Source organism: Podarcis cretensis (genome assembly GCF_951804945.1).
Source record: "Podarcis cretensis genome assembly, chromosome: 1".
In the NCBI taxonomy this organism is placed as follows: domain Eukaryota; kingdom Metazoa; phylum Chordata; class Lepidosauria; order Squamata; family Lacertidae; genus Podarcis; species Podarcis cretensis.
The window spans coordinates 84,043,209-84,163,300 of NC_137170.1; the positions used below are offsets into that span (position 1 = coordinate 84,043,209).

Consider the following 120,092-nt stretch of genomic DNA (forward strand, 5'->3'; position numbering starts at 1 on the left):
GCTCACAACTAATTCAATGTCCGCAGCCGACACATTGTCTAAACTCTTCTGACAATTGCAAGCAGTACCATTCTGGCCCTTATTTACTTCAACTGTATGCCCAACTGTTTTTATTGTGAGAAGGCTAGAACAGTTTTTACTGGCTGACTGGCTGGGATAATCTTACTAACCTGTTGTCTGAGCTGATATTGGATGCCGCTGCCCTTTCCACAAGAGAACTCTAGCTCTGAGGGCTTTATAAACCTTGCAAGATCCTTAGAGGAGCAAGGTAATCCCAATCCCTCAGTGATGCATCAAAGTCCCCATAAAAGTAAATCACATACAAGCAGCCAACAAGAGTAGGGGTCCCTGCTCTCTGAGGACAAAGGCCAGCAGAGAGGGAGGGAGACAAGGAGTCAACTCACTGCTCCATTAGAGGGGAGGACATCCAATACCAATTGCTCTCTCAGCATGCAAAAATACTTCATCGTGGCCATCTCCACCAACCAAGGAGCCTTTCTGCCACGTTTGCCCCAGTGTAGTTCAGGTTTTTCACCACTTGTGCTCTAGCCATTATCTCTCCTGTCCCAAGGCAGGTGTAAACCAGAAGATCAGTGACAAGGAGGGGGAGAGTGTTAGGGCCATGAGAGCATGGATTTTGATAGCCTGTGTTGGGGATCTAGCCTAGCGAACTATACAGTGCTGTGTGTGCTCAGGCCTTAGTCTGCATCTATGCTGGAATTGTTTTTAGATGTTTTAATTATTTGTGGATTTATGCATTTGACACCCTGGGCTCATTAGAGAGGAAGTGTGAGATGTAAATTTAAATAATTATAATTTCACCTCACACCAGAATCGTAAGTTAGTAAGAATATAAATGGTGTCTCATATTCTTAGTGCATGCAGGTACCAATTGGTACCTGTAGTGATTTTGATATATAATGGCTTTAGAAGTACTGTGCTTTTCTGTCTATAAGATGAGGGTCTTTTACCATAAAATAATGTCAAAGGGGGGCACATCTTATACACGGATAGTGCATTGGGGGGGGACGGGACGTGTGATTGGTTGCACCAATCGACGTGTGATTTAGGTTAGTGATTTTCTGATTTCCCCCTGAAGAAAGCTCAACCAGCCTGGGCAATGCCCCCCCACAAAAGCTCAACAACTCTGGGTCATCCCCCCCCCATTTTCTTAAATTTGAGTCCCCAAAAACGCAAGTCTTATACATGGGGGCATGTTATACACAGAAAAGTATGGTAGTTTTTAATATATGCAACAGTTTTAACAGTTTTTATATGTGTGTGTGTTTTAATTTTTTAAAAATATGTGTCAGGATGCCTCGTGGGAATTGATTCTTGTATAAATAAATACAGTTATAAGCAAGATAGCAATGGGATGACTTCACTAGCAGCATTGGGAATGGTGATGTGAATTTGAATTGATGAGGAGGGAGGGAGTGAAGATGTGAGTGAGGAACTGACGCAGAACACACACACACAAGCTACACATTTTTGCAGGTCTACATTTTTGCCTTTGAAAAAGTAAATTAGATTTATAGGCCAGTTATAAAGACATTTTGTCCATTGGTTCCCCTTCCCTCCCCCCAAGACTCCCTCTTCATTTTCCTTGTCCAATGATTCTAGTGCATATCCAGGGGCACTGATGTTGTACACATGGAACATTCTCTGACATGAACATGATTTATTTATTTTAAAAGTGTACACCCCATCATTCATTGCAGGACCTAAACCAGGTTACAGCAAGCATATACATAAAAAAACCATGAAAATATCACATCACATCGGTAATTAGTAGGTATGGCACTATAAAGGCCAATAGGTAATCGACCTTGACGTTTTGCTCAAAACTGGAACTACCAGCAGGGCCTCTGCAGCAGATCTCAAGCAGAACGTTGTCTGCCCATTAGAAACACACAGCACTTTCAGCCACAGCTTAGATCTATACATGAGAGTTTGCTTTCATGTTTTGTTTTAATCTGCATATATAGGACCTTGTTTATGCCTTACTAGGTATGATCCCCAGCCTCACTCACCCAAGGAATGTTAGTATATCAGTGCTAGTCCTACGGCAGGGCCGGGAAGCCTGTGGACATCTCGCCGTTGCTGGATGACCCCTCCCATCCTTCGACACTGACTGTTGGCAATGCTTGATGGATTTGTTGGTTGTTGGAGTCCAAGACCATTGTAGGGCTACAGCTTAGCCACCTCTGTTCTATGGGATCATGTTCTATGAGGCTAAAGCCTGCTAGTGTCATATTGAGTGGGCAGAAAATCACTTCAACAGGAGGGCAGTGGAGGTACATCTAAATGGACCAACAATGATGTTTCTGGTTCATCCACATGTCATCACCACCACTGCTGCCTTATCCATGAATATGTCTAATGGCATTAAAATTGGTGCTCATATCACATCTTCTGTAGGGAAAATTGTGTGCAGTGTGAAGTATTCCGTGTCTCTGCTGAAAGTGCACCCTACTTTCGCCCAAAATACTAGGGAATTTTGTGTTACTATAACTTTGTGTATTGTATACTAGAACAGCAATCAATAATTTTTGTGGTAATTTTTGTGGCAATCAATAATTTTCTGCTCAGAGGTCAAAACAACAACGACAACATCATAGACTCTCTTTGGGTGCATGCCTGTTTGTGCATTTATTAACAAAAAACAGAATCATCAGTCCAATTCATCAGTGGAAGTTGTCTCCCGATGAATAAAAAGGTAAAGGTACCCCTGCCCGTACGGGCCAGTCTTGACAGACTCTGGGGTTGTGCGCCCATCTCACTTAAGAGGCCAGGGGCCAGCGCTGTCCGGAGACACTTCCGGGTCACGTGGCCAGCGTGACATCGCTGCTCTGGCCAGAGCCAGAGCCGCACACGGAAACGCCGTTTACCTTCCCGCTGGTAAGCGGTCCCTATTTATCTACTTGCACCCGGAGGTGCTTTCGAACTGCTAGGTTGGCAGGCGCTGGGACCGAGCAGCGAGAGCGCACTCCGCCGCAGGGATTCGAACCGCCGACCTTTCGATCGGCAAGCCCTAGGCACTGAGGCTTTAACCCACAGCGCCACCTGCGTCCCCCTCCCGATGAATACGAGGTCCAAAATCCCCATGCCAGTCCCACCAGGCATTTCTGGCTAGTCTGGTTTGAGGTTGATGTCTGCCTCATTTGCTACCCTCCTTTGATGACATCATTCCAGCCTCTTTTTGGGGTATTTTTCTTCTGTTACCTCACAATATCTTCAGGCCCCTAAATGAAATGTATTCGTTCTCTCTGTGGCTGGAAACCAGTCCAGGTTCTCCTGCCCATCAAAACAGAACTCAGTGTCACTAGTGTAGCTGTTGTTTTGCTTGCTTTCAATCGGGCATTTGATTCATTTCCTTCAAGAATACCTATACTGAATTCAGGTCAATTGGCCACACAATGCACTGGTGCAACTTCTGCTACAAGCAAAGAACATTCCTTTTGAGGCACAATTGCAGCTTAGACATAGAGCCTACCTATGCTTCCTTCCTGTGGTTTCAGTTCCACCATACCATTACAACAGATGGCAGTAGACGGTGTACCATTCCCTGGCTGCGATTCAACACTGTCATTTCTTCTGGGGCAGCACAGCTCTTTTTAAGGCTCTGATAAGTGCATCCTTTAACTCTTTGTTCCTCATGCTATAGATTAAGGGGTTCAGCACAGGAGTGACAAAGGTGTAGACCACAGACACCGCCCGACCTTCCTCTGGTGAGTAGCTGGAGCTGGGACGCAGGTATATCAAACTGCCACAGCCAAACTGCAGAAGGACGACCATTAAGTGGGAGGAACAGGTGGAGAAAGCCCTTTGCCTGCCTGCAGCAGAGCTGATCCTCAAGACTGCAGCCACAATGAAGGCATAGGAGATACAGATTAGGAGGAAAGGGATGGTGATGACAGTAATGCTGACAATAAAAAAGGCAGTTTGGTGGAAATGGGTATCGCCACATGCCAGTTTCATGACAACAGGGACATCGCAGAAAAAATTATTGATTTCCTTATTGACACAGAAAGGCAAAGTCAATATCAAGACAGAAAGCTGAATGCCAAAGAAGCAACTCAGGACCAAGGTCCCACCAACAATTTTCACACACACACTCCAGTTCATGATGACAGTGTAGCTGAGCGGGTGACAGATTGCCACATAGCGGTCATAAGCCATGATTGCTATCAGGACACAGTCAGAGCTTCCCAGGAAGATAAAGAAGAACATTTGGGACCCACAGCCAGCCAGGGTGATGGAGACCTTTCTTGCAGAAGCTACGTGGGCCAGAGTGAGGGGTGCAATGGTACAAGAATAAGCAATTTCCAGACATGCCAGGCTAGCCAAGAAATAGTACATTGGGGTGTGAAGAGAATGTGTGGTGTAGATGATGAGACCAACGGTAGCATTCCCAAACAGGCTGAGCAAGTAGAGAATCAGAAAAGTCCAGAAAATCAGCTGCCTCATGCCAGGGTGCTTTGTGAATGGCTGGAAGTGGAACTGTATAATTCCAGTTTGGTTTTCAGTCTCCATATAAACCTGCACATCAGCTTTGCTATGGGTTAAGAGGAGAGAGGAGAACATTACTGAGAAGCCAGCATTGGGCAACCAGGAAATTAGGTAACACAAATAAATTGAATTGTAACAAACAGGGAAGATGTTGCAAAATTGGCTGATAGTGAATGTGCAATTGATCAACATATCCTTTAATACTGAAGTTCAGACTTCTGTAGGCAGCTATTAACAAGAATGAGATCAGATTCTTAGAGTAGGTTGTTCACTGAGGTGTCTACATCCATTAAAACCGGGCAACTATTACACTGTTTCTAAATGGCTAGGTTGATACTGAAATGTTTTACCATTTTTTATGTGCTGTAAGCCGCCTAGAGTGATTGTGAAAACCCAGACAGATGGGCAGGGTATAAATAATAAAATAATAAAGCTCAACCAAAGAAAAAAGCTCAACAACTCTGGGCAATCTCCCCCCATTTTCCTAATTTGGAGTCCCCAAAAATAGGGGACGTGTTATATATGGAAAAGTACAGCATATCATGGTTTATCTCAGCGGTTAGGGTGTTCTTTATGCAATTCCTGCATTCTGGATCTAGGGTGAGGTTTTTGTTTTTGATTTCTGGCACGTGATAGTCTGTCTCCATCCCCCCCCCCCCCCCAAAGAAGCTTGAAGCTTATTTTTTACCCCCTCTCCCTAACTCTCACTGTATGGTGTTTGTGTGCATTTGACATATCAGTACATATTTTATTTGTTTTGTTTGTACTTTCTTGGATGGATAGTCATTTATTAATGCATTAAAAAAATATCTACCTACTTTCCTACCCTGGTACAGTCAATAAAACTTGCTAAATGAAATATTTCCCCCCCTTCACCTCTCTTCTTCTGTTGGCTTAACATACGAGCAGCAACCTGGATATGAATATTTCTTTCCTATTGTTGCTGTTAAATTCAAAATTATTCCTTCCTTCCCTTATTTCCTTTGTAAAGCACTCTCATTGGAGTCAACACATGCAGCCATTTTAGAAGATCTGTGCTTCCATGTGTGTGTCTTTCCTACCTTTATTGACATCAGCAGCTGCTATCTGTTCTTCACACCTCCCGGCATTCAAGACTTTTAAACCTATCTTCTATAGCCCCTTGGGAGTGAACTGCTGATGCAGCCTCTCACCACAGCTCCTATCAGCAAGAGGTTTAGTGAACATTCAGCCTGATTTACTTGCCCCAAAACAGGGAGGTTAGATGTTATTGACTGTTTATTGAGAATTCATTCTGATTGGTTTGCAGGCAGGTTTTATGACGTTGCATCAGGTGTCATCCCATACTTTCCTTTGCATTTTCTTGACACTTTCCCTATTGCCACACACACAAAAGGTTGGGGAGGAGGAGATGAACCAGCTTTATTGCACAGTCTTTGAGCTGCCTAAATTTTCCAATATATGACTGAATCCCACTGAAAATAGCAACAGTCTGAAAGCTGTGGATGATGCAGAATATTTTTCTAAGCTTGTGGTTGCACTGAGAGCAGTGCTTGGAATGAACTAGTTGAGCTCTATGAAGTTTACTGAACTAGTTCAAAAATCCCTGAACTACAGCTGAAAGTAGATCCCATAATTGGCAGGTGAACTTAGGTGGATTAAGTTCATTTGGGGGTTCAACTCCAAATGATTTCTACTTCATCTTCCTGTCTATTCCCTCCTCTTCTCCAGGAATAGGCCCAGACTCCTAGCTTTCATTAAAAAAGTCCATCAGACATCTACAAAGAAGGTTAGAAAGCAAACTGTGGAAGCAATGTCCGAAGTCTCATTACGTGGATACAGAGGTGCTGCTGTTGCTAAGGATGCTTGGTCACTTAACCACTTTTGCTAAGCAACCAGAATAAAGGATTGCATGGAATTTCCTGTATCTTCTCTGCTGAAGAGAGTCACTCTCTTCCAACAGGAGCAGCTTGCAGCAGAAAACACAAATAAAGAAAGGAACAAAGCAAATGATGTTTTGTTGGCACAAAGCAGAGTAAGCCATTTCTAGTATGGAAATACAAATGTGGAAAGGTTCATCTTTTAACATTCTCTCTATTAGGCATCTTGTGTGTGGTCCCTGATTACCCTGTAGGTCAGCCCAGGAGCTTCTAACATTCTGAATGCTGAAGGTTTTTGTTCTTTTGCAGAAGATGAACACTTTATGAACTAAAAAGTTTGTTTGAATGAATGTGGACAGAACTAGTTTGTCTTATAAAAGGATGAACTTGAACTGAAATGAACTTTCTAAGCACTGGTTGAAAGTTTACCAAGGGTTTGGATTTGCTGCACATATAGACCACCTGTGAATCCAGCAGTTGTATTTGTTGTATTTTTTCATAATTTATTTATTGGTTGCTGTTGGGGCTCTTTCCTGAAGACGAAACAGCTATTACTTATCCAGTAATAACTTCTACATCTCCTCTTCCTGTGTATCACCTTCATTCTGGATTGGCCAAGAGGAATCCATCCTTTTTAATCAATTTTTGCCCTCATTGTCACCATCTTTGAAGAAGTTTCCGGATTTTAATACAGTTAAAATATGCAAAAAGGAAAGGTACTGTTCCATGTTAATGAACGAAAAGAATCTTTTTATAAGATGTATGACACTGCAAAATGGTCTTCAAATAGTATTAGGGATCCATAGAGGCTGAGAGAAATAAATAACAAGAAAGGGGCAGGATATGTGTTGAGAAACTTTGGAGCACTAGGTTCATATGTAGGCCAGAAATAAGAACCTTTATGAGAAAAATCTTGTTATTCTCAATTCAGTGCAGATCAGTACTGAGAGCAGTAGTGGCAAGAGGTGACCCTGGAGTGTGCAAGGTAGAGTTTCGCTGATGAGTAGATTGTCCACCTGGCGTGTCTATGGGTGGAAAAAGAAAAGCAGCAGCAAGAGAAAGCAATCATTGATGAGTTCGGTGCTGCAATGGAGAAAGATAAAAACCAATTGAAAATTAAGATTTTGGGTGGTGGAATTTCTGCATAGCCTGAGCAAATTTGGTGGCAGTTTTGGAAGTGGAGTTGAGTTCAAGGACAATAGCAGCAGTGGGGGAGCAATCAGCTGGCCATAAGGTTACATGTCCCACAGGCTACAAGTTGGTCACTTATGAGATAAATGGACTAATGGCATGACTTGGTATGTGCTATATATGTATTTATATGTATTTTCCTTATGAGGAATTGAAGTTAACAATGACTTTCCAATACTACTCAATCTGAGCTTTCAACCTAGGTGTTCCATATGCAAGCCAACCATTTTCTCCATTGAACTACACTTAAATATGGAGTTGAGTCTGAAAGTGGCAGTGTAAATATTTACTTACACCAGAATTGTCCTTGGAGAATTGAAACTTTATAAACTTACAGCCAGTTTTCTGAGGGTGAACACGCCTTGAGAATTGAAGCATATATGTGCAAGACTCTTGGCCCAGATCAACAATTGCCTCCGCTTAAGGGACAACTTTATCTTTGGGGAACCAAGTATCTTTCTCTGATGCATGAACTTGTAATGTCCTAAAGCATCTTTTATGGCCGTCAGAGAATTATGTTAATTTGTGTATGTCTCATAAGAGATCTCTTTGTTTTAACAAGCCTCTAAGGCATTCTGTCTTGAAATTATTTGTCTGAACAGAGGGAGGGGGGTGCAGAGAAAGAACTTTTGCCTCCTTATCAACTTTTCTCACCATTTTATCCATAAATCCCAATAGGATGTTACTTATTTATATTTAAGAAAGTTCTACAGAATTTCCCAAAATAAGAGAAAGAATCTCAAGGTCCAAAGAGAGGGACAATTTAATTTCAAGGTTATTTCTCATCCTTAAAGAAAACAGTAGCTGTTGCAGCATTTGTTAGCATCACTTTCCCTAGAGATGTAATATATTAGAATTTGAAAGAACTAATTACTGTTTTATAATTGAGGAAGAGGGACAGTCTATACAAAACATTCTGATGGATAAACAGCAGTCACGCCCCTCGAAAAGCACTCCCCCAATCAAAGGTTGGTGTCCAATGCACAGGGCCAGCAACCCATTTTCCAATAATAATCCAGCAGAAACCTGGTCTTTTGTGAAGGTTGACAATTATTATTATTGCATAGAAGAATATTTTTTAACACCTTAAAAGTAAATGTTTTTACTTGCACCTTTTCTCCTTCCAGTGTTTCAACCACCATCTGGAGCACATGCACTGCAGTATGAAAGCAGCTTGAGATTTGCTGCTCTCTGATCCTCTTTACGCTTAATGATCACTATATATGCGATTCAGGTAGGCCATAGCTTAGGGGCAGAGGCAGAGCACATACTTAGCATGCAGACAGGTTTGGTCCCTCTCTGGCTTCTGCAGCTGGGAAGGATCCCTGTTTCAAATGATGGAGAGACATTGCCAGCCCTGTTCAGGCTGTGGGCTGGGGAAACTGCTGCAGGTGCGGTCAGAAGCACAAAAAGTGGTCAGGTTCAGATAAAAGCAGGTCAAGAATTGAAGCAGCTTTCAAAATTACCTCCCAACCTACTTCGAACTTCCCCTTTGATATACACAGTAGTATTAGAGGCAGCGGACGCAGGTGGCGCTGTGGGTTAAAGCCTCAGTGCCTAGGGCTTGCCGATCGAAAGGTCGGCGGTTCGAATCCCTGCGGCGGGGTGCGCTCCCGCTGCTCGGTCCCAGCGCCTGCCAACCTAGCAGTTCGAAAGCACCTCCGGGTGCAAGTAGATAAATAGGGACCGCTTACCAGCGGGAAGGTAAACGGCATTTCCGTGTGCGGCTCTGGCTCGCCAGAGCAGCGATGTCATGCTGGCCACGTGACCTGGAAGTGTCTCCGGACAGCGCTGGCCCCTGGCCTCTTAAGTGAGATGGGCGCACAACCCCAGAGTCTGTCAAGACTGGCCCGTACGGGCAGGGGTACCTTTACCTTTACCTATTAGAGGCAGCATTAAGGTCAGCATTAAGCCCCAGGCTCCCAAATAGTAAGGAGATGATACAGAAGGATATGCTCCCAAAAAACCCTTGCATTTATTTTAAATTTTATTCCTTTCATTTACACTCACCTTCCATCCTCAACCCTGCTTTCATTTTATTTGCTTCTTTTCAGATGCTCCTCCTCCTTACATTTATTATTTTCCTTTGCATTTGTCATCTTCTCTCATCTTCTTACATTTTTTCTTCTTTGCAACACAGAGCTGTCACTGCATGGTGTGACAGGGTATTACCATGTTCAGGTATTCTCCCTCTGAGCCCCCAACCCAACACCTGGCCCATCACAAAATATTGGTAGCCACTGAAGAGAAGCTGCCACTGTGAGGAGTTGGGAAAATTCATTTCATTTCAAGTTCATCCTTTCATAAGACAAACTAGTTCTGCCCACATTCATTCAAACATACTTTTTAGTTCATAAAGTGTTCATTTTCTACAAAAGAACAAAAACCTTCAGCATTCAGAAAGTTAGAAGCTCCTGGGCTGACCTACAGGGTAATCAGGGACCACACAATAGAGAGAATGTCAACAGATGAACCTTTCCACATAATTGTATTTCCATACTAGAAATGGCTTACTCTGCTTAAATTGCGCCAACAGAACATCATTTGCTTTGTTCCTTTGCTTTATTTGTGCTTTCTGCTGCAAGCTGCTCCTGTTGGAAAAGAGTGACTCTCTTCAGCAGAGAAGATATAGGAAATGCCATGCAATCCTTTATTCTGGTTGCTTAGCAAAAGTGGTTAAGTGACCAAGCATCCTTAGCAACAGCAGCACCTCTGTATCCACCTAATAAGACTTCGGACATTGCTTCCACAGTTTGCTTTCTAACTTTCTTTGTAGATGTCTGATGGACTTTTTTAATGAAAGGCAGGAGTCTGGGCCTCTTGTGTTCACCTGCCAATTATGGGATCTACTTTCAGGTGTAGATCAGAGATTTTTGAACTAGTTCAGGAAACTTCATAGAGCTCAACTAGTTCATTCCAAGCACTGTTCTCAATGCAACCATAAGCTTAGAAAAATATTCTGCATCATCCACATTGCTTTCAGACCGTTGCTATTGTCAATGGGATTCAGTCATATATTGGAAAATTTAGGCAGCTCAGCCAAAGTCTGTGCAATAAAGCTGGTTCATCTCCTCCTCCCCAACCTTTTTTTGTGGGTGGCAATAGGGAAAGTGTCAAGAAAATGCAAAGGAAAGTATGGGATGACACCTGATGCAATGTCATAAAACCTGTCTGCAAACCAATCAGAATGAATTCTCAATAAACAGTCAATAACATCTAACCTCCCTGTTTTGGGGCAAGTAAATCAGGCTGAATGTTCACTAAACCTCTTGCTGATAGGAGCTGTGGTGAGAGGCTGCATCAGCAGTTCACTCCCAAGGGGCTATAGAAGATAGGTTTAAAAGTCTTGAATGCCGGGAGGTGTGAAGAACAGATAGCAGCTGCTGATGTCAATAAAGGTAGGAAAGACACACACATGGAAGCACAGATCTTCTAAAATGGCTGCATGTGTTGACCCCAATGAGAGTGTTTTACAAAGGAAATAAGGGAAGGAAGGAATAATTTTGAATTTAACAGCAACAATAGGAAAGAAATATTCATATCCAGGTTGCTGCTCGTATGTTAAGCCAACAGAAGAAGAGAGGTGAAGGGGGAAAAATATTTCATTTAGCAAGTTTTCTTGACTGTACCAGGGTAGGAAAGTGGGTAGATATTTTTTTTAATGCATTAATAAATGACTATCCCTCCAAGAAAGTACAAACAAAACTAATAAAATATGTACTGATATGTCAAATGCACACAAACACTATACAGTGAGAGTTAGGGAGAGGGGGTAAAAAATAAGCTTCAGGGTTCTTTAGAAAACATTTCTGTGTGTCATTTCCATGAATATAAGCAATTTTATGTATGCTTCTATGAATGTACACATTATTGTACACTTTTTGGGGTTGGAGAACTGCATCATAAAATTGGGAGAAGTGCAAATTTCAAATGATAGATGTGTTTCAGTTTGTGTATCATTTTGGGAAGGGTGGATTAGGTAGGTTTGTGTTAAATTGTGAACTGAACCAATTGTTGTTGTTGTTATTTATTGAATGTATATACCACCCTATACCCAGGGGTCTCAGGGTGGTTCACAGAAAAGATCACAACATATATAATCAGAATAACCTAGATTGTTTCCCTCCCAGATTGACTTCCATGCCCTTCTAGATACAAAACACATCTCTTTTCAGCCCCCGATCCAGTCCCAAACACTTTCAATAAGCAGTTTTAAAATGTCACCACATAATAGAATAATATATTATTTGTTGTATCTCTTTCCTATGTAATTCATTAGAAAGAAATCCCCTTTTGAGTCTATTAAGAGCTGCTGCACAAATTGCAAACTGCACCATTGGATTGCTACCAATGGTTTCCCTAAAGCTACTTCATAGGTTATTACTTGGCAAATGTGTGCTATGAATACTTCCTACTACTTTCTTGTCAATCCCTTAACACAAAAGGTTCAGCAGGGGAGGGAGGATTTGTTGAGTAAGAGCTCCAAACCGACTTTTATTGCACAACCTGAATTTGTTGATACATGGCTGAAACCTGCTTGCAAAAAAGTGATAGCACCCATAGTGAAGGACTACAGCTCCAATGCATTAACATTGGTGTCTGTAGAAGATGGAGCCAGAGACAGATAATAGTATAGAAAAGTAATATTAATAATTTTATTATTTATATCCTGCCCATCTGGCTGGGTTTCTCCAGCCACTCTGGGTGGCTTATAGCACATAAAAAATTGTAAAACATTTCAGTATCAACCTAGCCATTTAGAAACAGTGTAATAGTTGCCCGGTTTTAATGGATGTAGACACCTCAGTGAACAACCTACTCTAAGAATCTGGTCTCATTCTTGTTAATAGCTGCCTACAGAAGTCTGAACTTCAGTATTAAAGGATATGTTGATCAATTGCACATTCACTATCAGCCAATTTTGCAACATCTTCCCTGTTTGTTGCAATTCAATTTATTTGTGTTACCTAATTTCCTGGTTGCCCAATGCTGGCTTCTCAGTAATGTTCTCCTCTCTCCTCTTAACCCATAGCAAAGCTGATGTGCAGGTTTATATGGAGACTGAAAACCAAACTGGAATTATACAGTTCCACTTCCAGCCATTCACAACGCACCCTGGCATGAGGCAGCTGATTTTCTGGACTTTTCTGATTCTCTACTTGCTCAGCCTGTTTGGGAATGCTACCATTGGTCTCATCATCTACACCACACATTCGCTTCACACCCCAATGTACTATTTCTTGGCTAACCTGGCATGTCTGGAAATTGCTTATTCTTGTACCATTGCACCCCTCACTCTGGCCCACGTAGCTTCTGCAAGAAAGGTCTCCATCACCCTGGCTGGCTGTGGGTCCCAAATGTTCTTCTTTACCTTCCTGGGAAGCTCTGACTGTGTCCTGCTAGCAATCATGGCTTATGACCGCTATGTGGCAATCTGTCACCCGCTCAGCTACACTGTCATCATGAACTGGAGTGTGTGTGTGAAAATTGTTGTTGGGACCTTGGTCATGAGTTGCTTCTTTGGCATTCAGCTTTCTGTCTTGATATTGACTTTGCCTTTCTGTGCCAATAAGGAAATCAATAATTTTTTCTGTGATTTCCCTGTTGTCATGAAACTGGCTTGGGGCGGGGCCTGACAGGCTTCGCAAGGACTCTGGCTGCTGCTCGGCAGAGAGGGCTCCTCTTTTAAATGGTTTTTATTTTTTATCTGTGGCATTTTAAATGGTTGGTTTTTGTTTTTATTGCAACACTGTCAAGGCAGCCAGGCTGAATAGTTGCTGGGGTTAGGGAAGGTGGAGGCAGCCCAGAAGCTGCATCTGAGAGCCCCTGCATCCCCTAAAGGCAGCCAGGCACTCCTCAGCTCCTGCATGCAAGCAGGGGTGGAGGCGGGGCTCTCATCGTGAAGCCTCTACTCCACTTCTGAGAGATCCCCACGAGCCCTCCTCTCTTCCTCCACCCCCACCACTGAAGCCACGGCCCTGCTGGGGCGACGGCTTCACCACCACTGCTCTAGAATAAGATTTTGTATGGATGTATATATTAAATAAATAAACTGAAATATTGGGAAGCAGCATAATTCTGTGGGAGGGTCAGCAACACATTAGTGACCTAGTCATCCACACACTTGGTTCTGCTGTGTGGTTTTACTCTGGTGTTTTAATTATTTGATTTGTTTATTGAGGAGTTTTCATTCTTTTCCACAAGTCAGAAGTACATTAGCACAAATGAGCAAAATTCAGCAGGCATGATTCTAAGCCTACATTATAACCAAGCCTCTCCCAAAAGCACTATCACTCTCTAAACCTTTGTTTCCATAGCCATATTCACAACAATGCTCTTTCTAGAAAAGTAATTTATTAAAATTATTCAAATCATTCTGTTTTAAAATAATCTCTTTGTATTGTTCCACCTGCGAATTTTATCAAACTTATTTTTGCTGTGGCTGAGGACTCCTCCTAATATCCTCATGATATAAAGCTCTTTTTCAACCAATGACTGTCTATTCCCTAATAAGAGGGACTGCTAAAGACTCTCAGTTTGTAGTGCATCATTGTTTTAGTAACAATTACAGTTCTTATTCCTGGACTATTTTGCCACATATTTACCTAGTGATCCAAAGTTTCTCAACACATACCCTGCCCCTTATTTCTCTTGGCCCATATAGATCCTTAATACTATATGAAGACCATGTATCATATAATATACAGGGGAAGTTAAACATGATACTGTCTTCTCTTTTTCCCCCTGGATCACATATTCCTCTGAGGGCACCTTTATATAGGGCACCTGGTTTTTTGCTTCCTGCACCTTCTTGTTTGGATTGCCCTGCCTGAGATGTATGAGTTCTATATGTGATGTGGTCTCTTTCATGCAAAATTTTATGACTCCTGAAAATGCACAGAAAATATGGGATCTATCAGGTTCAGAATACACAACAAAACCAGGGAACGGTTATTGCTATAGTTTCATTATTCTAAAATTTTCCAATAATAATCCAGCAGAAACTTGGTCTTTTGCGAAGGTTGGCGTTTAATATTATTGCATAGAAGTATATTTTATAACACCTTAAAACACCAGTGTTTCAACCACCATCTGAAGCACATGCACAACAGTATGAAAGCAGCTTGAGACTTGCTGCTCTCTGATCTGAATGAGAGAAAGGAGCACAAATTTCTTCTTTCCTAAAATGTAGGAGCCTGGCTTTATATGAGAATGTGAACTCTTTTGTGACTGCTATTAGACAGGGATGGAGGGCAGTTTGAAGTACTTGTTGAAATGCGCGTGGTGGCGATGGACCACAAATAGTGGCAAAGTTCGCAACCAGGGCTAATGAAGGGCTAAGAGAGCAGCTCTTTGGCACATCCATCTTGTTTCCTGGTTCTGAAGCTCTTCCTTTAGAAAGCATGCCAAGACCCTTAAGGGAGCGAGAGTGAGGAGAGAAATTTTCTTTCCTGAAATGCAGGCATTAGGATTTATGTGAGAGTGTGAACTCTCTTCTGGCTGTTCTTACACAGGAATGGAAGTGTGAAGTACTTGGAGATAAAAAAGTAAGACTCAAACTATTAGTATAATCACATGACTTCTCTGAGTGGTGAGAAGTTCTGTGAGGTGCTGTGTTCACCTGGGTTTAGTTGCCTTTGGTAATAATTCACAGGAGAATTATGGCACTTCATGACATTTCAGTTTATTTATTTAATATACCGTATACATATACAGAATTTTAGACTAGAGGCAGATTATTGTTTATTCACACACACACACAAACACACAAATACAGAAATAAGTAAACACAGAATAAGTAAATAAAATAAGTAAATACCAAAAATAATTACATATATAATACATTTTACAATAAAACAAAAAGGTTGTAAGGATTCATATTATGCTGGAATTTATTGTTCCAGAATGAAAAAGAGACTATCCTTCTACAAATCTATGTGATAGTTTGTTATTTGTTACTCTGAAACATAGCAATTTAATCATTGTTTACATCCCAGATTTTCTCAAACCAGTGAGAGACTAAATGTGGTCTGCCCCCCACCCAGCAATACATATTTTTGCGGCCGAATAGTTTGGTGCCACTTCTAAATCTTCCTCCAGAGCTATGTTTTTTCAAATATCCTAGTAAGAGGCATTTGAGATTATGTGATGATGTTATGTGATGTTGAATTTCCAATCAATTATTAAATTCCATAATTGCCTGCCCCCTTAAACTGAATTATTGGACAGTCTGCTTGGAGACAGTTACATCTTTAGAATTTTTTGTGCTTTTGAATAAATCTTATTAAATGTGTGTGGATCCCCACACAGGCAGTATTAGTATAGTTATGTAAGAAAATGTATAAATACCTCTCTCACCATTTTGCATAAGGTGTGGGGTTCATTAAATGATATTGGCAGAAACTGCAGCAGATACATTCTATGCTTAATATAATATTCTATTCTCTTGTTAAATGTACTGGTTTAAGCGGTTTATACTTGACTTCCTTTAGTAACATTTTATTTTGAAATGCTTAGGGCATTTTTTATTAACTTTGCTGCATTAGACATTCATTCTGACCTCCTTCGTAATGTTTTATTTTGAAATCTTTAAGATAATGTCTTCGTTTCCTGTTAATTATGTTGCTTTGAATGTATATTTTAAACGTGGCTTTCATTGGTAATCTTTTACATTGGATTCTTCTGTCTGATATTTTAATGTGTTGTAAAAGAGATTATTTGAGATTTGAGATTATTTGCTTGAAAATATAAAGCAATATAGAAAGGAAAGGAATTATGATTATGATGATGACAGTAGAATTGCATTGATTCCTCTCTCTTGTTACAATCTCATATGACACCCTCTACCTATAGGGCGAGATGCTGCATGGGGGTCGTACATTAGCTACTTCTCCTGCTATCAGCCTGTTACTATCATCCCTATGGTCTAACTTTAATGAAGACCGCTAGCTGTCAAACTTTTTTGGGGGAAACACTCTTCTTCGAAAGGCTCTCCTCAGTGCCTCTTTCAGTTCCTTGTTTCTCATGCTATAGATCAGAGGGTTCAGTAGGGGAGTGACAAAGGTGTAGAACACAGACACCACTCGACCCTCCTGTGGTGAGTAGCTAGAGTTGGGCCGTAAGTATATGAAACTGCAACAGCCGTACTGCAGGAGGACAACCATCAAGTGGGAGGAGCACGTGGAGAAAGCTTTTTGCTGGCCTTCAGAAGAACGGATTTGCAAAATGGCCACCGCAATGAAGCCATATGAGATACAGATTAGAAGGAAGGGTATTGTGATGACTACAACACTAACTATGAAAATAGCAGCTTGGTGGATTTGGATGTCACTACAACCCAACTGCAGAATGACTGGGACATCACAAAAGAAGTGATTGATTTCATTTTGGCCACAGAATGGCAAGCGGAAAATAAGGATGGTCAGTTTTAGAGACAACAGAAAGCCCAGTAGCCAGGATACTACGACAAGGGAAGTACATACTGTTTTGTTCATGATGAGCATGTAGCGCAGCGGATGGCAAATTGCCACGTATCTATCGTATGCCATGATGGCCAGTAGGACACAGTCAGCTCCTCCCAGGAAGACAAAGAAGAACATTTGGGTTCCACAGCCACTTAAGGAAATGGTGGCACTTTTCCTGGACAGAAGGTTGGCCAAAGCCAATGGAGCAATGGCAGAAGTGTAGCAGATCTCCAGAGCTGCCAGGTTGCCCAAGAAAAAATACATGGGGTTATGGAGAGAGTGGTCGACATGAACAATAAGCACGACAGCAACGTTCCCACAGAGGCTGAGGACATAGAGGAGCAGAAAGAGAAGGAAAATGACCAGCTGTGTCTCAAGCAAGGTTGAGAAGGGACGGAAATAGAATTCAGTATGGTTTTCATATCCCATGAAGATGGTAAAGAGGACCTGAAGAGAAAATAAAGATCTGAGTCAATGAGTTACCTTAGCCCAGCAGTGAGGATACGCTCATTCTGCAACCTGGCTTCCCCCCAAAAAAGTGTCTACACTAACTCTTATCTGTTCTTAGTACAAGGTTATATAGAGCATTCAGATGGGGGGCATTCCTTCAGCAATCTATTTTATTTTTCCTCAGAGGACTGGACTTCCTGTACTGGTACAATTCATATATTAAATTTGCTTCTCCTTTTGGAGACATTATTGAAATATAAGTACGGTATGCTTCGTTAATGTTTTGCACATTATTGTCCAAAAGAGTTATTTGCTCTTATCAATGAATTGTCAAAATAGTATTTTACTTAAGTTTGGATATCATGGCTGATTTCGAAATACAAATTCAAGTTGGACCAAAACAGAAGATATGTGAAATAATGACTGGAAGACAGTGACATGAGCTACTTACACTTGTATGGTTCTTGGCATCAGTCAATCAATTTTTTGCCATTATAAGTTAGAAGGGGAACTGCAATTGACTTTACATGCTATCTGGAGTGTTGTGCTTCATCTGTGTGTGCTTCTTGCTATGCTTCATCCACAGCACTGAAGGCAACATGCCATGTGACAAACTGGACTCTGTTTAATTGTTTCCACTTGCGAAATTTACACTTTCCATTGGAAGCTATGCTCTATCAATAGATGTGGGTGTTTGTACTCCAAGCTAAATTTATGGAGTTGAATTTAACCCTCTATCTTTTTATACTTCTCTGAGGAGTACAGTATGATTATTTATCCCACTATAACTGTACAGAGAAACATACAAAGGTAACCATTCAGGTTTATAGCATTCATGTTAGGATAACATTTTTAGGCAAAATGCTCAATTAATAGATAAAGGCAGATAGGCATTTTACATGTAGCTCAGTTGACTGAGTTCAATGGGAAATGTGTACTGGGTTGGAACCTTGGCTCAAGTAATTTTGAGGCACATTAGGTGTGACAGCAAAGCACCAATGTACTCTAAGAAAGTATCTCCAGACAATTCTGTTCATGGCATCTAGTGCTCATCTAAGCTGGAATGGGGAGTCTTCTGGCTCTGATAATGTGGCCGTTCCAATGGAGTATTTCATCTGATTGTAGGGGAAGTAGATCACATTTTAAAAAATAAAATAAAGTAGCCTAACCTATTCAGAGAACCACTGGATGTGAAATCCTGGATTCATTTGTCAAGTTTAGGATATGTTAAGGATCTTATTCAATCGAAACACTGAAAGTCGATGAACAGGAACTGATGGCTGAAAGCACCTGATCCATTTAATGTGCTTATGGTTAAATCATGGTTCAGAGGAAAATTAAATTTAAAAAACAAATTGCAGTTATCTGAAGAATGAACAAGTATCACAAGTATCTGCTTTTCCATTTATTAGAAACAATCCCAACAGTATTTTGGCTATGATCTGGAAAAACCTGAAACTTCTTCTCCCTTTTCTTTTTCACTGCACATAGTCTGGTTTTGTACATGCCATACAATTCAACCCCATTCCCCATGTCCCAGAAAAAAAAATCCTTGGAACTGTACATTTTACCTATCACAGGGGTACAATTCCCAGCACCATTAAACTGCAGTTCCTAGCATGGTGGGGGATATGCTACAAATGCCATTTACATGTATGATGTCTGTGCAACCTATGCATTTTGATTCTGGAGTCTGGAATCTCATACACTAAGGATGAAAAAAAGGAGAATGCATGCTGAATAGAAAACATGCTGAATAGAGAATGAAAGGCTTATGAAGTAGGCAAATGAACAGAATCCACGTCCACAGAAATGACTTACTTGGATACTTCTGCTGCTGGACTGCCAAGGGAAATCTGAAGGCATTTGCTGTTGCTCTTCAACTAGAAAGGGAAATGCGAGTGGTGGGGATGGACCACGAATAGTGGCAAAGTTCACAACTGCTCCTTTCACAATGAATAGTGGCAAAGTTCGCAACCAGGGAATGAAGGGCTAAGAGAGCAGCTATTTGGCACATCCATCTGTTTTCCTGGTTCTGAAGCTTTTCCTTTAGAAAGCATGCCAAGACCCTTAAGGGAGGAGAAAAATTTGCTTTCCTGAAGTGCAGACATTAGGCTTTATATGAGAGAGTGAACTCTCTTGTGGCTGCTCTTAAAAAGGAACAGAAGGAAGTGTGAAGTACTTGATGATAAAAAAAGCAAGGCTCTAACTATTGGTATACTCACATGACTTCTCTGAGTGGCGAGAAGTTCTGGGAGGTGCAGTGTTCACCTGGGTTTAGATGCCTTTGGTAATAATTCACAGGAGAATTATGGCGCTTCAAGACATTTCAATTTATTTAATATATACATGCATACAGAATCTTCTTGTTGTTGTTGTTTAGTCGTTTAGTCGTGTCCGACTCTTCGTGACCCCATGGACCAGAGCACGCCAGGCACTTCTGTCTTCTTGACTTCCTTTAGTAACATTTTATTTTGAAATGCTTAGGGCATTTTTTGTTAACTATGCTGCATTAGACATTCATTCTGACCTCCTTTGTAATGTTTTATTTTGAAATCTTTAAGATAATCTCTTAGTTTCCTGTTAATTATGTTGCTTTCAATGTATATTTTATACGTGGCTTTCATTGGTAATCTTTTATACTGGATTGGTTCTGTCTGATATTTTAATGTGTTGTAAACCGCTTTGAGATTATTTGCTTGAAAATATAAAGCAATATAGAAATGAAAGGAATGATGATACTGATGACGACCGTAGAATTGCATGGAGTTCCTCTCCCTTGTTACAAACTTGCGTTTCACCCCCTTCCTATAGGTATTACCATGGGCAGTGGTTTTTTTTCTGGGAGGACACAGTGGTCCGCATACCAGTAAACATTTTTTGAATCTAAGTTTGGCCTCGTTGAAGGGCAGTATTTCAATATGAGTAGGAAAATGAGAGTACCCCTAAACATTTTTTTTAGAAAAAAAAGCACTGACCATGGGGCCAGACGCTGCATGGGGGTTGCCATTGCTTGATTTATGTATAAGCTAAACAAGGTATAGCTTAGGGCACCACTCTTTTGGGGGCCCCAAAAAAAATTAAAGGAAAAAACAACTGGATGTACATTTCCAAAATATAAGATAAAAAACAAAGAAAATAAAACCTACATACAGCAACAATGTTTTGTTTTGTGTTGTGTTATGTTGTGTAGGTCCATAAATTACCATTTAGCATATATTCAGCACAAAAAACAGCAACAATTTGTTGTTGACAAAGGACAGCTGGACATACAAAAGGCCCCATTACCTTCAGTAGCTATGGGGCCTCATCAAACCTAAATCTGGCCCTGGGGGTTGTACATTACCTACCTCTGCTGCCTAGCCTGTTGCTATCATCCCCATGGTCTAACTTTGAAGAAGACTGCTAGCTGTCAAACTCTTTTGGGGGAAAACACTCTTCTTCGAAAGGCTCTCCTCAGTGCCTCTTTCAGTTCCTTGTTTCTCATGCTATAGATCAGAGGGTTCAGTAGGGGAGTGACAAAGGTGTAGAACACAGACACCACTCGACCCTCCTGTGGTGAGTAGCTAGAGTTGGGCCGTAAGTATATGAAACTGCAACAGCCGTACTGTAAGAGGACAACCATCAAGTGGGAGGAGCACGTGGAGAAGGCTTTTTGCTGGCCTTCAGCAGAACGGATTTGCAAAATGGCCACCGCAATGAAGATATATGAGATACAGATTAGAAGTAAGGGTATGGTGAGGACTACAACACTAACTATGAAAAGAACAGCTTGGTGAATGTGGGTGTCACTACAAGCCAACTGCAGAATGACTGGGATATCACAAAAGAAGTGATTGATTTCATTTTGGCCACAGAATGGCAAGCGGAAAATAAGGATTGTCAGCTGTAGAGATAACAGAAAGCCCAGCAGCCAAGATCCCGCTACGAGGGAAGTACATACTGTTTTGTTCATGATGAGCATGTAGCGCAGTGGATGGCAAATTGCCACGTATCTATCGTATGCCATGATGGCCAGTAGGACACAGTCAGCTCCTCCCAGGAAGACAAAGAAGAACATTTGGGTTCCACAGCCACTTAAGGAAATGGTGGCACTTTTCCTAGACAGAAGGTTGGCCAAAGCCAATGGAGCAATGGCAGAAGAGTAGCAGATCTCCAGAGCTGCCAGGTTGCCCAAGAAAAAATACATGGGGTTATGGAGAGAGTGGTCGACATGGACAATAAGCACGACAGCAGCGTTCCCACAGAGGCTGAGGACGTAGAGGAGCAGAAAGAGAAGGAAAATGACCAGCTGTGTCTCAAGCAAGGTTGAGAAGGGACGGAAATAGAATTCAGTATGGTTTTTATATCCCATGAAGATGGTAAAGAGGACCTGAAGGGAAAATAAAGATCTCAGTCAATGAGTTACCTTGACTCAGCAGTGAGGATATGCTCATACTGCACAACCTGGCTTCCCCCCCAAAAAAGTGTCTGCACCAACTCTTTTCAGTTCTTAGTAAAAGGCTATATAGAGCATTCAGATGGGGAGCATTCCTTCAGCAATCTATTTTATTTTTCCTCAGAGGACTGGACTTCCTGTACTGGTACAATTCATATATTAAATTTGCTTCTCTTTTTGGAGACATTATTCAAATATAAGTATGTTTGGTTAATGTTTTGCACATTATTGTCCAAAAGAATCATTTGCTCTTGTCAATGAAATGTCCAAATAGTATTTTACTTAAGTGTGCATATCATGGCTGATTTCAAAATACAAATTCAAGTTGGACCAAAACAGAAGATATGTGAAATAATGACTGGAAGACAGTGACATGAACTACTTACACTTGTATGGTTCTTGGCATCAGCCAATCCATTTTTTGCCATTATAAGTTAGAAGGGGAACTGCAATTGACTTTGCATGCTATCTGGAGTGTTGTGCTTCATCTGTGTGTGCTTCTTGCTATGCTTCATCCACAGCACTGAAGGCAACATGCCATGTGACAAACTGGACTCTTTTTAATTGTTTCCACTTGTGAAATTTACACTTTCCGTTGGAAGCTCTGCTCCATCAGTAGATGTGGGTGTTAGTACTCCAAGCTAAATTTATGGAGTTGAATTTAACCCTCTATCTTTTTATACTTCTCTGAGGAGTACAGTGCAATTATTTATCCCACTATAACTGTACAGAGAAACATACAAAGATAACCATTCAGGTTTATAGCATTCATGCTAGGATGAAAAGTTTAGGCAAAATGCCCAGTTAGTGGATAAAGGCAGATAAGCACTTTACATGTAGCCCAATTGACCGAGTTCAATGGGAAATGTGTATTGGGTTGGAACCTTGGCTCAAGTAATTTTGAGGCACATTAGGTGTGACAGCAAAGCACCAATGTACTCTAAGAAAATATCTTCAGACTATTCTGTTCATGAATCCAAATTTATCAGGGGGTTAGGCAAGGGTGTGTCCTTGCACCTACTTTATTTAACTTCTATATCAACTCGCTAGTAGGAAATATGCAGAAAGAAAATGCCCATCCCCCCAAATTGGCTGGTACGCCCCTCCCGGTCCTCTTATATGCGGATGACACAGTTTTAATTTCTTTTTCTTGTGTTGGACTAAGAAAACTTTTGAGATCTTTTACCAAATACTGCAGCGTTGAACAACTAACAATTAATTACAACAAATCCAAAGTCATGGTGTTCTCTAAAAAAAGGAGGAGGCACAAATGGAGAATTGACAATCGCCCAATCGAACAGGTAGCAACCTTTAAATACCTGGGTGTAACCTTCCAGGAAAGGGGCTCCTGGCGCTTTCAGATTAATAATACTGTTGCAAATGCAGAAAGATCTACCAAAGCGTTAATAAGATTCTTTTATGGGAAAGGGGGCCAACACATACCGGCAGCCTCCCAGGTCTTTGCTGCCAAAATACTATCACAACTGTTATACGGATCCCAGATCTACAGCTTTAAAAACCTTACTATTTTAGAGGCATTCCAAACTAAGTTTTTCCGCTGCCTGCTGGGGATCCCCTCTTGCGTATCCAACATAGCGGTCCGTTTGGAGGTTGGGCAAATTCCTATCAGTACTCGGATATGGATATTGAAGATCCATTATTGGCTAAAGCTTATTTTCTTCCCGGTTGGGCTGGCACCTTTAACCTTATTAGATACCTACCAATCCAGATGGAAAGCTACACTGCTGGAAAAACTTAAAGGTTTGGGGATCCCACAGCAGACCCTGATAGCGACAGGCTTCGAGAAAGCCAGGACTACAATTCGCCAGTGTATCTGGGACGTAGAATTACAATGCCACATGAGCGAAATGATCAAACATCCAGCAATAAGGGACCATGGGAGAAGCTTCTCTCCAGCTAACTATCTGTCAGCTCTTCAGGTACCCAAATACAGACGGTCTTTTACCCTCGCCAGATTTAATGTTCTCCCTTCTGCCTTACTTCAGGGCAGATTTGAGGGTAAGCCATACATAGCATGGGTCTGTCCTTGTGGCTCGTTGGAAGTTGAAACTGCTTCACATGTATTATTACGCTGTCGTTTTTATGAGGATATACGTTTGACTTTTCCCCTTCATGGATCACTGCCTTGCCGTGGCAAAGGGGCTTGAAGAACTCAGAGAAGCTATGAACTATGCCGAGCAGGGCACCCAAGATGAACAGGTCATAGTGGAGAGTTTTGACCAAACGTGATCCACCTGGAGGAGGAACCGGCAAGCCACTCCAGTATCCCTGCCAAGAAAACTCCATGGACAAAGACAACAGGCATATAAAAGTTATGACGCTGGAAGATGAGCCCCTCAGGTCAGAAGGCGTCCAACATGCTACTGGGGAAGAGCGGAGGACAAGTACAAGTAGATCCAGAGCTGATGAAGCGGCTGGGCTAAAGCCGAAAGGACGTTCAGTTGCGGATATGCCTGGAAGCGAAAGGAAAGTCCAATGCTGTAAAGAAAAATATTGCATAGGAACCTGGAATGTAAGAACCATGAACCTGGGTAAGTTGGATGTGGTCAAAAATGAGATGACAAGAATAAATATTGACATCCTGGGCATCAGTGAGCTAAAATGGACGGGAATGGGCGAATTTAGTTCGGATGACCATCATATCTACTACTGTGGGCAAGAAACCCGCAAAAGAAATGGAGTGGCCCTCATAGTCAACAAAAGAGTTGCGAAAGCAGTACTGGGTTGCAATCTCAAAAATGATAGAATGATCTCGATACGAATCCAAGGCAGACCTTTTAACATAACAGTAATCCAAGTTTATGCACCAACTACTGGTGCGGAAGAAACTGAAATTGACCAATTCTATGAAGACTTACAACACCTTATAGAAGTGACACCAAAGAAGGATGTTCTTCTCATTATAGGAGATTGGAATGCTAAAGTAGGGAACCAAGAGATAAAAGGAACAACTGGCAAGTTTGGCCTTGGAGAGCAAAATGAAGCAGGGCAAAGGCTAATAGAGTTCTGTCAAGAGAACAAGCTGGTCATCACAAACACACTTTTCCAACAACACAAGAGACGACTCTACACGTGGACATCACCAGATGGGCAGCATCGAAATCAGATTGATTATATTCTCTGCAGCCAAAGATGGAGAAGCTCGATACAGTCAGCAAAAACAAGACCTGGAGCTGACTGTGGCTCAGATCATCAGCTTCTTATAGCAAAATTCAAGCTTAAACTGAAGAAAGTAGGAAAAACCACTGGGCCGGTAAGATACAATCTAAATCAAATCCCTTATGAATACACAGTGGAAGTGAGGAACAGGTTTAAGGATTTAGATCTGCTGGACAGAGTGCCTGAAGAACTATGGATGGAGGCTCGCAACATTATACAGGAGGCAGCAACGAAAACCATCCCAATGAAAAGGAAATGCAAGAAAGCAAAGTGGCTGTCCAACGAGGCCTTACAAATAGCGGGGGAGAGAAAGCAAGCAAAATGCGAGGGAGATAGAGAAAGATACAGGAAATTGAATGCAGATTTCCAAAAAATAGCAAGGAGAGATAAGAAGGCCTTCTTAAATGAGCAATGCAAAGAAATAGAGGAAAACAACAGAATGGGAAGAACCAGAGATCTGTTCAAGAAAATTGGAGATATGAAAGGAACATTTCGTTCAAAGATTACCATAATAAAGGACAAAAGTGGTAAGGACCTAACAGAAGCAGAAGACATCAAGAAGAGGTGGCAAGAATACACAGAGGAATTATACCAGAAAGATATGGATGTCTCGTACACCCCAGGTAGTGGGGTTGCTGACCTTGAGCCAGACATCCTGGAGAGTGAAGTTAAATGGGCCTTAGAAAGCACTGCAAATAACAAGGCCAGTGGAAGTGATGGTATTCCAGCTGAACTATTTAAAATTTTAAAAGATGATGCTGTTAAGGTGCTACACTCAATATGCCAGCAAGTTTGGAAAACTCAGCAGTGGCCAGAGGATTGGAGAAGATCAGTCTACATCCCAATCCCAAAGAAGGGCAGTGCCAAAGAATGCTCCAACTACCGCACAATTTCACTCATTTCACACGCTAGCAAGGTTATGCTTAAAATTCTACAAGGAAGGCTCAAGCAGTATGTGGACCGAGAACTCCCAGAAGTGCAAGCTGGATTTAGAAGAGGCAGAGGAACCAGAGACCAAATTGCAAACATGCGCTGGATTATGGAGAAAGCTAGAGAGTTCCAGAAAGACATCTACTTCTGCTTCATTGACTATGCAAAAGCCTTTGACTGTGTCAACCACAGCAAACTATGGCAAGCTCTTAAAGAAATGGGAGTGCCTGATCACCTCATCTGTCTCCTGAGAAATCTCTATGTGGGACAAGAAGCTACAGTTAGAACTGGATATGGAACAACTGATTGGTTCAAAATTGGGAAAGGAGTACGACAAGGCTGTATATTGTCTCCCTGCTTATTTAACTTATATGCAGAATTCATCATGCGAAAGGCTGGGCTGGATGAATCCGAAGCCGGAATTAAGATTGCCGGAAGAAATATCAACAACCTCAGATATGCAGATGACACAACCTTGATGGCAGAAAGTGAGGAGGAATTAAAGAAGCTTTTATTGAGGGTGAAAGAGGAGAGCGCAAAATATGGTCTGAAGCTCAACATCAAAAAAACGAAGATCATGGCCAATGGTCCCATCACCTCCTGGCAAATAGAAGGAGAAGAAATGGAGGCAGTGAGAGATTTTACTTTCTTGGGCTCCATGATCACTGCAGATGGTGACAGCAGCCACGAAATTAAGAGACGCCTGCTTCTTGGGAGGAAAGCAAGACAAACCTAGACAGCATCTTAAAAAGTAGAGACATCACCTTGCCAACAAAGGTCCGTATAGTAAAAGCTATGGTTTTCCCAGTAGTGATGTATGGAAGCGAGAGCTGGACCATAAAGAAGGCAGATCGCCGAAGAATTGATTCCTTTGAATTATGGTGCTGGAGGAGACTCTTGAGAGTCCCATGGACTGCAAGAAGAACAAACCGATCCATTCTTAAGGAAATCAGCCCTGAGTGCTCACTGGAAGGACAGATCGTGAAGCTGAGGCTCCAATACTTTGGCCACCTCATGAGAAGAGAAGACTCCCTGGAGAAGACCCTGATGTTGGGAAAGATGGAGGGCACAAGGAGAAGGGGACGACAGAGGACGAGATGGTTGGATAGTGTCTTCGAAGCTACAAACATGAGTCTGACCAAACTGCGGGAGGCAGTGGAAGACAGGAGGGCCTGGCGTGCTCTGGTCCATGGGGTCACGAAGAGTCGGACACGACTAAACGACTAAACAACAACAACACGTTTGACTTTTATTATACCTGTTTTGCAAAAGTCTAGGAAAGAATTGGAACATCATAGTTTAAAACTACTGCTAGAGGACAAGAATCCCAAGACTACATTAAATGTAGCTAAATTCTGTGCGTCTGCAATTAATCGCAGGAAGCAAGTGGTACCCCATAATGACCAAACACCCAAATGTTAATTACAGGGGGCACGCTAACAATTAATTTTTAATTTTTATATTTAAATCCTTGTTATATTCATATTGTCCCTTGTATTTTTGATATATATATTTTTTATGATCTGTGATATTGTGTGTTTTGACGCTGGTCTGTGACCGTATTAATAAATTCATTCATTCATTCTGTTCATGGCATCTAGTGCTCATCTAAGCTGGAATGGGGAGTTTTCTGGCTCTGATAATGTGGCTGTTCCAATGGAGTATGCACCTGAATGTAGGGGAAGTAGATCATACTTTAAAAAATAAAATAAAGTAGCCAAACCTATTCAGAAAACCACTGGATGTGAAATCCACCTGGATTCATTTGTCAAGTTTAGGATATGTTAAGGATCTTATTCAATCAAAACATTGAAAGTCAATGAAAAGGAACAGATGGGTGAAAGCACCTGCTCCATTTAATATGTTTATGACTGATAGATGATAGATAGATAGATAGATGATAGATAGATAGATAGATAGATAGATAGATAGATAGATAGATGATAGATAGATAGATAGATGATAGATAGATTGATTGAATCCCTTGATTGAATCTTTATTTGAATCAGCCACCAGCCGTAGCAATAAAACAAACAAAATGTCGTATACAGAGGATACAGGTAAAAAGTCAATTATATAAAATACATTTTGAGGTTTGGATCAATAGTCAAATACCGGATCCTATTCTAATTGCCCCAACTAAAAACCTTGCAACCTTTGCTGTCATCTGCTCATCTTGATCTGCCAAAAAAAAGGACACCGTAACAGTGGTTGGACAACCCAGAATGTACAATAATAGAGGGGTGATAACCTCACTCCTCAAATCTTTATAAAGTGTGCAAGCCAGAAGGACATGGACCACCAATTCAGTACTGCCATCTGAATGAGTTGATGGTTAAATGATGGTTCACAAGGAAAAGAAATTTAGAAAACAAATTGCAGTTAGCTGAAGAATGAACAGGTATCTGTTTTTCCATTTATTCAGAACAACCTTAACAGTATTTTGGCTATGATCAGGAAAAATCTAAAGCTTCTTCTCCCTTTTCTTTTTCACTGCACATAGTCTGGTTTTGTACACACCATACATTTCAACCACATTCCCCATGTCCCAGAAAAAAGAATCCTTGGAACTGTACATTTTACCCATCCATCACACAGGTACAATTCCCAGCACCCTTAAACTGCAGTTCCTAAGATGGTGGGGAACATGCTATAAATGCCCTTTACATGTATGATGTCTATGCAACCTATGCATTTTGATTCTAGAGTCTGGAATCTCATACACTAAGGATGAAAAAAAGGAGAATGCATGCTGAGTAGAAAACATGTTGAATAGAGAATGAAAGGCTTATGAAGTAGGCAAGTGAACAGAATCCACATCCACAGAAGTGACTTACTTGGATACTCCTGCTGCTGGACTGCCAAGGGAAATCTGAAGGCATTTGCTGTTGCTCTTCAACTAGAAAGGGAAATGCGAGTGGTGGCGATGGACCACGAATAGTGGCGAAGTTCACAACTGCTCCTTTCACAACGAATAGTGGCAAAGTTCACAAGCAGGGAAGGAAGGGCTAAGAGAGCAGCACTTTGGCTCATCCATCTTGTTTCCTGGTTCTGAAGCTCTTCTTTTTGAAAGCATGCCAAGACTCTTAAGGGAGCGAGAGTGAGGAGGGAAACTTTCTTTCCTGAAGTGCAGGCATTAGGCGTTATATGAGAGTGTGAACTCTCTTGTGGCTGCTCTTACATGAGATCTCTGTAGAGGCAACCAGTGCTCCAATAATCCTCTTAATTGGAGCCCAAACTCAGCTCCATCTGTCTCCTTGCCCATATTTGTCTCAATCCCATTTGAAATCTGTGGTCTCTAATTTTTTTTTTTTTTAATATTTTTATTGAGCTCTTTTTCATAAGAACTAAAACAAACAAAAAATCAAATACAAGAAGAAAACAAGAAATAACAAACAAAGGTACCATATGGCAAAATTACAAAACCACCGACCCATACAACCATACAAAAGAGAAAAAATAAATATATACATATATATATATATATATATATATATACACACACACACACACACACACACATATATATATATATATATATATATATATATATATATATATATACCCACCCATCCCAAAACAGTGATTGACTTCCCTTCAAAACGGCTTGAGTTGTACTCCCATGTTATTTTCCTGCAGGGTATTTTTGTTACCTTGTTTACACCTCTCAAACTTTATGTATCGCCTACTGTGATTTTAATGTTACCTAGATTTGTTTCCATGTATGTAAGGAATTTATTCCAATCGTTAATAAATTTTACATTTTTCTGATGCCTGATCTTCTGTGTCATCCTTGCTAGCTCTATATATTCAAATAACTTAGATTGCCAGTCTCTAATGGTTGGAATATTAGGGGTTTTCCAGTTTTGCGCTAGCAGTATCCTGGCAGCTACCGTAGCGTATTGAAACATGGTTTGGTCCTCTTGTCTGATCTCCTTCCCCACCATCCCTAAAAGGCAGGCTTCAGGTTTTTTAGGGAAGGTGTATCTCAAAAATTTTTTTAGTTCATCATGGATGAGTCCCCAAAACCTTTTTATTTTTTCACAGGTCCACCACATATGATGGAAATCTCCTTCCTTCACCTTGCATTTCCAGCATGTTTTATCACCCGTCCTGTACATTTTACCTAATTTCACAGGGGTAAGATACCACCTGTACATCATTTTTTGTAGATTTTCTCGGAGGTCAACACATGCCGTAAATTTCATGTCCTTATTCCAGAGTTTCGCCCATCTGTCATAATCTAAGTTATAGCCAAGATCTATGGCCCATTTAATCATTACCTCCTTTACCTCCTCATCCTTCGTGTCCCAGTCTAATAGTTGGTTATACATTTTAGATAGGAGTTTGGAGTTTCCTTCTATTATTTCCACCTGGAATCTGGACTTTTTCTCACTCATCCCTATTTTTTTATGCTCATTCCATAGGGAATTGATTTGGTAAAATTGTAGCCAGGTTGTTAATTTATCTTTAAGTTCTTCATATGGTCTGAGTTTCCACCCTTTATCTGATTTTACCAGTAGATCCTCATAAGTCCATCTTTGACCCTCCATGTTAACTTTTTTTATTGTCAAAATATCAACCGGTGATAGCCACCAGGGGGTGTCCTTTTCTAAAAGTTTCTTATTTCTATTCCATACCTCAAGTAGCGCACCTCTGATTATATGGTTATAGAATCCTTTATGGGCCCTCTCCTTATCTTGCCATAGGTACGCATGCCAGCCAAATCTGGCGTCAAACCCCTCCAAGTCCAGTAAGTCTACGTTCTTCAGGGTAATCCAATCCTTAATCCAACACAGACACGCGGCTTCATAATATAGTCTCAGGTTAGGAACAGCAAATCCTCCCCTATCGCTGCGGTCTGTGAGTAATTTAAATTTAATTCTTGCTCTCTTGCCCTGCCAAATAAATCTGGACAGGGTTCTCTGCCAGTCTTTAAATGATGTCGTACCCCTGATCACCGGAATGTTCTGAAATAAGAACAGCAACCTTGGGAGAATATTCATTTTGACTGCGGCCATTCTACCCGACCACGAAAGTCTTAGCCTACTCCAGGTGTCCAGGTCTTTTTTAATCTCTTTCCAGGTCCTTGTATAATTATCTTCTACTAAGTTTATATTTTTCGCGGAGACCCAAATGCCCAGATATTTCACCTTTTTCACCACCTTAATTCCAGTTTTTAACTCTAACATGTTTCTTGACTCTTCAGTTAAGTTCTTTGTCAGCATTTTAGTTTTTGCTTTATTTAATTTAAAGCCCAAACTCAGCTCCATCTGTCTCCTTGCCCATATTTGTCTCAATCCCATTTGAAATCTGTGGTCTCTAATTTTTTTCATGAATACAAAACTTGGTTCTGTCATCAGCTGCGAGTGTGAGAAGATTAAGGCATGTCCCCCTTCAGATATATCCTACCCACAGAGCCAGTAATCAAAGGGGTTTGGCAACTTTGCCACATACTAATACAATTTTTTATTTTTTATTTTTTTGTTATTCTCTCCCCTATAGAGCCAGTGTGGTGTAGTGGTTAAGAGTGGTAGTCTCGTAATCTGGTGAACCGGGTTCACGTCTCCGCTCTTCCACATGCAGCTGCTGGGTGACCTTGGGCTAGTCACACTTCTCTGAAGTCTCTCAGCCTCACTCACCTCACAGAGTGTTTGTTGTGGGGGAGGAAGGGAAAAGCAGATTGTTAGTAAAGCGGGATATCAAATCCAAACTCCTCTCCTCTCCTCCTCCTCTATTGATCTCCTTGTGCCCAAATTTCCAGTCTTTTAGAACAATATCGACAAACATATGTCACACATTTCCTGGGCTAAGGAACAGCATACAGAATAGTTTACAATAAACATGGAAAGAATCAGGATTTATTCTAGGCTTCACAAGAAAGGAGATTCTGACTAAAGATTAGGAATCGCTTTCTGACAATCTCTCGTTCACTGGAGGTTTAAAGCAGAGGTTGGACAGCTGTTTATCAGGGACATTTGAGTTGTGATTCCTGCATCACTGGGGTTGGGCTAGATGGCCCTTGGGATTCCTCCAAACTGTACGGTTCTATTATTCTCCCCCACCCCCCGCATTGTGCAAGAAGCCAGCACACTGCTCACCCCTGAACCTAAAAGGAAGAAGGAAGAGACAGGAAGAAAAACTAACAAAGAAATACAGAAACACAGGAAATGAAAAAGACAGTGAGGGAGAAGGATGTGTCTTGGAAACAATGGGAGAGTAAGGGGAAGAAATCATTTCCCTTCCTTAACCTAAATTTGGGTACCGAGATTCCCCCACAAAGCATTAACTATAAAGCTGAGGCCATATTCCAAATTATTTTTGTGACTAGGATTTCCCCTCAGTTACAAAATGGCTATTATCCCTGTAAAATATATTGAATATTTTATTCGCTGTTATGGTTACTGGAGATTTTCACAAAATTGCTGCTCAAAAACTGTGTATTGGTTGTCTGTAACTCATGCGTTACAACACTGTCTAGAATAAGGTCCAGGACACACTTATTAAAACATAATATATTGATTAATATCAATACACCTGCCTGTTCTTCCCTTTGTCTGGGGACATTGTGCACCTGAGCCTAACTAGGTCCATCTGTTGGACATAGCAGAAGGAATCGTTGTCTCAGCCAAGGATTCTCTCTGAGATGCTGCCTTCTCTTGAACTGAACTTTCCAGAAGTCTAGTCCTGTAACCTGAGTCTTCTTCAAGGCGTAGTTCTCCAGGATAAAGTGAAGGGCAAAACTAATACCAGAAAACAGGAAGGAATCTCCAGGAATCCTGGGAACTGTAGTATGACACAGTAAAGGCCTGTCCTATGCCATGGCTGTTGTTATAATTGAGAAAACGAGAAAGAACTAAGGCCTAAGTTCTAGCGAAGGGCTGAGCAGGAAAATGTCATTTGATAACCGTAGCTGCTGGAGACAATTTTTAGACCATAGGCTGATGGTCACTAACACCACTTTGCCCTTTTTTCCAGCGAATTGAAAGAGCTTTGAAGGAAGAGCTTTTGTTTGATGCACATATCCTCACACATCCTCGCTTCAGGCATTTTGTAAACTTGGGCCATTTGATCAAGCCACACCCTCTGACATCAGAGGTGAGGCAGGTGAAGATACAGCTGAACCAAAGTGGTTTGCAGGCTCCACCCATCAGCTGATTGGCAGCTCCTGCAAAGACCCAACTATCATCTGGTTATCAGGATTTGCAAAGTGCCGCGTGCAATGCTGTGCAAGCACCAATGATCAGCCCATTGTTAGGGCTTGCAGAGTATGCAAATCCTGGTGATCAGCTGATTGCTGGGACTTGCAGAGCATCAGCTGATCGGCAGTGCCTGCAAAGTCCCTTTGGCTCAGCCTCTCTTTACCTGCCCTGCACCTATAGGGACTGTGATGATATAATCCATCACCTTTCTTCTTTATCCTTCACTGCCCCCTAGTGGTGCGTTTATTTTATTTTTATCCCGCTACCATGTCAATCTTGAACTGTTGGCAGAAAAAAACCCTTATGAATTTGAGAGAGTGTGTGTGTTTTAACACAGATCATCTAGCCACATCCTATGCTTGTGGAGACTTATAGCCATATTTAAAACTGTTACATTCCATAATAAAAATATCAAGAAAATAAAAACTAAATGTTTGATGGGTCCCGGTGCTGAAGGTGACTTACATTATATTTAAAATAGCAACATCCCATATTGAACGCACACACACAAAATAAAACTTAAAATGTTTGTGGCATTTTGGTGTGTGAGAGAGAAAGAAAGAAAGAAAGAAAGAAAGAAAGAAAGAAATTCCAGAGGGGCCATCTGGTTAGGCAGCAATAGATTGTAATGGATTGCTCTGAAGTCATTTCAGCACGGGTGGGGGGGGGGGTGTCACCCCAACACCACCTGCCCACCACTGTGTTCTGTCCTGTATTTTGCTAGAATAACTGTATACTGGAGGGAGGTGGGATCCAGATCAGGACCCTAGCATGGGGGTTGGAGGCTTTAATTCTTTCACCCTCCTGCGGCTCCAATCTGCATCTATGTGCAGCAAAGGCATACCTGCAACTTGCATTGCAGAAAAAGTTCCCATTCATTTCAGAGGCAATGAATTGGCCTTGTCTAGGATGCTGACATGGGGGTGGGTAGTGTGCTTTGCGCTCTCAAATCAGTTTGCCACTCGTGCTCTCTGGACAAGATAGATCACATACATCTCTTACAGATTGTGCTAAATACAGCACAGAGATTCGTTTTAAAAGAGGTTTTCATCAGCGTTGCAGATTTCTCTGAAGGGTATTTCTTGTCCAGCAGATGGCAGTCATAGCACTTTGGCTCTGCTGTACTATACTACATCATTAAATAAAAAGCCAGCATTTATTTTTACACAAGGAAAGCTTAAAGCGGCTCTTGTTCCAGACACATTTGTAATTTGATTGTGAAACGTATTGGTCAGAAAGAATGCTTGGCTGTATTACAAACAACAAATAACAACCCTCTGATTTCTCTTCCACATAGACAGTGATCGTATTTTTTTTTTTAAAAAAAGAATAGCTGGATGGAGGGTCAAAAGTGAGGTAACCCTCAGGTTTGAAAATGCTTGAAAAACAGAACTCCTACATTGCAGTCACTTAGCATGTTCTGCATGCAGCAAGACATTTTTGGTGCCAGATGACAGTTTCTAGCACTTGCAATTTGGATGCCAAGTATACAAGAAATGGCAGGGAGATTTTCTTTCCTGCAAGCCATTTATGTGATTAAAGTCTGCCCACCTCTTCCTCTAAGTTTAAAGTAAGGACAGATTCATCCCTAAGGCAAACTGTATTTTCAATGTAGTGGGAATGAATATGACATCTTCAGGATTACCCAAACATGACACTTTGCCTCTAAGGTTTATTTCAAATATCCTTGTTTTGTTTACAAACTGATTTCCTTCTCTCTCTCAGCCCCAGTCCATACATGATGCATGCAACCCATGATCAGGATTCCAGACTTTTTGAAACAACTTTAAAAATAAGTGCAATAATCTTCAAATTTGATTTGTGCAGTGGTGCTGAAGAAGGAATTGCTTAATCCTTTTCCTCAAGCTGTTTCCTGGTCTAATTTGCCCATCACTTGAGGCTACAGTTAGGTCTATGGAGGGGGAAAAAGTTAGTCCTGCTTCTCCCAGAGTTTTGATTAACTCTTGACAACTCTTGACAACCTGCAGTGGCCAGAGTTTTTAGAGGGGTAATGCGTGCTTCAATGTGCTTTAAAGGCATAGGGTGCATTCAGCACAAATTTCACAGTGCTTTCTTACAATGTAATCCTAAGCATCTTTGCTTACTCCCTAGTACATATGTTTTGGATAACAGTCCAACTCTGCAATCCAACCCCCCTTTGTCCTGGGCATGCAGGTGTGTGTGTACTGGGTAGAAGGGTCCCTCTGCCCAGTCCTGATGGCTTCTACCTGCAATGTGACACCACTGCCATTCTGCCAACACTGAATTCAAGGTTATACCTATTAAGTTTGCAATGACAGGCCACAGAAAGTCCCAAAGGAGTGTTCCAGAAGAGCGGTGGGAAGGGGCTGAGCCAGCCCCAAATCCGATGGATCCCAAGGTGGCCCCACCACTGTCACATGGCAGCTTCAGGCTAGCAGCAACCAAGAGGCTGCACACTTTCCAGATCAGCTCAGATCAGGCGCAGAGCTCTGATGCGGCTGCTGGAGACTGAGGAACAACTGAGACTGAGGAACATGAACCCCCAGAAGAATCTCCTGTATCTGCAGGGTACCTTCATGGGCACCTTCCCCTGGAGAACCAAATGCTTCCCTCAGAACCTCCTCACCAGTCCAGCAATAAAGGGAGCACAATACAAGTTGGAGGTGAGAGAACAATGGAGGAGTCCTCGTCTTCAGGCCAGAGGCATGGCTCCTTTAAGAATCCAGAGTTACTCACAAGTGGGTGGAGTCTGAATAGAAGTTGCACTGAGTGCAAAGCTTAAATAGGCTCAGTCTGCTCCTAACCTTTACTGGAGCAAGTTGTTCACCTAGAGCTGTATGTGGTCCTGTAAGCCTGGCTAGCTTTCTCTATGGGATCTGGCATTAGCTTGCTTTTTGCCCTGGGTGGGGTGCAGATGCAGCAGTGATGGGGATTTGGGTTGATGCCCAATGGCATACTCCTCTCTGTGTCTGTTTAGAGGTAGGTACTGCTGAGTTCAGTGGAGCGGACTTCCAAGTAGTGCTGTAATTTGAGTTTCTTTTAAAATTATTTATGAAATGTTGTGTATTTTGCTACTTTAAACCCTCCCCAAAGTGAGAACACCTCGTTAGCACAGGTTATTGTCCCTATCTACTGCCTACCCAAATCTGGCTGTGCAGTGGGAAGGGGCAGGCAGTAGTGGTGAGCTGGCTTGGGGAATGAGAGTGTTATTGGGGAGACCTCAGCTGTGCTGTTGCCCATGCTGCTGCCCCACCCCAGTTAACTGCCATCACTCAGTAAAAGGAAGAAAGAAGGCTGTCGTCCACTTCTCAGTATACTGGACAAATGGCAGAAGAAGAGGACACTAGACTGAGCTGGAAATAATGGGCCACCCTATTTCTCTATTTGCTTCTGAGTAGCAGCTGCTGGAGGACAATAGCAGTAGAGGATTCTCCTTCTTGGGGCTTCCTAGAGGCATGTCCAGTTGGAAAAATGGGATGTTGGCTAGATGGGCCTCTGGTGTTATTCAGCAGGGCTCTTGGTAAGGTTAATGGAATAAAGGATAGCAAGTTCAAGCCCTTGTTCATCAGTGTCCTATTTCACTCCCTTGTCCCACCTCATTCAACTTGCTACCATGGCAATGGCTGTTGAAGGAGGGCAAGGAGCTAAGAGTGGAGGGTTCTTCTGTTTCTTCCACATACATCCTGTCTCATCAGAGGCCATGGCCAGAGCAACAGTCAGTTTCTTCAAGCCTGTCTATGTTCCCATATCGCCCTGGACTCTCCTTGGCCTTGGAAATGAATTATTCTTTCTCCATGCCCCAACCAGCAGCTGCATTTGTGTTTCCGTTTAAGTCATAATAATTATTACTAAATGTGCTTGTATATATATATATATATATATATATATATATATATATATATATATATTTGTTGTTGTTGTTGTTGTTGTTTAGTCGTTTAGTCGTGTCCGACTCTTCGTGACCCCATGGACCAGAGCACGCCAGGCACTCCTGTCTTCCACTGCCTCCCGCAGTTTGGTCAGACTCATGTTTGTAGTTTGGTCAGACTATATATATATATATAAAATTAGCATATGCAACTCCACATCCTTTTTTCCTGATGCATTACCTATTTTTGGGCAACATGTAACTGACAGCCCTATAATGCGCTGTGCTGCTTCTGCCCTTCTCCTCACTCCTGAACATGGGTCTTGGCGATGCTTCCAACATATACTGTCCCCCTTCCCTGCCATTCTGGAACTGTCTTTGGTAGATTAGTATGCAGAAAGTAGTAAAAAGTACATAATTATTGTATGGATGAAGAACTTTATTTGTACAGTGCAAGGATTCTTGGGGGGTGCAATGATCCATTATGGGTTCCTCTGGGTTGCCTGTTTATTCTGAATGATGCTGTTCAATTTTGTTTGTTGACTTTAAGAATTATTATGACTGTGTTTTTTATCATTAGGAACATAGGAAGCTGCCTTACTGAGTCAGACTGCTGGTTCATCTAGCTCAGCATTGTATGCACTGACCGGCAGTAGCTCTCCAGAGTTTCCAGCCAAGGGCCATTCCTAGCCTTGCCTGGTGATGCTGAGGATTGAACCTGTGACCTTGTGCATGCACAGCAGATGCCCTACCAATGAGCCACAGCCATTGCTGTAAGTTGTCATGTGCTCCATTTTTGAAGGAGGGGACATACCATATTTTTCTGTGTATAACATGCCCAACATGCCCCCGTGTATAAGATGCCCCCAATTTTGGGGGACTCCTAATTAAGAAAATGGGAGGCAATTGCCCAGGGTTGTTGAGCATTTGGGGGGATTGCCGAAAATCATTCACCCGCCCAATTGCCGCAGCAACAGCAAAACGACAAAAGCCCTTGCCACAGCCACCAATAAACTGCCCAATCGCCGCTGACAATCTCCTGCTCACGGCAGCAACCAATCCCACGTCCCCACTATGCACTACCTATGTATAAGAGGACCCCCAATTTTAAACATTCTTTTAGAATAAAAAAAACCCGTCTTATACACGAAAAAGTATGGTAGATCTTTCAAACAAATATTGTAGCACAAAAATAGCAGCTTTATTCTCATATGCTTTTTGCTTTATTCTCGTCAGCATTCCAGTTAATGAAGTGGATGTAAACTCTATTCATTGTTAATGTGTACATGAGATTATTGAGTCAGATTGTCCATCCAAATTTAGCTAAGGGCTTTATGTTAATACGCCAAAAGCTACACAAATCAAAATTTGGGAAGTCAGTGTGTGTCTGGGGTGGGGGTTCTTCTTGGTGAACTAATGTTTTCCCCTCTCCTACTGAGGCCAGACTTTGCATAAACAGGCTCCTTTTTTAGTTACTGGCTATAAACTTATGATGGACTTCACAGGGCTGAAGTCAAGCAAAATAGATATGGTTGACCTGTGGGTAATGTAGGGGGCAGTGGCAACTCCATGAGATATTTGGCACTGAGAAACCAAATTCTGCGGCCAATAGAGATAATAGGCATAAATCATATTATAATCTTATTTATATACATGATCTGTAGTTTGCATGATTTGCTGCCTGATTTGACTTGTGAAAGGGGCATGGAATATTCGTGGAATGGTCTTCCTCTTGGGGTGGATCAGTCTCTCTCATTAACTGTACAGTGGTACCTCGGGTTACATATGCTTCAGGTTATAGACTCCGCTAACCCAGAAATAGTACCTCAGGTTAAGAACTTTGCTTCAGGGTGAGAACAGAAATCGTGCTCTGGCGGCGCGGCGGCAGCGGGAGGCCCCATTAGCTAAAGTGGTGCTTCAGGTTAAGAACAGTTTCAGGTTAAGAACGGACCTCCAGAACGAATTAAGTACTTAACCTGAGATACCACTGTAGATGAAATTTAAAAGCATTCCTGTTAACCCAGGCATTTGATGGCTGAAAGACACTGGCCAACACAACTTTGAGATTAGTGACTGTGATGGTATCATGTTGTTGCTTATAGATGTTCTAAATGGTTCTAGCTGTTTTTAGTTTGTTTTTAAATGTTTTAATTTTGAATTGTATTGCTTTAACTTTTTGTTTTGTGCTCCTATGGATGTCTTTGAGAGAAAGGCAGGAAATGTAAGAAATAAGTAAATGCAAGTTGCAGAGCAATAGAAACTGAACTTCCAGGATTCTGACTTTTTTTTTTTAAGGTGCTCTTTACTGGAACAGCTTGTGTGGTGCTGTTGTTTGTATGTTTTATTGTGTTTACTTCCTGATTTGTTTTTTTTAATCTGGAAGCTACTTTAAGTGCACATCATGGAGCAGTGAACTTCAAACATCAGCTTTCTCTGCTCTTGGGGCAGCTTACTGAATAAATAATATATAAAGTTAGCAGTTAAAATAAGCAAACAAATGGCTATACCGTTAAATTTGATAAATAACTGCAAAGAGTGGTCGTAGCATCTCAAAGAGGTTCTTTATTTTGCAAAACCTCAAATGTGCACAAGGTATGGACAGGAATGATTCGCAACATTACCAATTGCTTACATACTGTATAACAAAAACCAAGAAATAAAACTCAGTGCCCGCTTCCTCCGCAAGAATAACCGCGCTCTGGCCCTTTAAGAGGGCAACGCCTCCTTACGCAGGGGAGGGAAAAAAGCAGCGTCCTCCTCCTCCTAGCGGGACCGGGAATAGAACGGGACTCCCTGCACGCATGCGCGCCTCAGTGATCTACGCAAGAGGAAACCTGTGTGGTGGACTTCATGGGACTACGTCAAGACGCAGGGCACGCATCAGGGGGCGGGGTCCCGGAGCTGGAGAGGGATCCGCGCGGAGCCTCCCGGGCGCTGCGTGGGGCGTGGGGGGGCAGGGAGCCTCCGCGCCCCGAGAACCATGTTCCGCTACCAGGTGAGGAAACGCTTTGTCGGGGTGTGGGCGCTGCCGGGCCTCCCTCCCTCCCTCGGGCGGAAGCGCCCAGGGCCACCCTTGCTGTGACCTTTGACCCGTATTTGGAACTCTCGGCTCTCTTCTCTCCCCCATCCCCCAAGCTGTCCGGCGCCGCGTGCTGGAAGAGAGGGGCCGCTCTAGGAGTCTGTGGACAATGTCCCAGGAGGACCCCTGTCCGTGAACCCGGTGGAGGCTGATCTAGTCTGTGGGTGAGGGGGGGGGGGGAGCAGCCCCTTCCCGTTCCCTCAGCTGAAGGGGGGCGGGTCTCCCAGTTGGGTGCCCTGTTAGGATGTGCGAAGGAGAGTGGCATCCTTTCCCCAACTCTGCTGCCTATGCCCTAAACAAGCGAATAACTAGCTGCTTTCATGTGGGGTGGCCTTTGGGGAAGAGTCTATTCTGAGGTGCTGATTTGTGTTTTCGGTTCCTGAGGGCCCTTTCCATGCCAGAAACATGGGAGGGGGTCAGTCATCTGCAACATAGATGGATTTTGTATATGGAGCACCCACAAATCCATTGCTATTCTGGGAATCCCTTAGGAAAGTCATGTGGGAGGAATGTACCAGGTGAATGTGGAATGACTTGCCCCAGTAAGACATTGGGGTTTGAACTATAGAAGGAAATTCGGGAATGCAACGGAGGTTCGCATCACTGCGTGCAAGACTATATTGTATTAAGGAATAATATATATAACTGATTGGCTTTTGGACATGTGCTTTGGGGGATTTAACTAATTGGGGTTGCACATATTAATTATTCAGTAAGATATTCTTGCAAAGTTACAGGAGTTCTCCTTTGTCTGCAAAAACTGACAAAGGAGGCTAAAACAGCAGAAACTGAGAATTCTTGCATATTTTCTGTGCAGTGTTTACCTTTGGATTCTGCACGTAGATAGAACTTGTGATAGAGCTGTTGATAGGAACTGAAGAATACTGTGTTCTGAGAGACAGATCACGGTGAGACTTTTAGGACAGAGTAGTGTGAAAAATGTCATGTAATTTAGTGTACAGGCATACTGGATTGCATTGAGGTAGTAGCCTGCAGCATTCATTTGAAGGACTGTGTTCTGTGATTCAGGCATGTCTGTTCCACATCCTTTTTAAAGTATGCTAGGTTTTTTTCTATGGGGAATTTAATAGGCTGGAGGTCCTTCTCCATCTTTCTTCCAGTGTAGCTCCTCCCATGACAAAATCTGAAGTAGTTAAGCAAGGAGTGAGGAACCTTTTTCAGCCTGAGGGCCTCATTCTCTCGTGACAAACCTTTTGGGGGCTGCATGCCAGTGATGGGCAGGGCAAGAATTGAATGCAGGGGGGACAACAGATGTGATTATTTATCCTTTGTACAGTGGGAAAAGAGGGGAGAGTGCCCTTGTGCTGGAATCCTGCTTGCTGGTTTCCCACAAACATCTGGTTGGACACTGTGAGAACAGGTTGCTGGATTAGATGAGCCATTGGCCTAATCCAGCAGGCTCTTCCTGTGTTACATTTAAGTGGTTTAAGCAGCAGTTTAACACCCCTGGGATAGTCGTTTAAGAGTGCAGAGTCAATGTACCTAACTTGGGATAGTTACCCCCTTAATCTTCTTTTAGTACTTTGTCTTGCGGCAAAGATGGTAAAAGCACAGCTCCTTTCTTTTCAGGGTTGTTCTGAACTGCAGGTCCAAAGGAGGACTAAAAAATGCTTGAGTGATCAGTTCTATTGCTTTATTAAAGAAAGGTGTAGACTTAGAGCAAATCAGCCTGCCAGGTCTTCCAGCCTTTACAGACACAGGACAGACACTGCAGCAAAGAGATGGCTTGTCCACACCCAAGCAAACATTGATATGTTCTTTATACACAAAGCAGCATACATCACTCTGGCCAGGACTCCCCATCATTCCACCTGACTAGATGATGGCATAGGTGGCAAATACCCAAATCTTACAGATAGTTCTCCTTTCTGGGCTTGGAGCCCAGCCCCGCAAGCCCCCCCCCCCCAAGATAAGGATAACATAAAAGTAAGCCAATTAGCCTAAATCAAAGCAAGTGAATATAAAAATATGAGCTCATCGCTAAAACTACAGGTATCAATTAATTGTGGGGTTATCTTGACTACCAAGATGGTGTTTGCAGAGCTTCAGGAATAGTTCACTTTTGATTCAAAACAAGGGTCTAGCAATTCCAATTTACACAAGTGATTGAAAGCTTGAAATTAGGTGGCTGAGTTTAATTCTTTTAAGTTTGTCAACATGAAATGCAAGAGTATCATCTTGTGTATGGTACAAGAAAGTGACTAGAAATAAAATGAAAAGAAGCTCCTAGCTTGCGTGGACACTGGGAGCATTGGATAGGCATTCTTTTTCACATTCTGAACACCATGTAGGAATCAAGGGAACTGTTCTTGTTTTATTACTGTGCAGAAAAGGCCTTTTCCACATGCTCTTGTGTGTGGAAGAACTGCTTAGTTGTTACTCGTTTGCATAAATCCACATTTGAGGTTTCACTACTGTTTGACAGATGTCTCATTTTTAAATCGGACTATGGGGGAAATTAGATTTCTTCCATATTCTCTTAATTTATCACCACTAAATGGACACACCACTACTGTCCACCCTCCTCTGTTATGCTGTGAGTTTTTATGTGATTTAATGGCTGTTGGCTACACAAGGTGTAACAGTCAAAAAGCTCTCCAGACTTTTCCTAGAGTCTTAAGCTGGAATCATCAGGAAGCTGCAAACAATTTTTAAAAAAATAAACCACACTTTCATTTCTCAGTCTCTTTTGCTGATGCAAGTGAAACTGATAGTTTCTTTTTTGGCCAGAAAAAAGTAAATTGCACTTCCTATCTTGCTGTTTTCCCTCACTTCCAAGCAGACTCTGCTGTTTTGGCGGCAGACCATTGCTCTTCCAACCCAGTAACCTTTGGAGACAGGATATAGACTGGTATAGAGCAACAAGGGGCTTGAACAAGGCTGATAGAATTGTAGTTACTGTGCATTAAGCCCAAATGTATTAGTATGCTCTGGTAGGTAATGGGTTGCCATGCAAATCCGTTGACCAGTCAAATATTGGTCCCTACGGTAAAGATATTTAAAACCAGGAATGCTGCTGTCTGGGTGGCATTTTAGCTCTACAGTGGCTTTTTAAAAGTTCACTTCGCTTTCTGTTTTAATTTCATTCTTGCAATATCATTTTTGAAAAACAAAAACAAAAAAACTGTGCTGGTTTCAAAGTTCTGGATAAAAGTCAGAGAAGATCTATTATCTAATACTGGGCATATTTTAAATATTCCTGATAATGTATAATGTGTTACAAAACTCTCTAATGTATTTCATGTGTTTACGATGTTTTACTTGTACAGTTGTTGGCTTTATTTTGTTCTTTGACTGCGTATAAAGAATCTATATCTGATATTATGTGAATATTAAAATTTTTACAAACTTGTTTAATGTTATTAAAATAGGGTGGTGGTTGTTTTTTTAAAAAAAACTTTCATCCTTTCACCATGGCTCTGTTTGCACATAACATTAAGTCATAGATAAAAGCAAAGCAATGGTTCACCATGAATGAACAGTGTGCTGCTTCATGCTGCTCAGTCATGATCACTTTGCTCTACCCACCTTGGAGCTGAGAAACTGATCAGGGAGGGGATGGCTTTGTGCTGCATGCAAGCCAGCAGTTGTGGTTTGTTCTTCCCAACAAACTATGAGCAGTAAGCCAAAATCAAAACTTGGCTTCGTCTCATGGATTGTTCGAAAAGAAACAAATCATGAGTCCTGCTTTGCACCTACTGCTAAGTCAGTTCCATGTTTTTGCCTCTTGGCAGCATAACTGAGCAGCATCCGCTAACACACTTGCCCATTTGCAGTAAGCTGAGTTGAGTGTTTCAGACTATGTATGGCTTGCTGTGATGTGTGAACCAGGTCATAAACAGTCAACTATTTTGTTCTTGTAATTAAGCATCAAATCTGTTTAAAGTGTTCCATTTCCTTTTCTAATAAATTTAGTACTCTTAAGATATTTTACCATTACTTGACAATATTTAAATGAGTATTTGACTGGTGAGTTGACCAAATATGTTTTGCCTCTTTCAAATGCTTAATCCTGGAGGAATGCTTATTTGGATAGACATTTTCTTTTCTTATCCTGGATTTTCATACACATTGGCTTATTTGCCAGAGGATCTGTCTGTAAAAAAGTAAACCATGTGAAATGATTCTTCATTCAGAAAAAACTCTTGGCTGGTTTCTGTTCCTCTTCATATTACTTTTGTTTTTTGCTCAGTGCAGATACTTTGTTTAGTTTCTTTCTGTATTCGACACAATTCGGGTCATATTGTTTTACCTAACTAGAGAGCAAAGTCTGGTTTGTGCTTTGAAAGGTGCTCCGGTCCAAATTTAGTTTGAACTGACTCATGAGTAAAACCACTCCCTGGATGAAATTCTTTCTGGCATGCCAGAAAGGAAGTGAGAGCATGAGAATACCAAAACTATGCAATCGTTTGCACAAGGTGTGTTACCCTTCTTGTTACAGCGAAGAGCAATGTGGAAAGCATGGTATAGTCAGTCTTCAGTCTTTGAGCCACTTGACTCTGCAGTTTTAAAGCAGAGTAAATGATTGTGGGCACAGCCTCTTGTAGGATAGCACAATGGCTTCTCACATTCATATAGTTCTCTGAAAATACAGGTAGTGAACTATGAGTGTGCTGCAGCCTATACTACTTATCTGCTTGTTCCAAACAGGAATAGAAAGACACTTGAGTTTTGCACACAGCTCAAGACCAGGTGTCCCCCACATGTCAACAGCCCCCCTTTGCCTTTTTGAATCTCATGACACCTACAGAACTTTATATTCATAATAAGGAGTTGTTGTAGCAATATTACAACACGGGAAGGAGTGGGAGGATATCACTGTGGAAGAGTTAAGTTGCTGTGAGGGTAGCAAAATTAAAAGTGGTGAGTTTTGGTATGATCTGGCACAAGTTGATCTTTTTGAAAGGCTTTTTGCCATAACAGTGCTGCATCGTAGCATTTGAAGCTGCAAATGGATGAGTACTTAATTTTGCCTCGTAACATAGGAAGTGGCTTTCAGAAAGCTGCAGGCTGTGATGGTTTGTGTGGGGATGTTGTCTTCTCTCATGGGGATTTTGTGCCTAGTTAATTCAGAATTGGTGCTTTGGTGGTGGGTTGAAGGGGTATTGCTTGCATATGTCTTGGAAGGATGAAGATGGGGACCCATCCACTGAAATTATGACTCATGCCTGGGGTGGAAGGGGAAGAGTTTGTGGGGAAATGCTTTGGAATACTACAAGAGGATGTTGAGATGCCTTTCTAGTTCCTGAAATCAATGCTGTGGGTTTCTTTTCTGTTAAGTCCCTTGAGGACTGCCCTCTGGATGAGGATGAAGAAGGCTTTCATAACTTGGCTGAGGAAGATGAAGATATCGACCAGTTTAATGATGACACATTTGGAGCTGGTGCAATTGGTGAGTTTGTCTAACAAGTGTACCCTGCCTTTTCATTCATATGCTGGAGGCTATTTTATAATAATAATAATAATTAATAAATATTATTAATATCCCACCCTCCCCAGTATATATTTTATATATACCGGTACTTCTTTTAATATAATATCCTAACTGTGCTGAAACATCCTTATTTCTTCCAAAGTTGCACTGCTGATATTTGGGCTGCTTGTTAAATCCCTTTGATGTTCCAATCTTTTGCCCCAGGAGTTGTAGGCAGATGCTGCTGCAGCTGTAGAACAAGGAGGGAGTGATAGGGCAAGAATGGCAGGATCTTAAAGAAATATATCCCGTGAACTGCCCTGAGACCTGCTGGTGTAGGGCGGTATACAAATTTTAGTATAAAAATAAAACAACAGCAGTAATAATAATAAATATCCTTCCTGTCATTCCTTTGCAGATGATGACTGGCAAGAAGCTCATGAAAGGTTGGCAGAGCTGGAAGAGAAGCCTGCACCAGGAGGAGAGCAAGTGGATCCGGGAGTTGCTGATGAGATGGACCTGCTGGGGGACCACGAAGAGAACCTGGCAGAGAGGCTCAGCAAGATGGTGATTGACAATGAGTTGGAAGATCCAGCCATCATGCAGGCTGTGCAAACGCGGCCTCCTGTCCAGGTGTGCAGCAAGTGATAGTGGGGTTACATAGTGGTGGGGAAAGAGCAATCTCATCTCTTTAGTAGGTTGCATAGGTTGGAGGGACCTCCATGTGACTTTTAACCCCTGTGTTCCCTTTTTTCCAGCAACAAGGTGGGCTCAACTCGAGCATCTGGGATGGGCCTTCAGTTCTCAGGCGCATCAGGGGACCGCTTCTTAATCAGGTGCAGTGCTTTGTTTCATCTAAAGGGAATCTTGGTTTTTCCATAAAGGTGACTGTCTTCCTCCTGCCTCTCGCCCCCACCCCCCCACCCCAGCTTCCATTATCTAATGTTTTCTCTAGTGCACTGTACAGAAGATAATGAAACTGTCTTTGCATGGGAGACTTGCAGACTTAAGTTCAATAGCCTACATTCTGCCTGTGTCTCTTCCCCAAATGTATAAATATTTAAAGTAAGTTGCTGATGTGTTCTCCCCTTCTGCGCAGGAGGTCCCCTCTGTGTCAGTGCTGGAATATGCCCTTCCACAAAGACCTCCGCAGGCCCGAGAAGAGGAGCAGGACCTTTCGGAGCGGGTGCTGCCCAGGCGGTCATCCTCGCCAGTTATTGGCAGCCCTCCTGTCCGTGCTGTTCCTATTGGGACGCCACCTAAGCAGCCCACCATGCCCAACTTTAACCAGCAGGTATTGCTTCTCCCTTCTGAAATTGAGGGTGTGTGGATCTGGGATGGGGGCTTCAGCAAAGAACAGAATGAAAGCAAAAGGCACTCTGCTGCGTTGTGTAGCACAGAGGTTGCCACAGAGGTCTCAGTTTAGCATCTGCAAAGGCTAATGCTATTTTCCACCTGCGCTCTTGTCCCCTTGGAATGCTTGCTTACTTGCCCTTTTGCTGCTCTAGATGTCAAACTCTCCCATGATAGAAGCTTGTCTTCCATCTGCCTGTCTCTGACAAAATGGGAAAACAGCATTAATTAAATATCTGAAACTTTTCATAAAAATGTAACACAGATGCCCTTTCAAGGATGTGACTTTCTCTCCAGTGGCGTTTTGAGTGTTCAGTGAAATGTGGGTCCAATCTGCTATTGAAAGAAGTGCTCTTGTTTGCTTTTGTTGTTCCCTTTCAAATGCATTGAAGGTGATTGCTAGAAGCATGATATCTTAATGGTTAGGATGCAGTCTGGTACCTGGAGTTGAAAGAAGCATTTGGTGGTGAGGTTTAATTTCAACTCTACTGATTTGCTTATTTTGCTTTCATTTTTCTTCTCTTTCAATAGATCCTATGTCCAAAGCCTGTTCACATTAGAGTCCCCATTCAGCAGCGTTACCCAAGCCCCTTCAGTGAGAGAATGTCTCCAAACCAGCTCTGCAATATGACGGTAGTTCTGACTGAGCAAATCTCTGTGTTGGCTTGTGGTTTAACAACTGTTCTTGCCCTTAACTCTCCCCCAACATTCCTTGCTATTTAAAAATGTTCATGAAGGCCTTTACTCATCAATGTAACCTTCAGTCTCTCTTCTGTATTGCTTTGTTCTGAAATAAACCCCCTTCTGGCCTTGAACACATTCAGAATCCCTAGGGGGCAACACAGAGCCTGTCAACTACAGGAGATTCCCAGTGCACTTTTGTGTGTTTGTAAGGTTTACTTGACCTTCAGTTTGGCTTTTGGTATAATTGTTCATTGTTAGACAAGAAAGCCTAAAACAAAAAAGCCTAAAAGGAGAAAGAGCTCAAATCTCCTGTCTTCTGTTTAATTTTCATGACACCCAATTTCATGTATTAAGATTCTTGGGTTTTGCCCTTGAAAGGACAGCACATACAACAGTTGAAATTTAGTGCTCCTGCTCCTTAGTGGTCTGGTGTACCCTTTTAATCATAAAGCAATTTAGCAGTATTGCAGCTTGTAATATCCTTCAGAAGAGATCCTCAGTATGGCTCTCCAGTGTTGAGATGTGATGATGATACTGTTTGCCTAATGCTAGAATGAATTATTTTGTCTTGTCCTGTATGATAGGAACGACCAGTTATTTAAACGCCTCGTCTTGCTTGTTTCAGACGCTTCTAACTTCTGCACTGCTCCTGCCTTCTGTTTTCTGTCTTCTCAGTAATATCCAGAAGGAGGAACATAGGAATGTTCATGTTGTGTCAGACTGTTTCTACAGTCGGTGTGTTCTATTTTCCTTTTTCCAGAACTCCTCCCTCCTGGGCCACCCATTCCCTCCCAATGTTACTCCTGTTCTCACCCACCTTCAAAGAGCACAGCTGCTAGGAGGAGCGCAGGTAAACATCTGACTACCGTCTTGCTCTCCTTTGCATTTTTGTGGTTGCATCCTCTACAGCGGGGGTGGGGGACCTGTGAATCTCCAGAAGTTGCTGGACTCAAACTCTTAACAGCCCCTAGCCAGCATGACCAATGCTCAGGGATGATGGGAGATGGAGTTCAGCAACATCTGGAGGGCCTCAGGGTCCTCACTCCTGGCCTATGGGCTTTTGCTCTACTATGCAAGTTCTTCCTCCGTATACCTGCTTCTTGTGTTTGCTTCATTTGCCAGATCATATATTCAGAGGAGCCATCAGCAGCGTTGCATTGGTATGCTTCTTTCTCTTGCATACCCTAGCAGATAAAGTTCTTGCAGTGATGATGCTGTTTTCTCCTGCTTCTCCCTACAGGCAGGGAGGCTGTCTCCCAGCCAGTTTGCACGTGTCTCTGGACTTGTCAGCAACCCTCTTGCGTCCATGAACCCCAAACTACTCCAGGGCCGAGTTGGGCAGATGATGCCTCCAGCTAGTGGATTTCGTGCCTACTTTGGGGCACCGCCTGCCCCTTCATCGCAACACCATTCCCCATGTCCTGGAGCCCACCTGCAGAATTTAAGGTATCCCGTTTGCTTCACCTTTCTTCCAGTAAGACAGCCAAGCTGAATTGCGTGTGGGTTCTCCATTGCCCTTTCCTGAGAGAACTTTATTCCCTAGGCCTCAACCGCAGATGTTCCGGCCAGATACGACCCACCTTCACCCGCAGCACCGGCGACTCTTGCACCAGAGGCAGCAGCAGAACAGGAAGTGAGTGTTGAGTGCATCTGTGCGCTTCTGCTAATGGAGGGAGGGAAAGCTTAAATGCCTTCCCAGCACAAGAAGCAAAGTTCTGCCAAGGTTGTGTATACCTGGGGTCAAGGAAAAGCTATTTCTGTGTCTGATGTAACCTGTATATAAATATATATCAAGTGCCTCTGCAGTATGTCTGCCGCAAAAAAATCTACATAAAAACAGATTTTTTTGGAAGAATAATTTGGTGGGCATCCAGCTCATTCCTGTTCATTGGGGCCCTCATTTTCCACTGATTCTACAGAAGTGGATTCCCTGCAGCAACAAAAGGTTGGGCTTGATGGCCTTCTGAGACACCTTGCACTCTGATTCTGTGAAGGACTTGGAGATTATCCTGGACTTCCGAATGGAGCTGGAGTGGCAAAAAGAAGTAGGAATAGGAAAAGGAATGATTAATTCAGGCAGTTCATAATCTTAACAAAATTAGTTGCCTCAAGTGGAAGATGGCTGTTAGTTTAGATGGAAGGGAATACAGCCAAAATGGCTGGAAATTGAACTTCCATATGTTGGGGGCAGTGTATCTCCAGGGAGGAGGTGCAGAGACCAAAAAGGGATACCTATCGCCACTAAGCTCTTTTGGAACATCTGGTTTGCCACTGGAAGCAAACTCAACAGATGCTTAGCTTTACTTTGCAAGACAATTCTTAGGATGATAGGCCTCAGTATCCTATGCAGCTAACTCCCTATCTATTGCTTTTCTCTTTTTTTTAAGCCTTCACCAAAATCTGCTTGTGTGTATTGGCTTTCTCTCTGTAACCAGGATGAGAATTTTGTTTTTTAAAGAGGGCTATTGCCAGTTTTTCTGATGCGGTCTTTGGCACAGTGATCATACCCCTGAGTACTGTGCCTCTCTGTGGAGGTATTTCTCAACATCCTGTGGTTATTCTGGTCACCCCTTCAAGTAATATCCTGCAAGTAACTTCATGGCCTGTCACAACAGAGCAAACTGGTGACTGGGGTGAAATTTGCTTATTCAGAAGAAACTTAGCCTCTCTTTTACCTGCTCTTAAGTTTGGAACCTCAGCGCCATGAACTTCCATGCTGGATTGACCCCAGGTTGTTTCTTGGGACATGTAAAAATACAGCTGAAGGAATTTGCTTGAGTGCATCTGTTCTTCTCAGAATTGTCTTGTGCCAAGAGACTTCATATAAATCCCAGACCGCTGTCCTGGAGCACTTGCATGCTGTGTCCTGTGTACAGTGGTACCTTGGTTCTCAAACTTAATCCATTCTGGGAGTCTGTTTGACTCCTGAAACTGTTTGAAAACCAAGGCATGGCTTCTGATTAGCAGCAGGAGCTTCCTGCACTCAAGCGGAAGCCATGTTGGACATTCGGCTTCCGAAAAACATTTGCAAACCGGAACACTTACTTGTAGGTTTGCAGTGTTTGGGAGCCAATGTGATCAGCAACTGAACTGTTCGGGAACCAAGGTTCCACTGTAATTGGTCTGTACTTTTCCTGAATTTTGTGGCACCCCTTTCAGTCAGCACCGGAGCCTAAATGGGTCAGCAGGGGACAGAGGGAGCCACCGGAATAGCCACCAGGAGCAGATCAGGAAGGACCCTTACGCCAATCTCATGCTGCAGCGGGAAAAGGACTGGGTGTCCAAGATCCAGATGATGCAACTGCAAAGCACTGATCCATACCTGGATGACTTCTACTATCAGGTTGGTGCTTCATGGAGGCCCATTGTAGCACTCTGGAAACTTGTCCCCAGCAAGACAAGAAGCAATCTTGGGTTAAGGGGTGCTGTGCCTCTAGATTTCTAACCAGCTTTCTCTTCCTTTAGAACTATTTTCAGAAGCTGGAAAAATTATCTGCAGCTGAGGAAATGCATGGTGATGGTCCCAAAAAAGAGCGCACCAAACTAATCACCCCACAAGTTGCCAAGTTAGAGCATGCCTACAAGCCAGGTAAGTACCCTTGTGCACCAAGGACTGATCTGAGTGCATGTAGCAGGAGGAGGAACTGTAATCCAGATGTGGAAGGGAGGACTGTGCTACTTCAGCCTTGCATGGGGTGGGGTGGGAAAAGAATGCCCTCCAAATAGAAAAATAGCACATGGGGAGATGTGTTCCTTGTGCTAAGCTTCTATTCGCGTGGTGTCTTTAATATGGAGGAGCATTAGAAACATACTCCCCTCCCTCCCGCTACTTGTTGGGAGTGATTTAACCTGTTCTGCTCCCCCAGGATTCTACCATCTCATTCTGCTGCATATGAAAACTTCACTCTATATACCATTCCAGGGCTGGGGAGTAAAGGAAGCCAAGCTTAGACACAACAAGGAACAGATTGCCTTGTAGGCCTGCATGTATTTGAGCCCAAAATATAGCCTCATTTCTTAGATGGTTGATTAGGAAAGCACAGTTTGGTTGATGGAGCGAAAATGTAATCGGGAAGGGATGAGAACATTAGAATTTTGTGTAGCAATAGCAAGATGTTAGGGCAGGTAGGTTCGCTCATGCAATTTCACCTGCATTGCCTTTTCTTTATGCTTGCAGTGCAGTTCGAAGGCTCACTGGGGAAGCTCACAGTCTCCAGTGTGAATAACCCCCGCAAGATGATTGATGCTGTTGTGACGTTACGAGGGGAAGAAGATGTAAGTTTCTCTGGCTAGGATTACTTGGGCTCCCTCCATAGATAGCATAATGCTATGGGTTTGTCATCTTTCTTCTCAAATATGGGTTCTTGCCGTTGTCAAACTTGGTTCCTGCTCAGGTTGCAGAGGGGAACTTTCCTGTTCAGTGGGAACTTTTCTTAGCATGTCTTGCACTCTTCCTTAGGAGACAAAGGAGAAGCAGGTTCGAGATAAAAGGCGTCAGACTCTCTTCACTATTGAGAAGGTAAGTCTGAGACTTTGGTGCATTCTCCCTGGAAAGCGGGAATCATCCAGTACAAGGTTAAAGGGGAGCTGCTAACTCAGCCCTTAGTGGTTAAACTGGTGGCAGCACAGTTTAACTATGATGGGTTATGCCATCTTGGATTTAGAATAGAGAGACTGCTGTTGAAATCACTTGTACATCCTTTTGGTGGTTTAGCCATGATTACTGCTTCTATTTGCTGTCTCAGTTTCCTACTTAGTATAGTTTCCTTTTAAATGAAGTTAATGGAGAACTTTCTGACACTGAGCTGGAATGGGCTCCCTCAGAAGGTGGTGGACTTTCCTTCCTTGGAGGTTTTTAAGCAGAGGTTGGATGGCCACCCGTCTGGGATGCTTTGGTTGAGATTTCTGCATTGTGGAAGGTTGGACTAAATGGCCCTCGGGGTCCCTTCCAACTTACAATTTTATCATTCTAATTATCTGACTTGGCCTGCGGCAGTCTAGTCTAAAGCTTTGGGGGAAGGTGGGGGGATGGCACAGCCTATCCATTCGGCAGTGTTATTCAGGCATTAGAACTGTAGTCATATAAGGAGAGGGTGGGACGCGGGTGGCGCTGTGGGTTAAACCACAAAGCCTAGAACTTGCCGATCAGAAGGTCGGCAGTTCGAATCCCCACGACGGAGTGAGCTCCCGTTGCTCGGTCCCTGCTCCTGCCAAACTAGCAGTTCGAAAGCACATCCAAGTGCAAGTAGATAAATCGGTACCGCTCCGGCGGGAAGGTAAATGGCGTTTCCATGTGCTGCTCTGGTTCGCCAGAAGTGGCTTAGTCATGCTGGCCACATGACCTGGAAGCTGTACACGGCTCCCTCGGCCAATAAAGCGAGATGAGCGCCGCAACCCCAGAGTCGGTCACGACTGGACCTAATGGTCAGGGGTCCCTTTACCTTTTACCATATAAGGAGTGACATATGGCATTGAATTTAGATGCACATCTAAAGCCCATTTCTTGATTACTAGACATACAGCCTCCTCCTGGATGTAGAAGACTATGAGAGGCGCTACCTTTTGAGCCTGGAGGGCGACAGGCTGGCTTTGATGGAGGAGAGGAAGCAGAAGATCTGTGACATGTATGACAACCTGAAGGGGAAAACACCCAACCAGGAAAGGTAAGAGTAAGATTCTTGTACAATTCCAAAAAGAAAATGGTTCCTCCCAATTTGACAGAGCAGATACTCGGGTGCACAATCAGATGTAGGGGGAATTAGTGACAATTGGCCTCTCCCCAGATTCCACAGATGGGGGAGCATCACATGAACACAACTCTGCTAAGCGGGATGCCCCAGTAGCAGAAGCCTAGATAGACAAGATTATGTGTTTCCTTACTGATATTGGCAGTATTGGGGCTCATGGAATAAGCGCTGCAAGAATAAAAGTTTCAAAAACTAGTTGGTACAGATTTGCTTCTGGAGGGAAATGGGATGGCAAACCATATTTGACAAACTGTTTCCAAGATATTAGGACAGACTATTTGGTAATAAACTTATTGTCATTCCCTGCTTCCTCACCCAGGCTTCTTGTTTTAGCAGCCTGCTGGCCTGTGGTGGGGACACAACTGTAGCCTCCTCCATAATTACCCCTCACTTCTAGGTTGTGAAGTGGATGTTCCCCCTTAGAGTGCCGTTCCTGGCCCAGGGAGCCCCCTAGTTGCCAAGCCAATATGATTTTAAAGCTGTTTCGACTCAAAATAATTATTTGACCTTAATGAGGTTCCTGCTCCTGATGAAATGGTCTCTGCTTTTCCAAAGACTTTCTTGGTGTTTGGAAGAACTCTGCATAGGTTGCTAGATGCTGTACCTTCATGAAGAATGTTGTGGCTGTGGGCAAGGCTGTGACTTTCAAAGCTACCCCAGCTTTGCATGCCACTTAGGAAGTTCGGTGGGGGAGAAGAATCACATGCTCTGGCGCCACCTAACAATGATTTGTGTGCTTTTTTCTGCCAGGCTGTGTGATGATGCTTTTGTGCAGATCATGTGTATTCGGAAAGGAAAACGTCTGGTTGCCCGGATCCTACCTTTCTTGTCCACTGAGCAAGCCGCTGATATACTTATGGCCACAGCCAGGAACTTGCCATTCCTAATTAAGAAGGATGCTCAGGATGAGGTAAACACTGCTGAAGAGAGGCCACTAAGGAGTTGTCTTGAGTGTTACAGGAATGGAAGAGTTCACCTGCATGACTAATGCCTTCTCTTACTAAAGTAAGAGGAAAATACAGTAGTCCTGTTTGTATGTGTTAGGATTAGTCTTTTTTTTTGGAATTGACAAGGGTATTTCAACAAAATAACTAAGGCTACAGTCCTGTGCATACTTACCTGGGTGTAAGCCCCATTGGACTTAGCAAGACTTAAACATAGGAATCCTCTGTAAACCATGACAGCCATGGTTTTACAGACAGATTCCAGCTCCTGTTGGCAGTCTCACTTGATAATCTGGAGAAGCCGAAGCCACAAATAGAGCACATCTCTTCTTCCAGTCGTCCCATCTCCTTCCTAGTCTTTTAAAGTGAGGTGTTAACTAGCATTTGTAAGAAAGATTATAATATGTTTAAGTACCAGAGGCATAAACCTGAGAATGTACTGTGTTTATCAAGACAAAGGCTGATAAAAGTTCAAGAAACCAGTTAGAAAGTGGCTGTCTTGAAAGGGCAGGAAAATGAAGATGGAGAGTCTGTTTCTCCCACTTTAAACATCTATTTATCCATTATACCCCACTCTTTGAGGAGCTTCCTCCAGAAAGCAGCTTGGTTTCCAATAAAAACCATTTCCACCTGATAATAAAATATAAAAAGTACCAGATACAATACAATGAACAATAAACCAGTATTTAAAAACAAAAACAAACTCAGTGCTATAGCAACGCTATCCACAGCACTCAGCATAAAGGCGTTTTACTGCAATATATTAATGATTAGACTCAGAAATTAGGATGTCAGTCTCTGGTGTGGAATATGCTTGTCCTGTGACAAAAGCATGGCATTTTTTAAAACCTTTTCCTTAGGTGCTACCCTGCCTATTGAGGCCCTTCTCCCTTGTTCTCTATCATCTTCCGCTGGGAACTGTCGCCAGCATCCTGCAGCAGCTAATGAACCTACCTCAGAGCACGACGACGACAGCATCGGCCAACCTGCACCTCACAAATGTGCTCCAGAACAAGGTTTATTCTCTTTACTCCACTTTTATCTGTGCTTAGTGTACCACTAGACTTTTTTATGGCTAGGCATTGCTTCAGGATAGAGGAGGTGTTAATGATGAGGCTTTAAAAGCACAGCTGCTTACAAAGATTTGCTAGGATGCAAGGAGTGCCCTTGCTCCCTCACCTGAATGAAGCTCTGGAGTCACTATCTTGTTCCTAGGCAGCTGTTCTCACATCTCTTGATTTTTGATATGTTACTTTTCTTTTGCCCTGTCTCTTCTGTGCAGCTGACCATTTTACATTAAAAAAAATAATCAGATTGGCCCTTTTAATTCTAAATGGAAATTTAGTCATTCTTTAAAGTAAGATGGACTTAACTGGGGAATAACTTTTTACTGGAGGTGTACACAGGGTTGCAGCATTAATTTTCCTTTCTGTTTTCTCTTCTCCCCCCCCCTTTAAGTTTGGCCTCTCTTTGCTGTACTTGGTCTTGAGCCGTGGGGAGGAACTGCAGAGTTCAGATTCTACTACAGAGCTCTTGCAAGACAACCAGTGGTGAGTCTGAGCAGCCCGGCATTTGTCGTGTCTACTTTTCAAATGTATTTCTTCAAAAATGAAATATTTTGAGTTCAACTTTCAGACAAATGCAGATAATCCACAACAGTAAGTGAAGACTAGTTTGCATAGTTTCTGGTACATGCTGGTAGCACATGAGAAGCACGTTACTTAGCTCTAGAGGTTTGCACAATTCCCCCCTTGATTCCATACTGTTAAAATTGCCATTGCTGTACTGCATGTGGGGTGGACTGCGGAGACATTTGATTGCTCATCTGTTTATTGCCCTTCTTTCAGTGCACATTTTGTCTTTGCCACCATCCTGGCTGTGTTTGCTTGGTGAGGGAAAAGCACTCTGTATATACTCAAACACTCAAAGCAGGTTCTTTAGCTGATAAGTTGAGGCTGGTAGTCCTTGCTTTGAAGTTTGCACAAAGATGGCTCGCCATGTGCTTAAGAGCCTGTCAATTTACACTCAGGAGTAGGGCAGCAAGCTTGAAACTCTGGTGATCTTGTACTGTACAACTTAAGGACTAAGTATACTTGGACCTGTTCTCTTCATTTCGGCCATATACCATGTGAGAGCCGTGGTTTATTACATTTATGAACCTTTCTTGAGAAGGATCCCAAGGGGAAGGAACATTTTTATCTTAAAATTGCTGGGAAGAGTAGAGGGGGAGGCAGAAAGCTGCAGCATCCTCTTCTGAAAGTCTAGCACTGTAACCACTTATTGTAAATACCCACATTGGTAGGTTCAAGACCTCTCTCCTCCTCCTCCTCCTGTCTCATCCTTGCAAAAGATCAGCTGCTGGAATATCGATCATGGCTTTTTTAGTGTCTACTAAAGCTGTCAAGGTTACTTCCTGATTATAACTGTAGCGCCAGAGGACTCTCAGCTGTCTTCCGTAAACTTGGATCACCTTATTCCTTTTTGCCCTTTCAGCCTCCTTTAATATCAAATGGAAAGAACTTTTCCAGAAATGGTCTCATGTTTGCCGTTTCCTCACCAATTGGTAGTCAAATTTAAGTTGTGGCCAAAAACAAATGTTCTGAGAGCAGTGCCCCTGTTGAATTGATCAAGTTTGACTTTAGAACAGAGTCATGTGGTGTGAAGTACTGTCAATCTTGCTGTGTCCATCCTTATTTCCTAAAATATCTGTCAACATGGGGTAATTGTCTCCCAGTAGTAAATCCCATCTATTTACGGTAAAAAACATTTTACCTGCTCTACGTTGCAAATACAATTCTAGAGTGGGTTACAGATTAAATCCTATGATGTGGTAGGCATGTAAACTCAAGCGCCTCTCTTGACAAACCTCCACTTCCATGCCCTGCAAGCCATTCTTACAATGACCATTACTTCCTTGTCTCTGGCAGGACGGAACTGATGTTCATGGCAACCAGAGAGCTTCTCCGGATCCCTCAGGCAGCCTTGGCCAAGCCAGTGTCCACCCCCTCTAATCTCCTATCTCTCTTCTCTCGCTATGTTGATCAGCAGAAACTAAATGTGCTAGAGACAAAGTTGCAGTAAGTATTGTCATGTTATCCGCACATTAATAGAAGTCAGGCGTGGAAATGGAGAACGGGAAGGAGAAATCATGTCTCCAATATATATAAAATTACAATTATATATATATATAAATATATTTAAAAATGGAGAAAAGTGGAGAAGATATTGCTGTGGCACAGATTCTCACACTCGCAATAGTTACACAGTAGGGGCTAATCGTTGGAAGTGCACTAATAAGGACTGGCTGGAATGAGACTTCCGTGTCAGTTCACCAACTGTTGTAGTAGTTTTTTGTAATATTTAAGTTTTGAGGAAGCTCTCTGGCACGGGTGGGGAACCTGTGGTTCTTCAGATGTTACTGGATTCCAACTCCTATCGGCTCCAGACGACGTAACCCAGGCTTTCTCAACTTTGGATGTTGCTGGGCTGTAACTCCCATCATTCCTAGCCAGAATGGTTAGTGATCAGGGATAATGGCAATTGTAGTTCAAGAACATCTGGGGACGCAAGGTTGAGAAAAGCTGGCTTATAGCCAGTTATCGTGAATCATGAGAGGTGTATTCCAGCAGTGCCTGGAGGTCCACAGGCTCTGCACCCCTTTTATATGGATATGAAACAAAATTGAGCTGGGGGAAAAAGGAATCTGGCTGCAGTAGCTAGAAAGGCTACACATTCTTGACAGTTCTTACTGCTTTTTTCTGTTTCAGGTTAATTCAAGGAATACGATAGAAGGCCTCAAACTGCTGCCACGCTGGTCTCCATCACTGCTGCCACCTCCAGAGTATTTTAGTGGGTGAAGAGGAGGCAGTGCCTTCTCAGAATAAATCCTTGTGGGATTGTGTCTCTGGTCCAGCACAGAAGATTGCTCTCTTGCTCTGAGCTTGGCTGGGGATGTGCTTACCTTCTCCGCCCCTCACTGCTAGTTTGCAGTTCTGCATGTCCTTGCTGCATTGAATCACCCCAAGCCCCCCCCCCACTTTCCCTCAGCACTTTCACAATGGCTTTCCCTCCCTACACAGACCCCTTTCTCCTCAGCGCACTACTGATGGACTAGCAAGGAAAGTAGTTCCGCTTTCCTGTCTCCTGTCACTAAGAACACCGGCCTGGGTAGGAGGAAGAGAATAGTCCACATTTATTGTGGAAATGGAGAGACCTGTTGGTGTCTCCTTTATGTTGGGAGTGTTTTTAAATGACGGGAAGTCCCTCTGATTGGCCCACTGGTGACTGTCTCCCCACCTCTTCCAGTGCCAGATGCCTCAATATGGCGTCACCCAATCCTGCAAACTGATCCGCCTTTTCTGAACCTTGTGATGAAGCAATGTCATCTTTGCACATTTGTCTAGTCTTCCTGAGACTCACTTTCTACCTGAGCTTTTTGTCTCTGACCTACACCTTGCTTCAAGCTCCAGCTGGCCAAGATCCCTTGTAGACTAACCAATAAGGTACCAGGAATGAATTTTCCTGGAACAGATTAATCTTAGTGAGTTTCAATATCATACACTGCTAGGTCCTGCTGTTTTCTTGCTCCTTTTTTTTGGAATGTGGTGAGGTGTTTTTTTTTTTATTCTTTCTTTGCTTTTAAAAACAATTTGCACATGTAGGTATTCTACAACCAGTAAACGCCTGTTACTAACTGGCTGCCTCTCCACAGTATTCTCCTTACACCTCCCTTAAATACAGATTTCTAACTTACTTTCTCACACCTTCCTTTTTCCTACAGCCTTTCAACCTTTCTTAATCCTTTTCCTCTACTCTTTACTCCTCTCCGTAAACACGATCAAGTGGTCCATTATTATTATTATTATTGTGCTTTTACTTTTTGGTTTGGTTATGATTAATGAAATTTCTAAATTTACATTTTTATAGGGTATTGTAAATAAAAAAAAATTCTATACTTGTGGGGAGTGTGCATAGTGTTCTGTGTATGGATTTTGCTTTTCTATGAACTAGGGGGCTGTCTCATTCAGACCCAAACAGCAGGTGTTTCCGTATGGGCTGCTGATGCTTGACAAATCAAATATAGTAGTAAAGTGTGAATAAAGCCTCTAAGAAAAAATAAACATTTTGCATGAATCAGTTAAGTACATTGGCTTAGGTGGTACTACCCCACATCAGTTCTCTTCATGTTTCCTCATTGCCATGGAATGGCTTGTTGGCAGGGATTAGAGCACACCTTGGCCCAGGAATTTGGCATATCCCTTGGAGCTGCACTTCAGGGTTTTATCCATTGCCATATCCACTATGCTTAATTGTATTCAGGTACAGTGGTACCTTGGGTTACAGATGCTTCAGGTTATGTGTTTTCGGGTTGCGTACCACGCCAAACCTGGAAGTACCAGAAAGCGTTACTTCTGGGTTTCGGCGCTCGCACATGCGCAGAAGCACTAAATCGGGCTTTGTGCATGTGCTGAATTGCAACCCGTGCGGGCGCAGACGCAGCACTGCAGGTTGTGAACGTGCCTCCCGCACGCATCACATTTGCAACCCGAGGTTCCACTGTACAGCTGTCTGTGTCAGGGCTGGGGAGCGTTTGCCCCCTCCAGATGTTGCTGAACTAAAACTCCCAACAGCATGGCCAATGGCCAGGGACATGAGCTGTAGTTTAACATCTGGAGAACCAGAGTTTTTTTCCAGCCAGAGCTCAGCTCTAGTATCTCAGGTGGGTGCCACTGCCATTCTATAAGAACAAAGGAGAAGTTCATGGTGAGCTCCAGCACCTCTTTTGCTAGAAAAGTAGCACTGTGGAGAGCCAAATGTTCCCTAACCCCCCTGGTCTATGTAAAGGTGTTTTTTTTTTCTGTTGAGGGCTGCATTCCCTTGAGAGAAATCTTGAGAGCCAGGGTGGTCAGAATACCCTTTCTCTCCCCCACCCCCTTCTCCTGTACCATCCTCTTCTGCTTTCAGGATTTTCCTTTTGCCACCTGCATGAAATTAGGCCTTGCTCTAAGACTAGTTATATGTAGACAATGCTAGCTTTTCATATTGCCCCATTAGTGTTTTTCAGTTTGTGTTCTTGGCTACCTTTAACAAAAAACAAACAAGCTACAGTATCTTAACATTTCTTGAGCTCCTTCTAAATGTTACATTGCCAGGTTAGGATTAAGGTACTGCCATTTTACTGTGAGGGGCAACAGTTACCTAAGCTTAAGGGAAATCAGCCCTTTTCCACAACATGTTAGCCAGCTCTTGCAGCAAAGAGCAAATGAGATTGCCATTTAAGATTAACAAGGTTGGATTTAAAATGGGTTTTTTTGTAAGAAATTCAGGTGCAGATTTATTAACAGTGGTAGGGCAACAATGGCCGTAAGAAAAATACATTTGAACAATTGTTTATTACTGCATTTATGTTGCCTTTCTGTGTGCATTTGAGGTGATAACCATTTGAAATAACTTAAAACAAATAATAAAATGGAAAGATGGAGCAACCCAGCAGTTTCTCTCCCAAGGTTTTGGCAATCTGTTCAGGAGGAGAAAGCGCAACAATTGTCACTGCCAGCTTAAGAGTTCATCACACTGGCCATTTCAATACCCAGTCACCCAGTTTGGAGCAATCCGCTTGGAACTCTTCACAATCTGTGTTTTACCACCCGGAATAATTTGATGTCTTAAGCAAACGTGGTTATCTCTAACTCTAGATTGTGTAAAAAGCACCAAAGAGATCCTTGGGGCCCCCCACTTTCCTTTACCAAAAACTCACCATTTTATTCCTACTGATCCATAAGGAAGCTGGTCCTGTTAGCCCAGTGCCGGTAGGATTATCCCCATAAGGTATAAGTTTTTGCAGCCACATATTTGAGCTCCTACCTAAGCCAATTTTTGGAGGAATAAGACCTAAATACATTTGCTTGAAAGTTAAGTTCTTAAAACGGAGTTGGCAGGCAATTTGGGGCCAGAACCTTAAGTGAGGCTGCAATCTTATACGCGCCCCTGGAACCCGGTAGACCTGTGTCCTGGTAAACAGGCACAGCGTTGGTCTGCTAGGGCGCAAATGGCATTGGGTCTGGAGCTCTGGCTCGTCGTCTTCACAGGCGCCCATTACCGTTGGCTCTCAAATGTCATTCGCCATCTAGCCAACAGAGCTCCCGTTCCACGATGACGTCAGAGACAGCGTCTTTGCAACGCCCCCCCTCCATGAGCTGCTTACTGGTTTTTACCTGCAAAGGACAAGAGAAGAGGCCAATAGGAGCGGTGAGAAAGAAGCCTATTAGGAAGCGAACGACGCCGCCTCACCGGCCAATGTAGCTTCAAGCCACGCCCCCTGGGCATATTTGGACCAGTAGCAGCCGCGGAGGCGGTGCCAAGCGGGACTCCGGCCCCTGGGGTGGGCGTCGCTGCTAATGGGGAGGGTTGGGTGACGGCGCGACGCGCATCGTTTGGGGGGAGGGAGAAGCCAAGAAGGAGGGAGGCGCTCAGCCTCCGGCGGTTCCTGGTCTCTCGTTGGCCGAGGCAGTTCGGGGCTCGCGAAGGCGGCGGCGGCGGTGCTGCGCGGTGCCATGTCGGAGTTACGAGCGGCGGGACCCGGCCCAGCGACGACGCCTGGCGGAGCGGGCGGCCCCATCGCCTCCGTCCCAGGAGCGACCTGTGGGCCCGGCCCAGCGCCCCCGCTACCCTCTCCCGGGCCTGGCGGCGGAGGAGGCACCCTGGGCCCTGGGGGACCGGCCCCAGGGGGGGTGACAGGCACTCCAGGGGGGAGCTCTACTTCCGCTTCCGGGTCCACCAGCTCCACTTCCGGGTCAGCCCGCGAGGGCTGGCTTTTCAAATGGACCAATTACATCAAAGGGTATCAGCGGCGCTGGTTCGTGCTGAGCAACGGGCTCCTGAGCTACTACAGGTGAGGCCACGCCCCGTCTGTCGGCCCTGGCCAGGGTGGTCGGCCACGCCCCATTCCTGCTCCGGTCACGCCCAGGGCGCCATCCAAGGCCTGTGACCCTCTTTCCCTTTGGCCGGCCTGCACCCGGTTGGACATTCCTCCCCCTGGCCAAGCCTGCGTGGCAGGAGCAGCAGCAGCAGCCTTCTCTGTGTGGAGCAGCCACTTCCCTGCCACGTGGCATGAGGGTGTCATGGCTTAGCCACGTCTTGAGAAGCATCAGGGGGGTTTCAACACCTCTGAGGCTCCCCTCAGCTATTCTGCCCTACATTCCTACCCCCACCTCAGATATGCATGGCATGTACAATGGTACCTCGGGTTACAGACTCCACTAACCCAGAAATAGTACCTCGGGTTAAGAACTTTGCTTCAAGATGAGAACAGAAATCGTGCTCTGGCAGCAGCAGCAGGAAGCCCCATTAGCTAAAGTGGTACTTCAGGTTAAGAACAGACCTCCAGAACGAATTAGGTTTTCAACCCGAGGTACCACTGTACTGCATTCTGACATGAAGATGAGGGTGGTGATAGCCGCATTATTTCCCCTTTCTCCACACCTGCGACATTCTGCGGCTTTCTCCTTCCCTTGATGCCAGCCAGCAGAAAAGCCAAATGTGTTCTAAGACACCCTCCTCCTCCTCCACATCCTTGGCAGCATCGCTGGGCCACATCTTTTTGATTCTCTGTTGCAGCCAATGGCACGGGCAACACACAGTCTGAGAGATACATCCTCTGTGATGTGTTTTGGTGTGCAGTACTTGATACTTAAAAAGAAATGCAAAAAATGTAGGCCTGTTGATATAATGCTATGATGGTCACAAGCCATTTTTACAAAAGACCTGTGTTCTGGGTGTGGCAGATTTGGCAGAGGTAACTATCACAGGCAATGTTGGCTGTGGGGCCATGTAAGCTGGGAATAGAAATAGCTTTTCTGAAATCACTGCTTCTAACATTCCTTGGTTAGGAGAGAAATTCTTCCCAGCAGGTTAGAAGCTGCACATAAACTGTATTTGCCCTATGCAGCCTTCCCTTGTTAGGATTGAGAGCTATGTTCAAATTCCTGCTTGGCTGTGGAGCTCAACAAGTAGCCTGGGGCAAGTAACTTAACTCTCAACTTAATCATCCTCATTGTGAAAAAAATTAGGATAACCCTGTACTCCAGACACCCCCAAACGTGGCCCTTCATATGTTTTGGGACTACAGTTCCCATCATCCCTGACCACTGGTCCTGTTAGCTAGGGATGATAGGAGTTGTAGTCCCAAAAACATATGGAGGGCCGAGTTGGGGGGGGGGGCTGCTGTACTCCATAAAGGAAGGCTGTGTTACAAATGTAACGAAACCAAACAATGAGGCCTTTTACTTATGACAAAACCTACCTTGAGTTACTTACTTATACTGTGAGTTCCCAAACCATCCGTGCTTCAAAACTTTTCTTCAGATGATTCAGTTTCTTCATGAGTCTTCTGCAAATGCAGAAACAAATACTTAGCATTATATGTTGCCTGTCTCTCTAAGCAACCCTTCATAGCTTTCAGTGCTGTGTTGTATGTCTGCGCCACCCTTGTGTTTTCACATAAATGTTACTCCATATCACTGATGAATAGTAAAGCCCCAGCAGTTTTCACCTACTTTCTTCCAAACTGTATGTGCATTCCTATTCCGGCTACTTCTGCATGTTAAATGAACATATATTTGTGAATTAGACAAATCACTTCAAACAATTGCAGCCCAGCTGGTGCCAAACATACTGCTCTGCTGACCTTTGGACCACAGCAGTGAGGCTAAGAGGAGGGTTTTGTTGTCTGGTCAGCCCAGGACCTCCATACATACTGCCCAGGCTTGCACCTGTTGTGCTTACTTCAACTAATTGTATTCCACTCATAAAACAGGAGGATTGTCAAGCAGCATATCAAACAGAACTTCTGGAGAAAAACTATTATTCCAGCTACCTTGCTAATCAAAAGTATGTTGAAACTAACTTAATAGAATGCCTCTGAGATTTTTAGGGAGAGAGCTCAGGTTCTCATTTTTGCCCTTGCTTTGTTCGTCAGCTGTGTTATTTCCTAAAGAGAAGGGAAATCTAAGTAGTGGGAGGGTGAATGGAGATATGGAATAATGAGAAGTGTTTCTGGAATCTGGGCTTCCAATCTTACGCATGTTTGCTCTCATTATAGTCAATGACACTTGCATCCAAGGATAGCAGCCCTAATCCATGGGTGGAGAGCTAGATTTGGCCAATTCGCCAGATTGTTATTTTCCCCACCTCTTGTGGGTCAAGGTTGACAGGTGGGTGGAGCCTAATCCAGTGTCCTGTAATAATTAGCTGTGTAGCAGGTGTTGCCTTACTATGCCATAAGCATCTTTTCTTCTCTGTTGATGTTCTTTTGCATTGCTGTTAAGTCTGGAGTGCGAATGAGGCTCCTTGAACAACTTTCCCCTTGCACATTTTTGGTGGGGCCTCTGTTAACTTAACATTTTGAAAAAAAGTATGCATTTTCAGAAACAGACCTTGAAGGTGCAGTAGTAAAGTGAATAAAGAGTGTGGTCAAATAGTAATAAGGAGTCTTGTGGCACCTTAAAAGCAACAAATTTATTGTTGCATAAGGTTTCGAAGATCAGAGTCCACTTTGTCAAATGCATCAGGACTCCAACCTTGAAAGCTTTTGCCATAATAAATCAGCCTGTTAAATGACAGCTAAGAGGCTAGAAGCTCCTCCTCCATGGCCATCGTGGAAAAATAGGCTAGTAGCATTTTAGCAGGCTACTCTCTCTCTCTCCCTCTCTCTCTCTCTCTGTGTGTGTGTGTGACCTTCTACCAAGAGGGACAGAAACCCCTTCGTTTGTGGCCAGCATGAAATGCAGCAGGTTAGTGAAGAAGGAGTAGCACATTTCCTTCTTCCACCAACCTGTTCACTTACCTGCATGGAAGTCCTTGTAGCAAAATGCAAGATTGTAATAAATCCATTAGTCTTTAAGCAGCCACAAGACTTTGATGTGTATGTTACAACAGACTACTATGGTGGTGACCAGTTTGACAGAGAAAGAACCCCTTTTCACTAGTGGGTTACAGGAAAGATTATTCGCCCAAGCTTAGGAAAATGCTTGTTTTTCACTCATAACTAGCTAAGGGCCCATCTGAACTGTGTTCTCATTCACTCATAGACTGTGTACTCATTCACCCAATAAATCTTGTCCTCTGACCTTGCAACTTATTTCATTGTCCTCTTTGACCAGTGACATCTTGTTGGTTGATCTGCTCTGATGCACACATTGGGGTTTATGGCTTTTCTGGCTGCCATTAGCTTATCTGTTCTGGTATCACATAGTAGGTCATAAATGCCTTTAGACCAGGCAGCTGAGGAACATCAGAGAGCCCATAATTGGAAACCTGAAGCTCAGAGCAGCTAAAAATGGAGAAGAAAAATCCAACTACTTTGAATTTTGAGTAGACCCAATGTTTCAATGGGTCTTCTCTTAAATATGACTACTGTTGGATATTGCCAAATCATTTTTTTCTTTTTAATATTTAATTTATAGTGTTTCTCTTTTAAAGCAACTGGATTTTAAAGAAAATCTTAACTGAGCACACATTTAAATTGTGCACATGCAGGTTTACATTATATATATACACACACACATACAGTTGTATCTTGATTTTCGAACATCGTAGTTCTCGAACATTTTGGCTCCTGAACGCCGCAAACCCAGAAGTGACTTCCAGTTTGCAAGCTATTTTTGGAAGCCGAATGTCCGGTGCGGATTCCGTGACTTTTGATTATTGGTTATTTCCTAAAGAGAAGGGAAATCTAAGTAGTGGGAGGGTGAATGGAGATGTGGAATAATGAGAAGTGCTTCTGGAATCTGTGGCTTCCAAAGCCACACTTTGGTTTCTGAATGTTTTGGAAGTTGAACGGACTTCTGGAATGGATTCTGTTCGGGTTCTAATGTATGACTGTATATACAGTGGTGCCTCGGGTTAAGTACTTAATTCGTTCCGGAGGTCTATACTTAACCTGAAACTGTTCTTAACCTGGAGCACCACTTTAGCTAATGGGGCCTCCTGCTGCCGCCACGCTGCTGGAGCCCGATTTTTGTTCTTATCCTGAAGCAAAGTTCTTAACCTGAAGCACTATTTCTAAGTTAGTGGAGTGTGTAACCTGAAGCGTATGTAACCCGAGGTACCACTGTATCAGGGGTGGCCAACTCCCAAGAGACTGCGATCTAGTCACAGAGTTAAAAACTGGCAGTAACCTACCCCCTGTTTGGAGATTCGGGTTAAAGTTGTTGAGTTTTTCAAGGAGGAGGTAAAATGTTGAGCTTTTTTAAGGGGAGCCACAGTTGTTCAGCTTCTTTGGGGGAGCCAGTGATCTACTGCAGACGTCCAGTGATCTACCGGTAGATCACGATCTACCTGTTGGACATGCCTGGTGTATATATAGTGGAGAAGAGCAGGTGTTTTGGGAAAAATACTTTGGCAATCCCACCCACCATTGAACCCAATGTGTTTTGACCATATGCGATTTTGGCTTTATGCACTGTTCCCGGAATGTAACCCCTGTGTAAGTTGAGAGGCGCCCATACGAACAAGCAAGTGAATGCTTACACATAATCTCTAAAACTTCATCATGACCATCTATTAAGCCCTCTGATTTGCAGCTTGCTTTTCTGTGCAAAAACATGGTCTGTTAGAAAATTATTCAACATCAGAGATCAAGCAGTAAATGTGATACACTGCTGTGTCTTCCTGTTGGTATTGGAGACCAATTATCCAATGCATGAGGATCTAGGAAATGTCATCCTGTATAACACCACAAATATTCAGAACCCTGACTGGTTGGATTGTACTGTTTTGCACCCTCCCAACATCATGAGTCCTGTGACATGTTCAGTTAAATGTTGATGTTTAGGGCTTTACTAAGGAAGCAGCATGGATATAATTTCTTTCTAATGCAGGGAGAAACACTGTTTTGTCCGCTAAGTACCAGCTCTTGCTCCTGGAAAGTTCCGGACACCATTATAGCTCAACTGTACGCATGTTTATTTGGAAGGAAATCTCACTTGATTCAATGGGACCTGCTTCCAAATAAGCATGAGTAGGATTACGGCATTAAAATCCAAACCTATGTACAGTGGTACCTCGGTTTACAAACTTAATCCGTTCCTGAAGTCCGTTCTTAAACCAAAACCATTCTTAAACCAAGGTGCGCTTTCCCTAATGAGGCCTCTCGGCACCGGTGTCCTTCCACCGTTCGGATTCCGTTCTTAGACCGAGGTACAGTACTCAAATCAAGACACTATTTCTGGTTTTGCGGAGTTTGTAAACCAAATCGTTCTTAAACCGGACTGTTCTTAAACCAAGGTACCACTGTATGTCTGTTCAGAAGTAAGTGCCCATTGTGTTTAGTGGAATTTAATCTCAAGTAAATCTACATAGAGATTGCAGCCTTTAGTCTTCAGGTAAGTGATCTGGCATGTGAACAGAGAAAGCCAAGCAGAAATCTTTTTTTCTCTCTGAACAGATATAATTCTGCAGCGCAAAAGGCATGTTGGCTTCGGGATCAAAGGTTTTGGTTGCTCCTATGTTGTACAAAGGTTCTGTTTAGTTACTACCCAATAGATCAGTACACTTGCTTGTTCAGGAAATGCATACATTTAAAAATGGCAATACTGATTTAAATCAGTACAGCCAAACTGAGGCTCTTATTCTTGATCATTTAAATTGGATGTTATAGACTTTGGAATGGGGTCTTATTAGTCTTATTAGATCCATGGGGTGGTTTAGAAACCCGTAGGTGAAAAAGAAAAGAGGGTGCTTTTTGCTTATATATGTGATGGTGTGACACATATATCAAGGTGTTGCAGTTAATATCCTATGCTTTTGCCAGGTTTGGGTTGTCCTGTGTTAATGGGCCATACATAACCTATTGTCACTTCCATGTTTAAGAAGGATTATGAGGATGATGCTTTGGGTTCTGACTGATAAAAGGTAAAGGTAAAGGTACCCCTGCCCGTACGGGCCAGTCTTGACAGACTCTGGGGTTGTGCGCCCATCTCACTTAAGAGGCCAGGGGCCAGCGCTGTCCGGAGACACTTCCGGGTCACGTGGCCAGCGTGACATCGCTGCTCTGGCGAGCCAGAGCCGCACACGGAAACGCCATTTACCTTCCCGCTGGTAAGCGGTCCCTATTTATCTACTTGCACCCGGAGGTGCTTTCGAACTGCTAGGTTGGCAGGCGCTGGGACCGAGCAGCGGGAGCGCACCCCGCCGCAGGGATTCGAACCGCCGACCTTTCGATCGGCAAGCCCTAGGCGCTGAGGCTTTAACCCACAGCGCCACCTGCAACAGTAAATTATGCATATCTAATACATGGCCAGTTTTGTCTTCCTTTCTGTTGTGAATTGTATGCTCCTCAGAAACATAAGAGAGTTAGTCTCTAACCTAGTAATAATAATAATTTATTACATATACTATGCCCATCCGGCCAGGCCCCCCCAGCCACTCTGGGCAGCTTCCAACAGGATATTAAAAACACAATAAAATATCAAACATTAAAAACTTCCCTAAACAAGACTGCCTTCAGATGTCTTCTAAAAGTCAGATAGTTGTTTATTTCCTTGACATCTGGTGGAAGGGCTTTCCACAGGGTGGGCGCTACTACCGAGAAGGCCCTCTGCCTGATTCCCTGTAACTGCACTTCTTGCAGTGAGGGAACCACTAGAAGGCCCTTGGAGCCGGACCTCGGTGTCTGGGCTGAACGATGGGGGTGGAAACGCTCCTTCAGGTACACTTGAGCCGAGGCACCTCTGCAATATTTGAGTTAGCTTTCACGTTTTCCTGCAAAGGATTTTGAACTGTAGCTTTTTTGAGGGGGCCGAGGCCCCCATTGTTGAGGCTGAATACAGAGCTGGGCACAAGCGATGTCAGGACGTTGCATCAGGCCCCCTCAATGTACTTTGGAAGGTGGCACCTCTGGACACAACTATAACTTCCAGGTCCCTTGGTTAGGAATTGTGATAGTTAAACCAATTTAAATTTGTAGTGGAGACATGTCCCTTTCCAGAGTTATTGCTACCCCACCAGATCCTGGCCTACTTTACATACAATTTCTCTCTGACGTGCCTGGATAGATGACATACAGTGGTGCCCCGCAAGACGAATGCCTCACAAGACGAAAAACCCGCTAGACGAAAGGGTTTTCCGTTTTTTGAGGCACTTCGCAAGACGAATTTCCCTATGGGCTTGCTTCGCAAGACGAAAACGTCTTGCGAGTTTTTCCCCTCCCCCCTTTTTCTTAGCCGCTAATAGCCGCTAATAGCGCTAAGCCGCTAATAGGGATGCTTTGCAAGACGAAAAATCCGCTAGATGAAGAGACTCGCGGAACGGATTATTTTCGTCTTGCGAGGCACCACTGTATTTACTGATTGGTTGAATGTATCACAACATCAGCCGTGCAGTGCTGTAGGCACAGGTAGTAGGGTGACCTTTGTCTTTTTCCTATGAGTCTCATCTGCCCTCTACTATAAGAATGTGCTAATGAGACACGAAGTCCCTTCTGGTGAGGTTTTGGTAAAGTACTTGCAATAGTGATGTTCACTTGGACTATTTGTTGTGCTCTACTTACCTCCTGATCCATATTTTGTGAGGGTGGCAAGGAGGGTGGCTTTAGTGATCCTATAGGAAGGAATGTTTTGTACAAACATCCAAGGAAGACTAAAATAGCCAGTATCCAGGAGTACTGGCTACTGTCAGGGGAATGCCATGGGATTCTTGGTGCTGAGATTCGGGGTCTGCTGCCTCCAGACAAACATACTATGGATGACTGTCTGCAGCCCCTTCTTATTAATGCCTCCCTCAGTGTGTTGTCTACTCATCTTTGAATGACATCAAGCCTGCATTGTTAATGCAGACCCTTGCTCTCCTCACACCAAATCTAGCCAAAGGTATTAAAATCACCCTGTGCCACTTCTTTGGGAATTTGCCCCTGTGTAGACATCCTGGCTTTTAGCCAGTGAACATTTAATTTAAAGGCCTATATTTTCAGGGAGCCATGCCTTACTCAGGCAGAGATGGCTGACTTGTTAGCCCCTCTCCCGTAGTTTGGTCTGTATTATTCATAAAGTAACTGGACTCTGGAGGATGATAAGAATAGCTGGCAAGCCAGGCTCATATTTCCCCAGTGGACTCAGCCTGCTGGAAGGAAGGAATGCCAGGTTACCCTCTGTCCAAGCTTTAGGAGGAAGCAGTAAACTCGGGGCCTCTGCGATGAAGCATTCTGGCAGTTTCTCTGTGCCAGCCCCAAGCAGGCTGTGTGTGTGCATTGTTGTTCTCTATGTGCTACTCAGCCTTGCAGTGGAAAGGAGATGGCTCTGCCTTGTACCAGGTCAATACATAGGGAACTTTGTTCTTGTCTTGGGCTGAGAGTGGGGAGGGATTTGGCGAGCCTTAAGGTAGGCGGAATGTATACTTAGTCATTTCTGCAAAACTGGGAAAGCTGTAAGCGCAGCCTTGGGCAGAGGGAATGCTGAGAAAATTGGGGACTGAAATGAATGGTGGCCTGGCTGTGTGGAGGCCTTTTGCATTCCAACTGCCTTATCCACACTGGGCTCCCATCCATGAGACTTCCTGGCAAGCTCTGGAATTCCCTGTAGGCCTGTGTCTTGAGGATATGTGATACACATATACTGTATACAGATGTGCAAATGAATCAACTTAACTTTTACTCTGAGTAGATCCCTTGAAATGAATTTCAGTGCATCTGCTCTGTTGAATAATATCTATAAAAGATAATGATATCTTTAATAATTGTACCTATAATAATATCTATAATAGATATATTACTGTTTTCCATTGTAGAGTGGCTCAAGTTCAACAGGTTACATGTAGACCCAATATCAAACTTGGTTTTTCTGGATGCTACTGCAAATTCGGTCTGTCCCTGTATTTCCTTCAGCCCAATATTTCATTTCATTGTTTGGTGTTGAGACAGATCTCTCTCTGTGTTTTGAGGGAGAGGGTAAAAATACCTAATTTCTGGAGATTTGAAGGAATCACAGACCATTTTTCTGTGTTGTGGAATTACCATTACGCTTTATCTAAAACAGCCATCAGTGAATGAAACCATAATATAAATATTCATATGTTTGAACGCAGGTGGCGCTGTGGGTTAAAGCCTCAGCGCCTAGGACTTGCTGATCGAAAGGTCGGCGGTTCGAATCCCTGCGGCGGGGTGCGCTCCCGCTGCTCGGTCCCAGCGCCTGCCAACCTAGCAGTTCGAAAGCACCTCCGGGTGCAAGTAGATAAATAGGGACCGCTTACCAGCGGGAAGGTAAACGGCGTTTCCGTGTGCGGCTCTGGCTCGCCAGAGCAGCGATGTCACGCTGGCCACGTGACCCGGAAGTGTCTCCGGACAGCGCTGGCCCCTGGCCTCTTAAGTGAGATGGGCGCACAACCCCAGAGTCTGTCAAGACTGGCCCCTACGGGCAGGGGTACCTTTACCTTTACCTATGTTTGTGTATGTGTATTGCATTAATGAGCATGTAAACAAGAGTCTTGTAGCTTGGGAAGGACTGTGGTGCACAAACGCACGCATGCACACCCTTATCTTGTGAATGTGCTTCTTGAGAATCCAGCATTTTTTTCTGAGTTTAGACGTATTAGTCTGCATCTAGTTCTGGCTTTAACGCCCCCAAACTCCTACAAGTCTGGCCGAGTCCCAATATTGAATGTAAAATCCCCCACCATCTGGCCTGTCCACTCTTGCGTGTGTGGCTGGGACAGCCAGCTTGTTGAAATTATCAGGACGCTCTGCAAAGTTCAAGAGATTGCCCTATTAATAGAAATGCCTGCCACTAGTGATCATAGTAACAGAGAGGAGACTTTTCCTTCCCTTCGGCCCCACTCAAGGGGGTCATCCCAGCCAGGGAATCACTTTACATATTTTGTAAAGTGGGGAAACAACTTCTATTTGGGTTGTGCAGTATTGCCAAGCATTTGAGAAAGTGAGTGGTAAATAACTTGCTCACTAACTTTCAGCACGTCAGTTTAATGATTAGTCAACGCAAGTGACAGGATGCCTACAACTTTGTGCAGACTGTATCTGATTGCCATACATTGGACAGATGACAGTTTGGTTATACAGTGGTACCTTGGTTCTCAAACTGAATCCGTTTTGGAAGTCCGTTCCAAAACTAAAGCATTCCAAAACCAAGGCTCGCTTCCCTTAGAAAGTAATGCAAAATGGATTAATCCATTCCACACTTTGGAAAACAAACCCTAAAACAACAATTTAACATGATTTTTCCTATCTAACAAGACCATTGATCCATAAAATGAAAGCAATAAACAGTGTGCTGCAGTCACAATCAATCAGTCAGTAGCTGAACTGGGTTCCACACAGTTACAAAAACAAACAAAAAAGAGCCGCAGAAGCAAAACCGCAAAATAAATACCAAAAGCAGACAGACCTCAGCGTAACACTCAGATTGGAAGTGTAACACTCAAAACAGAGCACGTTTGACTTCTGAAAAAAGTTCACAAACCAGAACACTTACTTCTGGGTTTGTAGTGTTTGGGTTCCAAGCTGTTTGAGTACCAAGGCGTTTGAGAACCAAGGTACCACTGCATCATTTTGGGAAAATGGGGTAGGACTTGGAAACCCAGCTAATACGGTCCAAAGCAGGAGGCAGCTCTGGACAATTAGCCCTCTGGTAAAACTGTTCCTGGACTTTAGTACCTCAGTCTGCACTTGATTTTCATGTTCCTCCATAGACCATCAATAAGTCCTACACAAAGAAAACTAATATGGCAGCGGGAAGGCTAGATATCTAGATACATAGATCATATGACTGAATCCTTCCCATGTCAATCACCTGTAGCATATAATCCAGCCATGTTTTCATGCATGTTTGTTTTTATCTAAAAAGCCTCCTAAATGAGTCAAACTAAGGTCTCCATAATCCATTTCCGTCATGGACTCATTAGCCAAGTTGCTAGTTTCTTTTCCATCCATAAAGTATTATTCACCTGCCTCACCAAAAGGAGTATTTGTCTTTGCTGCCCTTCTGGAAATTGCTGCCTCACCAGGTTGTCAAGAGAGCTAAAGCACATCCAAAACGTTTGCAAATCATAACAGTGCTGCACAAAGGATAACTAGTGGTTGTGTGAAGTTTAGGGTGTGCCTGTACGCTAGAGGTATGTTGAAAGGATCAGAAATGCGAGACAATAGAATTTTTATTGGTAGTTGCACTAGACAGAAGAAGTTCTGCTACTATCGCAGTCCACTTAAGTTTCCAGCCAATCCCCTTCCTGTTCTCAATCTTTTCATTTTGAAAAAAATCCCACCTGCACATTTCTGCCCCCTCCCCTCTAGCTGACTTCCATTGTTTCAAGAACTAGACATCTTCCTTTTTTATTATTTGAATCTCATGGCATCAGGTGGCTCCCATTCTGCAATCTGCTGTGGTGGACATTCTCAGACAGCTACCTACATGTGGGAATAGCAGCAGACAATTTACATACCAGTCAGGGAAACACAGTGGTGTTTCTTCCTTGTAGCTGATGACCCATCATTCCCTATTGCCCTGGAAAGGACAGATACCTAGGACTCTTCACTTGCTGCCTGTTTCCAATGTGGTGCCCTTGTCTCATTATTCCGAGTCTTGAGATTAGACCTCTGAGGCTTGTGCTTCTTCATGCCCTGGTGACCGCCCTCCTACTTTGTCCTTCCGACAGATCAAAGGCAGAGATGCGACACACCTGCCGTGGAACCATCAACCTGGCCACGGCTAACATCACAGTGGAGGACTCCTGCAACTTCATCATTTCCAACGGAGGGGCACAGACCTACCACCTGAAGGCCAACTCAGAGGTTGAGAGGCAGCGCTGGGTCACAGCTCTAGAGCTGGCCAAGGCCAAAGCTGTCAAGATGCTGGCAGAATCAGGTAAAGGGTGTGTTCAGGGCAGTGCAAATGAAGCAGGAGTGGGTGTGGGTGAGCGCTGAGAAACTCGAGAGAGCTTATTGTGGAGGGAGACACCCAGGAAAATCAATATGACAAATGGAGAAATGAGATCTTCTGAGCAGATTTGGTGTTGGCTAATAGCACTGGGGCAAACAGGAAGTAGCTGAGTCTTCTGTTCTCCTCATCCTACCCTGCTTGTTTGTTTGTGATTTTGGGCTACCCTTGGTAGGTAGCCTCACCTGTGAAACGCATATAGGCTAAAATACCTGCAGAGAACAATTCCTAGTCTATTCTAGGCCATGGGGTTAACATGAGGGCGCATCTCTTCCAGTTTGTCCTGTTCCATCCTATTTAGAGCTCCAGTTCCTTGGGGCAAGGTTTTCTGCCAAACACCAAATGTTTGTTACTCATACAAATTGCTCGGTGTCCTTTGCCTTGTGCGTGTGACATACCAAGGAAACAGGCCACTTGGGGCCATTGTGGTTTATAGCATGAGGCCTCTGGAAAATGTGGCTATATTTTTAAGCATCAGGCTTTTCAGAATGGTTAGCTTTCTGTTTCCCAAACCAAAAGTGCATTTTAGCAGTCAGTACCAAATCTGCTTTGCACATTACCCAATCAGCTGAGCCTCACATTATAATCTGGTGGCTCCTGAGCTAAAGCATCTGTCAGTAGCTGGTGTATCTGATTAGGTAAAATAAGTGTCAAAAGCAAGTGCCCAATGTCCATTTTTGTATTGAATAAATCATGCATTGAATTGAAGTAGTTTTGGTCCCTCGACTCCTGGGTCCCCCCATCTGGTGTCTCAAACGTGTTTCTCTCTTCTCCATAGGACATATTTGCTCTGTGTAGAAGGGGAAAGAAGTGGAAAATGTGCCATCAGCTACTGATGGGGGTTTTGTTTTATTTTCATAGAATTCTAAAGAAAAAAAAGAGGTATCTGGCAGCTTTACCAGAAAGAATTTCTTCAGTGTTTTCAAAACAAAATGTCCTTTGCCCAGTAACATTAGATTGTGTTGTGATTTAGGCATCAGAGTTTCAAATATTAGTCCTTCTTAGCTCTGTTGAATTTTCATTATCCTGGTCCCCCATCCCCTTTTAAACCTAAAGTAAAGAAATAACGGGAGAGAGAGGCATTTATTTGTGTGCATCGTCATTATCCACAGCACGAGATTTCAAGCTCATGATACTGAAACTCCGACTCCCAAATGTTAATACCTGCTCTCTCTCTGTTTGCATGTCTATCTAATTTATCTGCTATGTTGACACTCAAAATGTTACCATCTAGATACTGTGCTCTCATGTACTCTTCCCCTCAGCAACATCATGTCTCATTGTTGAATAGTATTTCTCTTGATTGCTTGCAGCAGACATTCCCCCATCCGATCGGATAGTTTTTTGTAAGTTCCTTATCCTTCTACTTTGGGACTCATTACTTGTTGGTAGTGACGAAGCACAAGAGTGAGCCAACCATTTGTGTGTGTTTTTTAATCACTAGAATGTAAGGACTGTCTTGCTGAGTTGGACCAAAAGTCCATCTAGTTCCTCATTTTAAGAGCAGCCTGCTATATGCCTCTGAAAGTTCACAAACAGGGCATGAAAAGTGATGGTCTTCCTCCAATGTACCCCCCCCCCAAAAAAAAAAGAGAGAGAGAGAGAGAGAGAGAGAGATGGGTCTTCTGTTGTTTATCTCCAACATCTTGCTACTGAGCATGCGAGTTCCATTTAAGTATCATTGCTAATAATACCTAAAAGACACATTCTAAATTCATTTTGTCCAATCTTTTTCAAAGAAAAACAAGGGGCCATTTTTATTTAATGGTTGCTTACGGTGTTTGTATTCCATATGTTAACTACTTCAAGAGACACAGCTACTTTTCTTTTGTCTGTCTTGAACTTACCACCAATCGGCTTCACAGGGTAACCTTGAGTTCTGGTATTGCAAGAGAAAGACCTATACCCACACACTCGCCAGAGCATTCCTAACATTATAAACCCACTGTTGGAGGGAGGAAAGTTACACAAGAGATTGGGCTCCGAACAATGTAAGACTTTCCAGAGAAATGGCATGATCTAGCAGTGTGGAGAAATGTGTTTAAACATCACAACTCTTATAAACAGACTCATGGCTTGCAACTAGGAGGTGTTGCATACAGTAGGCGTGGGATACTTGGTTTTGCAAATGTATTTCTCACTTCTGCTTTAAGGAGCACAGATAGTGAAATCAGACCTTAAGGCTGCTACTTTTCAGATGTTCCCAGTGATCTTTACCCTTTGAATATTTATACTGTCTTTATTGCTCCCAATTAGCTTTGGGATTATTGTTTTTTATCACTGCAAGTTTGATTTCTGCTTTGATTCCACTGCTTTGTCTATATACTCAGAAAAGGATTTTAAAAAAAACAAAACACCACCAACCCTGAAATCAATAATATCTGTAGTACTGCAATTTACACCTTAGTTCCTTCCTAAAATGGAGGGGTGGGATTAGAAATCCTGTCCTTTGCTTCAACAAACCATTGAACTGGCAAGAGAGATTTCCCTGGACTATGGGAAGGGATCACATAATGGTGGGGGGTGGGGAGAGGAAACAGGCTCCCTTTAGTCCCCTGAAGCTAGGCGCCAGTGCTGAGAATAAAGGAGGACCTGGAAATGCATCTGCTTCTGGGGTGAGCCTTGCCTTGAAGGTGTTAAGAGCTGCAGCCTTTTCCCCACAGACGAGTCGGGTGATGAAGAATCAGTGTCTCAGACAGACAAGACGGAACTGCAGAACACCCTACGCACCCTCTCTAGCAAGGTGGAGGATCTCAGCACCTGCAACGACCTGATTGCCAAGCACGGGACGGCCTTGCAGCGCTCGCTCAGCGAACTGGAGACCCTCAAGCTGCCTGCCGAGAGCAACGAGAAGATCAAGCAGGTCAACGAGCGCGCCACCCTCTTCCGCATCACGTCCAATGCCATGATCAATGTAAGTGTGTTGCTGCCAGACGCTCTGGCTCTGAGCCGGCCGGCGGGAAGGGGGCCGCTGGGTGCTTCCCAGGTCATTGGCTCTGTAGGCTTCAATCACAGAACTTTCAGAGCCACTGCAGCATTTCCCTCTTTTGAGGAGAGAGCTGTGATCTGGTGGGTTTTGGATTTATAAGCCGTCTGTGACATCACCCATTTTAGCAAAATATATAAGCTGCTGCTCGTCCTGAATCCCCTGTAGTTAGTTGGCTGTGCTTTCTTAGCCCAGTGTGGCCACACTGTGGCCAGTCGAAAGAATTGCAATGAAGGCATGACTCAGTATAAGAAAAGGACGTGATGGGAATTGTAATCCATAAACAGTACATCAAATCAGATTTTTAAAGTCGGGGAGCAAACCAGAAAGGAGAAGTGTAGAGAGAAAGCCTTCAGAAGAATTAAGGGCTGAGGTCCATAGGTTGCTGAGATTTTGTGGACTTGATCTCCAGGACCCGTGGCAACACAGATGTAGCTTTGTTTCCCATCTACTGGGGGTTGCCATCAGGCCAGCCTTTGAGGACTTTGCAAGGGGGTTGTTATTATTATTATAAATATTATTTATTAGTTGCTTTTTTGCCACAGCAACTCAATGTGACTTAAAGTGTTTTGAGCAAACACATACATGCATTAAACCAGCATTTTTAAAAAGTCTTTTTAATATTCTGTTCTTAAAAAAACTAAATTAAAATATCTCACCCATGCAAAAAAGCCATAAGGTAAAGGTAAAGGTACCCCTGCCCGTACGGGCCAGTCTTGACAGACTCCGGGGTTGTGCGCCCATCTCACTTAAGAGGCCAGGGGCCAGCGCTGTCCGGAGACACTTCCGGGTCACGTGGCCAGCGTGACATCGCTGCTCTGGCCAGAGCCAGAGCCAGAGCCGCACACGGAAACGCCGTTTACCTTCCTGCCCTCCGGACCTCCTGCAGATTGGGCACATGAAGAACCTACTCAGATGACAATTGCAGGGTCTGGGTTCATTCATATAGGGAGAGGTGGTCCTGGAGGCATTGGGGTCCTGAGCTACATAAGGCTTTATAAGTCAAAACCAGCACTTTGAATTGGGGTCGGAAACGAAATCGGTAGCCAGTGCAGTCAGGCCAGGATTGGTGTGATGTGCTCAGACCATCTTGCCCAGTGAGCAACTGGGCCATTGAATTCTGCACCATCTGCATTTCCCGAACCATCTTCAAAGGCAGCCCCAGGTGCAATGCATTGCAGTAATTTAACCTAGAGGTTACCGGAGCAGCAAAGACAACAGAAGATGGCTGTTCCTTATGGAGGCATAGCTGGGCCAACAGCTGAAGCTGATGGAAGGCACTCCATGCCACTGAGGCCACCTGAGCCTCAAGTGGCAGCAATCTATCCAGAAGTGTCTCTAAGAGGGCAAGAGACCCCTGAGCAGTCAGAATCCCAGAAAGGCTCTGAGCTACAATCCTGTGCGCACTTCTGTGTGGGAGAGCTCAACTGAGCACAGTGGAACAAACAGCTACATGCGGTTGCACTTTGTGTAGTATTGTTCTTGGTCCTTAAACTTGCTCCTCTCTCCAGTTATCAGTTCACTTGAGCAAAGTACCATCTAATGTCTCACAGTATCAAAGCTGAGAGCGTCCTCTTGGTAAATTCCGGTCTACTGTTGCTCCTCGAACTCTGTACTCTGGGATGACTTTAATTCAGTTGAGACTATTGCAGACGGGTTTATCTTTGGACTCAACTCTGGTAGCTGCCAGTATTGCATGCCTTCCTTCTGCATCCCATGTTCCTGGGATTTACATAAGTGTGCACCTTCCTTGCTTAATTCAGGTGACAGTCTAATTCACCTCCCACCTTTGCAGGTCAACCATTGTATGGTTCAAGTGTCAGGGAAGGATTTCTGTTTTGACCAGGGCATGGTACAACCCTGGGGCAAACAGTAAACTGTAAAGCAAGAGATTTATGCAAACACTCCAGAAATATGAAGAAGACCTCTAAATTGTCCCAAAGTTCTGTAAGTCATTCCTAGAAAAGCTATAGCTTGTTCTGCTCAGGCAAGTAGATGCTATCATTGGTGTTTTTGAAGCAACTGGCAAACTGCAACAATGAAGCTGACCACTAGGTGAAGCCCTCCCTTAAAGTGGGAAAATGACAGCCTTAGACATATGTCAACAAGAATTACCAATTGCAAAATTGTTTACTAGCCAGCTAAGAAGCTAGTGGGCTATGCTGGGTATATACCAGGATCAGAACAATCCATCCCTTCTCCACCAGCCCACTTACTGGTTTGCATGGAATTCTGTACACTTCCTTGCCAGTGTGGAATTCCTGGTTGCCTATGGCTACCAGAAGTTGTTAAATACAAACCTGGAATACATTTCTTTGAAGATGGAATGACATCACAATAGCTTTTAAACAGAAAGTTTTTAACTAAGCATGGACAGTTTTATACCACAAAAGCCTAACACTGTGGTTTACTCAAGAATTTGAATAGGAACTACATTCTATAAATCTTGTTGTTAACCACCTTCGCCCCTCAGATATATAGCAAACCTCTAGGTGGGTTCAAAAGGAAGTCAAAAAGAAGGCAAGACCTGTTTTGGTATATATTTAGGAGCAAAGAATTACTTGGTCTGAAAGTCTTACCTTTCTTTGACCAACATTAATACCATATTTACACGAATCTAATGTGCAATTGAATCTAATGTGCACCTCAGTTTTCAAAACCTCGAAACGAGAAAAGTATTTGCTGGCGAATATAAATGCACCATCAAATCTAAAGCGCACCCTAATTTTCACTACGTAATTTGGCCAAAAAAGGTGTTCGTTACATTCAAGTAAATACAGTATTCCATACATGTCTGTTCATTTTGCTGCCTTAAGCAAGGATGCAATATTTGTATTGATGCATTTCCATTGCCAGATATGCAGAGCATCTTATCAGACAGGCAAATTTCCTAGCATTCTTTTATTTTGCCTTTTTATGTGTGTGTTTTTCCACAAAACCTTCTGGACAGATACTAAATTACAGCATTTTATCCCAAATGTTCAAACTAAAAGAGTCTGCTTAATGTCTCTGAGTTTAGAGCAGAGCCTGGGAAGGTTTCCCCACTTTTGACCCTTCCTTGCTCCCTGTACAGACTACAGTCTCAGCTTTCCTGCCCCTGAGTACTGGTTGTTGAAGTTCCCCCCTTCCTTCCTTTTTATTGTGTAACTACTGCTCCATTTTGCACTTAGGACAAATTAATCAACTAGGGGTAATATTTAAACAGCTTCTGTTTAATTCATGAAGGTCTAGGAGTCACATTTTCAGTATTTTGTGATTTGCCCAGATTTATTTGCTGGGGGTGTGTTTGCAGCCTTTTGCATAGAATGTTTGGTTGGGCTTCTAGCAGACAAGTGTCCCTGCCCATGTCTCTCTGAGCATCTCTGTTCAGTGAGTGTCCATGGTGAGGTTGCTAGGAGACTGGTGAATGCTTATTGGGTCTCCGAGCGGGAGGGGCAGTTAAGAGCAAAGTGTCCTGAAAGGGCACCTGTCCCCAGCAGTTCCTGTTAACCCACAAGAGGACCCACGTACCACTTTAAGAGCAGGGGCAGCAAGAGGTGCTGCAGTGTAGCTTGATCTGGGCCAGTATTGGGGCCAGCCCTACCATGCTACGGAGCAAAGTGATCACCCGGTGGCACCATGGGGGGAACTATATGAAGGCAGGAGTTGGCGTTTGACTAGCACAGCAAGATAAGAAGTGTTGGCCTCACAGCTGGAGTGACGTTTGGGCCAGCCTAGTGTCCGGCGCCCATACAGACCAGAGTGGTGAGTGCTGCCTCGCTTTGGTGCTCCCCACAGGCTTGCCGAGACTTCCTGATGTTGGCCCAGACGCACAGCAAGAAGTGGCAGAAGTCCCTTCAGTATGAGCGAGACCAGCGCATCCGTTTAGAGGAGACCCTGGAGCAGCTGGCAAAGCAGCACAACCACCTGGAAAGGGCCTTCCGTGGAGCGACAGTTCTACCAGCCAATGCCCCCGGCAGCATGGATTCTTCTAAAGGTAGGAATCGAGGGCTTTGGCCTCCATCTCTTCTATCAGCCAAGCTCTAGCTCTTCTGCTAGTCTCCACTCCCCTTTCCTTTGTGGGTTCCTACTCAAAATTGCTTCTGTTGTGGGACGCTTGCCCCAAAGTCCCAAAGTATTTGGAATCAAGTACTAGTAACTGAAACCAAGAAAGATAACATCAGCATGTGTTCCTCTTACAGATCGATGTTGCCCATCAAAGGGAGATATGAGTGATGAAGACGATGATAATGAGTTCTTTGATGCTCCTGAGATCATCACCATGCCTGAAAGCATGGGCCATAAGTAAGTGACGTCCCTCTCCCATTCAGCTGACAGCTTAGCACCCATCAGCCTTTGGCACTGCAAACTTGTGAATTTACTGAGGTGTTTCCCTCACCTTTGATGCTTTCCCACTCCCATAGTCTGTGCCATAGGTTAGAGGGGGACAAACTGCCTGGGTGAAATTCAACATACCAAAGCAGTTCTGTGTGTTACTCCTCTGTTAAGTGTGTTTTATAGAACTGGGGCATCTTGCTGCCTCAGCCTTCAAAGGACAAAAAAGGAGGAGAGGGTGGAGGAAAAGGTGGAGAGGAAATCTCTTGAATATGAAATAAAAGTGATTAGTCCACCTAAGTCAATGCTGTCCACTCTTACTGAGAGCTCCCTGAGATATTCAGGATCCAAATTACTTTGTGCAGGGATGTCTAACTTGTGACCCTACAGATGTTTCTGGACTACAGCTCACATCATTCCTGGCTGTTGACCATGCTGGCTGGGGCTGATGGGAGTTCAGCAACATCTGGAGGGGCACAGGTTAGTTGTCACTGACTTTGTTCTTTAAAGGTCCAGACTAGCACCTGAAATTGCACCCAAGGACAGCTAAGACAACTTTGTTTTCCAGAGTGGGTGAAACATGATCAGACAACCTTACATTGTCAGCAATTAGGCAACTGTGCTCCATGCCAGCTTATGTTTCTGGAACACATTGTTGCTGTAATTTAGTTGGGTATGGCTGCCAGTGACTTTAGGCTCAAGCAAGCGATGCATAGCTTCAAAGGAGAGAGAAATGGAAACAATAGATTTCTGTCACACACCCAAACAACATGTACAGCTGTCCCCAGACAACAGTCTCATGCTTCATTCATGCTTCTAGGTTATTTAAATGTAAGAGCATACAGTTGCTGTGATTCCCCACCCCCAATTGCAGGTTAAATTAGTAAAGGGACAGGATAGTAATGAGGAAAGTAGAACAGGAGACCTGGCAAATCAGTACACTACACTGACTCCTTAAAAGTAGTCCATGGGCACCATTCAGTAATTTTATTTTGCCTTTTAACTTAATAAATAAAGATCGATAGATCCATAGATTGGTGGCCCTTGTTATACTTGCTGTCCAACTCTGACAAACTAGATACTCTGTTTGGTGTTTGATAACACTGTTCTCTGTGCATATTTCCCCCCCGATAGCACATTATTTCAACTGGAACATCCTAGTTTTCTCATGGTGTGTCTTTCTGTAATTCCTTTAGACGAACAGGAAGCAACATCAGTGGTGCTAGCAGTGAAATCAGCCTCGATGAGCAGGTAGTCCATGTCTTTGATCTGAGGGGGAGGGAAGCAACATTTTTCACCAGATGCTGTTGGAACCCTGAAGAGGGAGATAGCTGGAACAAGTGGGTCCTCGGCAAGCTTCTGGAGTACCTCAGCAGTGTATCCCCTAAATGAGCCACAATCTGCATGGACGATGGGATGCAGAGCACCACCTGGAGGGTTGATGGGTCTCGTTAGTCCTTCTCCTGTAAGCCTACAAGTGCTCAATATACTTTGAGGCATACTTTGTGATGGAGCTTATTGAAGGCTTGGAAAAGCAGGGGTAATGTTGGCTACAGGCTCTGCCTTGTTCCACGTTTCTGTCCATTTGGGACAGGTCTTACTGCACTGAGATTAGTGATTCTGGGCATGGCTAAGAACCTCTTTCTGCGTAGATGAAGGTGCTCAAGTCATGGAAGAGTTGTTTACTTTTCCCAAGGCTTATAGTTAAATTGGGAACCTCTTTTACAAGACTGTATAGAATTCACTGTCCAGCTTATGCCTTCCCACCTGTCTTGACTAGTCTCCTTTCTCTCCCAAAGTATAAACACCAGTTTATGGAAGACACCAAGAAGGAGAAGAGAACCCGAATTCCTCACAAACCAAATTACAGCCTGAACTTGTGGAGCATCATGAAGAACTGTATTGGCAAGGAACTCTCCAAGATTCCCATGCCAGTGAGTCCCCTTAAGTCTAGCTTGAGTAGTAAGATCTGGGGCTTGCTGTCCTCTGGGGAAAAGGGGTGGGAAGCCACAACTCTGTAACCCAACAAGCTCTGTGAAATGAGACTCTCTATGAACGTGGAGTGTGCTTGCTGCATCCAGACTGGCCTTGCATGCTTCTGCCCCAGAGTGGCTGCCCTGCCTAACATCTGCTGCTTCTTCCTCCAGGTGAACTTCAACGAGCCCTTATCTATGCTGCAGCGCCTCACAGAGGACCTGGAATATCACGAGCTGTTGGACCGGGCAGCCAAGTGTGAAAGCTCTCTGGAGCAGCTCTGCTATGTGGCTGCATTTACCGTATCGTCTTACTCCACCACAGTCTTCCGCACTAGCAAGCCATTCAACCCTCTCTTAGGGGAAACCTTTGAGCTAGACCGGCTGGAGGAGAACGGCTACCGTTCCATCTGTGAGCAGGTGACGAACAGGGCACATCCCTTGTCTGACTCTGAGCTGGAATACTTGATTCATTCCAGATGCATGGAAGATATATTTCAGTCTTAAGCAAATTAAGTTCTGTTGTGTTTCAGTAGCACTAGCTTTCACTTCAGTGTGCTCAGGGTCCAAGACAGTATCTGTTGGGGATGTCTGCTGTCAGCTCTTCCTGCTTCTACATATTCCTGGCGACTCGCCTGCTGAATACACTCTTCTTCCTTAACTTCTCTCTGTCCTGCCCTCTAGGTGAGCCACCATCCTCCAGCAGCTGCCCATCATGCTGATTCCAAGCACGGCTGGACCCTTCGTCAGGAAATTAAAATCACCAGCAAGTTCCGTGGCAAATACCTCTCAATTATGCCCCTTGGTGAGTCTTTGCCTTGAGGTGCCTGCTGTTTTAAAGGGACATGGAAAGCTAATGGTGCCCATTGACAGACGGAATTCCATCTTTGCTTCCCCTCTTTTACCAAAGTCCAGGGTCTCCAGCCTGGAGTCAGGCTGTCTGGAGACATAGCTGGGCCACTTACGATGGGCGTCTCATATGCACAGCACCTTTTAGGGCATACATTAGCACATTCACCCTTGCCTTGTGCCCCTCAGGGGTATAAAGAACATGTGCGTAGCTTGGGTGCTCATAAAATGGGCATTTGTGGAGAACGGGGCAATCAGGTCATCCTTAGCTGACCAGGGATTGGTACCTAGATCAACCAGAGCTGAGTCAAAATGCTGTTGTGCACTAGACTTTGACGTATTTTTCATCCTAGCAAGGATTCTGCATCAATGCAAAATCATCCTAAGCACATTCTTATTTCTAGGTACCATCCACTGTATCTTTCATGCATCTGGCAATCATTACACTTGGAAGAAGGTTACCACCACAGTGCACAACATCATAGTCGGCAAATTATGGATAGACCAGGTGAGTTAAAAGTGGTGGTGGTGGGGACTGTGAAGGCAGCATTGCAGCCCAAAGTGTGCTTGGAGGGTAGTTCTGATAGCCAGGACTTTAGAGGTCCATTTTCCATATTTCCCATTGAGTTGCTACTCTTGATGATCTGCTCAGCTGTTGCAGAACCATTTTAGTGGACTGCATAAATGGTCCTGAACCTGCTTGACTTTATTCCTCCCTTTTCTTCTTTCCAGTCTGGTGAGATTGAAATTCTGAACCATAAGACTAGCGAGAAGTGTATTCTCAAGTTTGTTCCATATAGCTACTTTTCAAGAGATGTGGCCAGAAAGGTAAGAGATGTTGTACTAAAGCATTTTACTGTGGGGATGGCAAGAACAATGTCAGCCCCTCTACAACAGAGAGAGGTGAAAGGCCTGTTTACAGGGGCCTTTTACATAAGATAGAGGGTCACATGGACAGCAGTGACCTAGACAGTTAAGCCAGTACCTCTAGAGAATGTTCTTTGAATATTGCGCCTGCACTCTGGAGTCCTAGCAGACCAGCTCTTGCGAACAAGCTCTGGGTGATTTTCAGCTTCTTTTTTAGCCATGGGGCGACCGTAATGCAATTCTGACACCTGGGTGGGCTTGTACGTAACTTTGCTGGAACTTCTTGAACTCCTTTCTATGGCAGGTTACTGGAGAAGTGTTAGATTCCTCAGGAAGAGTGCACTTTGTGTTGCTGGGCACCTGGGATGAGAAGATGGACTGTTTCAGGGTGACAACCAGTTTGGAGAACGGTGGCGACAGCCGGCAGAGAGCGCACGAAGCAGAGGACAGCAGGGTCATGCTGTGGAAGAGGAACCCACTCCCGTGAGTAAGGGAGGTAGCCTGACTCCTCACGTGAGGAGCTGGTGCACGGCCATGTTCTCCTTTGCGTAACCAGTATGACTATTGTCTCAACTGGCTTTTGTGGATGGTAGAATATGGTTATGGTTGTTGCTTTTAGAGCATGCCTTCGTAAACATCAATGACTTTGTGTGTGTTCCTCCCAAGAAAAAGTGAGTTGAGACCTGTATAAATTATGGCAAGTGTGTGGGTCCTGTGGGGTACCGGAAATACGCTTTCTGCTAGTCATGGGCTAAAGAATGGAGGACACTGAAACGCCTGGAAATCCAGCCTCACCTTTCTTCCCTTATCCATCAGACATTGTCCACACATGCAAGCCTATTTTAAGAGGAAATGGAAACAGTCCTCCAGGTTGCAGACTTCTGTGTTTGTGTGGCATGGTCACAAGAAATACACAGCCCTGGGTGCAAGTATACTGACCCTTTGAAAAGGAGTTGGTGACCTAGGGTCTTAGATAATGTGTGCGTATCTTTCCTGCCACCCTAAGAGGAAGATTAAGCTCGCTTTCTACACCAGAACTTAGACTGCAGTGCAACTCGGAGCCTTTCTGCCATCTGAATTTGTTCTCTCTCTCTCCCCCCCCCCTTCCTTGGTGCAGGAAGAACGCTGAGAACATGTACTATTTCTCCGAGCTGGCTTTGACGCTCAATGCCCCAGAAAGTGGCACTGCTCCCACAGACAGCAGGCTTCGGCCTGACCAGCGACTCATGGAGAACGGGCGCTGGGATGAAGCCAACGCAGAGAAGCAGCGCCTGGAGGAGAAGCAGCGCATCTCCCGCAAAAAACGTGAAGCTGAGGCCGTGAAGGCGACAGAGGACGGTAAGCGCTTGCCCACCTTGCCCCCGCACTGATTTTTAAAAGGCAACATGAACATATGAAGCAGCCTAAGTACAGTGAGGTGGTTGGTCCTCCTAGCTGAGTCTTGTTTGTTCTTGGCTGGCAATGCCTCTCCAGAATATTGGGCAAAGTGGATGTTGCTGACCCTGCTTCCTATGATCCTTTTTAGCTGGAGGTGCCTGGGATTGAGTCTGGGGCCTTGCATTGCAAAGCAGTGATTTATGATTGGGATTATTTATTGGGATTCTTGCCAGCCCTTCTGCATAAGGTCCCAGGAGGGGGGTGTACGGCTGGGTAAAAAACACAATGTTAAAATCAGTTAAAACAGTTTGCAATCAAAAGAACAGTTGCAGCTCTGCGGAGAGGGAATTCCACAGTTTAGGGGTTGCCACAGAGAAGGCCCTCTCCTGGGCTGCCACACCTTGCCTTCCAAACTTCCAAGGGCAGAGGACATATCAAGAGTTGCTCCATCACTGAACTATGGCCCCTCGCTAAGGGAAAAGCATAGCACTGACTTCCCAGCAAAAATGCCAGCCAAATGCCATTTGTTGTTGTTAATTTGAGAATTCTCCCTCCCTCCCTCTCCCCCTCCTCTGCTGCCCCTTCCTTCCTCCCCTGCAGGAACTCCTTATGATCCCTACAAAGCATTGTGGTTTGAGCGGAAGAAGGATCCTGACACCAAGGAGGTGTCCCATGTGTACAGGGGAGGCTACTGGGAAAGCAAAGACAAACAGGACTGGAGCATGTGCCCTGACATCTTCTGAGCTGGAAGCAGCAGGACTATTAACAAGGATGGAGGGGAAAGAAGAGGGTAGTGGAAGAAGGATGGAGGGGGAGCGGCTGGTCATGTGACTTCCTGCCTAGTGCTTTCCTCACCGAATCTGTCTGTCTTAACCAATCACTTGTTTTGAATCAATCACCCAAAGCAGAATCCAGCAGTGGTGATTGGCTGGGTTGCCTTAGCTGATTGAAACTGAAGTTGGTGTCTGGATTCCTGGATGGCTGGGGACAAGTAGAAATAGAGGACTGTGCCCTCCATTTCTCCACCCAAAAGAGAGTATTGTTCTGCTCGCAGCCCCCCACGTTTGGGGAGGAAGAGGGGGAGCAACACCGTGCTTACATGGATTGCCCTCCCTTTCTACTTCCAGATAGGGGCCCGTAGTCAAGACCTTGAATGTATGCACCAAGAGAATAGCTAGGGAAGATACAGGGACCTTTTGACCATAAGGGTTGCTCCCTTTTTCCTCCTTCCCAAGCCCTGTGTGGCACTCTACCTACAGGAGAAGTTTCTGAAACATCAGGTGGGCAGGAGGATGATAGGCGGATGCCAGTTCTCTCCAGGAGCCACTGTCTCTTTGTTCACACAGGTGGCAAAGCAACTAATTGTGCCCTAGAGAAGCGGGTGCAGGGTGCAGGGTGGTGGCAGTGGGTGGGTGCAGGTAGCTCTGGTTTCAGCAGAACCCGCCTTTGTGACATCACCAGCTGTTCGTACGATGGTAGGAAATAAAACTTACTTGTTCTCCCTTCCTCATAGCAGGCTTCAGATTTTCCCCACATACACTTGGGTGGAAAGCGGCGATGCAGGACACAGCCTCCCCTCTGCCTAAAGCAACCTCTGGCTTAATGCGCACCTGTTTATATGTATATTATATATATGTAGAGAGAGAAAGAGAGTGAGAAAAAAAAGAGATATAATTTTTGTTCTGGTTTTTCCCCTCCTGTACCTCCTATCCTGCAGACCCCATTTTGTAACACTTGCCCCCAGCTGTCCCCCTCCACTGCCACCGGATCCAGGGAGACGCTCTGCAGAAAGCGCGACAGTCAACAATGGTTTGCTTGCCTTGCCTTCTTTAAAATAAAATTTTGAAAAACACTATCTGATGCAGAGCTGGAGCTCACTGGCATCAGGCTCCTCACTGTGCAGGCACAAGCCAGGTGTCCATGGATTCCGCTGTGAAATCAGGAGGCTGCAAGAACTCCCCAAACTGGCCTTGGGACAGCTCTGCTCTCAGCTGCCAAAGCTGGATCCTAAGGTTGACAGAGGTGCTGCTGCTGTGTTGAAGTGGACAAGGGCACAGAGGCTGCCCTAACCAAGCCAACGCTGGGCGGGGGGGTGCGTGTATGTGTATGTGTGGACTATAAGGCAGCCCCTGCCCTTGGCTAAGGATCACACAATGAGGTGCCTTCCTTCTGTGTTTCCTATCCTCGTTTTTTCTTTTTTTCTGTGTTTTTCTTTCAACTTCCAAACTTTAGCTACTGAAGGGGTAAGAGGTGGCGGTGTTCCTGCCCTGGGATGCTTGTGGGTGGGATGGAGTCAACTTGCTGGCAGGTAGAAAGGAGGCCGTGAACCCTGCCATCCCCAGCAGCAAAGGACAGTGCTGCTCAGTGGGAAGGAAAGGGGTTTTGGGTGGGGTCTCTGCGCTGTTTGCTGCTCAGTCCCTGTCTGAAGCCTGTTTTCTGCAGCTTGTAGAGGCTGACACATCCTTGCATAGGATATTGGCAGGCATTAAGAGAGAGAATATTCCTGCAATTCTATTTTTGGATTTTTATTTTTTTTTGCCTTATTGTCTTTTTTCCAAGAAAACTAAATTAAATAATAAAACCTGAAATATCCAAGAGTGCCTTTTGTGTGTATCACTTCAACTATCAGGCCTGAACTGACTTCTTTGTCCTTTTCAACTTCTTCCCTGTTTTGTCAGTTTATTCTGGTGTATGGGGCAAAGATTAAGAAGGGAGCACACATACCTCTGAACCTTTGTCTCCTCCTGTCCTGGCACCTTAGTAGGGCCTGAAACGTTTGTCTGCCTTTTCATTTGGACTTGGTTCTGACGAGGCTCTTCTGAAATCTCTAATGTTCACCAGGTGTGTGTCCTGTTTCTTGCAGGGGCAAGAAAATCCTGGTTTGCTTACTGAAGCTAGACAGACAGCACCTGCTTTCTGCTAAATGTTGAACCCTGCCAACAATCTCACTTGACTTGGGATTCCTTCAGTCCCAATGCTGTGTGTCAGTATCAGTGACTGTGGAGAAAAGACTGGGGATGCTCACCATTTATGTTTCCCTAGGCTAGGACTCTAGACTGGATAAGGGTATAGTAGGCTTTTAAACTGAGTATACCTAGAAAGCAAGCTTGCAGTGCTTGTTTCAGTTGTGACTGATTCCATGGCATGACAGGGATGACAAATGGAGTGTCTTTCTAGCTTAGGGATGTGGGACGTCAGGCCTTTGTCACTGGCCTCAGGACTTTCGAAGTCACCCTCCCTAGCACTCTTCCCCAGTCCACACTACTCCCTTACCTTCACAGCTTCCTTGAGTGTTTTTTGCCTGGCTGGAATCGGTCCTCGAACTTGGATGATGCCTCTTACTTGCCTTGATGAAGGACAGAGAAGGCTATGTTAGTGTGGCCTCTATAAGTTTGCCCAGAAGAGAATGTGGCCCCCAGACGGAAAAGAGATTCCCCACCCCTACTCTATATACTTCCAATGCCTAACATCTTGTCCGGGGAGCTGATCAGGGTTCCTTGTGTATAATATTTGACAGAGTCAAATTTATTTCTTTGGCCCCATATCTATGGCCTCTTCCATCTTTGGGGCCAAAAACAGACCTGTCTGCTTCAGCCAAGTGCAGAGAGTGGCTGGCTTGAAAAATGGAAAGCTGAGACTGCTTTCTCCTTTTCCACTGGGTGGCTGATTAATAATGGGAGGTTTTCTCTAGGTTGCAAATTGGCTACCCTATTTCTGTCCTGCTGCTGCTACCTGAAGAGAACAGCCAGTGCTTTGCCAGTACCACCTATATGTTTATTAACATTTTATACTGCTTAATAGGGACGCGGGTGGCACTGTGGGTTAAACCACAGAGCCTAGGACTTGCCAATCAGAAGGTCAGCGGTTCGAATCCCCGTGACTGGGTGAGCTCCCGTTACTCAGTCCCTGCTCCTGCCAACCTGGCAGTTTGAAAGCACGTCAAAGTGCAAGTAGATAAATAGGTACCGCTCCGGTGAGGAAGGTAAACGGCGTTTCCGTGTGCTGTTCTGGTTCACCAGAAGTGGCTTAGTCATGCTGGCCACATGACCCAGAATCTGTACGCCGGCTCCATTGGCCAATAAAGCAAGATGAGCGCCGCAACCCCAGAGTCGGCCACGACTGGACCTAATGGTCAGGGGTACCTTTATACCTTTACTGCTTAATAAAGTAAAAAGTGGTTTACATAAAAATGAGTACAAAGTAACTTTCTAAAAATGGTATAAATAGCAAATCTATCGGGTAAGCAGTGTACAAAACAGAATATAAAAATTAAACTTTGGTAACAATTTTTTAAAATGTTCTTCAAAGGTCTTTCCTGTGTCTATTACTAATGATTGAGAGGGCTTTGCAGAAGGTGGGGTCCATCATCAAGGCGGCCTGCTTCTGCACTCTCACCAAATGACTAAATGCTGCTCTGGTCATGTAACAAACAGGAGGGTCTCCCCTCACCCCAAGAGATCTTAAAGATCAACTTGATCCGTATTGGAGGAGGAGGGCTGATAGCTATCCAGGCCCCCAGCTTAAGCTCTGAATCTGTTCACAGGAACTATAGCTTTTGCACTTTTCAAAGCAAGTTGTTTTCACTGGAAATTGAAAACTGACGCATCACATGGTGAAAGTGTGGTGTGTACCTCTTTTCAGCCACCCTCTTCCATCCAACTTGCTAACTTTTCTGTTGCAAGAGAAACAGGCACACTAACCCTGGCCTGGGAGCCATTTGGGGAATCTCAAATAACATTTTCAATGAGTATAGAACATTAGTGCTTAAGACTTGTGGACTAGTGCCTACAGACCTGCTTTTTATGGATTATCTTTAGGCACTCCCACCATGTATGGCTGGGAGGCAGTGGCTGGTGCAAGGTTGCCCAGCAGGCTTTGTGGCCAAGTGGGGATAGCCCTGGTCTCCCAGGCTCCTGTCCAACCACTGCACCACAGTGGTTCCTTTTATGTCAAATGAAACTTAGGTGCCTTTTGAGTTTTCCACCTCAGGCCCTGATATGTGATAATACAAGTGGGAGTGTTGGAGTCGGGCACAGAAAGCTGAAGAACCCTGTGCATGAGATTGAAATCATTATGATTTCTCACGGTGTTCCTTCACTGCACCTTAGCATTCTCCCCATAGAATAATGCCTGCTTGCAAACAACAACAGCTAACCAAAGTTGCAATCCTATGTACGCACATTTAAAAAGGTAAAGGGACCCCTGACCATTAGGTCCAGCCATGACCGACTCTGGGGTTGCACGCTCATCTTGCTCTATAGGCCGAGGGAGCCGGTGTTTGTCCGCAGACAGCTTCCGGGTCATGTGGCCAGCATGACTAAGCCACTTCTGGCGAACCAGAGCAGCGCACGGAAACGCCGTTTACCTTCCCGCTGGAGCGGTACCTATTTATCTACTTGCACTATGACGTGCTTTCAAACTGCTAGGTTGGGACTGAGCAACGGGAGCTCACCCCATTGTGGGGATTTGAACCGCTGACCTTCTGATTGGCAAGTCCTAGGCTCTGTGGTTTAACCCACAGCGCCACCTGCGTCCCTTGAATGCACATTTACCCAGGAATAAATCCCACTGCACATTTACCCAGGAATAAATCCCACTGCACTCAAGGGGGCTTGCTTCTGAATTAACCAGGACTGCTTGGTAGGCAACGAGGACAATAAAAACCACTGCAATCCTCTGCAAGTCTATTAAGAAGTAAGCCCCACTGAGTTCAGCGGTAGTTACTCCTAGGTAGGTGTGTCTATAATTTCAGTCTAATTCAGGTGGAGGGCGAAAGAAAAACCTACCAGCTCTCTTCCCAATGTTTTTTGTCTTCGCTTCTGATAAAAGTTCTGCTCAGGAAGCATCGCCCGCAGCGCGCTGCTGCCTTTGACGCAGCTCGTTGTGCTGCCACCTTGCGGCCTCGTTTGAGAATGGCACTAAGGTTTCGAGTGGAGACGGAGAGCACGCATCTACCTACACGTAAAGGGGGGGGGGAAGGGGGGAGATCAAACTTTGTTCCTATTGTTCCAGTATGAAAGCAAACAAGCATAATGGCATATCTGAGTCCCCCCCCCACCAAACAGACCCTTCTCATGTCTGGTGAAAGTGTAAGATTTATTATTAGTAAGCCAACTATAGTTGTCAGTGCTAAATGAATTCTCTTACATTTGTTCGTGTGAAACGTGCCCCTTCCAGTAGTACTCTGTCGTACGCACTAATCCTGGCAGGCAGGGTAGCTAGGAGATGGGTTTTGAACTTCTGCTACTACTCGATGCAGCTTGTTGAATGGAGGCGCTCTTCGTCCCGCGGGGGGGGGGGGCGGGTGTATCGCGCGTCAAAAGGCTGAAGTTACTCAGCTTATTTCATGGTGTTTTTAAAACTGACCATAATTACCAGAATGGCCGAGTGGTTAAGGCGTTGGACTTAAGATCCAATAGACATATGTCTGCGTGGGTTCGAACCCCACTTCTGGTAAGAGAAGGAGCTTTTGTTTGCTAGTCCGCTTTAAACTCCCCCGCCTCAGTCATTTAAACTCTTTTTCTTCTTGCTCTCCGCCCCAGATGGAGCTGCAATTTCCAACCTAAGGCAACTGTTTTATAACTCCCCAAGAAAACTTCCGGCATATGGATGCCACTGTTTAGGTGACATAAAAGTGTCCTTTAAGGAAGAAGAGGAAACCTAACGCGCGGCTCTGTGGCGCAATGGATAGCGCATTGGACTTCTAGCGTAGTGAAGTGATTCAAAGGTTGTGGGTTCGAGTCCCACCAGAGTCACAGGTTTCTTTTGAGGATGAAAACAAATTTGCCAAAGATCCCAATACCCACTGGGGAATTTGCATTAAATTGTGCTATTATATATCTTCCGAGTGAGCTGATTCCAGACATTTTGTGCATTATGTTGTGGTTTAAGCTAATGTCCGATTGACAGCGGGGGACGGGTGAATCTACTGAAACTCCCTAGCTCTCCAACCCCCCTGCGGGCTTTGCACTAAAAGTCCGCTGCTTCGCGGCAGTGAGGGCTGGAAATGCTCCGGGGTTGGGAATGGGGGTTCCTACGAAGAGTTAAAAGGGGCAAAGCAAAGGGGTTTCAATGATGGAAGGGTCACAGTATCAATCACGCGCCGCAGAACCTAGCGCTGGGCGGGGGGCATCCCGTTTTTGGACGAAGCTGGCATTTTCCGATATATTTGCAGCGATGGGGTGAGCAAAGGACTGAAGGCAACCCGTTTCAACACTCTGGGACTGGGGGACGCCGTCTGGGCTCAGGGCGCAGGATCTGCTGCTTCTGCTTCTGCAGTTGCAAAAGAGTTGCAGAAGAGCAACCCACGTGTTCGAATGTTCCCCATATTGATTTTATATATTATCTTCTATTCAGTGCTTTTTTTCTGGGGGGACGCATTCCCCTAAACATTTTGTGAATCTTTGTACTTTTGTCCATTTACTGTATTTATTTTTCCCGATTAGAACTACTGAAATGGTGATTTTCTTGAGTCAAAATGAGAGTACCCCTAAATATTTTTAAAGGGAGGGGAGGAGAACTGTTCATCCCTGAGTTCTGGCCTTGCTAGCTAGGGGTGATGGGAGTTGTAGTTCAACAACATCTGGGGACCCACAGGTTGAGGAAAAACCCTACAAATGGCACGCCAGGCCGGAGGGCAACTGACTGGCTGGATCCCTATAGGTGTTTCTTTCTAGTCCTCCGCGCAGTCGTCGTCCGCCCACCGGAAGTGGTGCGTTGCAGCCGAAGCAGGGGGACCAGTTCCGCGGCTGGAGAGGCGCCTCTAAGTTGGCCTCGGTTAGAGACCCGTGGGGTCTGCGGTGTCCTGGCAAAGAGGGCGAGGCAGCCCGTTCTCAGTTAAAACTTGGAGAGGTGGCGTAAAAACCCTCCGTGCCGCGTGTTGCTGGAGTGGCTTCTGGCGGTGTGTGAGCCCACGTGGCTGCCCCATGGGTCGCAGACTGAAGCTGGAAGGCAGAACAAAATAAAAAAATTCCTTCCAGTAGCACCTTAAAGACCAACTAACTTAGTTGGTCTTTAAGGTGCTACTGGAAGGAATTTTTTTTATTTTGTTTTGACTATGGCAGACCAACACGGCTACCTATCTGTAGCTGGAAGGCAGGTTTCTTAGCCCTGGGGAATCTCAGAGTCAGGGACGCCTGGGCTTCCTTTTCTCTTGTTATAAGGCCTGCGATGAAGTGCTTTTTTACTTTGCCACGGCCAGAGGGCTCCTGCTTTCTTCCTGATTCTTTTACCCGGAGATTTCCGGGACTGAAGCTGGGAATGATCGCCTCCCCCTGGCGGGCACAGGAAAGCGGCTACCGGGGATACATGCACAAGGATTTTATTTTCCTAGGAGGAAAGGCTTTGCTTTCTTTCACTTGCATTTGTTGCTGCCTCGGGTCGGACGGGAAGACAGAAACTCTCCTCCAAGTCTCCCCGCATCTGATCCCACGGTCTGGAGGGCAGGAGAGAACAAAAGCGGCGAGAAAACTCAGGGAGGTCTCCTCGCGGCAAGAGGCGGAGAAAATTCCCCCCGCTTCGCGCGAGGGGGCACCGGAAAGCTCTTTCCAAGTTTTCATTGCGGGGGGAGCTCAAAGTGAAACATTCAGCTAGCTGCGTATTATAGGAAGAAATGGATCCATACATTTGAGCGGCGTGAACACGCACGCGCACACACATCGAAAAATAAATAAAAAATCGACAGGTGCAGGAAATAGTCCCCTGTCTGCCTGCCTGACTCTTGGGTTAGCTGCTGCTTCTGGTTCACTAAGGCAGATGGGCATCAGCATTTCAGTACTGGCTAATAGCTGGTGAACTTTGTTAAATAAAGACGCTTTCATAGTAAGCCGTATTTCGAACACTGAACTTATTCACCTTATTTTGAGGAGTCATAAAAGTTAGCCACTGGGCCATTCTGTAAGCCATGGCTAAGGCGTAGGGCTTGAGATCCAGTCGACACATAAGCCTGCCTAGGCTCGAACCCCATTTCTGGTGCACAGATTTTGTTTCTGTTCTTAGTCCATTTTAAAAGCCCCAATAGTCATGTCGGTTCTTTTTTCTTCTTCTAGTACTCGCCACCCCGTCTTGGCTGCAATTCCAAACGCAAAGCAAGTGCTTTCTGCCTCCCCGTGTAAACGTTCAGGATTGCCTTAAAGTAACCTGTAAGTCTCCTTTTAAGAGCCAGAGGGAAGAGCGTGACCCGCGGCTCTGTGGCGCAATGGATAGCGCATTGGACTTCTAGCGTGGCGCAGCGATTCAAAGGTTGTGGGTTCGAGTCCCACCAGAGTCAATTTTGAGGACGTAAAACAAATCCCGCACGGATCCGTCCCAATACCCCTTGGAGAACTTCCCATCGCGTTGTGCTTGTTGAAATAGAGCAAGTCACCCTAAAGGAAAGAACTAAATCCGGAGCTTTTGCTGCTTTTGCCAATTCACTCGTTTTGCGCAGGAAGTCGCATGTCGGACACTTTTACGCGTGATCTAATGTGTGTGAGTTCTGGGGGGGGGGCGGCGAGGTTCCCAGCTCACTTTGTTCTTTCCCTCCCACTTCGATCCTATGAAAGGTACAGTGTGACGAAACTGCAGCAGCGGTTCATCTCTCCCGTAGTTCGGGCTGTGCGGCGGTTGCACAGGTTTGTTATCAAGCCAGGCGTCCGCGGGCCGCATCCTGTCATCGGCGAACCTCGAACTCGGCGACAGAGGCGCCTCTTCGGCTCCGCAGCCCCGCGCCCGAACCCCTCGGCTAGGCAGAACACTAGGCGCCCGCTCTGCTAGTATGGAAGGTCTCATAGGCTCAACAGCCTCGCCTGCAGTCTGGGCGGGGTTATTTAGCGTGGGGGAAAATAAAATAGCAAGAGCCTGAGCTACTCCGGCGAAAAGCTGGAGAGTGTTCCTTTGGGCAGCTGAAATGGTTTCTTTCTCCCCGTGCTACTACGCTGCGCTTACAAAATATATTAATTATTCGTTCCAGGAAAATGCTTACAGAGATCGTCATGTTTCGCTCACCCACACCCACAAAAAAATTTCTCATAAACGTTGCATGGCTGGGTTCTCATTGGCAGTGGATAAAGACTTAAAATTACACATCTCTATGATGTGCGATGTTGTAGATCCTTTGTGCAGGATCCTTCGCACGTGTCTGAGGAACACTCCTGGACTCCTCTTCCTGAAATAGCACCGACTCCCTAAAGTCCCCCGAGAGAATGTTGGATCTTATGGAAGCCAATGGGAGCTGCTGCTGCTCTTCAAATTGCTCGCCAACTCCCCACCCCGACCAAATCAGTCCTTTTTGAGAAAATCATTCAGTGCCTTGTGTGGTGAAGAACATCAGCTTGGATACAAGGTGAAGAAATCCAAAAGCAGATTGGCTCTACAGATAGCAGAGGATTAAGGCTGTAATATGATACATTATGCACTTACTCTGCAGGTAAACCCAAATCTTGTGTGCAAGTGGATCAACCCTCTTGTGCCAAGTTTTGTCCTTAAAAAGGCTGCAGCATCCACTAATTTCACCTTTTAAGCTTTTCAGATGAGAGCTCTTCCCCCTATGGGCATAGCCAGGATTTATTGGGGGACTAGGACAGGCTTTATATTGGGGGCGGGGCAGAACCAAGTTATCTGTGATGCAGTTGTTCAGTTAGTTAAGTACAGTGGTACCTCGGGTTAAGAACTTAATTTGTTCTGGAGGTCCATTCTTAACCTGAAACTGTTCTTAACCTGAGGTACCACTTTAGCTAATGGGGCCTCCTGCTGCCGCTGTCGTGCGATTTCTGTTCTCATCCTGAAGCAAAGTTCTTAACCCAAGGTACTATTTCTGGGTTAGCGGAGTCTCTAACCTGAAGTGTCTGTAACCTGAGGTACCACTGTATTTTTTATTTATTTACTTGATTGGGGGGGGGGCTGCACTTCCCTGGCTACGCCCATGCTTCCCCCCAAAGTTGCTCAACTCAACTCCAATTTTGTCATTCCCCCCCCCCTTTACATATTTACAGAAAAGAACTTTTCAGAGAAAGCGGTGCTAAAAGAGTTGGTCTTTAATGAATAGGCAATATACAGTGTTGATTTTTGATGGGAGCACATGGATGAAAGATGAACATTTCAAAATGGCAAGAGGAAAAGATGGAAAGCAAACAGAGAAAGGAAATAAATGGTTCTTTTCCCAAGGTGGGGGATTTGGTTCTTTCCAAATGTTCTTGGACTGGCAGAAACAAAACAGTATGTGACAGGGTCGACAGGGTGCAACACTTCTACTGACCCAAATCACCCACTGGGTATGCCTGTTGTGCTGCGCTAACACTGAGGCTCCTGCTGCTACAGCAATGGGCAACCTGTAGCCGCCCAAATTCTACTGGACTCTTAGCTCCCATCTGACTCAGTCAGCAGGCATCAAGGATGATAGGAGTTTTGAGTCCAGCAAACTGTGGACACTGACAGGTCCCTGATCAAGGCTTAAATGGAAAAGCTCATTTGGATTGCAACCTTTTCTTCTTCTTTAGAGGTCTCCAATTACTACAACTCAATTTCTCCCTGTTGTATGGAAGCCACTGGCCAGGGCTCTGATCTCGAAATGACCTTGCATAATGCTGCAACGCTCGACAAAGAAACAAAGAAGCAAGTTAAGGTTGTGACAGGAAGAAGAAACATCCCAGGATTCCACCTTCTGCCTTTTTTCACACCAGCAATTTCACATCAGTCTCCCCTTCTGAATCCTTCCGATGCACAGCACCCGTGGCTTAGGGAAGAAGAACATATGATGGTCAAAACATGACAACCAAACTTTAGCCTGGTATGCAACCAGAGCCTGTACATATTTACACAGAAACAATCCCCGAAGTTATTGTTCTTGCTGGTTACGATTAATCTAATGGACTTCACCATGAGGTTCTAGGGTGGGTTGCATGTCATGGACCACCTGAATGAAGCACAGTTTGGGGACTCTTGTCCTAACTGGAGAAACAGTGCTGCAGGAACTTTAGCTAGACACTGTTGTGCTCCCCTGTGCTCATCCCAAGAAGTTCATTGGACTTGTAAGAGTAGATCAAAGTTCCAAAGAGATTGAACCCAGTTCTCACCTACTTCCCAAGGAGTATTTGCAAACAGATAGGAATTTCCAGGAAACAGCATAGTCATTCCATGTCACAAATCCTGAAGGAGACAGAGAAGGAGAAATGGTCAAGTCACAAACGTCAGTGCTACAAACAACTCCAAAGCATGGATCCAAGGTCTGAGTTACTTGATTAGGTTCCAACTTGATTATCCATACTGCTGCATCATGCTAGCCTGCCATGAAACAGTTAAAATATGAGACTCTCTTACAGGAGCCCCCCCCCCCCAAAGAAGCACATGTTTTCTAGCAGAGGAGCCACAGGATACTACTGAGAAATAATGGCTGCTTCCATACTGGACATTTGTTGTAGAATAGTTCACTCACTTTTTATAGGACATCTTCACGATGTCATTAACAAAATATTCTCCTCTCATGTTTTGTCTGCTCAGCTTCTGTGGATTCTTTCACCCCCCCCCCCAGGGTCTACTTCCTATTTTATTACCCTTGTTCTCAGTGTATGAGCACACACACAGAGAGACACACACATGCCTAAGCAAATCCCTGATCCCTCCCAAAAAAGCGCTTTGCAGGGGAGGGGAGTTTGTTTTTCACCATTTTGCAAAACCCAAGATCCCAAGTAGTGTTCGCCTGCCAGTCCATCAGGCTGTGAAGGAGGAAACGTCCGGTAATCAAATTTGGAACCATCTGTCCAGACAAAGTCTCCTTCCTAAAAAAAGATCAACAGAATCTTGAGCTAAAACATTCACAGAAAGAAAGGCTTGCTAAGTCAAAAAGAAAAAAGAAAAAACCCACACATTGCATATTGTACTAGGCCTATAAAAAGCCATGGAAAACATGGGGAGAAATATATGCCACCTTTCAGGGCAAAGCCCTCCCAATATGGATCACAAACAGCATGTATATATAATTAAGCTGAACTTTTGGCTATTCTGAATGGCTAAGTCAGCAAAGTGTACCTTGAAAGTGTCATGAGCACCGATCCAGTAGGCCTTTCCTTTGGTGTGATCCAGTGGCTTGCCCATCAGGTGAAAAATGAAGTCATTCTCTTCTGGGCTGTGGATGGAGGCTAGGTGAGAGTTCCTGTCATATCTCTGGCAAGCCATCTGGGAGAAAATACACAGGGAAATAATTCACTTTCTGCTTAATTACAAAAAAGGTCTGTTTCACAAGATCCAAATATCTGTGCAATGCCTCCTTCTTAAGTAGAGTTTGAAAATCAATGCAATTGGTGTCTAAATACTTTCAAATATTTCCCCACAACCATAAGAACTGCGTATCTCAACACAGTACCGTTAGAAAGCTCAAAAATTCCATTATTTATAAAACCAAGACGATTTTCCTTTCTAGTTTGAAACTGGACATAGAAAGTTGTTTTTTGTTATTTATTTATAGGCATTCATAAGCCACTCAATATATTAAAATCACTACACGCTGATCTCTAAGTTACCTGGTGAAGCAACAAAAACTTCAGATCAATCTGATGAAGTAGAACAGCTGTGTTTCATTAGTATAACTGTTTTGTAATGAAGTATAGAGTTCCTCTGGTTGCAACTGTTCTTGCTCTCATCAAAATATGCTTCCCATTTATCATTTTGCCATTTTTAATTTTGCCCAAAAAATTAAGGATGTTAGAAAAGCTTGCCCTTCACTGCTTTGGTGCAGATCCGTCATGTATTCACATGGTTTCAACTATCACCTTTTAATCAGATGCTTTTGTGAAGGGCAAATCATTCAGCACTCAGTTGTTTAGCGAGTGGAGGCTCCACCCAGAGCAAAATAACTGGCAGCAAAGCAGAAGCAGGTGGGTAGTTGGGTGGGTGGTTTAAAGGCAGGGGTGCTGTGACTGCGTGTGTTTGTGGAATCCTGCACTTTGTATATGTGCATTGAGGTGCTCTTTGTGTGTTTAGGACTGCCTCTGGAGACCTTTCTGCTGGAGGGATTCAAGCGCATGCCATCAATTGAGGTATATAGCCTGATTTCCCTACTACAGTATAGTCTTTCCCCAGTACTTCATAATACCAATCCTGTGATACCATGCAATGTTGCTAGATTCTGCACAGCAACACTCAAAATTCATCGGAGGATGACCCATGCCACAAACCAGTTTTAATGAACATATCAGAGTGCTCCGTAAATTAATACTTAAAGTCTTCCACATCTGCCCAGTGCTCCTATCCCTTCTTTTAGCTTCTTTTAAATTCTTACAGACTTTTATATTCACCTTCTGTTTTAATACCTTTTAGCTTTCCAAAACACTTTTCAGATTTTAAATGATTGTATCCCACCCTTTTATGCTGGTCTATTTATGCTGGTCTATGACCGTAATAAAGATTTGTATTGTATTGAGGTGTGCACAATTAAAGTGGACTAAAATGCACTAATGCAAACAAATTAACTTTGGAAGAAGAAACAGACTTTGTGGTTTGGAAAGCAATCGGGAAAATCTCTTTGAGAAGTGTCGGGTGAAGGCATCAGAGCACATCCATGGCTGAGAATGGTACCTGCTTTGCTCCTGCTTAATTTCTGTTAATATGTGGTAGTGCTTGGCTACGTGGTGACATATTTCCCTGCTCCCTGATAAACATCAGCGGCTGTCCTCTTTTTTTGGGGGGGGCGAAGGAGAGCTGGGGGACAGAGCATTGCACCATTATGACACGAGTAATTGCCACTAGATGATATGCCAAGGGGGAAAGAGTGAGTTGTGTGTCCGCCTGGCAGGAAATAAGTGTTGGCATTTAATCTGACCTCAGTTTTGTGTTTCCACAGTATGTCCAAAAATAAAAAGGTTGGTGGACAAATCGATTGTATTTCTAGGTAATCACTATTTATTTTCCCCAGAAGGACAGCAAAGACCTCTGCAATAAGTTTTTCCACAGAGCAGCCTCCACTTCTCCTACAAATCTGGTCTAGTCAAGGACGTGTGACCGGTCTGTTTCTGTCCCCTTTGACATCACATCAATCACTTGCCTCTGCATCGGTCCAGGTCATTGGTTGTGTCACAGCTTTATAGCAGGCATTCTGATACTGCACCCAGCCCCTCTCACAAAAGCCACGGGCACAAAGGCATGTTTGGGAACAGGTACCTGAGGCAAAGAGAAGGAACCAAGATGGAATTAAGAAGTTAAGTCGAATGATTTGGTCACCCTGCATTTCAAACTCTTGCACACTCCTAGAATCCTATTCTCTTCATTTACAAAGAGGCATGGGTACTAATGAACATGGTGGCCATAAACCAAATGGCACTGCTATCTTCTGCCCCAGTGATGGGAAACTTCAGCCCTGGAGACCAAATGCAGCCCTCCAGTTGTATCTCTAGTCCTAGAGACTCTCCAGGCAATCTCTGCCCCTTAAGCCACATGCCTTACCTGCCCATCCCTGCACCACCTCTGAGTGCTCTTGCCTGTCTGAAATGTGTCACTGCTGGTGGGGAGGAGGTGAGCGTGCATTTGTGTGATTACATTGCATGTGCTTGGTTGCCGTGTGTGTGTGCATGCGTGTACATTGTGCATGTAATATTCATACTTTCCCTGGTTTGTAAACATACCCGTGGCAACCCCTCCCCCCCCTCTTCCTTTTCAGTGTGCTAAGCCTACAAATCTCTCATGCTCCAGTTGTTTCCCTTGCTGCTTTGGACAAATCATAATTTGCCTTCAAAGGATAATCAGAAACCACAGCTTTGGAGAGGTTTCAAGCATAATTTCCCCAGTTCGGACACAGTGGGCAAACTTCCCAAATCAGGATGGGACAGTAACTGAGCACAAGGGGGGGGGGGGAGTGTGAACTAGAGGTAATAGATGGTAGGCTGAGAGACTGAAGGCTCCTGTGCTAAGTCCGTGCTATCTCAAACTGCTAAAAATCTTTGCACTGTAGGAATTGCTCCACGCAGGAGAGAAATGGTATAAAAACCTCAGTTATGAGCTATTGATTCACAAGTCCAATGAATCCCACATGCCATCTAGCCCAGCTCACTCCCTGATGACATGATATTCTGTACTTTAGAGCATCCCACAGCAGCCTTTGTTGGATTTCCTCCAAGAAACAAGAACAAGGTATATTGTTCTTGCTATGAGCTGCTGTTTGGCTCAGAAACGTTTCTCCCGATGAGAGCAAATATACCAGCCCATTAGAGCAAATACAAAACAAATAGGTTGCCCACCAGTGGAGTAATAGGTCTGCCATTGTTAGAAAGAAGCATTCAAAAGTTAAGAGGTTTTCAGGATGCATCCCCAATCAATTGCTCTGCTGAACTCTGTGGAGCTTCCTTTCAGATAGGCATGCACAGGATCCAAATGAAAATGAACACCTAATTACTTTCTTGGGCAATCAATCATTACTGACATCACCTTCAAGTTTTAACCTAATTTGCCTGTGTGCTTAACACTTGCTAAGGATGTACATGGTGTAAAAAAGCTTGTCAAATTATTAAAAGTCCTTGAATTCTTATTTTCCTTATTCAAAACACTAAATCAGTCTAAACTCACCATGGATGAAGGCAATCAGAAGGAAGGCACAGAGAGCAGTCCAAGTTGCCATTTCTTCAAGAAGGAGCGAAGGCGTGGAAGTCCAAAGTTGCTGTGTACTGTGGAGAGGAATGGGACCTGTTTTATAGGCTGGCCAGCTGTATTTAAAGAAGAGCAATTTTAAAAAAGTGAACCGGATTCAGGAAGTTCTTAATCTTTTTTGGATCTATGCAAATCAGGGGAATGTTTGTCTTTTGTTCAGTTTCTTTCCCCTTACCTAATCTCACAACCACACTATCCAAGCAGAGTCAACACATCAGAGTGTCTGTGTAATCCAGGAATTAGTACATTTCACCCCTTCCAGAGCTGGCCCAAGACATTTTGCCACTGGAGGCGAACCACAAAATGGTACACACACACCCAGCCAGGGAAGACCCTACCTTAGCTGGAGATGGACAAGAGGGGGGAAGAACAGGACCCTTTGGTTTGATCAGGCAAGGCTATTCTTACGTAGCAGGGATATTTACAATAAAGCTACCAAGACATTTCCTCCTGCTTTTCTATATCCATATGATTATTGCAGTCCAGGTGTGCCAGGTATTCAGGAACTACTACTACTACTACTACTACTACTAATAATAATAATAATAAACAACAAACACGTCTTTCAAACACAGAAGCTGGATGATGCGTTCTTGGTTTGATTAAGCCTCCTAATGAGGCATCTAATCATAAGCCTGCATTTTTATTAAAGCTTATATGTTTAATCAGGGCCTGTATCTTAAAAAGCTTAATGATTTTCAAATATTTTATGCCAGGAGACCAGTTGCTTAAAAACCTTGGCAAGATATTTTTACTCCTAGACAAGGGGCCCCCCTGATTTATAGCAGAAAACAATTCTCAAAGTCGTAAAAAGGGAATTACAGGCTGACAGCCAAGGTTACACTGACCCTACAAATTAAGGGTGGATAAATAGTAAAATGAGCCATATCTTCTTCCTAAGGTTAAGAAGGTCAAGAGCAGTGAAAAAGCATCTAGCTGGTAGAAACAGAACATTTTCTGGGAAGACTTTTCAAAAGCTGTTTGTTTCTTAAACTAAGATCCTTTTAAGATTTCTTTTCCTTTTAAAAGGTTATTTATGTATTAAATATATTAGTTTAAATATAATTATGCAAAGGATTTAAGAAATGCTAGATTCTTATTTCATATAGTTGGAAGAGATCACAGGGGCCATCAGGCACCAGACCCCCCTTGTCAGACAGAAGACGCCATCGAGCGCTCCTGAAATATGGTTGTCAGGCCTTTTGTTTAGAAACCTTCAAATGAAGGAGATCTCTCAATGTTGATGTGAACTCAATCCTTGACATGCATAAGATAAAAATTCAAGATTAATTATCTGTTTTGGAAGGCAATAGGGCAAGGAGGGTAAGAGGTGAGCTGGTAATTAAGATTCCTTGTTGAGACACATGTAAGATATATTACTACTTATTTGTCATTTATAGATAGAAGAATATATAGCTTTTTGATTTCCATAAAAGGGCAAGAAGGAAATGGGTGTATCTTTTGTGATTGGTTCTAGCAAACAGCCAATAGGAATTTCAACCAGGCTGATTGGACAGAGGCAGCCACAGGAGGAGCAAGGGGGCTGGATTAAGGAAATATAAGTGCTGGCCAGAATGGCAAGAGGCCAGGCCAGAGCTTGGTAACCATATACCACTGTGCCTCATATTTATTTGTCTGACAAATAAATTACTATTTTAATTTCTCTATTGCTGCGTTGAATATTTCATTCCAGCTAAGCGTTAACCACAAGCAGGGTGCTACATTTTATGGTGCCTCTGTGACTCGGATAAGTGGTCTGCTGGAACGCAGCCCCTTCGCCCTACTGGGCAGGGTACAAGAGAGAGGACCTCTAAACTGCTTACCCAGCGCGCACTGGGAAATTTTTTCCAGGGGAACGCAGAAGACTCGTCTGTCTGATACCCTGCTCACTGGCGGCGACGGACCGGGGGGAACCAGCCAAGGGTAAGTGCACAAAGGGGTTTTGGCCCTCCAATTAATTGGGAGGAAGAGAAGTCTTGATCAAACTTCTGCGTCTCAGTAAAGGGGAACTGAGTACGCTAGGTGGCTGGGTACATCAGATGGTGATCTGGTGTAGGGAAAGGTTGGGAGGTAGAGTGTGGTGAAGTATCCAGCGCATTGTATGTGTGAGAAAGTACAGAGCAATTTGTAGCTGACCTGAGTGTGGAGTGAGTAGTACTTCGGTTCCCAGTGAGGCGACTCCATCTGGGCAAGGAATCTCACAAAGCGTGTGTATGTGTGACTGAGTGGATACTTCACAGGGCCATACAATGGGAGTTGGGGGTTCAAAGGGGGGAAATACACCTCTTGAATGTATGTTAAATAATTTTAAGAAAGCCTTCTCAGGGGCATATGGAGTCAAAATGACGCCAGAGCGCTTGAGAACGTTATGTGAATTAGAATGGCCGAAATACAATACTGGATGGCCATCTCAGGGAACCTTTGATATAAATTTAGTAAGCAAACTTTGGTCTGATATCACCAAAGAAACTGGAGGGTGCCCAGAACAATTTTCATATATAGATTCTTGGCTGAGCACATTAAATAAAAATCCTCCATGGATAAGGGAATGCAAAGTCAAACGATGCAAATTATTGGCTGTAAAAGCCGAAGCTAGGAAAGGAATCTTGCCAAATAAACTTAAACCCATTTTTGAGGGACCAGAGGAAGAGGTGCTTCCACCTCCACCCTATGCTCCACATCGAAGGGAGCCTAATCCAAACACTCCACCAGTTGTAACCCCAAGGCAAGAAACTGGAATGAATAATGGGGGTGGAGTCACAGAGCTTGATTCCTTGATAGATTATGATAAATATCTTCAGGAGGCATTGGAGTCCTATAATAAAGCCCAAGCAGAAGTGGTTATTCCACCTGTGACTCCTAATAGACCTCCATCTACAGTCTCCTTTAGTGGAACAACTGATTGCCTACCCCAAACCCCTGTACATCCAAGTCCCAGAGAAATATTACAGAAGTTACAGGGAGACCTTGATCGGTCAGCAAGCAATACAGCCAGGCGTATAAAGCTGCTAAAAGAACGCCTTGGGACAAATACTATCCCCTATGATTTGAGGCCCCTAGAGCAAAGTGAAGAAAAAGGTCACGTAGTAGCCCCTCTTAGAAGAGTATTTGATGCACTTGAGGAGCCTGTGCTGGTCAACGGGCAACCCGGACCACGACCACCTCGAACTTCGACCCTGCAATATATTCCATTCACGACTACGGATCTGATGAATTGGAAAACACACACCCCATCTTTCGCAGAAAAACCTCAGGCTATGATGGACTTGGTGACTTCAATAGTAAATACTCATAGTCCTACTTGGACAGATTGTCGCCAGCTCCTAAATACTCTTTTCACCACTGAGGAAAGGAGAGACATAATTGAAAAGGCACAGATATATTTGCGTGAGCAGGCCAGAGTGGGAAATATTTTTAATATTGATCGTCATCTTCAGGACAACTTTCCCTTGGAAGATCCTAATTGGGATCCAAACAATGCAATTCACCTGGCCAGACTTACCACCTACCGCCAGACACTTGTGCAAGGTATCCGCAGGGCATGCCAGAAGCCCACTAATATGTCTAAAGTCTCAGAAGTAGAACAGAAACCAAATGAGAGTCCGGGAGACTTTTTAGAGAGGCTGCAGGAAGCCTATCATATATGGACTCCTTTTGACCCTGAAGCCCCTGAAAACAGCAGAATGATTACTGCTACATTTGTGGCCCAGTGCGCTTCTGACATTCGTAAGAAAATTCAGAAATCAGAAGGATGGGAAGGGATGCTGATGAGCCAAATTATGGCCATTGCACGCCGAGTTTATCGGAATAGGGATGAGGCTGAGAAACAAGAGAAGAAGTGGCAGAAGGAAAAGATGGTAATGCTAGCCACAGCAGTGAAGCAAGATTACCGCCCCTTAAATGGAGGGAGAGGACGGGGAAAGAATCCACCACTGGGAAGGAATCAATGTGCAAATTGCAAGAAGGAGGGTCACTGGAAGCGGGAGTGTCCTGAACCCTTGAGGTTGGAAGAAGTACGCCCAGGTCCAGGCCCAGGCCCAGGCTCCGGCCCAAGAAACCAGGGACGGGGACGGGGAATGATCCGAGATGGAAGATATCAGAGACCTGGACAAGGACGGAGTAGAGACAATTTCATTGGACTGGCAGAAGAGGATTTTACCCAAGACTAGGAACGACCGGACTCCATAAAGTTAGGCTTCCAGGAGCCCACGGTCACGATTCAATTAGGGAGCCATTTAATAGACTTTATGATTGATACTGGGGCTGAATACTCAGTACTCCCAGAACTATTGCAGAAAAAGGCATCCAAGAGTGTAGTCATTAAAAGTGCCACTGGACAGTCAGCTAAGAGATCTTTCCTCCAACCTTTGGAATGCCAGATTGGGGGACATCGTTTAACCCATCAGTTTTTGTATATACCTGAGTGTCCAATACCTCTCTTAGGCAGAGATATGCTGTCCAAATTGCAGGCCCAAATCACCTTCACTCCTCGAGGTCCAGAAATGAAACTGCCATCAAAAGCAGCAGGAATAATTACCCTCTCAGTACCTAAGGAACAATCATGGCGCCTAATGTCAGCCTTGCAAGTCCAACCCACATTAGATACAGAATTAAACAAGCTCCTCCGAACTCTACAGGTGCCACCAGGAGTATGGGCCGAAAATAGCCCACCAGGAATGGCTAAGAATATAGCTCCAATTGTAGTAACCCTAAAACCTATGGCTACCCCTGTATCTGTAAAGCAATATCCCTTACCCCGGCGAGCAGCAGAGGGCATCCAGGAACATTTGGACCGCCTATTAAAATATGGTCTGCTTAAGCCCTGCCAATCAGAATGGAACACACCCCTTTTGCCTGTTCGAAAACCTGGGACAGATGAATACAGGCCAGTACAGGACTTGAGGCTCGTAAACCAGGCTATCGAGACCTTGCACCCAAATGTACCAAACCCATATACCTTGCTGAGTTTGATCCCACCAGAAGCAACATTTTTTACTGTATTGGACTTGAAAGATGCATTCTTCTGTTGCCGGCTGGCACCACAGAGCCAACCTATATTTGCCTTCCAGTGGGAAGACCCTTTGACAGGAACAAAAGGCCAGCTAACCTGGACAAGATTGCCCCAGGGATTCAAAAATTCCCCAACTTTATTTGGCACTGCCTTGGCGAAGGATCTAACAAGTTACCCCTCAATACCGGGAGAAAAGGTGGTTCTGCAATATGTGGATGATCTTATACTAGCGGCAAAGGATTTTGATACCTGTAAAGAAGGGACAGAGGAACTGCTCCACTTGCTCTGGGAAGCTGGCTACCGAGTTTCCCAGAAAAAGGCACAGTTATGTTTAGAAAAGGTCAAATATTTGGGCTTTGACATCTCACACCAACAACGAGCATTGAGACCAGAGAGGAAAGAAGCTATTTGCCTTATCAAAGAACCTACCACAAGAAAACAACTTAGAGGATTCCTGGGAACAGCAGGGTTTTGTAGACTATGGATACCTGATTTCAGCAGTCTGGCCAAGCCCTTACATGAAAGCACTCGAGGTGCAGAAAAGGACCCATTTGTATGGGGACCTGAGCAGAAACAAGCCTTTTTAGTTATCAAACAACGACTTATGGAGGCCCCAGCCCTTGGATTGCCTAATTCGGAAAAACCCTTTCAGCTGTATGTACATGAACAGAATGGGATTGCAGCGGCAGTCCTGACCCAGAGATTAGGAAGTTGGAACCGTCCAGTAGCTTATTTGTCTAAACAATTGGACTCAGTAGCAAAAGGATGGCCTCCATGCCTAAGGGCAGTAGCGGCCACTGCAAGCCTTGTCAAAGAAGCTGATAAATTTACCTTTGGCCAGACGATGTATGTGAATGTACCTCATGCTGTTCTGACACTCATGGAATATAAGGGTAGTTATTGGCTAACGAACCCAAGGATGGCTAGATACCAAGGCCTATTGTGTGAAAATCCCAGGATTCATCTACGAGTAGTGAATATGCTCAATCCAGCGACTTTGCTGCCCCTACCAGAGGTAGATGATGAAGAATCACATGATTGTCTCCAAATAATGGATGAAGTTTATTCCAGTAGACCCGATCTGAAAGATGAGCCATTGAAAAATCCAGATGTTGTATATTATACTGATGGTAGCAGTTACCTGCATGAAGGTGCCAGACGAGCAGGATATGCTGTGGTCACTAATGAGGAAGTTGTGGAAGCTGAAGCTTTGCCTGCTGGCACCTCAGCACAAAAAGCTGAACTTATAGGTTTAACTAGAGCTCTGCAATTGGCAGCTGGATGTAAGGCAAACATCTATACTGATTCTAAATATGCCTTCTTAACCCTGCATGCACATGGAGCTCTATGGAAAGAAAGAGGTCTAATCGGAGCCCACGGGAAGGCCTTGAAATATGGACCTGAAGTAGAAATCCTGTTGGAAGCAGTATGGGCTCCAGAACAGATTGCTGTAATGCACTGCAAAGGTCATGGACGAGGAAGGGATCCAATAACCAGAGGAAATCATGCTGCTGACAAAGCAGCCCGAGAGGCAGCCCAAAAGCCTGTGGGAGGATTTATAGCAGCCCTCATACCAGAGGTAGTTCCAGAAGAAGTTAAACCTCACTATACCCCAGAAGAGAGGAAGTGGGCTGAACAGGAAGGAGCGGTTGTGAAGGACGGTTGGATGATCCTGCCGGATAATAGGATTTATGTACCTCATCATCTAGCAGGCACAATTGTAAGAAATTATCATGAATCTACTCACCTTGGCGGTACTGCAACCAGAGAGAGTCTCAGTCGGAAGTTGTATATTATTAATCTATCACAATTAGCAACTTGCATTTCACAGAAATGTGTTCTTTGTGCTAAAAACAATCCCAGGCAGGGACCGGTACAACCTCCTGGAATTCAGCATGTGGGATACGTCCCCATGGAAAGCCTAATTGTGGACTTCACAGAGTTGGTCCCTTCTAAGGGATTCAAGTATCTCCTTGTGTTTGTAGATACTTTTACCGGATGGGTTGAAGCTTTTCCCACCCGAACTGAAAAGGCACGAGAGGTAACTAAGAGACTCCTCACTGAATTGATCCCGAGGTTTGGATTACCTAGATGCATTGGAAGTGATAATGGGCCAGCATTCATTGATCAAGTAGTACAAGAAGTATGTCGAGTCCTACAAGTGAAATGGAGACTGCATGCAGCATATAGGCCTCAGAGTTCAGGGAAAACTGAAAGAATGAATCGGACTCTGAAAACCCAATTGGCAAAATTAACCCAGGAAACGGGATTGGGATGGGTAGATGTGTTACCCATAACACTGTTTCGTGTTCGGTGTGCACCCACAAAAAGACTTAAGTTGTCACCTTTTGAGCTCCTGTATGGGAGGCCACCCTCCTTTGTTCAGGATATTCCAGCTGACCTTAAACAAATAGGAGACCATGTGACACAGGAACAAGTGCAATCTCTCTCCCGTGTTTTTGTTTCTCTTAACAGGTGGGCCCTCGAGCGCACGCCGTGCAGCATTGCCGAGCCGATTCATCAGTTCCAGGCTGGCGATAGCGTATGGGTGAAAGAGTGGAAACGCGATCCACTTGCACCTAAGTGGCGTGGACCTTACACCGTCTTGCTCTCTACTCCAACAGCGGTGAAGGTAGCTGAGGTGACCCCCTGGATTCATCACTCTCGTTTGAAGAAGTCTGAAGGCAGTTGGACGTGCAAAGGTGACCCCTCTAATCCTTTAAAACTGACTCTCTCCAAAAACCCCTGTATCTAGCCCTACCGGGAACGGGCTAGGTCACGGGCAACATTTAGACGACCGGCCTGCTGCAGCCACAACCTGGAAGCTGGCTGACCTGCGCACGCCTGAAGCTTGAGGAGCGTCTGAACCAGTGACTGTGAATGGAAAGATTCTCTTATACAATTGATTGACTGCCCCCTTGTGGAACAATTATAAGGGATATTACTCATTGGGGATCTTCGGGATATATGTTCTGGTCTTGGTGGTTCCCCATTTCTGTCACTGGGGGAATTATATTGGGACTAATATTTATTTGCTATCACAATAAGGTAATCTTTTGTGGAAGGAATGCATATGCTAGACATCAACATGATTTTATTATTAATCCTGATCCCTTGGGAAGGGGAAGGGTCCTTGAATCTGACCAAATTTGCTAAATATGGATTCCGCCATGACCACAATATGTGGGTAGGCTTAGCTGAGATGGTAGCCAATGTTGCAAATAGGACTAATTGCCTTGTTTGCTCTCTTGGGCCAGATGATTCAGAGGGAGGTATGCCCTTATTACCGATACCATTAAATGCCATTGGTATGGTAAGCGAAATGCCACACCAAACAGAAGTACAGAATTTCCCCGGATGGAACTCAACTAAACCAATACGAGTTATACCTGTGCAAGGGGAATTCTGTGTGCATAAATCATCAGATGCAGCTGATCCTACCATGATAGGCTCTTCTCATTGCCACTATACTTGGGATTATATTAAGAATAGTCAAACCTGGGCAAACGGTACTACGTATCGAACTCGGAATACCTTGCCCTGTGCACCTCCTTTTATTCATGCATGGAAAATGGTGTGGAACATAACTGTGACAGAAGAAGGCAATCTAACATACTGCACTGTGAACTCTCTACCCCTTTTGATATTTCGCCTTCTGCACTCCACGTACCAAAAACCTCAGACCCGATGGTTGTGGTGGATATGTGGAGAATGGGCATACAAGAAACTCCCTTCCAAATGGAGTGGGACTTGTTTCTTGGGATGGGTATTACCACCAATGTGGATTATGCCCACTAGTTCGGCCAAGCGTACACGAAGAAACGCTGACATTTCTCATATAGCAGGAGGAAGTACCCAAAGTTGGAGCGGTACTGATGATTGGCCACCAGAGCGCATTATAGCCTATTATGATCCTGCCTCCTGGAATCCTGGTGAGCTCATACAAGGGGCACGGGATCCTATTTATAATCTAAACAGAATAATTCGATTGCAAGCAGTAGTGGAACTTGTAACCAATGCAACGGCCCAGAGTTTGAGACTTATTGCACAACAGTTGGATGAAAGTAGAGCCGCCATTTTGCAGCTGAAAATGGGAATGGATTATGTACTTGCCAGGCAGGGAGGCCTATGTGGAGTCTTGAACTTGACAGGGAATGCCTGTTGCTTCAACATTTCTGATAATGGTGAGGCAATCCGTGTGTTGGCCACAAAGATGGAGAATATAGCACATGTCCCAGTACAAACATGGGAAGGATGGGATATGGGATGGCTCACCAATTGGTTACCTAATGTTGCGGGACTCAAAGGGATACTATTGTCTTGCTTGTTTTTCTTGACAGTAGTAATAATGGTTTTATGTATGGTGCCATGTATCATTTCATGTTTTAGAAGTACAATTAGCAAGATGATTTCAAATGAAACTCTACCTCATATCATGGCCCTATACAGAGCTTTACCTCAGGAATATGATGAAGGTCAAGCTATCAAGGACACTTGGGATGAAGGTCCTTGAGCTTGAAAGGGGGGAATGAGGCATCTAATCATAAGCCTGCATTTTTATTAAAGCTTATATGTTTAATCAGGGCCTGTATCTTAAAAAGCTTAATGATTTTCAAATATTTTATGCCAGGAGACCAGTTGCTTAAAAACCTTGGCAAGATATTTTTACTCCTAGACAAGGGGCCCCCCTGATTTATAGCAGAAAACAATTCTCAAAGTCGTAAAAAGGGAATTACAGGCTGACAGCCAAGGTTACACTGACCCTACAAATTAAGGGTGGATAAATAGTAAAATGAGCCATATCTTCTTCCTAAGGTTAAGAAGGTCAAGAGCAGTGAAAAAGCATCTAGCTGGTAGAAACAGAACATTTTCTGGGAAGACTTTTCAAAAGCTGTTTGTTTCTTAAACTAAGATCCTTTTAAGATTTCTTTTCCTTTTAAAAGGTTATTTATGTATTAAATATATTAGTTTAAATATAATTATGCAAAGGATTTAAGAAATGCTAGATTCTTATTTCATATAGTTGGAAGAGATCACAGGGGCCATCAGGCACCAGACCCCCCTTGTCAGACAGAAGACGCCATCGAGCGCTCCTGAAATATGGTTGTCAGGCCTTTTGTTTAGAAACCTTCAAATGAAGGAGATCTCTCAATGTTGATGTGAACTCAATCCTTGACATGCATAAGATAAAAATTCAAGATTAATTATCTGTTTTGGAAGGCAATAGGGCAAGGAGGGTAAGAGGTGAGCTGGTAATTAAGATTCCTTGTTGAGACACATGTAAGATATATTACTACTTATTTGTCATTTATAGATAGAAGAATATATAGCTTTTTGATTTCCATAAAAGGGCAAGAAGGAAATGGGTGTATCTTTTGTGATTGGTTCTAGCAAACAGCCAATAGGAATTTCAACCAGGCTGATTGGACAGAGGCAGCCACAGGAGGAGCAAGGGGGCTGGATTAAGGAAATATAAGTGCTGGCCAGAATGGCAAGAGGCCAGGCCAGAGCTTGGTAACCATATACCACTGTGCCTCATATTTATTTGTCTGACAAATAAATTACTATTTTAATTTCTCTATTGCTGCGTTGAATATTTCATTCCAGCTAAGCGTTAACCACAAGCAGGGTGCTACACTAACACCCCAAAGAAACACAAGTTAAGATCCATACATCAACATTGCAGGAGAGAATTAATATAAGAATGTATTCACGTTAGCATGAAAATTGTTTCTCATTGTTCAGTGAGCTGCTGAGACAGTGCTTAAACAACTGTGCCCTTCTTTGCATGTCTGCTTAGAAATAAGCTGCACTGAGTTCCACAGGAATTCATCCCAGGAAAGCAAGTGTAGAATTGCAGCCTAAAAACATCTGTTTCTTTTTGAAATGGTGGATTTAATTAAAACAACAACAACAGCCCAATAGTTGAACAATGCTTTATTGGGACTAACTCAAATGTCTCAAAAGAATGAGCAAGCGTTTGAGTTGCAGAGTTGTTCAGAGCAGATACTAAGAAAAAACACGAGGGGGAGGAGAGGGAAATAGCCCCTTGAAAGGGATTTGTGCTTCTGATATGGTGCATTACACAGACAGCCTTCAAACAGGGGGGCTAGTCTGTGTCCCTCCAGATGTTGCTGGACTATGTCCCCCACTGGTCCCAGTTAGTATGGCCAATAGGAATGATGGGAGTTGTAGTCCAGCAACACCTGGAGGGACACAGATTAGCCACCTGTTTTGAAAGGCATTGTAAAAGTAAAGTGAGTGGCACTGAACCATAAGGAAAACACACATCCTTATTAGGTCAATTCCATTATTAGGCCTACCTATTGCAAAATAGTGTACAAAGTTCAACCATCGGGCTAGGTGGTGAACAGAGCAATGGGATGGTGGGTTAGAAGAAATTTGTTTCTGGCTGATATTGAAGCCACGGAGTTTGCAGAGCTTTTAAGTGCTTATGCTCACAATGTTAAGTAAATAAACCAGAAAATAACACTTGCAACTGTAAGTATCTTATTTTTCCTTCTTTTAATAATTTGGGGGGGGGTTGACAAAAAAAATTCTGCACCGGGTACCACCTGACCTTGCTATGCCTCTGGGAAGAAGGGATGAGTGAAGAGCTACATCAGGAAGAAGGGATTGGGGTAAAGACCTTCATTGGGAACAAACCAGCAGCATCTCCTATTTGCCAAGAGGTCGTTGTGGGTGAAGAGCTACAGAGAAAATGGTAGATCTGGCCTCCAAGGAGTGTGCTGCAGCTATCACTGCTATCATGGTGGCGGCGGCAGCAGCAATGAGCAATGTGTTCCTTGGAGGGCCGATCTGCTTGCCTTGTGGATCTTGCCACCTGAGGCAGCCACCTCACCTTGCCTCATGGGTGGGCCAGCCCTGTGTACTGCTATGCAAGGCCAATTGTCCTCTGCAAAACTGGCAGAATAATAATCGGTTCCAAACCAGATTTGCCTCTCTCTTTTTTTTTCTAAAATAGGGAATCATGGCTATTGGAAGACTGAATTTGTGTTTTAGTTGTGGTTGTCTCTAACTGTGATGGTCATTTGTTTAAAACTATTTTTTAATGCTGTGTTTGGTATTGCTGTAACTAGCCTTGGGACCTTCTGGTGTGGCCCATAAAAGATCTCCCCCTAAAGGCTGAGGTGGCATTTCTGTTAAACTCATTATCAGCGGGGTTAGTTTCACAGCTGCAGAGTGTAACCTGACCACAAAACTGATAACAACTAGTGAAGGAGGAAATCAACAGCTGACTGTTAAAAATTTAAAAGAACTCCATTGAAAGTGCAAGGAAGCTCCTGTTATGTACAGTGAAAAACAGGTTGAGTAAGTTGCATTTCAAGGACTGTGGTGGGAGGAGATATGGTGAGGTGTTAGCAGTGGTGTAGCCATGAGGAGAAGGAGACGCCTCTAGTGCCCCAGTCCTGAAGGGCCGGCCTGGGCGCAGCTTGACTTGCCTCCTCACGACTCTGCCTTGATGAGGCATCTTGTCACTGGGGCGCCTTTTTGTGCCCCCTCACACCTCTTCAAAAATCTGCGCCCAGGGCCAGGGCCCCACTGGCCCTCCCCACATCATGCTCCTGGGTATTAGGTTGATTGGGATGAACTCTTTGAACTCTATTCTGTAATGCATTGCTGAATAAAACTGACTGACTGGGAATTGGGTGTGAGCTTTCATACTAAGGGACGTGGGCAGAGCCTAGGACTTGCCAATCAGAAGGTCAGCGGTTCGAATCCCCGCGACGGGGTGAGCTCCCGTTGCTCGGTCCCAGCTCCTGCCAACCTAGCAGTTTGAAAGTGCATCAAAGTGCAAGTAGATAAATAGGTACCGCTCTGGCGGGAAGGTAAACGGTGTTTCCGTGTGCTGCTCTGGTTCGCCAGAAGCGGCTTAGTCATGCTGGCCACATGACCCGGAAGCTATACACCGGCTCCCTTGGCCAGTAAAGCGAGATGAGCGCCGCAACCCCAGAGTCGGTCACGACTGGACCTAATGGTCAGGGGTCCCTTTACCCTTTACCTTTCATACTTGAACACCCAAGGGAATTTCCCTGACAAGGCTTGACAAGATGGCATTAAATTATGCTCAAGATACAGATTCTTGTTCTTTGACTTAAGGTGCTCGCCTCATGTGCTTGCACCCCTTATCCACCATAATGTTTCTTGCTATGGGTTTGAGGAGGCACCAGCTAGCATGAAGATTTTATGCTGGAACATGTAGTCCCTGGGTCTGGGGTTGGGCCATAGGATGGAGGGAGAGCATCTCTTTTGCATGCAGAAGGCCCCAGGTTCAACCCTTGACATCTCTAGGTGGGCCTGGGGAAAAGACTCCTGCCTGAAACCCTGGAGAGCTGCTGCCAGCCAGTGTTGACAATACTGAGCTAGATGCACCAATAGTGTGACTCATAATCAAGGAGTTTCCCATGTTCCTAGCAGGACTCAAACAGTAGATTGGCATCATCCCCGTTGGTCTGTAGATTGGCATAATCACACTTGTCTGAAAGCAGCTGGAGTTTAATAGATACGCATAGTGCTTAGCTACTTTCTTAATGTCATGGTATGAGGACTATGCCAGATGGGCACAGATAGGAATTGGCAATTGCATTTTGAAATACTACAGCCGAGTTTAAACATTTGTTGAACACAACTGTGGTGCTTCCCCCCAGCATAGCAAGACAGATCTTTCATTGTCCTAGCAAAAAATGGACTTCCCCAGTGATTCCAACAGTCATCAATATTGCCCCATTCTTCGGGCACAATGTGTACCTTCTTTTTTCTTAAAGAGCTGCATACTTGATAAACTATCTAAACATTCTTGCACCACCAGCTTTTAAAAAAAGAAAACCAGTTCTTCTAAAGTTGCAAAACTATTCTGAGAAGTAGGAGAGCGAGCAGAGTTTGTGATGTCGCAACCACCAGCCAATTGATGCTATGCATGGGGGAGGGGGGAGGGATTGTAATGAGCTGGCAGAACTGTCTCCTGCCCTTGAGAGGTCTTGTTGTTTAGTCGTTTAGTCGTGTCCGACTCATCGTGACCCCATGGACCAGAGCACGCCAGGCACTTTTGTCTTCCACTGCCTCCCGCAGTTTGGTCAAACTCATGCTGGTAGCTTCGAGAACACTGTCCAACCATCTCTTCCTTGTTGTCCCCTTCTCCTTGTGCCCTTCATCTTTCCCAACATCAGGGTCTTTTCCAGGGAGACTTCTCTTCTCATGAGGTGGCCAGGTATGTCTAAAGTGCCCTCCCACTCTGCCACTCATATAATGTGATGAGTGGGGAATAGTAGGCGCTGTGTGTTTGTGACCTGCATGAGTGTGAATCTTGCATGTGTTTTCTGTGTGAGAAAGGGAATATGCAAGTGAGAGGGTGAGTTAGCCAGACCAGTGCTATTTTTCTAGAAAAAGAGGTGCTGGTTCTCACCATGAACACCTTCCTCATTCTCTTAGGATGGCAATGGTGCCCACCTGAGAGGTGCTGGAACGGAGTTCCTGAGTTCCCCCTGGAAAAAGCCCTGGCTATTCTAACTGCCTGCATGTAGCCTCCCCTGCGCGCGCGCACACACACACACACACACGCACACACACCTGTCCAGGTTTGGCCAGGGGTGATTGTGGCCCCTGGGTTCATAAATGTTAGCCACCCCTGGTGTATAGCATAGTCAATCTATTTTTACATCTTGCAATTAACTTTCTGTCTGCCTTTCCTATATTTCTATGCTACCCTTCCTCCTAAGGCAGCCCCAGGCAACAAATAACAAAGTACAGTAGCAGAAGAATACAACTTTAGGCTATAGTGCTAAAGGGAACTACTTACATATTAGGATCATCAAAAGCAATCCTGATTTAGAACACATTATGACTCAGAATACTTGGTGCATATCAATTATGTGAAAATCCTCCAGACTTAATTCCCACTAATTAACTAAAATGCTTTCCAACATATTACAGGGAGCATTAGCGAGTAAACCAGTCTGGCAAGGAATGAAAAGCTTATTAACAGTAATTTGGAAGCCAAAAAAATCCCATAGTAATAAAAATGATATTAAAAGCAATGCAAAATATTTATGATAACATCTGAAACAACCAAAACCTACTAAAACCAGCTTGGAGCTCCCAAGATTACAGGAGATGGCACAGCTCACCCTAGAATAGTAAAATATAAGACCACAACCAATACTATGCTTTCTTTCCCTGTGCAAAAATCAAGGCTGTGGGGGAGGAGAGGTGTCAGAACTGGGGCATCATGACCAGTCCTTGGAGACTTTGCATACAGATGTGGACCCAGCTTCTGGGGCTCAGCAATCCTCAAATGTAACTGCGGAGGACAATGTTAAGGGAGAGCAGTCTGTGGACCACCCCGGGGGGAGAGGGAGGGCTGGACTTTAAGCAAAGTTTCTCAAGTGCAGAACAGTGCACAACATCACTGGCTCACCCAGGGTCCTTCACTCCCTTGTACATCTCTAAAGAGAGAATACCACTGGAGCCAACTAATGACACCAGAGGGCATGGCTCCAAGCCAGCCATGCAGTTGGACTCTGATCATTGTAGAAATCCAGGCTGAGGAGTTTTGGCACCCCCGCCTTGATGTTGTTGGAATATGACTCCCATCATCCTTGACTATTGACCCAGCTCACTGGGGATGATGGGAATTGTAGTCCAACAGCATCTAGAGGGCCACAGGTTCTGTTTCCCTAGTAGAGGTAGTGCCTGGTCACCAGCCTCATTTATCCTAGGAGCTCTCCTAGGTCCTGCAGTGCCTGAGTTTGTTCTGCTACTTGGCATCTACCATGGTACCTTGGTTCTCAAACTCCTTGGTTCCCAAACACTGAAAACCTGGAAGTAAGTGTTCCAGTTTTCGAATGTTTTTCGGAAGCCGTACGTCCGATGCAGCTGTCAGCTATTGTTTCCAGGGCGCCTGCACCAATCAGAAACCGCGCCTTGGTTTTTGAACATTTTGGAAGTCAAACAGACTTCCAGAACAGATTAAGTTCAAGAACCAAGGTATCACTGTATTTGGCACTTTTGTTTCTGCTATTTATTTTGCGTTTTTGTTTTTGAGGCTTTTTCGGTTAATTTGTTTTTGTGACTGTGCGGAACCCAGTTCAGCTACTGATTGATTGATTGGTTGTGTGACTGCGGAAATGGATAAAAGCCCCCCATCCAAACAATGACTACCATCAGTGCAAGTAAGAAAAATAATTTAATTTTTATTTTTATCATTTACAATACTGTCTTTTTTATTTTATAGTACATTACACTGGTTATTACTTTCATTTTATGGATCAATGGTCTCATTAGATAGTAAAATTCATGTTGAATTGTTGTTTTAGGGGTTGTTTTTAAAAGTCTGGAATGGATTAATCCATTTTGTATTACTTTCTATGGGAAAGCACGCCTTGGTTTTGGAACACTTTGGTTTTGGAAAGGACTTCTGGAATGGAGTAAGTTTGAGAACCAAGATACCACTGTACTAACATCTACCTGCTGCATCCCTGTAAGATGACTCTCCTCACACCTTGCTCAGAACCTCATTGGTTCACAACCTGGCCAGAATTGGATACCTTGCATGGCTGCAGTGAACACACTTGTGATGATTTTACTGCATGCCCATGAACTAAGAAGCTCAGTTCTACAAGTTGTGAAGTAATGGTAAAGCAGATAATATTTCTAAGCATATTCAGAACACCATTCTGTGGTTCCTGAGTAACTGTAAACTGCTTTGAGGTTTTATTACAATTTATTACAATTGAGTGAGATATAAAAATGTCATGAAATGAATAAATAAACACAGGCAGTCCTGAATACAGCTGCTGAGAGGCCTTTCCTACACATTTTCCAGCCTGCAAAAAT

The 120,092-nt window shown here is 44.1% G+C and overlaps 6 protein-coding genes and 2 long non-coding RNA genes across 10 annotated transcripts; 3 read left to right on the top strand and 5 right to left on the bottom strand.

Moving 5' to 3' along the window:
* Positions 1–3,342: 3,342 nt before the first annotated feature.
* On the bottom strand, positions 3,343–4,536 carry LOC307213052 (olfactory receptor 10V1-like; the record flags this gene model as incomplete). The annotated part of the gene is made up of 1 exon (XM_079970735.1): positions 3,343–4,536. One exon carries the CDS (start codon positions 4,534–4,536, stop codon positions 3,589–3,591), a length of 948 nt encoding a protein of 315 aa, XP_079826861.1. The 3' UTR covers positions 3,343–3,588.
* An 11,971-nt stretch (positions 4,537–16,507) lies between these two features.
* Positions 16,508–19,332, bottom strand: LOC307200997 (olfactory receptor 10V1-like; the record flags this gene model as incomplete). The annotated part of the gene is made up of 2 exons (XM_079950109.1): positions 19,298–19,332; positions 16,508–17,473 (listed from the first exon to the last, which is right to left on the bottom strand). Exon 2 carries the CDS (start codon positions 17,453–17,455, stop codon positions 16,508–16,510), a length of 948 nt encoding a protein of 315 aa, XP_079806235.1. The 5' UTR covers positions 17,456–17,473; positions 19,298–19,332.
* A 1,556-nt stretch (positions 19,333–20,888) lies between these two features.
* LOC307201005 (olfactory receptor 10V1-like) lies at positions 20,889–22,342 on the bottom strand (the record flags this gene model as incomplete). Its single annotated transcript, XM_079950122.1, has 2 exons — positions 20,889–21,848; positions 22,301–22,342. 2 exons carry the CDS (start codon positions 22,340–22,342, stop codon positions 20,889–20,891), a joined length of 1,002 nt encoding a protein of 333 aa, XP_079806248.1.
* Positions 22,343–39,914: 17,572 nt separating this feature from the next.
* PATL1 (PAT1 homolog 1, processing body mRNA decay factor) lies at positions 39,915–59,275 on the top strand. Of its 2 annotated transcripts, XM_079967443.1 has the most exons (19): positions 39,915–40,071; positions 45,457–45,568; positions 46,008–46,222; positions 46,348–46,425; positions 46,689–46,883; positions 47,474–47,575; positions 48,387–48,476; positions 48,867–49,072; positions 49,170–49,259; positions 50,786–50,969; positions 51,092–51,215; positions 51,804–51,901; positions 52,086–52,145; positions 53,141–53,289; positions 54,124–54,283; positions 55,178–55,333; positions 55,776–55,867; positions 57,245–57,394; positions 58,085–59,275. In XM_079967443.1, the coding sequence occupies exons 1-19, from the start codon at positions 40,057–40,059 to the stop codon at positions 58,104–58,106; spliced, it is 2,298 nt and encodes a 765-aa protein (XP_079823569.1). In that variant the 5' UTR covers positions 39,915–40,056; the 3' UTR covers positions 58,107–59,275. The 2 variants fall into 2 exon arrangements, with proteins under 2 accessions (XP_079823569.1, XP_079823570.1); XM_079967444.1 differs by lacking the exon at positions 48,387–48,476.
* A 2,429-nt stretch (positions 59,276–61,704) lies between these two features.
* On the top strand, positions 61,705–89,215 carry OSBP (oxysterol binding protein). The gene is made up of 14 exons (XM_079967429.1): positions 61,705–62,208; positions 73,974–74,182; positions 76,918–77,168; positions 81,018–81,216; positions 81,422–81,524; positions 82,751–82,805; positions 83,354–83,488; positions 83,702–83,947; positions 84,212–84,332; positions 84,781–84,884; positions 85,109–85,204; positions 85,548–85,726; positions 86,361–86,581; positions 87,221–89,215. Exons 1-14 carry the CDS (start codon positions 61,871–61,873, stop codon positions 87,361–87,363), a joined length of 2,400 nt encoding a protein of 799 aa, XP_079823555.1. The 5' UTR covers positions 61,705–61,870; the 3' UTR covers positions 87,364–89,215.
* Positions 89,057–92,902, bottom strand: LOC307211285. The gene is made up of 3 exons (XR_013836367.1): positions 92,768–92,902; positions 92,407–92,575; positions 89,057–89,955 (listed from the first exon to the last, which is right to left on the bottom strand). It is a non-coding gene; the product is annotated as an uncharacterized lncRNA (long non-coding RNA).
* Positions 92,696–97,737, top strand: LOC307211289. Of its 2 annotated transcripts, XR_013836372.1 has the most exons (3): positions 92,696–93,243; positions 95,668–97,025; positions 97,591–97,737. It is a non-coding gene; the product is annotated as an uncharacterized lncRNA (long non-coding RNA). The 2 variants fall into 2 exon arrangements; XR_013836373.1 differs by lacking the exon at positions 92,696–93,243 and having other exon boundaries at positions 94,802–97,025.
* Positions 97,614–103,304, bottom strand: LOC307211255 (C-type lectin Cal-like). Its single transcript, XM_079967733.1, has 6 exons — positions 103,148–103,304; positions 101,634–101,749; positions 99,623–99,769; positions 99,258–99,372; positions 98,671–98,743; positions 97,614–98,330 (listed from the first exon to the last, which is right to left on the bottom strand). The coding sequence occupies exons 1-6, from the start codon at positions 103,197–103,199 to the stop codon at positions 98,288–98,290; spliced, it is 546 nt and encodes a 181-aa protein (XP_079823859.1). The 5' UTR covers positions 103,200–103,304; the 3' UTR covers positions 97,614–98,287.
* Between the last annotated feature and the right edge of the window lie 16,788 nt (positions 103,305–120,092).

Excerpts from the sequence above, each read along its gene's own strand:
- PATL1 (XM_079967443.1), top strand. Across the intron at positions 47,576-48,386 it reads ACCAGCTCTGCAATATGACG|AACTCCTCCCTCCTGGGCCA; the intron begins GTAGTTCTGACT and ends TCCTTTTTCCAG. Across the intron at positions 51,216-51,803 it reads AGAGCATGCCTACAAGCCAG|TGCAGTTCGAAGGCTCACTG; the intron begins GTAAGTACCCTT and ends TTATGCTTGCAG.
- OSBP (XM_079967429.1), top strand. The coding sequence starts at position 61,871 with ATGTCGGAGTTACGAGCGGCGGGACCCGGCCCAGCGACGACGCCTGGC. Across the intron at positions 62,209-73,973 it reads GGGCTCCTGAGCTACTACAG|ATCAAAGGCAGAGATGCGAC; the intron begins GTGAGGCCACGC and ends TCCTTCCGACAG. Across the intron at positions 81,525-82,750 it reads CCTGAAAGCATGGGCCATAA|ACGAACAGGAAGCAACATCA; the intron begins GTAAGTGACGTC and ends TAATTCCTTTAG.
- LOC307211255 (XM_079967733.1), bottom strand. The coding sequence starts at position 103,199 with ATGGCAACTTGGACTGCTCTCTGTGCCTTCCTTCTGATTGCCTTCATC. Across the intron at positions 101,750-103,147 it reads TCTGATTGCCTTCATCCATG|GTACCTGTTCCCAAACATGC; the intron begins GTGAGTTTAGAC and ends TCTTTGCCTCAG. Across the intron at positions 98,331-98,670 it reads AAATACTCCTTGGGAAGTAG|CCACGGGTGCTGTGCATCGG; the intron begins GTGAGAACTGGG and ends TTCTTCCCTAAG.